Source organism: Varanus komodoensis, unplaced genomic scaffold (genome assembly GCF_004798865.1).
Source record: "Varanus komodoensis strain SLA01 unplaced genomic scaffold, ASM479886v1 scaffold21, whole genome shotgun sequence".
NCBI lineage: Eukaryota > Metazoa > Chordata > Lepidosauria > Squamata > Varanidae > Varanus > Varanus komodoensis.
In genome coordinates, this window is record NW_025335589.1 from 9,484,204 (window position 1) to 9,625,438 (window position 141,235).

A 141,235-nucleotide genomic window follows, 5' to 3' on the forward strand; every position below is an offset into this window, starting at 1 on the left:
ACTTGAGGGACGCCTATTTTCATATTTCTATCCATCCGTGTCATAGGCGTTTCCTCCATTTTGCTGTTGCGTCTGAAATCTATGAATTCATGGTGCTTCCGTTTGGACTGGCCACTTTTATGAAGTGTATGGCCCCTGTCTGCGCGCACCTACGACTTCGAGGGGTCCAGATATACCCCTATCTTGATGACTGGTTGTTGGTTTCTCAAACCAGAGAAGCACTGTCTTCCGCTATAAACGTTACCTGCTCCCTGCTATGGGATCTCGGACTTAGTATTAACCGCGAGAAATCCTCTGTTGTTCCTGCAGCTGTGATCCATTTCATCGGAGCTCGTCTGGATTCTATGGTAACGAAGGCATTCCTCCCCTGGGACAGACAATGCATCCTCGCTCAACACATCCATTGAATTCAAAGAGACAAAATTGTTGTTGCACGCTCTGTCCAAAGGCTACTAGGGCATATGGCTGCATCCGTTGCAGTCGTCCCGTATGCCAGGCTTCGGCTTCAGCCCCTCCAACTTTTCTTCAACAAAGTTTTTTGGCCACAAAGGGATTTGCCCACAAGGCTGATTCAACTTCCGTCCTCAGTTCTTCAATCTCTCATATGGTGGACAGTGCCAGACAACCTGAATATCGGGGTCCCATTCCAACTGTGACGCCCAACAGCGACTCTCGGTACCGACACATCTCTGCTCGGCTGGGGAGCACTATGCTCAGGCCTACACACTCAGGGTGTCTGGAATCAACAGGAGTCCAGGAATCATATCAACTTCCTGGAACTTCTAGCAGTTTACAAGGCTCTTCAGTCCTCCGAGGACGTTCTTTGCCATCAAGTCGTTCAGATAACCTCGGACAACATCGCTACAGTCTTTTATCTGAACAAGCAAGGAAGAACGAAGTTGCCAACGTTAGCACGGCTAGCGATACAAATCTGGGAGTGGTGCATCCAGAGAGACATCTCCCCGATCGCGGTGCACCTTGCTGGTACGGACAATGTGGAAGCTGATTTCCTAAGCAGACACATGTCCACATTGCACAAATGGGAACTGGATCACCGGACATGCGACCACCTTTTCCAGCACTGGGGTCTTCCTGACATAGATTTATTTGCTATCCGGAGGAACTGGGTTTGCGAGGTTTTTTGTTCAAGAGCGGGAATCGGACAGGGGTCATCCGGAGATGCCTTTATGATCCCATGGAACAACGTTCACTTTTACGCTTTTCCCCCAATCCCCCTCATTATGAGAGTGATTTCGAAGATAATCCATGACACGGCCACAGGAATATTGATAACCCCATGGTGGCCACGCTAAGCATGGTTTTCGACACTCCTTCACATTTCTCGAGAAGAATCCCTTCAGCTTCCATCCATTCTGTCTCTCATTACCAGGAGAGAAGGCACAATTTGCCACCCAGATCTGACATCACTGAGGTTGACGGCCTGGCAATTCGATAGCAGTCTGTTTTGACACGGTATCGACGTCGTCCGCTGTCTCTACGAATCCTGTCCCCGAATCCGATGTATTGCGCCATGATTCGCACCCACCTGCCGTCCCCATGTCTTCAGTTCCGATGGCCGTTTCCTCGGCTCCGACAGTTCTTCACCTGGACATCCAACACATTCTTGATTCTGCGCTGAGGCCATCCTCCCGGAAGTCAAATGCGGCTAAATGATGTAGATTCTCTATCTTTGCTGAATCACGATCGTTTCTCCCTCAGTTGGCATTCATAGATCATATTCTCCAGTTCCTGTTTGAACTCCATCAGTCTGGACTTAAGCCATCCTCCATAAAAGTGTACACAGCTACTATTTCCTATTACCGGGGTGCTATCCAGGGCTGCGCCATTTTCTCTCAACCACTAATAAAGAGATTCTTTAAGGGGCTACATAGCCTTCATCCGGCAGTCAGACTGCTTATGCCCACTTGGAGTCTTTCTGTGGTGTTACAAGCGTTAACAAGACCTCCTTTTGAACCTTTGGCAACAATTGATCTCCATCTCGTCTCTTGGAAAACTGCATTTCTTGTAGCAGTTACATCAGCACGGAGAGCTAGTGAGCTCTGTGCCCTTAGGGTGGACCCTCCGTATTTAAACTTCCATAAGGAGAAGGTAGTTCTACAAATGGATCAAGCCTTTCCACATGGACCAGGAAATCGTTTTACCTGCCTTCTTTCCATCTCTGTCGAATCCGATTGAGCAGTCATTACACACCCTTGATGCACGACATTGCCTTGCCTTCTATAGATCAAGGACTGAGTCTATTCGGTACTCCAACAATCTGTTCGTGAAATATTCTGAATACAATCAGGATTCTCCAGTCACCTCTCAGAGACTTTCTGAGTGGATAGTACAAACCATTATTCTCTCTTATCAGTTAGCTAAGTTGGACTTACCTACGATCCCGAAGGGTCATTCTACTAGAGCTGTGGCTGCTTCTTCTGCCTTCACGTCTGGAGTTCCGATTGACACTGTCTGCAGAGCTGCTGCATGGGCTACCCCATGCACATTCGCAAAGCATTATCAACTGGATGTCCGTGCCAGACAGGACTGTCCCTTCGGCAGAGCTGTTCTTTCATCTTTTCTTCGTTGATGACACCACCCTCCTCCATTCAGGGTAAGCTTGTTAATCTACCCACATGTGTGATGCACAGAGGCTACGACAAAGAAAAGCAGGTTGCTTACCTGTAACTGATGTTCTTCGAGTGGCCATCCGTGCAGTCACACAACTCACCCGCTGGCCCCGCTTGGTGTCATTGGGTGGTGTTTTTTTCTCGGTACCATGTTATTCTTGTCCTCAGTACCTATACAGTATTTTTCGAGCTTGTCGGCGGTACCGACATCGTTCTTTTCATTAGTTCCATTTTTTTCTCTGGAGAGCGAATGTCCGGTCTATCAAAGACTGGAAAATGGCGGACACTCCGCCCCATATATACTGCTAGGGGGGAGGGGAGCGGAGTATTTCCCGCCAAAACCGTTAGCTATCAATCTTCCGGCCACAGGCACTGCGCAGGCGCAGTACCCATATGTGTGACTGCACAGATGGCCACTCGAAGAACATCAGTTACAGGTAAGCAACCTGCTTTTTTGTCTGCTCTTAGCAGCAGCTTAACTGTTGCTACGTATAGTTGCACTTTCTGTTCTGATATAAAGCAAATCCAATCTGTAAGACTTAGCATGGCATGGTTTCCCCAACATGACAACTAACAGCAGTGGGTTGTTGGAGCCTTCCACGTCTAGCACAGTATGGACTATGTTTGCCAGCTAGCCATCCTGATGACACATGGCTTGCTCTAGGTTACTGTACCCATTAAATTCTGGGTTGTATCATCCAAACCTGGAAATTTCATCATGGCTTCTTGAGAAATGCCACCAAGTCCTTGGATAAGGGTGGCCAAAAACCCTGCCACTCCTCCCCTCATGCCTGATCTTGCATCCTGAAGTCTACCTAGCACCATATTGTGCTGTGGTAGACTGAACCCTCCATCAGCAATCTCCCCCGCACCCCTTCTCATGGCCTTTCATTGTTTCCCTTGCTAGTTTCTTGCCTCTGTAAGCCACCAATGTGTGACCTGCGCAGCAACCCTGAAGGAGCTTGTTATTATGCCAGCTTCAGCCATGCCTTCAGGTTGCTGCTTCTCAACCCCTCTTCAGCAATGTTTCCCAACGGATTCACCTGGAAGTAAGGGAACTATATTTAAATGAAAAAAGCAGTTGTTTGAAGCTCAATATTGCACAAATTTTTAACATGATGTTGGGTGTAAAATTGCTTCATATTTTGTAATAACTACTGCTATTATTGTTCCACCTCCTTTTTGTTAAACGTTCCAACTATTGATAGCCAGTTGCTCCTGGCCACTGAAGCCCTAACCTATTCTCCCCTCTAACAACTCTCCTTCTTCAGGGGAACTGATATTCAACCCAGAAACAGTTGATGCAAGTAGTTTGTTAAGCTTTCTTTCTAGAGTCATTTGCTCTTCATAAGGCGCCATGGATCTTGTGAAGGAAATAGACATCAAGTCCCCATTACTACTTTTCTCACAAGATCCCTCCTCACAAGCATTGCAGTGTTCAGCTCATGATGCATCTGTAATCATGGCTGAGCTGAAGAAAGCAAATTTGGGTGTGAGAATTTGGATACTTTTCTGCAATGAATCTGAACAGGATTTGTAACTCTCTGGATAAGTCTGCAAGCCCAGGCCTACCTCCAGAGCAGTGGATATGGCCATCTATTCCCCTGGTCTTATACGCAGATATTAGTATAGAACTGCTAACCCATCCAGAGAGCATTTTTGGGCTAAGGGACAGAATATAAATCAAATAAATAAACTACTCTTGCATCCCATGGGAGAAGCTACATGGGCTAAATAAAAATTGTAGGAAAATCAACTCACAAGTGGTCAAGGGTTGAGCCACACACTGTGCTATTATTTTGCAGGTTTGTTACTATTTTGCTAGATTGGAAGAAAGTGATACCCTGTTATAGTGGTGGCAGCAGGGTTTCTTTGAGCCACCCACAGAAAGTCAGGTACTGGCTCATCAGGAGCTGCTAGTCTACAACAAGGGGCTCATCCTCCCTGACTCCAGGCACATCAAAATATGCTGAATATCCTGTTGCATGTATCCTGCACAGTCTTAGAAAGTCAAGAGGGAATATGCTTTTTGGGACAACCCCAAGCTACTACAACTAGGGCTGAAAAATGATGCCATTAACATTGATGGATAGACAAATGAGCTCCCAGCACTTCCCCTCAATCCAATATCCAAATCAGTGACTCAGGAGGAAGTTAGAAACATGAGGAAGTTAGTTACAGTAATAAAAATGACTTAAAATTGCAGAAGTGCCATTTGGCAATCCATGTTATATTTATAAACATTGCTTTCCTCTAATAATCTGTTGAAGCATAACATTCCTAGTGTAAATCCCAGAATCTTGTTTTTGTATAATCACACCACATCCCACAAGCAAGTAGTTCAGTTCTTTACATTTCCCATTTAAAAATGTTAGCACCCATTATACAAGCAATGGCTAATAGTGCCTCCCAAAGGAAAAAATAGTTTTAAGTTATGGTAGCAACAGAAACTGGTAGCTAAAAACTGTTCTTTTCCCACGGAGGTCCTAGTTGGAGTTTTAGTGCATTGGAGCAAATGTGGAGCAAACAAGCTGGTGCAGGGTGGTGTAAGCAGGAGATGATAGAAGGAGGAGAGAGGCTTCAGGAGAAAAATGACTGGAGAAGTCAGGACTTGGGGTAGAAGTTTGTGGGGCATGATGGAAACTCTTGGCACTGTGAGTTCAGTATGATTTCCTTGTCTGAAACAACCAAGGAGGGTGAGTGAAAACAGCTTCACCAGTGGGTTGGGCCGGGGTGGCGGTGTTGTGACTTGCAACACCAACTGCTCTCCAGGGACTTGGACAGTGGGGGGTGCAGGTGTGGAATGAGAGTCACTTCAAAGATGGTGCAGCAGAAGAGGGAGACTGGCTGAAGCAATACATGCCCTGAGCAATAGTAAAATGGCTGCTGGCATAATGAGGGAGCAAGCGACTGGGATGCAGCTTATCCTGCAAAAATACCCAAGATATGTGTCAGAGCCAGCTGGAGGGCTGAGGAAGAAGAGGCAGACCAAGTCTTGACCTATGTCAGGGACACTGTTGCTTCTGTGAACAGTGCACGCTGCCCAGCTTATTTGCAGAGTGGCGTAACATGACATGCACCCCCACTCAATGAGTCATGTGCCAATGAGGGAGTTTGTTCTTTCAGTTTCATTTGTGCATGCCTATAAAGGAAAATATTCTTTACTTGCAAGCTAGCAAGCCCTTGAATTTAAGCCAGGGACAACTAGTGCAGGTGAACCTGAAGCACCCTATAGCGATTCTTAAAATCGCACAGCTACTCTTAGATCATGGTAAGCTCTTCATGTGAAGCAGCTGCCTTGAGCAAAATTAGAAAGTCTTGCTCAACATTGGACATCTACATTTGGTAGCAGACAATCTCTCAGTGTTTGTATGTTAGAGCTGCTTCACATGGATCTCTGTCCATAAGTGCTATTGGATAAAGCCGTTGTCATGTGTCCTGGGTTTATTTGCCTCAGTTCTTAATTCTGGAAAAGTGAGAAGACAGTAGGAGCACTCGATTTACTGATATGATCCTGTGAAAGTCCACCTTTATTTCAAAAGGCTCAAACGTATAAGTGCACTGGAGTTTTCTTCATATGCCCTTTTCCAGGTGCCCTCACCTTTGGGTTAGGCAGGTGACTACTGGGGAAAAGGTCACCTTGGCAAATGGTTCACTTATGACATGGCCTTGTTGTTGAGGCTCACCTGGAAGCATGAACTCTCACATTTGTTCAACATCAGTTTCCCAGGTCTTTTGAAAGCTTGGTTAATCTGGTTTATTCTTTCACTGCTTCTTTATGCTGCCATTTTATTGTTGTTTTGGCTTTTTGATTTTATTGGTTTTTGTGGCCGTGCTTTGGGAGTAGCAGTATAGAAGAGCTGGGTAAGAATAAGAAGCTTTTTTTGGTTCATTGAGTATCTTTGTTTCTATTCCTCAAGTATTTACAAGCAATGCTGTTCTAGGAACTGAATGAGTGCTGTTATGGGCTAATACTATACTTTGCTTTGTCCATGAACTGATTTTTCCTTGGGATTTTCTATCTCTGTTGTAAGGGTCAAGTACCAGTTACCATGGGGAAATTTTAATCATGGAGAATTTCCTTAAACTAGCTGACTGTTGGACGTTGGAGACTAATTTCCACGTGAGAAGTGGAAGTTCCAGAGTGACTGCATCTTGCAATTGAGAGATGGAAAATGTTCATGAAAAAAAGCCTAGAATAGCCTTCTCAACCTGATGCCCACCAGATCAATTGGATTATAATTCCCATCACTCCCAGCCAGCATTACCAGTGCTGGCTGAGTATTATACCCAATATGTTGGTAGGGAGAGTGGGCAATAGACTAAAGAAAGCTGCCAAAACATGGAGAAGAACATTTTGGTTGAATCTAAATTCCAGTATTTTTATTTCTTGAAAGCAGGAAAAGTTTTTATTTCATACTCATATCCACCCACTCCTTTTCCTACAGATAATATCTTTGCAGTGAAATCTTGGGTAAAACGGAAGTTTGCATTCGAAGATAGCAAAATTGACAAAACATTTGGCATTCCAGAAGACTTTGACTATATGGATTAGTATGTTTAGCAAAGATGGCATATAATTTAATACTGTTCCAAGACAATTTGTTTCCACTCTGAAGCGTCATTTTCTTTCTTTCCAGTATTGTTTGTATTTTGATTAATAAAGTGTGAAAACATATTGAAAATCTATTTTTCCTTTTGTTTCATTTGTTTCTCAACTCTTCCTGTAATTTTGTCTCAAAATGCCTACTGTTAAGAAAATAAATAGGCAGATTAGGTGCCTTGATGTTCATTGTGCTGGTTACATGATATAGGAAATGGGTGAGGTCTAAAAAAGGAAAGGGAGAAAAAAATATAAAAAGCAGCATTCATTTTTCTGGAATCTGTTTAAAAATGAATCTTAGTGCTTAGGCTTAGATTAATTTCATTTATTTAGTTATTTGAAGTATTTTCCTCCATTTTTCATGTAGGTCCCAGAGCAGCTTACACATCAATAATAACAACAGTCCCTGTAAAAGAAGTAGCACAGGTGGAAAAAAAGAAGGGGAGGGAGGAGGGGGGGAGTCCCATTCTCCATTCTTTGTTGAATAAATGGTAAGCTTTACTCATGCAATCTGTGTTCACAAAATCATTACGTTGAATTACTTGAGCAATCTTCAGGCAGTTTAGTCAGCTGTCCCAAGCTTTGATAGTAGATCACTAATCTTTTCTTTGAAAGGCAGGTAGACCTAGACCCAAAATGAAGCAATATAGATTATATGGAGGCAGAAAAATGCTGTGCATCTTTTTTTTCTTTTTTTCTATTTTGAGAGGTGTACAAAGATACCCTGGAACAAGGAGAAAATGCAGTAAATTAGTAAGAGGTAGTAATTGCAATCTATTGGCTCTCTCACTGAACTCACACACAATGACCATGCTGGAAATTGCTTGTTGTTACATGTGAATCCAGGAAGCATGGCGAAGTTTGGTTACAGTGAATCCCCATGGAGAATCAGTGATCTGTTCTAAGACTTGTTATGTGTGACCCTGGTTACAATGTTTTTGCATGCTTTCCTAGTTTATGCCAATGTTTGGTGGCTGCTGCAGGTGCTCCAGCCACCTTTTACAACTGGCCTGTTCTGCTTAGCAACTGCTGAATTGCTGGCAGCAGGGCAGCGATTGGCTTCCTCATGCTTCCTGTCTTCCCTGCTGGCACCTGCTTTCCAATGCCACACCACCCTGCCACTCTGCCGCTGCCAGTAGGGCATTGTAGTGAGGCACCTGAGCACTGGGGGGCATGCACTGGCAGGGAAGACAGCACATCCAGTTGCGGTGACCACAGGGGCAGCTGGGCATGGTGCTCCTGCTTTGTTGCTGGCTAGAATGGTACCTGGGAAGTATGCTGCCCTCGTGCTGCACTGGGAATCCTCGGTCGTCTTCCATGGAGGCTGCCTGATCACAAAGAGGGTACAGGCAGCATGTGGGGCATCATTGCCAGGGTGAGTGTCCCAGAGAGCCCATGTCTTTCACTCTGCCTCACTCCTACCCTGACAGGGCAGGCAGGAGCAGTACACACTGGGACTGATTTTCAGCTGTGGGGGCTGATGGGATTCCTGGTGCCATCTGGTTGGAAGATGGGGGCTTGTGGAAACGGCTCATGAGTAGATTCTATGTGAATGTGTTAACACAGGACAGAAGGTGAGATACCATGCTGCTGCATGGCATTGTTTAATGTTATGAGGGACCTCAGCTTTTGTGTGTGTGCATGCGATTTTTTTCTTCCTTAGTGATTCTAATTTAAATAAATAAGACTGATTGATTGAGGGTCTTTCTACAAGACTGGCTTTGTATGAAAGAGCACAATTGTTAGTCATCTGTTGCATCTTTTCCAGGGTGATACTTGCTACTTTGCTTGATGTGGGGTTGTGAATCCTAGTCAGAAAAGGACAGCCTAGGCTGCATTGCTGCCAGCTGGCAGCAGCCCTCCCTCACACATCAGACACAGTCCTCTATTTTTGTCCTGGTGATTCTGCTGTGCTATCAAATCTTTCTGTACTTCCCGTGCATTATGTGGTGTGAAGTTCTGGTAAGAAAGGAGCACTCCAGAACTTCTACTGTTCCGGAATCGATTCATAACTCACAAGGACCTGCCTATGGTTTAATTTCTGGCATGCATTTACTCCCTGATAAAGTCTTTTCATTGTAGCATGTCAAACCCATTATATTTAGGACAGCGGCAACCACAACAAAGGAAAATAAACCCAGGTGGAGCGTTGGTGAGGGTTGTTACTAAGAGGATCTTTGCTCCTCTTGTGTGTACATCTGCAGAGTGAAGAAGTTTGCACTTTGTTCCATACCATCATTCCCCACTATTTTTTCCTTTAAAATGCAGAGATAAAAGACCCAGAAACTTAACAACAAAACTTAATATTGTGCAATACTAATTCCTCTTAAACCTTATTAATAATTCCAAAGATGCATTCTATCCCTATCTAATTTAAAAAGTTTTTCTTGAAGGCTGTTTCAATCACTTTCTTGCTCTCTCCCTCTTTCCAGTACTCTGGTAAAAAAATACTCCATATTTTTAGTCTAACAAGACATTTGATTGTCATATGGATGGTAATTCCAGTTTTGCAGTTCAGAAAGATATATTTGTTACATTTCTATCCCACCCATCAGCCCAAAGATTTCCTGGGAGGTTGTTGCTAACAATTTCTGGGCATATGGCATGAGAGGGGAGAGAGAGAACTTTTTGGAGGTGGCACCAAACTGATGGAACTACCAGGTGGGGGATGTTAGACTCCATTTTTACAATCCTTCAGGAAATTCTACAGACATTTTTTTTTCTCAGTGATTTTCACTTTACATTTTTATGGGGCTGCTTGATGGAAATCATTTTATTGTCTGGTTTTAGGTGTGTTGTCTGGCTTTTGTTACTTATCATCATTAGGTGGCTTTTAATAGGTTATGCCTTGATTGTAGAAGGTCCTTCTCAAAGTGACTTGCCCTGGCACATACATTGTCGCTCCCTTGTGCCTCAAGGTGAAGTCATGCACTATTAAATGTCATTTTGAGATTGTTCTGATAGCTGTTAAGATTAAGCATTCTTAATGTCGCTCCATGGGTTTTTTTCTGGATTTATTTATATAGCTATAAATAAACGTGTAAGCTTAGTGATTTTACTTTACATTTTGTAAACTATCCAGAGGGCTATGGCAAAGAGCGGTATATGCATCAGTAAAACAGGAAATTATTGATGATATTTTATTAACTTGGTAACAGGCTTGATTGAGAGACCTTTGTCCTGTAGATGGCCATAAGTTTTTTAAATAAATGAAATAAATAAACCTTACAAAGTATAATATACTGATCAAAAGGTTATAACTGATGTGCCTTATGTCGACTACTCTGAAATTCTCTAACTATAACTATATTGCCGCCCCCTCATATATGAAAATATAATATGAACATTAGACATAGGCTTAAAGGCAATGTCTAAGCGAACATATTTAAAATAGACACAGAGCACACACTTCTATTTGTGTTAAGGCTCCTGATAAACTTTGGTATGCGAAATCTGTAGAAAGCCTGATGAAACATACCCTTTTAAAGGGTATGTTTTCTCATCTTGTGGTTGCAGTATGTTTTTTATTCACATGCATTTCCTGTATGACACTTCGTTCAACCAAAAAGTAAACTGACACACAGCAGACCTGTGTATGATGTATCCAAAAAGTTGTCATCTGTTTGTGGTGGGTACAGTTAGATAATTTTAGCCTATGTTTAATTCCACACACACACATATACCCGACCTAATTTGGCTGCTAATGTGTATTATTTCACTGAAGAACCCTAACCTGCTCTGATTGGCTGGGTACTCCAGTTCTGAATTTCTGCCTGGATGTGCCACTAGCAAAGAAAGCATCTATGTATGAGTTTATTTTTTCAGGCCTAGCCAGAAAATCTTTAGTTAGATTCCCGCAGCAGCCCTTAATCCAAACGCTGCTATACTTCCTTCTCCAAATTAATTACTTGATCACCAAAATTCACTTTGTTCTCCCCTGAAAAAATTATCTCTACCTGTCCTCTATAGAAACAATGTAAATTCCACACATATTTGCAGATGCAGGTTTTTTTGTGTACATGAAGCATACGTGTGCTTGGAAGTTCAGCTACGTAGCCTCCCAATAAATGTACACACTTAGCAAAAGCAAAGCAAAAATTTGACATTATCATACTTTTAAACTGCCCAGTGAGCTCTCTAGGCTATGGGGCAGTATAAAAATACAATACATAAATAAATAGATGTTTCATTAAAATGATTTGTAGTTGTATTTCATGTCCTTGAATGGTATGCAGAAGTGCCTGTATATCTGTGGTGCATCATAAGTATCTTTCTATGTTAAGCATATGTCTTGGAGTTTGCAACAAATCATTTATATTAGGAAGAACAGTAAAATCCAGTGTTAGGGTTTTTTTTTTTTTTCAGTTTCTCTATGACAAAAACCAACAGGAAACAGGAATAAATGCCAGATGTGGGGAAATGCAGCTTTTAGCCAATCTGCATTTTGAGTTCTCAAATCTTTTGCTTTATTTTGGTGAAATACAGAGTACTGGCTTGGAGAGGGAGGACCCCATGCAGCAGCTGAAACAGATACTACAAGCAGTTAATCTTCATTTTTATATTTATGGCTGAAAATAGTGTTGAGAGTCATATACAATTGATGCACACAAAATTCTCCAGGATCAAGTCTGCAGATTGTTGCAACACATGGGGGTTTCCTCTAAACAGTCTTTGGAAATGAACTGTGTTTGGGGCCTGCTTTCTGAGATTATGATTTCAAAAATTTTCAGAGTTCTTAGTTTCCACCAGCCTACAAAACTTACTAGCCTATACCCCAATGCTTATGAGCGTACTAGGGGCTAGCAGAGGGGAGAGGGAGAATTACATTTCTTTGGTGGGTACAGAAAATGTCCTTTTCCTCCTTTAGCAGCCTGCTTTGTTTTAGAGGATGGGGAAAAGGAAAGGCAGAGCACTCTATTTCTCTTCTGCCAGCCCTCTCAGTAGCCTACAGGCACTTTTAGGTCTTCTGGGTCTACCAGAAGTTTATGGCTATGTACTTCCCACTCCTTGGACTATTGTATCTTTCTTTTAAAGCACTGTTATTCACAGAAAGCCTTTCATTGTTTTCTGATTGTTCAAAATTGCAAGGATAGTAAAAGAAGACATGCAGTTGGAGAAACAATTATTTTGAATAATTATCACATGCTTTATTCACTCTTAATTCAATAGTTTCTGACCTTGGGTTCCCAGAGGATGCTGCAGTATCATTCCTCCAGTCACTGACCATTGACCATACTGGCTTGGGATTATAGGAACAGTAGAGCAACAACATCTGGGAACCCAAGGTTGGGAATTGCAAGCAAAGATTGTAATATGTAAAATTCTATTCATATTTTCAGAACAAGAATGGTCAGTAGTTTTTAGTATGCATTGTGTAACACAGTGATTCAAAGCCTATCTGGGTGCTGGGGCAGAGCCACATGCCCTGGGATTTGCTTCAGGAAGACCTGTAACAGATGCTGAACATGAAGCATCTGCCTTCAGAAACTCACTCCTCATGGGCATTCAGTCTAGAGCATTAAACATCTGCTCAAGATGAACCCTTTCGCACAATATTTCTCTCAAGGATGACTCAGCAGGTATGATTATGGCTGATGTGATTTTTTCACTGTTTTATTGTTATATTTCATGTTTCCCTTATTTATGTAAGCCACTTTGATAGTCCACTGGAAAATGATATTTAATATATGAAATAAATAAGAGTAAAATAAAATAACATCAGGGTTCTTGAAAAGTAAAATCTGTCACTGGGCATGGATCAAATAGCTCTTTGGACCCTAGCCTTTGAATACTTCTGTTTCAGCCCCATTAGTTATTTTCCTTCATGCTGGTAGACAGAGGTATTCTAGCTGAATGCTCCCCAGGGATAAGTTTTAAATATCTTCTGAAGGCTTGATTGCAGAGATTTTGGACTATGTTAGAGACTGTGGAATTCTGAAGGCACGCTTTTTCCGTTCCTTATTGCTTCAAGCACACTGGCATGCAAACGTATCCCAACTCTGCCTTACTTTCTAAGCTTTCCCCACCATTATACAGCATATCCAGGTTCCATAGGGATTGTGTGGAATGGATGGGAGTGGGGAATAACAACAGATTCCTCCTGGCTCATCCTCTAACTCTCGACGTGTCCAGACACACTGCGGCTGGTATTTTGGTCATGCTCTAGATTTGACTTATTTATCTAGCAAGTCAAACTTAGCATCAGGCCTACTGGCCTTTGATGACTAGCTGTAATGCACACTTGGTTGTCTTGTGTCAAGCCTTGAAGTGAGACTGCTGTCTGACCTTACCAAAAGAAGGTTAGCAATATCATGGCAACCCCAATAACTCAGTCACAACATTTCTACAGCTGTCCAGTATATAAAGTAATTCTCCTGACATACCTTTGCACTGTGTGTGTGTCTAAAATATGCCATGTCTAATAGAAATATATGCCTAGTTAAAAGAGGATAAAACAACTATTAACAAATGTTGCACCTTTGTTTATAATAAGCATGTAGTCTCCACAGAATTTAATCTCTGACAGGAAGTAAGGACATTTGAGTCTTCTTTCCCAGTCTAAATGCAAACATATTCAGCATCTTTCTGTTTCCATGTAGTTCATAAAAGGGACATGGTTCCCTTACATAACAAGCATTCTGATTCGTTGTCAGGGAACAAGCAATACCATCTGTGCTGAGAATAAAAAGGCACAAGAACTGTGTCTTTACAGCAGATAAAACATTTTGGGAATCGGGGACAGGGAGACAAGTTCAAGAACACAGAGCAGGTTAACTGAAGCAGTTTGAATAAGGGCCAGCAGATTTCCACTTGGGACAGCAAATGAGACCCAAGAGGCATTGTTAGCCTGCTTTGCTCGGCTGCTAGCTATTGGCTTAGCTTTAGAGGAAGGACGACCACACAAATTGCCCAAAGTGAAAACAGCATCACCAAAAACAGGATGCTGTTTTGTATAAAATTGCACATGCTGGTTTATTTGAATACTGAGAAATATGCTGTAGAATTTAAATAGAAGTACAGCACATCTCACCATCCTGTGAAAGGCTGTGATCAGGTGACCCATGGGTCTGTCCAGTCTGCTTTCATGTGCTAACTGTTGATCAGCAATGGGTTTTAAAGTTCTTTAATCTGAAATTAGACAGGACAGCCCTTCAAAGAAAGGATGCTCCTCTAGCAGCTCTTCAAAGAAGGTACTGCCTTCTGTTAAAAAAGAAACATGGCCACCTTAGGATGCAAGCAGTTATAAAGGCTAGATTCTTGTTCATGGGAACCTGCCTATCTTTTTTCCTGAAATGAAGTTACAAACTGAAAAGGAAGCCTTCAAAATTGTGCAGAAACATAAATGTGTCTTCTTAAAAAAAGACACACACACACACAAAAGACTAAGAGGCCTAGAAACTAAATCATCATTTTGAGGGCCTGCCTCTTTTTTCTCAAAATATTGTGGTTGTGTGGAAGGCCAAGGGCAAATGTCCCAACTGTTGTCCTAAAAAATAAAAATAAATTAATGGGCTGAACATAGGTATTCAGAACATTTCATGTTAGTGGCAACTGACTTGGGAAATGTAGAAAAGATAAACTATGAAAGCTGCTTTTAAATTGAAAACTCACATTCAATGAGTTCTACCTGCTTTTCTGTTCACAGGTTCTAGATTCTTAGTTTTGTGCTCTGCACTGATAAGAATCAGAGTTTTAGTATGTAATTTATTTTCATACTGGAGCAGTTGCTGTGCTCCATTAGCAGGAATTTTGAGTCTGTGTACTATATGAAAGGAGAACATCTGTGTTGGATCAGCAGCAGGGGAATGCTTGCAGCTGGATTATGTTTGCTCTGAAGCTTACCTACCTCCTCTAGCAATCAGTTCATAAGAAATTCTACCCTCTGGGTGAGGTATAAATATATCTAATTAAAAATGAAATGCTATGTACCTAACGAATAACAGATATGGCTACAATTAGTTTGAAAAGCTTAAGGAATGGTTTTTTAATATTTGGAAATAAACACAATTCTTCCCATCTGACGCTAAGAGAGGACAGGGAGGACAATGAATGATTTACTGAAGTGACAATCAAATTGAAAATCTGCATTTAAGGAACCACTTGACCAATAAAGCATAGTGCAACACAGCTCAATTATTTGCTCCAGCAAGCAAAAATTAAAAACAAATTAAGAGAGCCAATGTTAAAGTATGTTGCCAGAATGCCATATGTCTAAATATAAAAAGGTAGAATTGTGTATGAAGAGAGTCTTATTTATATTATGGATTTTAACAAGTAGCAGAGGATTGCTACATTTGTTGAGTGAGTTATTCTGTGTAAATATAAAAGAAAAGTGATGCAAAATGAACGCATGTGTAACAATGTCTAAATATTTATGCAAGTTCTTCATGTGTACAATCAGACTTTCTATATGAAATGTCTAATCTTTACAAAACATGGTGTGTTGCTGATATTTCTTTATCTTGTATTACCCAGGCAATTTTGGATTTGGTAGAGTTAAAAGGGCTCAGCAGTGGGCTGATTCTGTGATATGATTATCACATTGGGATATTACTGATCATCAAAGGCACTGAGTGTGGAATTCCTTTGGTAGATAGTTGCAAGTGCATGCAGTTTGATGGTTTCTTAGTCAAGGATAAAGCAAACCCATTGAAATCAATGATACTCGGAACCAACGTAACTCCCATTGATTCCAATCAGTCTACTTTAGGCATGGTTAAGTCTGGCTCTAATTCATGGTTTCAGTTTATTATTACTAGTATTTTATATCTTTTGTCATGGTGATATTGCCTTCTTCAGCTGTATGTGCTCATATATCCATATTGATATTCTACCTTTTCTTCCTCCTGCAAAGAACCAAAGCTGGTTTTCATGGTCCCCTCCATTTTATCCTCACACCACCCCTGTGAGGTGTGCTACCTAAGAGTCAGTTACTGGCCCAAAGTCACCTAGTGAGCTTCATGGATAAGCAGGGGCAAGCACCCAGATCTTCCAAGTCCTCATCCAGCACTCTCACCACCATGTTCCATTGGCTCTCAGTGAACATCTGCTGGCCGCATTAATGTGTATATAAAACTTTGGTTTCTGTAATATTCAACAGATATTAGTGGCACTGGTAGGCAGTAGCTTAGATACAGTGAGGACTTCAAGAAAATGATCAGCTATATTGACAATACAAACCTATCCTCTATGAAATCAAACCATTAGTTGTGGCATCTCACTTTTGTCTATGTGCTGCCTGACAGTCACAGTTTCCTAGCACTGCTGGGATCCTTTTTATCTAGAGAAGCTAGCTCTGATCCTGGAGACTTCCTCATTCAAAACATGTGCTCAGCCCCTGAGTTACAGCCTCTTCCCTATGTACATGTGCTAGAGAGTATTTCTGGCAGTAGTCTACTTTTGAATGAACTGGAAATTTAAATTTGTCAGTTCCTGTTTGTACAGATGGATGCATCATAGGTTTAGTGGAATGCTCACAATGTATCAAAAATAATAGAACAGGGATAATTTCAAATAACTATAGTGTCAATAAGTAACTATCAAAAATAATAAAAATATCAAACAATACATACAAAATGGGATAAAATGCAAAAACAACCTGACCTGTTTCAACATACTAAAACAGGTGAGGAGGAAAAGCCTAACCAAAAGAAAAGAAAAGAAAAAGAAAATACAATACATACAGTTCTCCATTCCACACATACTTCTCATTTTGAGGAAAGAAAAAGTCACACCTTACTTTGGATAATTTTCTGTTTCTCAATGGAAATAATTTTCTAATTTTCCTAAAATGTTGAGTTCAAAACATAATATCAATCCCATATTATGATTTATTTAATTTTCCATCAAGTCCAAAACATTCAAGTTGCAGCTCCTTGTAGTTGTACAACAGCTTGCCTTGGAGATGTGTGAACTGGATTTTAAGTCATCCCTGAATATGAGGTGCTTCAACAGCTTTGGACCAAATTAAACAAATCTAGGTAGGAAATCATTTGTGATAAATCTATCACAGGAGTGTTCCAATTAGAAACAGGCAAGTGGATAATTCACACCTATGGCATGTATAATGAAGAGACTGAGAGAATGTATAGTGCCATTAGACTACACAGAGTTCAAACGTTCTGCAGTATTGCATTACCAGCTCCCAAGCTTCCAGTTTGATTTGACAATGAGATTAGACAACCATCTCTTTGTCTCTTGAGAGAATAGCTCCAAAACTATAATACAGTATTCTTAACTGAACTGTGAAATAGCAATGCAAATAGCGATGTACACCACACTCTAACCGATTGTCAAGAAGATTATTTTTAAAGATGCTATTTCTCCCTAGCATAAATTTGCTTACATAGATAAAATAGCATCAGGCAGTAACAACAGATTAAATTAAATGCTGAATACAGCTGTGTAAAATTAACATGACTCACCAAAGACTTGACAAGACCAAAACAAACGAAAGAGCAGGCAAACTCTTGCTACCTTCTCAAAACGTGGAGAGGAATGGACAAGAGGAAAGCCGTTGCGTAAACTCAGGATAGTTGCTTTGAAGACCCTGCTTCCAGCATCACATGTTCTCAGATCACATTTTGAGGGTGCACAGAGCAAAGCCTGATCTTTCAAATAATTTGAAGCACAACAGTTGATATAGAGAGAAGCCATTCCTACAAGTATTGTATATCCTAGGCCTCACTTGAAAGTCAGGGTGGTGCAATGATTAAGAGCATGGGACTGGGACTCAGGAGATCTGGGTTCTAGTCCTTCTCAGCCATGGAGCCAACTGGGTGACTCTGGACCAGTCATAGACTCTCAGGCCAAAACACCTCACAAGGTTGTTGTTGTGAGGATAATATTGAGAGGTGGAGGAGAATCATGTAAGCTGCCTTGGAAGGAAAAAAGGCAGCAAATAAAAAGTCCAATCCAGTAGTTAATACAATACTAGCTGACTGCTTGTACCTCACAAAGCCTGTAAGGATCACAGAATTTTACACAAGCTAGTATTGTATTAGCTACTGGACTGGACTCATCTACTGGGGCAGTCCCATTATAGCAGTCGGTCCTAGAGGACAGGAAAACCATGGATCAGCATGATGAGCTCGTTTTGCTTTCCAAGGAGGAGTGATTGGCAACATGCTTCCTTGGCCACCATCGCTACCTGGTTATCCAGGAACAATAGCAGATCTAGAAGCCTGTGACTCCAAGCCTACTTCACATAGGGAGACTGCACTGCTATCCATCACAGCCGCATTAATACAGTTCAGTGTCCAGCTTGTTAACGCAGAATCACTACTGTGTTGGTGAGTTCCACTGCTAATTTGGTCCACTTTTATTTACCCATCCATGGTAGCCATGAGCAGAGGAAGCAGTGCCTCAGTGCTTAGAGAAATGTAGAGCTAAGCAACTACAAATAAAATACTGCAGGAAGGATATCGAATGGTCTTTATTTTAAAAACCTTTATTCTCAATTTACCTTCTTAATGTTTCCTGAAACATGGTGACAGAATGGCTAAGTAAAAGAGTTTATCTGGTATTTTTACTTTCTTTGAAAACACAGCAGCTTGTAATAATAAAATATATTTTTCCATGCAGGAATGGTAACCGGTAAGATTGTTGGCCCATGCATATGTTAAACGTTTCACTGAGACTAAAAAAACTTCCAGGATTTATAGCAATATTGCAGTTCTTCTTCCTTTGCTCCAGGCTTTGTAAGAGAGCATGAAAAGTGACATTGTTTGACTTTTAGACTCCCTGTTGAGTAAAATATCAGCATGGCACACTCAGAATTATGCACATGTCCCTTGTTATAAATAGAAACTGCATATCTAATCCCCCAACATTGTGTTAAAATTGTCTTTTTCAGTTCCAGCTGAATATTTTGAACTGTGGACAAATAATGTTGATCATCAAAATAAAAGGCCCAGGAACGCTGGAACTGTGTTTATGAGCATAAAGACTCAAGGCAGTTGAAGTGAAGGATTTTATCCAATCTCACTTTATCAGAATGGGACACACAAAGGGAGGCTTCTCTGCCCTCCTTGCTTCAACAGCTTTCAGAGCTTTCCTGAATGGAAAGTTTCGTTCTCAAAAGAAGCCTCTGCCCAATTTGAGGGAGTCTTTCCTTCCTCTTCAGGGGCCTGTGCCTCATCCCACTCAGAAGAGTTACTGTGTCCTCAGAAGAGGCATTCAGGGGGATGTGCAGGCTGCCAGGAGAAGTCACCCTCCCAGCACAAAATTGGGTACAGCCCAAAGGAAACAACACAAATGTATGACAGTGAAAATTAGATGAGGCATAAATGGGGGTGAGTCCCACTTGAATGGAGCAGGACTTATTTCCAGTTCGGCAGCAGTGCAACTTAGGTTTGACAGCTTGTGCAAAATGTGTGCTGACCATCTTAGTTAACTTGATAATCAGCAATATGCTTATTATTTCCATTTTACTGCACTTGAAGATAAGTAGAACAGTCAAGCTCTGTTCCTACTGAAAACTGCCATGCCCGTCCAGCTGGACAGGTAGGCTTTGCTGCAAAAAGCTCATCTGTTAACTGAACTAGGTAGATGCGGTCAATTTTTTTTTTAGTTCTATTTATCTGATGTGTTTTTCAGGATGCTTTTCAGTTGATGAGATTTTCTTAGTTATGTAGCATTTTATCTGTATTAAATGTTAGCTATCCTGAGCACTGGGTGGACTAAATAAGGAAATAAAAAGCACCATGGGGAAAATGAATCCACCTTGGGGTTTATTTCTTTCATCTTTTTATTTAAGGACATAAGCAGCACCCTACCATCACACGTAACTCACATTTCTGAAAACCACCTCTTTTCTGCAGCTACCAGTAAAACTTAGAATACTTTTAAACCTGCTAGTAGCTTGGCTTCAGAAACTTAGGTGTGAGATGGGCACCGATATTGAACTGTTGAACAAGCTTATTTATTAAAAGGATATTTTGTAAATGAAGCAATACAGATATTTAGGCTTCAGTTTAGGCTTTTCAAAAGAATGCTTACTGACCATTCTTAAGTGTTCAAGAGGCCCTGCTGCTGATACAAGTTTAAACAGAAAATAAAGGCTTACGTTTCCCCACATGTGCTAGCCAGCTTTGCATAGGATTGTACCCTTAATTATTTTTTTATCCCTCAAGCTAAATTCTCTAAAATTCCAGCTCAGCCAAATCCACCCACAACCAGGTCCAACTCTTGGGTTCCTCTGATGCAAAAGCCTCTCTCGTTGTCTGGTCAGTTAATCTTGCCCTAATGCCTGTGTCTGTAACCTTCTTTTTAATTTACTTGTAAAAGAGCCACTTCTATGATAGAAGGATTGTAAAGTAACAAATGTAAGATGGAACCCTGTGCATACATTTCTAGGATAAAGTTCCACTTATTAGTAGCTCTTTTCTGAGTTAAAATACGTAAGATGATTCAGTTATTGTTGTCTACTATTTTGGAAGTAACAGATACATGGAAAGTCCTAGTACCCTGGTGCTTAGAAACAGCGGAAGGTACAGTTTCACATACTGTGGTTTAAAGGTGTAGGGGGGCTACATGCCCTATTGTACTAATGACAACTCTCTATTTTTTTAATTCTTTCATCATCAATCAATGCAGGATGAAAAGTGCAGCTGACACCAAGCATGAAATAACTTGGTGCCAATGACCTGCAGGTAGCAATACAGATCTCTAAAACTGAAAGGCTAAACCTGAAGGGATGTATGAGGTCAGTTCTGTCTTTAAAGATGTCCTCTGTTTGACCAGCTGTCCGGTCCATGTCCAGAGCAGTAATGAAGAACCTGAAGGAGGGAGCACAGATAGTGATGGATGTTGCACATCTGCAAAGATAGTGATGGATGTTGCACATCTGCAAAGCCACATCCAGCATGGTCCTCGAAGAACCGTGCTCCTAGGTTGCTTTAGACATTTGATGAAGCAGGCTGTACTTTACAAAAGTTAACAAGAAATGTGCTAATCTGCAGCTTGCTGCAGCATTCTTTGCAACACATGAATGCAGTTACTTTTCATGACATGTATAATTAAGGAAAAATTGTAAGAAATCAGAATTGGATTTGCATAACATCTTAGTTCAAATCAGCATGTTATTCATTCAAGGCAGAAACTTTATCCATAATCACCTGCCAATTCTTGATGGCCTTTTTGGCCCTGTTTAGTACAGGTTTTAAGTTCAGATAATGCTGCTGTCTTTCAAAGTGCAGTGGGGTCATGACTTTACAGAATATAGCATCTCTATCTTGGGAGGGTTCAAAGGTTCATGTTTAAATGCCTTTTTATGCATGGACAATGCCCAAACAGGCTTTTCAAAACTAAATGAAGCTTACAAAGTTTGGAATGCTGTTATAACACTGTAAACCTGTCAAGAGGCTCCAACTTATGCTGTGGATAAGTATTTACCATGCTTTTGTGGAAAACTTCTTGGGGTAAACAGCACATGCTGAGCTGAAAGGAAAGTGACACTGGGCACGCTGGCATGCTTCCGCACATGCATTTGTCCCTGTCAAACAAATCCTGAATAGCACTCTCAAACAAAAGAAAACCCAAACCTTTCAAAGAAAGTTGGAGCTTTGACAGCTACCTGTCTAAGCTTGGTGCTACCATAAATGAGAGAGCATTTTTTCTGAGCACCTGGAGTTTTTGGAAATGGTGGAAAAGTGTGATGAGCCATTAGGTCCATGCACAAGCAACAAAAGTAACAGTAATTTTCAAAATAAATGGACAAAAACTGTGCAAATTTCTTGGGTTTAAACATTCAGGGTTGCATGATAAAGCAGTGATTTCCTGTCTGATGTGCCACTTGAATATTTTGAAGAGGCTGTCATTTAGCTGTCAAATCAGAAAGATTGAAAAGCACTCTAGGGAGAGGGAAAGGAAAATAGAGCAATCTCAAGACCAGAAAGACTTGCGATTGTGGAAGGGGCACCAAACCCATGACAGTTACCCTGCTGTGGTGTTCAGTGGTTGGTGACCCTGTCCAAGCTTGGCAACAGTGACCCCCCACTTCCCACCACTCATGGAGTTTGGTTGACACTAGAATCCATCGTGGGTCTAACTAGCCTCAAAATGAGCACAGATTTGTTTCCTCTGAACAGGCCATTCTGGGAAAACACAACAGTGCCATGCCTTGTCCTTTATTAAAGCTTAATGTGTTGTGCAAAACCAGTCAGTGTATGCTGGTATTGCTGTATTTTCCCATTTTTCCTGATGTTTCTTATCTCTAATAAATAAAATGCATTAAGTTATTAAATTAAACTGCACCATGTCTTTATTTATTAACAGATCTATGTCCTATGCCAGCTAGACAGTATCTGGAGGGCCTAAGATTTTTTTTCAGATCCCAGCGATGAGATCAGGAAAAAATCTGGGTCTTGTAGCTGGGGACCTGAACTTAGACCCCCTTGGCAGCTGGAGCAGAAAGAATTACACCAACTGTCCCTTTGGAGAAGGACTTTTGGGGCCATTCCAGAGGTCAGGGAAGGCAGGGGAGCTGTGCTACCAAGAGACGATATATCCTGGCAATACCCCAGCCTTCCTCCCTCCTGTTCCATAGTGTAGCATTTTGATGACCAAGTGCTTTGAAGATCAAGAGGAGTGTGGAGGCAACCTTTGCCACATGCTTCTTCTGTCCTCCATAGGATGCCCATAATGTTCCAAGTAGGAAGTCTTACAGGCATCCTCATGGGATTGTACCCTTATTTATGTATTTTATTTCAAAGGCTTATCTCTTGTCTTTCTGCCTGACAACAGACCCTCGAGGCAGCCTACATTAAAGTAAAATAAATATTCCATTAAGGCAGTAACATAAGATTTTTGGAAAATGTACTATATAGTTACTATGTGCTTCTCTACTGGAATAAATGTAATGGTATATGATGGGATATAAATGGATGATGTGATTTTTAAAGATTTTTATGTACATACCAGGCAAATGAACAACAATCAAATGAAATTTCAACCAGGGCTCATGAAAGATAGCTTCACAACCTGATCTGAGTGTCCCTGTGCAGTCTTAGAAGCTGACACACCAGCCTCTTTCCCTGGAATTGTGATTCGTTGGCAATGCAACACAGCAAGTTGGAACTGAAACAAATATTGTGGTGTGGACTGTGACTTTTCAGGATGCCAGCCAGCCAGCCAGCCATGCCCTTTCCTGTGGGACTCTATTCTAACCCCACTCCATGCTTTCCATTTACCTCTAACAGGGAAATGGTGTTCCATGGCCTTGGACTGTTTGGGGGGTTCCTTCCCTTAGGGAAATTTGCCTCATGTATGTATAATGCTGGTTCCAGCCTGTCAAGGGTAGAGGTGCAAAAGTATTTGGGGTTCATATGCCCTTAATTAAAATTCCAGGTTCATCCGATTGTATGGCTTCTTACTGATCCTGACTCAGGGATTACCAAGTAATTTCTTGTTGCACTCTTCTGCTGTTTTGGATAAAGAACCTTGCTGACAGTATTCTAAGACAGATATCCGAGTTGCATTTCTCAGATCCGGCTGAATAATTGAATATATTTAAATGGATATTTAAAACACTTTGCATCATTCTATGATTTCAAGTCATTGTATACCATAAAGACCAATATGATAAAAGGTAACTGCATGGATAAAAACAAAAACCTAAAACCAGGCTAAAAACAGCTGGGTCTGCAATCCTATATGCATTTATAAGGGAATGCATTCCATTGCAGTAGATTCACTTCAGAACAGACACATATTCAGGATTGGGCTGTGTTTGTACTACCAGACAAAATTCCTGTGAGGGGGTGCCACTTCCAAGAAAGCCTTCTCCTTTGTGGAGACTGTGCACCTTTATGTGGGAAATAAGGTTGTGTGACCCCATTCAAGCTCAGTGGGATTCCACAGTCTTTCCATCCCAGTAAGCAGAAGTGGACTGCATCTGTACAGTCCCTGACAGATTACTTGCAGCAATGGTGGACAACCCTCCCCTCTCACACACACACTTTGCCTTACAGAATGGGCAGGTTGATATAGGAGTAGGTGTCCTTCAGGCATTTGATTTCGCAAGCTGTTTGGGGCTTTAAAAATAGCACCTTAAGTGGCTTTAGAAGCAAACAGGCGGCCAATGAAATTCATTTAAAGTATACATGATATAGGTAAACAATGCGCAGCGGTCAAAATTTTGGCAGCTGTGTTCTGTACTAATTGAGCATTCTAAACCGTCTTCAATGACAGCTTCATGTACAATTCACAGCTGTAATCCAGCCAGGTGATTACTGTGACACTGTTCACTGTGGCCAGCAGACTGTCCCTTGTGCAGAAGTAATTGGCAGGAACTCTCCAGAATCTCCAAACGGAAGAGGTCTTGTCCATCGCCTGGAAGGTGCAAGGATTAAACCTGGAATCACACACATGCAAAGAAAGTTCCCTATCACTGAGCTATGGCTCTTTCCCTGCTTTGTTGTCTGATGCCCCCTGGGCACTTGTGAGACCAGTTGCTCCACAGTGGTTCTTCATTGTTTTCAGAGACCTCCAAGTCAAGCAGCTAGTGCTGAGTGTTACAAGATTTGGTTCCACCTCTTCATTTCCATTCCTTGCATTCATTCATTCATTCATTCATTTATTTATTTGGCCACTACTGCTGACTCCACTCTCAGTTTACAAAGATGTACAGGCCACCTGTTGGCTGGAGCAGGCTGAGCAAATTGTGCACTAAGACATAGATTTTCCAGTAAGTGTGGGATGTCCTCAACAGCTAGGAAATGGATGGCATCATAGATGCACCCATCTTAGGCTGGAGAGCCAAAGATCTTTGTGTGAGGCCACATGTTTCTGGCCACATCAGAGAAGCCATCGGGGGAGTGGCCATTAGCAGAATTGCTAAGATTTTGTAGACTGTGTTCGCAACAACTGAAAAAAAGGCATATTCTAGGCATGCTAAAACGATTGGTAGTCACATGGAAAGCTCTGGTAAGCAGGAAATTGGACTAAATGATCTTTAAGGTGCTCCCCACCTCCCCAGTTCTGTGAACTGATCTAGCTTTTTCTGATTCGTAAGAGTTTTGCAAGACCATCATTGGTGCCATGGTACTGGATAATGACATATTGAAAAGGCTACAATATGTGATTACATAAACGGCTGCATTAACCACAGTACCACAAGCTTTATACCAGTCACATTAGTTTAACCTCACATTGCTGCCAGCAGGATAATCATTTTCATTCTTATGTGAAACACATTGTATAATATTGGGAGGACTGAAAATGGAAGTTTGCCTAAGTGAGCAAGACTTGACTATTAATTTCAAGAGTGTTCATTGGACTTTTTTAGAGCATGACTGAGTCAATTATTTTCATTTGGACTGGTCAGCTCTCCAGGCATATCAGATGCAGTGAAGGCATTGTGTACAAAGTATGACTCAATATTTAGTTGAGAGAGGGTTATTTAAGGGGTGGGAGGTTCACCTGACTGTTCAGCAGGGAGTCACACCTAGGTTTCTAAAGCCTTGCTCAATACCATGTATTCTTTGGGGGAGGCAGTAGCCAGACAGTTAACTGCCTTGCAAGTAGAAGGTGTCTTTTCTCCAGCGTGAATAGGCAAAATCCACTGAGCCTGCAAGGTAGCAGGGCCTGAATTTGTGAAGACTGTGGATTTCCAGTAAATACTAAAACACCAGGATTTGTATTCTTAACTTCCAGGAGTTTTCTACGTAAAACTTTTAATGGGCCTGTTCATGAGTAGCCATCAAGACCTTCTTTGGACAGTATCAACACTCACAGATGCCTGTTTCAATATAAACAATTCTATAGTGTGGCCACTGAATAACTTGCAACATATCTTGGATCAATGGCTTCCAGGTGATATTTTAATGACATTTGAAACATCTGGAAGCATTGGAGTGCCAATTTGCAGACGACCAGATGAAAGTGCTTCATTTTTCTGGGAAAATATTTGAGCCATCTGATTGACCTACTGGAAATTTCTCTGTGGCATGAAAAAAAAATCAAGTAATCCTAAAGGCTTTTATCCCTATGACATGTTTCATAAGTGAATTCATCTATATTGACATATTCATAGATTTCATTTATTTGTTTATTAATAAACTTACTACTGCTTAATATTAAAAACTAAGCAATTTACATATAAATATTATAAATCACCTTAAGAAAAAGTAAAATCACCCTAATTATTAAAATACAATGAAAACTATTTCAGTTAGGGTTTGTGCAATCAGGATTACCATTCAGTATGAAAAACAACTTCAAATTATAGTAACAACAGAAAGAAATGCCAGGAACTGTAAGAGGGACCAGCATAGCCTTAATTGCGATTACATAAAGCCAGGAGAAGCCTGGGTGAGCAAGCATTTCTTCAGGAGGCATTTGAGACATGGCACATTTTCTGCCTCCTGAACTGCATGGGGGAAAGTTTTCCAGAGGGTGGGTGTCACCACCAAGAAGGCCTTTCTTTCAGATATTAATGGTGATACTCTGTCGGTGGCAGAAAGACAAGTAATACTATGCAAGATTTCTAGATGCCCCTCTAGCCTTGCCTAAGATGTGAAAGGGTCACCAGAAGCACGGTGAAACAAAGGTCTGCAAAGCTCCTGAGCATGCCTCCTTGTCAATTTTTACTAAAAAGCAGTCCAGAACCATTATTTAAGGTCGCTTTCCATCTAGTGGCCTTATAATTTGGGCTTTCAAAATAATTCCCAGTCAACATAGCCTATAGTCACAAATGCTAGAAGTTATAGCCCAAAACGCGAGGAAGGCATCAGGTTGGGTAAACCTGATACAAGGTTCAGTTCAGCACTTACTGTATAATTTGCCTTTTTTGGAGTTATTAATGACCTCACTGACTCTGCCTAACTAATTACTGTTCCCGATTCTTGCTCTTTAGCTGTCCTTCACTACTTTCCCTATTGATACACATTTGTTGGTTCCTATTGCTACCTATTTATCTTACTTTGGCATCATTCTGTCCCTGCATTCTATGACTTTTTATTCTTTCCTTTTTTGATAGAAAGAGGTGGAGAGCATGCTCACACAAGCATTTCTTGATTGTCTATGAAACACTGTTTCTTTAGTGTATTAAGATGAGCATGTCACTTTTATGTTAAAAGCATTTACAAAGAGATGGGTGGGGGAAAAGTTACTTGATAGTTGTGGTAACAGTTTTAATTACACCTACTTATTAGGATTAAGCCTCATTGAAGACAGTGAGACCTACTTCTGAATAAATATGTTTGGGAGAACACTGCACATCATTTACAGTTGTTCAAACAGATAATTTATTGCACAATAGGATTAACTGTAGACCAAACTCTGAAATTCTAAATTCTTCTCTTATTATTTATAGAGGGTAGAAATAATGAAAATATGAATTAAGTCCCAAATAAACAATTTCCTTTTGCAAAAAGAAGTTACTATCTTTGTTCATGTTCACTTTTCTTTCCATCAGTGTTGACTCTTACTAGACCGGCTATACTCTGGGTATAAAGCTAAAAATAACAAGAATTTCACACTTTAAGACATGCTAGTAAGACTCAAAAAGATGTGAGTCTTTTGACAAGTGTTTTATAAATAAAAATTAGTGAAAGAAAAAAGCCACTTCCCTGCTTTGGCAGCAGGCTCCTCTGTAAGATGCCACTTTGGCTTGTACTAATGCTGATATAGGCCACAGTGAGAGCTAGCGTAACAGAGCAGACAGAATGTCAAACCAGGTCCTTGGAAACTGGCATCACAGCCTGCTCTTGGGCAATTTATCTCTGAGCATAACCAACCTCACAGGGTTGTTGTGAAGATAAATTTGAGAGACTGAATATGCCACCCAAAGCTCTGGTGATCTAATGCTAATTAATTTCCCCGTTCCCTTGAAAAATAATAAATGCATTTAAAAGGAAGAAATAAGCTTTTACATTTTTTTTTGTAAAGGGGAAATTTTATGTTTGCCACAATAGAAGATATTGGCATGCATAAGGCACACTGATTTCATTAGAATTGTTTAGATCCCATTTATTCTTGTCCTGAATTTCTTTCTCTTCATCAGGATTTCCAAATAGCAAAATGTACTTAAAATACATTTGGCAAAAATGTGGATATGCATCAATGTAATAATAAAACAGTAATTCTGAAATATGAAATGTTCCTAAGAAACCATGCAATGCAAAAATAAAACATTTCTAATACCACTTGGAGCATGAAATTACAAAAAAATAATTATAATAATAATAGTCAGTTTCTCTCTCTCTGCACATTCTGGGCTGTTTATTTTTTTTTTTTTAAAGGAAAACTAAATGCCACTTATATTTTTGCATGCTCAAGTTATGTCTTTTAATTGAGCGGTATTGTTAAATGTTTAAATGGTAAATGTAAACAAGTAGCCAGCAATTATTCACAAGCTGCTGCCGTTGCCCTGACAAAATGAGTAATGCCTCCCACTTAAGCAAGGGAGCAAGTGGAATCTGGTGAGCTGGTTTACTTGCCACCTGTTCATGTGCTTCGCGGCATCCTGTGCTTGATCCGGGTCAGTGCGGAGGAGCGCACAGGTGATGGCGATGGCAACGGCATTTGTATCTCACCTTTCCACCAAACCAAAGTGGCTGGCATGGTCTTCCTGCTGCTTAAATAAAGGATCCCGCAATTGAAGGAACAATGAAAGGGCAGTTCCATTCCAAACTATCAGGACTACAAGAAGGCAGAGGGGCTTCAAATTGGGGGTAGGTAGGCTTATGTGGAAAGAGGGAAAAGCAAACAAAGCCCGACATGTTTCATCAAATGTCAGAGATAATGTGGTGTGATCATTTGTATTACATATTATACTTGCAGTTAAGGGCGATCATCTGGATTCTTTCTTTAAGGAGATCCAAAATCTATAACAGAATGCTATTTTCATTAGGGCCAACTGAAAAGTTTACAATAGTGCAGCTTTCTCCAGCCTGGTATCCTCCAGGTGTTTGGGACTTCAGTTGCTAGAAGCCTCAGTGAACATGGCTAATGGTCAAGAGTGCTGGGAGTTGTAGGCCATAACATCTTGAGGGCACCAGCTTGGGAATGCTTGCATTTTTGGTTGACCCTAATGAAGATACTGCCCTATGGTACATTTGAGAGTTTTGTCTTTCTATGGCCCAACATGAGTATCTCTCCAATTTTTTAATCTCTTTGCTTAACTAGGAAGAGCCTTGATAAAATAATCTTTTAATTTGACTACTCTTTGCTGAGTAGTCTTTTGGGGCAGAAAACAGCCCTCCAGATATTTGGGAGTGCAGCATTCTTGACCATTGGCTATGCATACAGTGGTTTCTGGGAGTCTAAAACGTCTTTAGAATGGTCTCAACCCTGCCCCGCTCCCTGATTTAGGGTGGGCTTTGGAAAGATCTCAGGCTACAAAACCAGATGGTAGATTCTTGAGAAGGTAGACTGGACTATGTAATTTCAGGCTGTAGGTAGGACATGCTGTTGCTGTTTCACACGCAGAGTTGTTTATTTAATCTGGAAGAATTTTCAACAACATCCCCAAGACTTTTGGGAGGAAGCCAAGCCTGTGTCCAACTCAGCTAATTGTAGGAGTTTTTTTTAAAGCAGCTTAGATGGCTTTTAAAAGAGACTGAATGCATTAACGGACAATAAGAGTATTAATGGCTATTAGTCATGATAGTTCAGCATTTACCATATTTACTTATTTATTTATTTATTAGTGGCAGAGGTGGTGCATCTTTGAATACTAGTTGCTGGGGATCAGAAGGGGGAGCGTGCTATTGATGTCCAGAAGTGTCTCAGACTGTTTATTTATGAACTTTGGTCGTATGCTGTTAGCCGTCCAGAGACGTTAGTAATTGGACAGCATACAAATTTTATAAAAAAAATAATGCAAAACTGGCAACAAGCTACAGCCAGGTAAATGTTCACTACAGAACTACTGTCACCGATACCCTGCCTCTAATGTGCTGTTTGCACATGGTATTTACATTTCAGGGTTACAGTGTTAAAGGACCAATAAGTCCATTCGAATTCTATAGGGCTTCTTGGAAATACGAATAGTATTAGCCTGCATGTGGGTAGATGATTTCTAAACTAGCAAAGATGTATCTTGTACAGCATTTCATTTCCAATTTTCTTTCTTTCTGTTTGCTAGTTCAAAAGAGCAAACATATTATCCAGGGTGGTTATCATCTGGATACATTGTTGGTTTTGCTGCCATAGGCTTAAACAAAAGGAAGAGTCTTATAGCACCTTAACTGTGGATTTGTAACTATCTCTTTTGTTTCCAACTATAGTATCTCTCTAACCCACCTCATACAGAGCTGTGAAATATTTACTGAGTTCAAACACAGTAACCTCTGCTCAAGGGTTGTTGCCCTAAAGATAGGTTGATGTTGAAACATGGGACATCCTGTTGTCCGAATCCAGCTGAGATAATAAACCACATTGGGCAACCCATTTTACACCCCAAAACAAACCATGGTTCTCTTCATGGGATTTTGGTGGTTAACAAACTATGGCTTGTGAGCACAGCTGGGTTCAGATGCTCACATGATAAGCGACAGTTCAGTGACAACCCACCCTTGCAGACTGGGTTAATGGAATATCATACACGCCACCATAGTTTATCCTTCCAAGTGAGCCCCATCAGTCGCTGGGCTCTCTCTCTCAGGCTACAGGAAGCCCAGATAAATTTCGGGGAGAGGGACAGTGCGAGGAACTTGGAGGAAAGCTGTTCTTTTAAAACGATCTGAATAATCAAGAGATAAAAGGTTAGATCACGTAACTGCGTGTGCTTTGCAGAGTGTAATGGCTGGAAGAAACTCCCTACGTCCGGTTTATGTGGACGACATTGTGCCTCAGCAAGGAAGAACGCCAAACTAACGGGCCTTAGAGCGGGGCCTCGTTCTGCCCTTCGCCCCGCAGTCGCTCAGCCGCACGGCCTCCCTCCCAGGCGCTCCGGGCGGCGGCGAGGCGGCGGCAGTGGCCGCCTCCGGGCGGAGCCCAGCCGGGGGGAAGGCTGCGCTCGCCTTGACAGCGTCCCGCCCTGTGCAGCGCTCGCTTCCTCCCTATCTGTGGCGCACACGCGCGCAGCACGGAGGGAGGCGGAGGCCGCCGCCGCCGCCGCAGCAACAGCTGTACCCAGCCAGCCAGCAGCCAGCCAGCCAGCCAGCCAGCTCACAGCCGAGCGGCGAGGACAGCGGAGCGGCGAGGAGGAGCGGCGGCGGCGGCATGGCGGGGCTGCGCTACCCGTCGCAAGGCAGCGGCTACTGCCGCACCGCCACGGCCGTGAACCTCCTGCTCGGCGTCTTTCAGGTCCTTCTGCCCTGCTTTCGCCCGGGGGAGGCGCAGGGCCAAGGTAAGGCTCGAGGAGAGCGGGGCTTTCCCAGGGGGACGGCGTGGCGGGGGAAGGCGAAGGGGCAGCGGGGTGCGCGCGAAGGGGGCGGCGGCCCCCGGGCGGGCCAGCAGGCGGCTCCTCGGGCGCCCCCTCCCCCAGCCGCCTTTGTGCCGCAAGGGCTCGGCGCTGCCTGCTTCGTGGCTCCCGGGCTTGGTAAGGCGAGAGGGGAAAGCTCGGGCGAGTTCCTCCGCGTGCCGCTGGAAGGGCGCGTCGTGGCTTTGTGCTTCGCCCCCTTTCCTCTTCCGAGAGTTGGCTTGCTTTTCGGTGGCGGCGGGGGGCTGCGAGGCGCGCTGGCCGCAACCCCGTGACGGGCCAGAGCCGCAAATGGAGCGGGGAGCTGGCGGGAGAACAAGCGGACTGCGCGCTTGCACGCACGCACGGTGCGGGGTGGCTGCATCCTCTCCCTCCCACCCACCTCCCCGGGTGGGCGCTGCTGCTGCTGCTGCATGCGGGGCGCCCGAATATGCTGAGAGGGATGCCGCCCCTTCCAGCCCCTCTCCGCTCCCCTCGCCCTGCCACCGCCTGGAGGAGGAGGCGGCGGCCCGGTTCTGATCTTTACCCTCTGCCGTGAAACAAGACGATAAATAAACGATTGGCCCCGAGCACGCCTCCCGTGTGCCAGGGTTGCCGTCCTCGCTTTGTCAGGCGATCTGCTGCACCACGTTTTGCGGAGGCGCGCCTCTCAGCCCAGGCAGCGAGCAAAACAAAGCCCGACCTCATGCGTGCAGCGCCCGCTGCGCGAGGCCCACTGCTCGGGGGGAGGATTTCCGCCAGCCCGCACCGTGTGCGGCGGCCAGGCCTCTGCGCGCACGTTTCGCCCTCGGTTCGAATGGCGCTTTGGCACCGAGCGAGGTTTCCGTTTGCTTGCTTGTTTGTTTGTTCGTTTGTTCCCACCCAGCGGCCATCGATCCTATCCCCAACGTGGTGGAGTTGTGGCAAGCCGAGGAAGGAGAGCTTCTGATGCCTGCTCAGGTAAGGGCAGTGTGGGATGGCGGTGGCTGGTTGAGGAGGCATAAGGGGCGCAGGCAGGCAGGCAGGCATCCTCTTGCAGGAGGAGCGCAAAACCACTCCGTCAGCTCAGCCCAGTGGGCCCTACCGGTAGCTACCGGACAGGTGGCCGCCTCAGGCTGCAAAGGCTGGGAGCTGCGGCAGCGAGCGGAGGAGAGTTCAGAGCAATGTGTGCCAGGCCACCTGCCCTCCACCTCCTGAGAGGGCCACATGCCCTCCAGTGCGAGAGGATGCCGTCAGGGTGCCAGTGTTCAAATAAGATTTAACTGCCAGTTGGGTCACCTGCCGCACACAGAACAGGAGAGGGTGCTGCCCTTTCGGTCGCCTCAGGCAGCAAAATATCTGAGGCCAGCCATGAGCTTCCCCTGCACTTGTCCTCTGCACGATTTTGCAAGTCATGGTAGCTTCAGGTTGAGAGATGGCCCAGAGGAAGAAGCAGTGCCTCTGCACCACCTTTCCAGGATTTTGGCAGCAGTTCCTATTTCATTATGAGACTGGAAGAAGATGGTGTAGACATCAAGTAACATGACGCTGCTGGAAGATTCTGAAGCATAGTTGCACCTGATATTTGTAAGGAAGCACACAGCCCTGTTACTGCAGCGACGATTGTAATCCTATGCATCTTTACTTGAGAGCAAATCTGATTAAATTCATAATGTGAATAAGATACATTTGTTCAGTCTTGAGTAAATTCTTTTGTACATGGTAAGGCACTGCATCAGGACATACGTTTTTAGGTTTCATGCTGGTTTTCTCTTTGCAGTGTAAAATATAGATCTTTTCCTCTAAACGTCTCTAATAAGATGATAGATTATGGCCAACTAAAACTGATTTTTGGTTTTGTAACACAATGTAAAATATAATTGGGAATGATGCCATTTTATTAATACACCAAATATTTCTGATTTAAATATTTTCTTTACCTATAAAAATAAATAAATGGGGGAATTAGCATCTTTTAATTCATAATAGATGTGAATATTTCCCATCTAGACAACCATCAGTTCACTTCTTATGGTCTGTCTGTAGTTCAACAGTGGAAAACTTTAGTGAAGATTCAGCAGTAGTGAATTGAGTAACTGCTGCTTACATTGAGAAAATTTCATCTGTGATCACTTGTTTAAGCTGTTTGGAACAAGTCCCATTGGACTCAGAAAGACTGACTTCTGAATAAAAATCTGTAGCATTGTATAGCTTGTAATGACTTCAGTGAGCGGGTATTTTTCTGAAGGCAGTCACAGTCGCCTTCATGAGGAGCAAGTCGTGTAGCACAGAAGCATCTGGGAGACTGGGGCATAAATGTCAACATGTATATTTCTCCTAGAAACTGTTTCTACTATCGTTACTGCACTCAGCTGCCTCTGCAATTTGCCCAGGTGAACAAGCCCTTCCTTTTTGGACTGATGAAATAATTGTCCAATACTAGTTGGGCAGTGGTCTCTGGGGGGCAAATCTAATACCTGAGGCCACTGCTCACGAAGGGGTGACACTAAAAGGCTTTGTGCATTTTGATTCTGCTTCTTCAGCTATCATGCTGCTTCTCTCCCTTCACACACTACGTTGTCTCAGTTGATGAAAGTCCTCTGGATTTCTTTCATGACAGGAGGGGATCCAGCTGGGGAAGGGGGCTCCAGGGTATCTAGGTAGTTTTGCAGTTATACTTCTAGGGTGTGGGCAAGGTTAAATAGTTGTATGCTGTTCTCTATTTAACTGTGTGCTTGTTTTAACATAATATATGAGCCAGCTTGGTTAATTTCTATGTCCTTGGGTTTGTGTAACTTGGACTGAGTTCATGCAAGATGACAAGCAACCCTGTGTGGTTACCATAATTTGTGGAGCTTTTAAACCATGATCTACCCAATAATTGATCAAGTGATTTCTAAGTTATTGTGGTTTTCTACCCTTCCCACTCAGTTCTCCCACCATTGGCATATATCCCATCAGCCCTGGTACCTGAAATTTCAATCCAGGCTGCATCACTTCCTGTCTATGTCACCTGCCTCTTCCTTATTGGTCCAAAGAACTGTTACTAGGCAGAGAAGGATAGATGAGGCTGGATGGCTGAAGTGGCTTCTAGAGTAGCTGTTGTTTCCTCAGATTCTGGGTTTGGAAAAGGCACATTATGGTGGTACAGAGCACCATAGATAAACTCTTGTTTCTCATAATGATTTTTAAAGACTTAAGTTAAGCATGGTGAAATACTGGATTTAAACAATACAAAGCAGCACCAATGGGAGAAAACCAAGGTGCCATGTAATGTTTTCTGAACCCTGCCATTATGTGTAGTGTGTTTGTGAGTTGAGTAGTTAGTTCTTAATGTTCTTCTACTTAGATCCTAGTGAGGTTTTTGCAATGAATTGTTACTGAATTGTTTGGTGTGATAGCCATGTACAAAATTCTGCATGGTATAGAGAAAGTCAATTTTTCTTCCTCACACAGTACTAGATGTGTCATATAATTAACACGATTGCTAGGAAGTTCAGGACAGATACAAGGAAGTACTGCTTCACACAGTGCATAGTTGGACAACGGGGTTTACTTCTATTATGGCAATGCCTCCCAGTTTGGATGGCTTTAAAAAGGGAACTAGACAATTCAATAGACGATCAGGCCAGCAGGGCCTCCTAGACCTCCTGGCTGAATGCTTCCTGCAGTATCAGAAGTATTATGCCTATGTACACGAATTGCTGTGGAGCATGGGAAAGAGTGCTGTTGTACTCATGCATTAAGTGTGGGGCTTCTGTGAGCAGCTGGTTGGCTACTGCGTGAACAGAATGCTAGATTAGATAGATTTTGCTCTGATGCACCCTCTCTCTCTGTATTGTTACCATATATGAGTAATATATGTTCATTTGTTACTTTATTTTATTTACATTGACTGTTTGGATAATCCTCTATTGATTGTTCCTTGTTAGCTTCTGTGAATTTTGTTTGAGAAAAGAAGAGTATGTGAAATAAGTAAGGTGAAACCGGTTTGATCTCCTAGTTTGTTGGCTAACTTTGGTTAGAACAAACCACACTTCCCCCAAGATTGTATGTAATCTGATCGTTTCACAGAAGAGTGAAAGCTTCTGTGCAGAGAAATCAGAGGCAAGGGGCCTTCTACAGATGATTCACAGTAATCTAAACCAGTTTTGCTTACCAGTTTAGCTTACCAGTGGATAGAAATCATGTGGGAGCACATAAAAGGTGCAGATCCTAGTTGTCGTGGTAGTAATGAACGTAATGGTTATTACAGACTTGTAAGCCTGTTCTGATCTTTTTTCCATCCAAATACTCCAAGCTGCATTTCTTTCCTTTTAGTGGGCCACAGTAGAGATTGCACACAGGTTCAGCCTTTGCCTTGTCCCTGCTCAGTATTCTGAAGTGGAAGAGGCTGCTCCACCAATTCCACAGACAAAGGCCTATGTACAGTCAACTAGGTCTAGGACTGAATAGCTTCAGTTAGAGTTGGTTAGTTCTGATAAGAAGCCATTTGTGTCCTTGGAACTAGCATTGCTTTAAAATCCATGTCCAACAAACACAAATACTGCTTTTTTGCCATTTGGGGAAATATTTATTTGTCTGTTTAATCAAATATTCTTTACTCTTCTGGGCCTCTTCCAGGTTCTTCTGACCCTTTTCTTTCAATTTCTGGTAAACTGTCACCCAAGAAAGTTTTTGGTAGCATGACTTCCGAGTCACATATGTACATGAGTTTCTTTTTAAAAAAGCTAACTGAATACAGATCATTGCAATTGCTGAAAGAGACTGAGAACAGGTAGATCCCAAACAAAAGGGCTGTGTTTGTTGATATTTGGCTACTTTTTAAATGCCTTTTAAGGAAGGAATTCAGTTTTAGCTTCTAAAACAGACCTAATGATTTGATTGTTTGATCTTTCCCAGTAGTTTGTATTTTTTGTTGTTGTTTAGCTTGATGCCAAGATATTAACAAAATGTTTGCATTGGCTAAAAAGTGAACTGAGAACAACTTCTTCTTTTAAATACTCGGACTCCAAACTTCTTATTATAAGGATTGGTGAAACTTCAAAGTTTACTGTATGTCTTTGGAACTCCATAAACATTTTCCATATTCTTTAGGCCTACACACAAAACAGTGTGGCTGAGGAAGTTCAAAAGCTATTAATTATGCTTACATTATGCCTGCTTTTAGCTATTTACAGACTAAAAGAGCCAACTTTACTAAGCTTTGCCTAACTGGTCAATAGGAGATGTTCCTAGCTTGCCACAGGCAATTGTGTGAGTGACCTTTTTGCAAACCTGTATTTAGGCTACTTATAACAGTGGTAAACATAAGTCCTTGTTTTCCTTAGTAATACTGTCAGAAATTTTACATTTATTTTCAGTTAAATTCCTGAGAGTACACTTTTATGAAGAAGTTTTATTAGTTTGTCCTAGCCCATTCAATGAATGGGTTGTAGGTAGCCTTTCAGGGAAATAAGGATATTTTTATGGGGCTAGCTTTATTTGATGTATCTTGCCTCAGCTAGAAACTCTCCTAATACAGAAGAACCTGAGTTTTAATGTGCTTTAAACAAGCACATGCAATTTTAACCATAATTGCTGTACGAATTTAAACCATCAAACTGTATATGAAGACAACCACAAATAGCTGGTTTGTTTTGAACTTTCTTTTGTGGGGGCATTGGCTAATCTCTCTTTAAGGGGCACTGTGATTCCTCTTTTATTTGAGTGAGGTTTGTGGGCATATATTAAATAAAATGAAGTAGCTGTGAAGGTTAAGGTTTTAAAAGATGGTCTTGTTCCAGTGGTTAACATTGTAGTTAAATAACTATAGACATTTTCAAAGTATTTGGACTAAGACTGGACATGAAAGAGATTATACAGGTATAATAAATGTTTATACTAATTTTTGAAATTCTGAAGAAAAGAAAGCTACTACCTGTCCAACTGAATGCTGCCCAGAGGGTACAGAAATAGCTGATTAGAGCCCTATCTTTTATCATTAGCCTGATAAGTCTAATCCTTAAGTTGTATACAACTGCTGATGGAACCTTTCTTCATTAGTATTTGCTCATAACCTGTCATACCTTACATGTGTGACTGAGATCTTGTTGGGCAATTTGTACTATTTGAATGATTTTTACTTTAGAGGTTGGACTACACATTGCTAAATAAATAATTGAACCAATGCTATTGGTGACAATTTGGGAGATTGAAAATAAACCCAAATGAGGTATCTGGAACATAATCTTGATCACCATTATAGAATTACAGGCTTAAAAGCTGTCTGGTTTTATTTAGTCTTCATACTCTAAACCACATTCATATTATATTAAAACCCCGGTACAGCCTATTATTTGCTATTTATTTAACTTTACGTATGACTTACATACAGGTTCCAACAATCATATTTAAATTGGTTTTAGTTACTATAACAATAAAAATAATACAAGGCACAGTAGGATGGAACAACATGTTATTTAATTGCAGTTAATTAGGCTTTCCTTTCCAGAATTAAAGACCAGGAGTTTAAAATTTCTTATATTTACCTATTGTCAAAGGATCCAAGTGAGGAAGCCTAACATGTTCTATATAGGAAATAAAAAAAATGAGAGTTACTGCTCACTAGACTTGTATACAAGAATACATTTATTCTTGTTAGCATGTTTTAAGTATATTTTTCTCCCATCTCCCCCCCCACCCATGCTTGTGCACACAGATAATAAACTTGTGCTACAAAGCTACAGCTATTCTAGCCTCAAGGAATTGCATACAATTTGACTATGTGAATGTGAGAAATGTGTGTGTTATATTCTGACAGCCTGAATCTGTTTAATCTTATCAGGGTTTTTCCACTGTCTAGCTAATTTGGACTAGGGTTTGCATTCAGGTTGTGAACCCTTTTCACTGTATGGAAATCTGTGTGTGCTTGTACATCCACAGAAATTTTTCAAACTTAAAACATTATTTGTACGTGTTTCTTCAATTTGTGCAATATTAATATGCATTTTCTATTGAGAAAAGCATTTTTACATACATGAGTTCTTTTTGCATGCATGTTTGTATGCCTATATTTTTACACATAGTTTTGGTAGACATTCTCCTGGAAACGCATTAGAAACCTTGAAAATCCACAGATTTACACAAAGTGCATTCCAGTCGGTGTTCATTCTGAGGAGGAGGTATGAGTGGACTACCAGTGCTTTAAAATGTGGACCCAACAATTTTGTTCTCCATTCCTAGTTTACAAAATAATACTTCTTGCTACTTTCCTGCCAAGGATTACAAGAAAAAAGCTATCACAGCATTGAACAGAACAATCAGAGAACGTTGGCAGTTTGGCAGCTTAGGAAAGAAATAAATAACCACTACCATCATCATCATTTAGAACCCTGGTCCTGAAGCATAGGCTGTCTGCAGAGACTCTTCAAAAGGGAATTGGGAATCCCAAGTATGATTTGAACATCACCACCTGGGTTCCAATATTATGAATGGGATTCACCAGAGTAATTTGCAATAACTTACTGGGCTGCTGTTACTGGGCTTTGGGGACCTTGCTTTCCCAGGGCCTAAGATTATGAATGGAATGCCACTTGTCATCTCTATGAAGCGTTGATTTCCGGGACTCTCCCAGGAGTCTCCATGCAGCTGCTGATATGTGTACATTGGCTTCTGCGTGCTTGGGTATGTGTGTTTGTGTGTTTTCCTTCCTCATGTGTTTATCCTGCATACGTGATTGTTTAGCTCTTCAGTGATATCTTCTCCACATACAAATTTATGAGCTCCCTGCTTTTGATCAAGTGATGAGAACTGACTAGTTGTAGATGGAGAATCCGATATCTTCAGACATACTTGACATCTGAAATGGTGTTATATATCAAAGGATACCAGCTTGTGCTTATAGCAAACCAGAAAGTTCTAAATGAATTTTTTTTAATCTCAAGAAATCTGCTGAATACACACTTGCAAATACTTGCATTGATCTGGGTTTAGTTGCAAGGGAAATGGTATTGGCTATACCGAGGATAGTGGCTGGTGCAAATTGATCTCCACCAATGTGTCCCTTTGCCCCATTCTCACATAACTGCTTTAAAATTGGATGCACTCTTGCAGCTTGCTTCTGCATCCAAAGACATGTCTGGGTGGGCAGTGGGGAGGATGCAGATAGAAGAACCAGAAATGCAGGTGCTTGGCTCATGGGCTGCATCATCGCGCTATTGTCATTTTCTATGAGATAGATGCGTATCTGGGATTCTAAATTATTCTTCTGTATATGGACTGTTAGAGTAAAATTGATGTGGGTGCATTTATGTCATTGTGAAGTGAACTTGTGCTGATATACTTACTTTGGATGTTAACTAGGGGTTCACTTTTGGATAAGAACACACAGTTAATGCTCTTGGTTAACAATGAGCAATATCCAACTAGATGTGTGTTAACCTGCCTCTTAAGGTAGCTCAGTGTTAGCTAGTTTCACAAAAGATAAGCCTCGGAAGCCAGTACCTACGAGCTCACATCCTGTGGGCATATTCTGTGGAAACAGCCAAGGTGTATAAAAGGATGGGCATGGCTCAGTATTTCAAAGCCCCATATCTGAGAGGAAGTTGTACCAAACCCCGCTTGCTTTGAAACCTTTCCTGTTTCTTTAATGCATGTCTATAGCTTGTGGGGCTTTCTGAAGAGTGTACTTGGAAGTGCACGTGGAAATAATATGGCTTAGCTATCTATGCTGCCTTTTTGAAATGTCACGAGTGATTTCACTGAATAATGATGTATGCTTGCTTTGACATTTTCCCTTTTTTACTTTTATAGGTGTTACTTGGGTAGATGCATTTATATAATTTAATATATATTAGACTGTTTTTATTAAGCCAGTAAACTTGATCAACTGCTATTTCCAAAGCTATTGTACTTATTAGAACAAATCATTAGATGTTATTTGTAGTGTTTTTCTTATAGCTCACTGGCCTGCAAAGTGCAGGGGTTAGATTAAGATGTATTGTAATACTGGAGACCCAGTCAATAAAAGTGACATTGAATTGCTCTGATAGTGGGATTGCTGACATACAGATGTATTTTGGAAACTTGCTGACAGGTTTAATGGATTTTCTTTGTTCACTAGGCTGAAACAGAAGAGGATGTGGAGGAACATGCACAAGAGCAAAGGTAAGCAGAGTCAAAGATCAAGACTGTAAGCTAATTTGCACTCTTACACATAGGAACAGAGAAGGAAATTACTTTGAATAATTTACTGTATATTGCATTTTACTAGAGAAATGTAAAATTAACAGTTCATATATTTTGCGTATCATGGTTTGTGAACATTTTATTTGACCTTCTTATTCTGATTGTTTTTGAGAGAAATATTGTTTAAAGATGTCAAACTATTGATATCTGCATGGTATTCCACTTATTTTGCATGTTATTAAACATACAGCTTAGGGCCACTGCTGTGTCCTCCCGATACTGTCAGGGGAGCCATAGAATCATTAGAAATCTTAGCACCAAGGTCTTGTGCCCTTTCTGCTTGGATGAGCCCCCATCCCCTCTCTGCTGACACAGAAAGAACTGTGCTGGGGGAGGGAAGGAGGCTGGGTCATCCTCATTGGCATTCCCACCTCCTTCCTTCCCTGGTGTTTTGCCCAGGCAGCTTAAAATGGCCATCCAGACAAAATTCACAGGGCAAGGTCCAGTGGCAATAGAGGAAGCCGCTGCTGTTCTTCATTCCATGCACTGCAGGCAGATAAACTTTTGAGCTTGGTTGAGGGTGGGGGCATTGAATTGCGCTGCGTAGTTGGGTTTAGGGTTCTATGCTGTGCCAGTGTGGCTTATATCTAGAAGAACCAACATAAACGAAGCCATTCTTAATGCAATTAAAATTAACAGTAAAACTGACTTGCCATCTTGCCATTGGTTACCATTTAAACTCAACATTTTCTCACTTGCTTCCCCATGTCTGGAGATGCCTCCTGGAACATCTGTGTGCCATCTCTCTTGCTTCATTCATTTCCCTCCTCGAAAAATTCCTTTTCTCTAAAGCCCTCAGGGCAATTCCATAGTTCCAGTGCCCTTCTGTAGTTCACTCCATAATGAAGTCTAAGCATGTGAAACTGAAACCTTTGCTTATTGCTTCCCTGTTTTCCATGGCTTCCCCTTCTGCTATTCTTAGCTGTTTGGGGCAGAAATCTGTCCTCTTATGTTCTGTAAAGCATCATGCACATTGATGGCCCTATATAAATCATAAGTAAGACATTAATTTCTCTTGCAATATTGTACAATTTTATTTTTACCCCAAAATGTTAAGGTACCTGGGCCGATATGAGTTTTTTTCCTTTTTAGAGTTCCATGCAAACAGATATTTGAATCAGGTGAAAGTAAATGTTTACAATGCCAACGTAAGTAGGAGCAAATTACTTCTGCCCCTTCCCTTGCCAGCAGGAGATTAATTCCTTGAGCAGATGGTAGTTGTATTACTCCTTGTATATCAGCCAGGGAGAGGGAGGATTTTGTCAGTGGAGGTTGTTGCTATGCCTGTTGGTATATTAAGTTCTCTGAATGTAGCCTTCCTAAAGTAGGATCCACTTGACATAGCACTAGCCATTTTCATGCTTCCAGGTACAAGAATAAAGGTCTCATGTGGTGCTTGCATCCTCTCTCAATAGCTTGTCTGTTCAGGAACAAAACCATGAATGGTTTTTGGCATGTTAGCAGCTCAACTGTAATAATTTATCTCATTAAGTAACTGCAGAATATGAAAAAAACAATCCATGTGGATATTGCTGCAGTGTAGTGTAAATAGTGCCATCCTTGAAGATGATTTGTTTTTAAAAAGTAAACATTTAGATTATTTGCTGGGGCTGGAAACATTGAACTTAGCTTGCCAGTTTAAAATTCACACTGGCTGCTGGTCCATTTTGGATGGAGTTAAAGGTGTAGGTTTTACCATAACCCAAAGCATTTAGTGTTTAAAAGCTAGCTTAATAACTTCCTTCACCCATTTAAAACCACCCGAGTAGTAAGATATGTCTTTCTACCTTTTGGTAAACTTCAGTGACCTTGTTTGGTTGTGGCACTGCCAGCTCTGGACTGTTCTAACCCAGGGACTGCTGGTGTGTCTTTGTGCAAGAAAGGCAACCACCATATGCATACATGAGTCTTTGGAAGAAGGTTATTGGTGTCGTATCTGGTGTCTTCCGTCTATCAGTCAATCAGCACTAATCAGAAGGAAGCACAGGACAGGGTGCTTTAACTTGGAGTCCTGCATTGAGTGGGGGTTAGAACCAATGACCTTATTTCCCTCTTCAGCTCTACTATGATTGTGTGGCAAAGTTTCCACTAGGTGGTAGATTGCCCCTGGAGGTTTCACCTTATTTAACAGAGCCTTTTGCAACCAGCTGTCATGCAGATGCATTGAAATTGCAGCTTCCTTCATCCCTAGCCACTCATTTTTTGGAAGTAGTGTGGTCACAGAAGTGCAGGACTTCTGGGAGACAGTTGCTGGTTACTGCCAAGAATTTCTTCACATTAGGCCACAGAAAACTTCCAAAGTTATGCTTTTTAGGCGTTCTGAACTCATGACCTTGGATTCTTGCATAAAGATGTTCTTTAAGAAATTGTATATAGTGACAAGGTCACGTACAGCATATAACCGGAAGTCTCCAAAGCCAAACAGTGGCAGATTGATGAAAGTTGGAGACCACAATTTTATACAAACTTACTAAGTGCATCAAATATGTTACCCTAATTTCAAAAAAGAATAAAGTACCAAGTCTCCATTTATTTGTTGTGTGGAACCTTTCAAACTGTGAACCTCTTCTTAATAGACTTCTCCTTAGCCTTTTTTACTTTGGCTCTCCCACAAACATATCTGTGATGTACTAAGGATTATAAACAGTGAGTTTATTTCCTTAACGAACTGTTATTGTTATGCATGTTCCTGGGTCATTTCCCCCTATTTTTGATTTTATTTCCATGAAGCACATTCCTATTCATCTAGGTCTTAATTATTTCAGTCTTGGGTGGCCTACCTCTGCATGCAAGCCAAGTTTTTTTTACTGATGATATTAGCTATACATTGGTTGTTGTTGTTGGATAAAAAGTGCAAAGCAGCTACAGACTAATAGTGAAAGTTAAATGCACAGCAGTTTCTAAAGCATTGATAAAATATACTGCAGTTTAAAAAAACAGATTTACTATGTAGCCAAAGCATGAGAGTCATATCTAATGCAGTATTCTTTTAGAAGCCTGAGCTAATTTTAGAAATAACCAGTGATGCGCAGAGAACTGACTTCCTCTGCCTGCATGTACGTACCTCAGAATATCTATTTAAAGTTATTTAAAGTGATGTGTATGCAGATAAGCTGGTGATAAGTCTCTTTCCTTTATGCCAGTTGTCTTTGTTAACTTAGAACTAAATATGTAGCAGTAGTTGTTCATCATGCTAGAATGTCTGGGATAAGCAAACATTTATCAGAACTCTTTGTAGCATTATAGGCAGGTCAAAATTGTAAAGGCCAAAAGGAAGGGTTGGCTCATGAGTCTCTAACGGTGCTTAGTTTGTGGGGAAAGGATGACACTTTACTTAGGTCAGGATAGAAAGTCTAGTAAGTTAGAAATTACGTGAATTCATTACTCAAATCTACTTTCTTCAAAGGTATTTTTGGAAAGTAGATATTGCATGAAACTGGATTAAAATATTTATTACATTTGAATAGTTGCTATTAGCTGCTAGAGACTTCCCTTTGTTCTGGTAGGATTTCCCCTCAGTTTGCTTGGGCAATGGTGTGGAGCAACAATGTCAATTGTAGTAAAACTTAGAACACCACATGGGTCTTTTCACTTACAAAGGCAGACTTTGCTTGAGAAAAAAGGAAGGGGTTGGCCATTCTGTAATAGCCACTAATAACTTTTATGCAAAATGATGGAAGAGCAGAACTGATCTTGGTAAGCTCTACTGTGCATGTGTGTTAAGGGGTAGAGTTAAAACTTCCTCTGAACTTCTGCAAATTGAAATTGTAACAAACCTATTTATGTTCCAAAAATTACCACTGATCGCTATCACAGTATATCAGCCTTCCCCAACTTGGTGCTATCCAGCTCCTGTCAGTACTAGCCAGCATGGCCAGTGATGAGAAATGCCAAAAGTTGTTGTCCAGTTATCTGGAGGGCACCAAGTTGGGGGAGGTGCAGAATTTATCTTGGAAATGACATTTTCAGAGATCTCTGTAGGCACTTGTAGAAATACTGATCCCTGAAAAATGGCCATGTTCCATTTCATGTGAAAAAATTCCATTTTTTTGGATGTTTTCTGTATCTTTGCTGCATTTTGAAGCTTCATAGCCTTGCTGCTTGCCTTAAATTTACTTATATTCTCTGGACTGATATCTATTACCTTGCTTGATTTGTGTGGCAGCACTTTAGTTAATCAGATTTATAAGCACTAGACTGAAAGGAGCTTCACTTGCTTAACTGTACCTCTCTTCAGAAGACTGGATAAATTCTTAATAGTTGTAAGCAGTCACAACGTATTAGGAAGTTATGAGCTTCATGGAAAATGGAATGGAAATAAGATCTTGGAACACTTTAGGTGGAGATGAAAACTCTTACATCAGGTTTCACCAGCCTAGTGTCCTTGACATGTTTTGAACTGCGGGTCCCATCAGCCTCACTATCATGACCAATGGTCAAATGTGCTGGGAATGATAGCAAGAAACATCTGGAGAGTATCACTTTGGGGAAGGCTCTCTTGCATAGTTTTATAAGTGTGCATATTCCTAAGGCTAAGCTCCACCCTCAAGCAGTGCACACCAATATCCAATGCAAGATCTGGAACTGAATATATGGTTTATTTGATTAACTTGTTAGAGAATGAGGGAATTCACTTTACTAGCTGCACTGAGATCTAAATTAATGTAATAGATCAGAGCAGCAACAATAATGCTTGTAGAAAGTTCCCGTACAGTATTACAGTTTGCCCTAAATTTAGTTGCATTCTCAGATGGATACAAACTATTATCTTGCTTAGATAATAGCTGTTCCTAGCTGCTTAAATGGAAGCCTTCCGAAGAAATGAGCAGCTTCTCCCTCTATCAGCCCCTAGACTGGTGATGGAAAACCTTTTAGAGACCGAGTGCCCAAACTGCAACCCAAAACCCACTTATTTATCGCAAAGTGCCAACACTACAATAAACCTGAAAACTGAGGGTTTAGTTTAGAAAAAACACCTCACAGTCAGTCCAAGCAAATATATGTATACTCGGCTCACAAATGCCTTGGTTCATGACAAAATCGGGTCGCAAACAAAAATTTCATGAAAATTTTGACTTGGTTCGCGAACTCTGCATTGGGTGGCGACCAAGATCACAGCTGCCCCCTGCCCCCGCCGGGGGGAGATGGCCACGATCGTGCTGGGGGTGGGGGAGAGATGGCCAAGATTGGGCGCCTCTCTCCCTCCCCCTCCCTGCCAGAGTGCCAGGATGACAGGCGCCTGCAGGGATGACAGGTGTGATCTTGGTCGTGCTGGACGGGCGGGGAGATGGCCGCGCTTGTGCTTGGGGTGAGGAGATGGCCATGATCTTTGTTGTTCTTTGTCACTTTGCGTCACAGTTTTCTTATTTAAAAAATGGTTACAGAACAGACTAACCTTACTTACATTGAATCTTATGGGGAAATTTAACTTGGCTCACGACCAATTTGGGTCATGACCAGAGTCCTGGAACGGATTATGTTCATCAGCCAAGGTACCACTGAGTTTGTGTGTGTGTGTGTGTGTCCCCTTGGGAGTGCACTGACCGGCGATGGAAAAGCTCAGACGAGTGGCGGCTAATAAGTTGTGACTTGTGACGTCATTGCCTGGCACTGCTACTCCTGTCTGAGCATGCGCATGGCCCCTATGTGCGCTGTTATCCGATGCTTGGCTGCTGGGGCGATACTGGGGTGACTTGGCTTGAGTGCTGATGCAGAGAACTGTGCGTGCCCACTTTGGCACACATGCCATAGGTTTGCCACCACTGCCCTGCCCCTACTCTGATGCACACCCCTAACCCTAGTAGAGGGCAGAAGATCCACTGAAAATAATGTGATTCTGAAAAAGCCTTTCTTGAGTAGCTTTTTCTGCACTGCTCAACATTTCTGCCCATTCTAAACACATTCCAACCTTCAAAATCATGCCAGGACACCTCATTTTTCTAACCCTAACCCTACCCTCGTGCACACCCCTAACCCTAATAGAGGGCAGAAGATCCACTGAAAATAATGTGATTCTGAAAAAGCCTTTCTTGAGTAGCTTTTTCTGCACAGCTCATCTTTTCTGCCCATTCTAAGCACATTCCAACCATCAAAATCATGCCAGGACACCTCATTTTTCTAACCCTAACCCAGTGATGTGAACGTTTTAGACACTAAAATTTAGAGACTGAGTGCCCAAACTACAACCCAAAAACCACTTATTTATTGCAAAGTGCCAACACTGTAATAAAACCTGAAAACTGAGGTTTTAGTTTAGAAAAAACAACTCACAGCCAGTCCAAGCAGATATATATAGATATATCCTTGGCAGTGCACTGACCAGCTATGCAAAAGCTCAGACGAGTGGCGGCTAATGAGTTGCGGCTCGTGATGTCATTGCCTGGTACCACTGCTGCTTTCTGAGCATGCGCATGGCCCCTATGTGTGCTTTTATCCAATGCTCGGCTGCTGGGGCGATGCTGGGGCGAATTGGCTCGTGTGCCGACAGAGAGGGCTCTGTGTGCCCGCTGCGGCACGGGTGCCATAGGTTTGCCACCACTGCCCTATACAAACATGTCTCTCATTTGCCTCCCTCCCCCCAAACCATGGCCTGACGCTTTGTATGTCACAAATATGTGACAGCAAGGTGAAAGTTACTAATAAATTATCTACATTTTTTGTTACACAAGCGCAAACTGCCAACTAAGGAGCTATTTATGGCTGGTTTTAATATAAAACTTGCTTCAACTGCCCTTTCGGGCAGAACTTGAAGAAGATGCCTAAACAGGTTTTCAGCTTTTTGCTCCATGTGGGAGATCACAGCAGGTTATGGCTTTATAACCACAAAAGGGAGGCAGCTGGGAGTTTCAGGCAAACTATCCAGAAAGTGCTTCAGTGAATGTAGGATTTATGTATCACGGTTTGTGGCTTCATGTGGACAGATTTGATTCTCATTCTTAGTATTTCAGAGAAATGTCTGCTAAATAATCATGTTGATTGCCGTGGATGATTATATTCCAAAGAAACATATATCTCAAGCATTAGTGGATAATTACTAGTGTATGTGTGTGTGTAAAGTTAAGTAGAATAACATGATGCCATCAATCTTGTTCCTGATATCTGTGAATATGTGCTTTTTATTTCTTGGTTTGTGACAGTTCCTCTTGGTAGCTTAGCCTTTTCCTTGATATGTTGTTCCAGCACCTTGTCAATATTGTTCACCAATTGACTGTCCCTTTAACTAACCAACCTGTTGTGAAATGAAAAGGAATTTTTAAAGGTTGCCATAATGGAATTGGTACAACTTGGGCATGGGCAAGGTACAGGTTCCTCCCGTAGAAAACCAATTTATTTGAACAGTTACACAGCCACACAGCTTTGCACTGTGCCTAGCATTGCCAGGGATGCTTGGAGTTGACTTTTTGCATATGGCCAGTTTTCACTAACATCCAATGTGAAGTATCTTTATGTTTATATTCAACCTCACAAAAGTAAATATAGAAAGTTGCATTCATAGGGTTATTGCCTGCTGGGTTGCATCTATGTTTTTCTGTGTCCCATTTGGGTCCCTTAGAACTGTTTTGAAACTACAGTCTAGAAGCTTTGAAGCTTTTAGTAATACTGTCTTAGTAATATTGCAGATTGCAGTACAAGCAGAAATAACACAAGTTTTGGTCACTACGTAATATTGCTGTAGATGCAGTGCTGTTACTTTGAATGATTCTTACACAAAATACACTCTTGTGAACCACAGATATAATATGGTATATCAAGAAGCTCCAGTAACATGAAAACTCCAATATTAAAACCAGAATTAGGGCTATGTTTGTACTGCTGTCAGATTTTGTAATATTTTGCACAGAACATTGCAGTTTCCAGCTTTTTTACTGAAAAACAGTCACAAGATATTTTAGTTTAAAAACCCCCTAAAACTTTGTGGAGAATAAAATTGATGCATAACATAGTTTGGCATTCTTTATTCTTGTACTGATTAGAATCAGTGTTCTTGTATATTATACTGAAAACTCTAGTGGAACATCTGTTCATTTGCAATCCTAAATGTTTTAGGAGGGTTTTTCCAGAGTTCTTAGACCAAAATATAATCATTTTTTAAAATTGGGCTGTATCTGAAAATACTTCCATAGGCCTGAAAAAATTCCAGTATGTGTCTAAGGTATATTTTGAAAATATCTCAGTAGATTTTTTTCTATCAGAATTAGGGGAAGAAATTGTTTACATTTGGTAATGCAGATGAAAATTAATATGTGTATATATGTAGTACTGTATATTTCTAGAACTTTATGGATATTAACTCTTCAATCTTTGTATGAAAACTGCTAGAGAGTAAACCCTATTGGACACAGTTGGATTTGCTACTGATTAAGCATGTATTGGATTCCACAGTTAATTTATCAGTCAATGAAGACAATAAAAACAAGTTTAACAAATAAACAGAGCAGCATTCAAATTGCAAGGCATCCTTTCTACAAAATATTTTAATTAGTTGCAGTCTTCCCTGATGCACAATAATATTTTCTAGCTTAGAGAGAGACAATTACAGTGTTTCCAGTGGCCTTGATCAACAGTTAATGTAAAGCAGGGCCAGCTCTTAAGAGCTGAAGAGCAAAGCAAATAACAGCTTTGCTTACTGGGAAACTGAAGTAGAGAAAAGTGGTGATTTCTGGGGTTATGCACTAATGACAAGAATCAGTTTGCATGGCACGTTAAAAAGTAGGTTGCTTGATCATGGGCATGACTTGCTCCAAAATAGAATCTTCAGATATCAGAGTCTTCTGAGGGTATGAATATCAGACAGGTGGGGGCAAGGGAGTTGGTGGGTGCAAGTTTGGTTGAGAAGGGATTTACTTCTCTGTATGTTGTCTTTATTTTTCTTCAGTGCCTTTTCCCTTCTCTCTGCATATCCGCTGCCTTCATCAACCAGCTGTACTTGCAGCTGGCTTCTCTCTCATAGTCCCCCTTCCACAGAAGAAATGAGAGAGGAAAAGACCAAATCTTTTGTTTGTTCCCTGGAGATGGATTCAGGTGTGGGGAACTTAGTGCATGTGGGGGAGAAGAGAGTTTTGAAGATGATCGGTAAGAAGCATGGGGTGGGTGGAGATCTGTCAAAATGTAAGAATAAAGAACATCAGATCTTAAGTTTATAGACAGTGACAGTTGCTTTGTCTGGAAAGTCATGGAAAGGTAGCCAAGTGTCAGAATAATCAGCCTCCCCCATCTGGAACTCTTGTCATTTCAGAAATGCTACCTTCCTGTTGCAATTTCTACTCTTAGGTATTTCCCTGTTTGTTTCTGTATTTGTTTAATGGAATGTTATCTCCGAAACAATGTTTAAGAGAAATGTCTGGTGAATGGCTTTACAAAATAAAAGCAAGCAGCCAAGTTTGGCACTTTGGCTGGAATAGAATGGAGCAAGCGAGTGGAGCAGAACAGTTGGGTTTGGAATAAGGTGTTTTAAGATAACAAGGTCTCTTTGGCCACATTAAAGCACAATGAATGAGCCTTAGGCCTGTGAACTCCTCTTACCTCTCTTTTCCAGTGTGGCTATAGGGAAGAAAACCAAAGCTTTCACTTCTGTTTTCAGATAACTACAGTTTGTCATTCTGCCCAGATCTTGACAAATGAAGCTTAGAGTTAACTATTTTTAATCTTGATGCCATTTGACATTATTTCTGAACTCAGAGAACCTGGCTTAGTCTTACTGTGATGTACATGAAACAATCCAAAGATATAAACCATGATTTGGAGTCAGCTTTTTTTCTTGGATCTAGATGTAATGACAAATCCTAGTTAGATTTTATCCTTGTAGTTTCACTGGAGGGAGTAGGAGGAAGTGCATGAGCTTGAGGCTTTTGCATTTGTAATACCAGTGAGGTGTGGTTGTTAGAATGTTGGACCAAGCACCTGAGTCCTGTTTAGACCTGTAATGACTGGGTGACTTTGGTCAGTCACAGACTCTAAGCCTGATCTACCTCAAGGGTTGTTGTTGGAAAGGAGAACTTCGTAAACTGCCCTGAGTTCTGTGTAAGAGGAAGGAAGGGTATGCATGTAAAATAGCAGCTGCCGCCACCGATATAACCTACTGACCCAGGTCATTGTGATTAACAGAACCTCCAATTTGGAAAGACAAAAAGCTGATATTTACCTTGTTTAATAACCCAGATATGAATCAGGGCTATGCATGCTTACTCAAGAATAAAGTAAAATAATTGCATGTAGGTATAGATTAGATGCACATTTGGTTTTGCAAGTCTTACTCTTAAGCATATTAACAACAATATCTGTGACAAACACAGTGGCTCTAATGTAAATATGGTATTGGAGGAATGAAATAGCTAGTTAGAAAAGCCATGTAAGTAAATAAGGTTAGTTTTTTAATTGTGCTAAGCTGCAAAAATGAGATTCCTGGTTCAGCCTACTTTCTGCTTGTGGTGGCAGTCATAGTCTAGCCTAAGGAGGTTACCTAATGTATGGTAACTTGCTGCATGAAATATGCCAGCCTGAGAAGGGCTAGCTGTGTGTTGAAAGGCTTTTCCACACAACATTGTTGTTTGTCACTTTCAAAGCTTTATTCCTGGCAAGTATTGACAGAATGGCGTTGAAGGGCCTCTACTTGACCAGCTCCTTGACCCCTGGCTCACAAGCTTTGTTGCTGTTAACTACTTTTCTTTGGTGCCATTTTGATTTCTGTTACAGTGTTTCCACTTTGAGTGTGTTGCTGTTCCCATTGTTTATGGCTTGCCCATCAGTCAGATTACAGCTAGTATCCTCTTACCTTTTACAGTATTAGTACAGATAACATGAATTTTCAAGTGCTCAGAAAAATGTGTGTGATAGCTTGCTTTTTATTAAAGGTATATACTTGATTTTTCTGTCCTTCCTTGCAGTTTATACTTATTTCCATTGAATGTATTATTATATAATAAACTTCAGCCTTGTCAACTAGTAGCACACTGGTGAAGAAAAGAGGATTTCTGCTGGGCTTGCTCCCATGATGTGGGAAAAAGAGCAACAAATTCTAAACATGTCATACAGGTTCTTAATATAGGAATTCTCAGACCATGTTGTATTAAATGAGAAACAGAGACACAGAGCACACTGTTCATTGGAGACATAGTGTTCCTCTTTCTAATTTATTCTAGAAGATGTCTGAGGAACCCTTCTCAAGGCAAAAAAATCAGTGCGCAACACATTAATACATACATGCCATGCAATACATTTTATTTGGCCAAAATGTTACAATTAATGTTGCAATAATACATTTCATATAATGTAAATTGAAGCTATTTGTGAATGCATTAAAGAACCCATTTATTACTTAGTACCTAAATAATACTAAATTTACTGAATGCACACGACATTTTAGTAAAACATCACTAAGAAACAATATGAAGAATTATACTTCATTTTAATGACTTGGATATGTGTGGGTTTTGCCACACAAAGAGCTTACAGTTTCAATTTAATCACAAGTATAAAGTATCACGTTGAACCCCTGGATGGTTCTCATGGAACTCTGGGGTTCTGGGGAATGCAGTTGGAGTACAGGAAGCGCAAGGAGACTGTTCTGGGTTGGAAACCAAGCCTGGGTGTAACAGGGCCCTAATGCTTCTCCCTCAGTTCCAACCTTGACTGGGGCCCATGCACTCTCTATTTAAATTGCCAAATGGCAGGGGTGGAAGGAGATCCCCAATGGGACTGAATAATGGGGGCCTGAATTTTTTTGTTTATTATATTTATATCCCTCCTTCTTCCTTTCAGGGAACTCCAGGTACCTTACGTAATCTTCCTCCTCCAGTCCATTTTATCCTCACATCAACCCTGTGACTGTTCTGACTGTAGTCGGTGACCAGCTCAGAGTCACTCAGTGAGCTTTTTGTCCAGTGGGAACTAGAAATTGAATCTGCAGGACCCTGGTCTCACACTCTAGCCATTATAATACACTGACTCTCATTAGAGTAAAATTCCCTGCACTTATTCATTTATTTCAATTTGTATACCGCTACAATAGCCATACCTGGGTTCTCTGTGCAGCTTGCAACAATTAAATGACAGAACATTCTAAAATCAATGACATTAAATCAACATGTTCAAAACATATTAGCAGCAAAATTAAAATGTAAAAACCTAATATATAAAAATTAAAATATTACATAAAACATTTGAATGAAACAAACTAAAATCAACTAAAAACCTGAAATAAGTTCAACTGAAATCAAGTCACCACTTAAAAACAGTATGAACAATCTAGTCCAACAGATAGTGACTGACACAGCTTCCCATTCTGTGGCTATGTCATGTCAACTTGAACTCACAGGGTGACTTGTTTGTGGGCAGCAAGCAACCAGCAAACCCATGGGTTACTCTAGGGCTTGTTGTAGGCATGATGGGTTGTTATGACTTCCAGACCCAAGTGACTAACCCCATTGTGGATACAGGAAACCAGTGAGTTTGGCAAGAACAGCAAAATCCATTTGACACTTTTTCCAAGCTCACCTGGCCACCACTAATGACAGCTGTTCCACCAAGTTCCAGTTGGCACTGCCTCCCCAACACTGACTGCAAACTCCTTTTGCAAGCTATGGCTTGTTTTCTATTGTTTCCTCCCCCAGAGACAGCTTTTTACAGTCTCTGCATGATAGCCAGTGACAGCCTCTTCCAAATGTCCAAGTGTTCACTACTGGTTGCGTGTGTATGTGTGTCTTTGGCCTCTGACAGTTCTGCTATTTTTTAAAAAATGCCAGTTGATCATACTTGTGCAAGTGGGCAATTTCAGCTGTCATAAATGTGCAGCCTTACTTTGTCAGCACCCCAGAAGGCTCAAAATACAAACAGAACCATCCATGGACATTGACAAGGCAAGAGTACAAATAGCTTGAGCTGTTGCTTTCCTTCTCATTTGACAGCTGTCAAACAGTGAGCTGACAAGAGGCAAAGTCTCTAGAGTATCTTCTCTGAGAAAAGGGAATGCTGTGCTGATCACCCTCTTCCCAGTGTGAACCTGTAGTTTTTTCTTTTGTTTTTGATCTTGGACATGGCTTGTCTAGGTGTCCATCACCTGTTCCACCCTTTTCCAAGACTCTAGGTGCTTGGGAAAGCAGAATAGGTTAAGTCACCCCATTTTTTTACACAAAAGGTTTTGACAGTTGTAAAATTGTAATTGCCTCTTTAAAACATGGTTTCCGTTAGGGCAAATCAGGAACAGGGACATATGCCTATCTCATGGTTGCAGTAGGGAGAAAAGACAAGGCGGATTGCTGCATTATGAGAACTCATTTGTTGATGAACCGATGGTAGGTTCTTGTGTTGTAGGAAGTGGCAACTGAGCCACTCAGAGACAGCAGCAATCAGTCAGTCAGTCAGTCAGCCAGCCAGCCAGCTAGCTGTCCTTGGCATGCTTGCACACAGCGTAGAATCTTGCCTGGACATTGTCTATTGTCAAAGGTGTATTCATGGACATTGACCAAATGTGGGTACATATTGATTGCATTGTGCATATGTAACAGTTGTCAGTTGAGATGCAAAGCAGCAAAGGGTTCCTTCCCCTGCAAAAAAGGAGGTGTTGCATATATCTTTCCCTTTCTGGCATGATGCTCTAGTTTCTTAGTATTGTATTCCAGAAAGTGCACTTTCTTATCTTTAATCCTATCTAGCAAATTTGAAATTTTTTGCCCTCTTGCACTCCAAAATGCTCCCATTTGCTATATAAACCTGTGAAGGGCTATACTTTTTTAGTATTATAGTAGAAATTCTTCACCTTTGTACCATTCCAAATCTATGGTATAGTTTGAACTTTCTGTGTTTAGTGCATCAGTCAGTAAATTTCAAAATTAGCCTTGAGAGCTTATGAGCACTTGAGCTTTTTACAAACCTCAAAATGCTTAAGTGTGTATGTCAAATAACAACTCGAGCCTAAATGCTGTTGGCTAGATACTCTGAGCTCTATCTTTGCCATGAAGACCCCATGGACAGTACCAAAAGGCAAAAAGCTATGACGCCGGAAGATGAGCCCCTCAGGTTGAAAGGAGTCCAATATGCTACTGGGGAAGAGCAGAGGGCTAGTACTAGTAGCACCAGAAAGAATGAAGTGATTGGGTCAAAGCCAAAAGGACATTCAGTTGCAGATGTATCTGGGGGTGAAAGAAAAGTCTGATGCTGCAAAGATCTATACTCCATAGGAACCTGGAATATAAGATCCATGAATCAAGGCAAGCTGGATGTGGTCAAACAAGAGATGACAAGACTGAACATCGACATCTTAGGAATCAGTGAACTAAAATGGACAGGAATGGGTGAATTTAATTCAGATGACCATCAGGTATACTACTGCACACAAGAATCCCTCAGAAGAAATGGAGTAGCCTTCATAGTCAATAAAAGAGTAGGAAAAGCAGTAATGGGATACAATCTCCAAAATGACAGAATGATTTCAGTTCGAATTCAAGGCAAACCATTCAACATCACAATAGTCCAAGTCTATGCCCCAACCACTGGTGCTGAAGAGGCTGAAGTTGACCAGTTCTATGAAGGCCTACAACATCTTCTAGAATTAACTCCAAAAAATGATGTTCTTATCATCATGGGGGATTGGAATGCTAAAGTAGGAAGCCAAAAGATAACTGGAATAACAGGCAAGTTTGGCCTTGAAGTACAAAATGAAGCAGGGCACAGGCTGGTAGAATTTTGTCAAGGGAATATGCTGGTCATAGCAAACACTCTTTTCCAACAACCCAAGAAATGACTCTACACATGGACATCACCAGACGATCAACAGAAATCAGATTGACTATGTGCTCTGCAGCCAAAGATGGAGAAGCTCTATACAGTCAGTAAAAACCAGACCAGGAGCTGACTGTGCCTCAGATCATGAGCTTCTGGTTGCAAAATTTAGGCTTAAGTTGAAGAAAGTAGGGAAAAGCACTAGGCCACTCAGGTATGACCTAAATCATATCCCTGATGAATATACAGTAGAGGTGACAAATAGATTTAAGGAATTAGATCTGATAGACAGAGTGCCTGAAGAACTATGGACGGAGGTTCGCAACATTGTACAAGAGGCAGCAACTAAAACCATCCCAAAGAAAAAGAAATGCAAGAAAGCAAAATGGCTGTCTGAGGAAGCTTTACAAATAGCTGAGGAAAGAAGGGAAGCGAAAGGCAAGGGAGAAAGAGAAAGATATACCCAACTGAATGCAGAATTCCAGAGAATAGCTAGAAGAGATAAGAATGCCTTCTTCAATGAACAGTGCAAAGAAATAGAAGAAAACAATAGAATAGGGAAGACCAGAGATCTCTTCAAGAAAACTGGAGATATGAAGGGAACATTTCATGCAAAGATGGGCATGATAAAGGACCAAAATGGCAGGGACCTGACAGAGGCAGAAGAGATTAAGAAGAGGTGGCAAGATTACACAGAAGAACTATACAAGAAAGAGCTTAACATCCCTGACAACCACGATGGGGTGGTCACTGACCTCGAGCAAGACATCCTGGAATGTGAAGTCAAATGGGCCTTAGGAAGTCTGAGCAACAATAAAGCTAGTGGAGGCAACAATATTCCAGTTGAGCTATTCAAAATCCTAAAAGATGATGCAGTAAAAGTGCTACACTCAATGTGCCAGCAAATTTGGAAAACTCAACAGTGGCCACAGGATTGGAAAAGGTCAGTTTACATTCCGATCCCAAAGAAGGGCAATGCCAAAGAATGTTCAAACTACCGCACCATTGCACTCATTTCACATGCTAGCAAGTTATGCTCAAAATTTTACAAGCTAGGCTCCAGCAGTATGTGGACCGAGAACTACCAGAAGTACAGGCAGGATTTCGAAGAGGGAGAGGAACTAGAGATCAAATTGCCAACATACGCTGGATCATGGAGAAAGCTAGGGAGTTCCAGAAAAACATCTACTTCTGCTTCACTGTCTATGCTGAAGCCTTTGATTGTGTGGATCACAACAAACTGTGGCAAGTTATTAAAGAGATGGGCGTACCAGACCATCTTATTTGTCTCTTGAGAAACCTATGTGCGGGTCAAGAAGCAACAGTGAGAACTGGACACGGAACCACTGATTGGTTCAAAATTGAGAAAGGAGTTCGGCAAGGCTGTATACTGTCGCCCTGCCTATTTAACTTATATGCAGAGCACATCATGAGAAAGGCGGGGCTAGATGAATCACCAGTTGGAATTAAGATTGCTGGGAGAAATATCAACAACCTCAGATGTGCAGATGATACCACTCTCATGGCAGAAAGTGAAGAGGAACTAAAGAGCCTCTTGATGCGGGTGAAGGAGGAGAGCGCAAAAGTTGGCTTGAAACTCAAGAAAACTAAGGTCATGGCATCCGGTCCTCTCACTTCCTGGCAAATAGATGGGGAAGAAATGGAGGTAGTGACAGATTTTATTTTCCTGTGCTCCAAGATCACTGCAGATGGGGACTGCAGCCAAGAAATTAAAAGACTCTTGCTCTTGGGGAGGAAAGCTATGGCAAATCTAGACAGCATATTAAAAGCAGAGACATCACCCTGCCAACAAAAGTGCGTATAGTTAAGGCTATGGTTTTCCCAGTTGCAATGTATGGCTGTGAAAGCTGGACCATAAGGAAGGCTGAGCGCAAAAGGATTGAGGCCTTTGAATTGTGGTGCTGGAGGAGACTCCTGCGAGTCCCTTGGACCGCAAGGCGATCAAACCGGTCAGTCCTAGAGGAGATCAACCCTGACTGCTCTTTAGAAGGCCAGATCCTGAAGATGAAACTCAAATACTTTGGCCACCTAATGAGAAGGAAGGACTCCCTGGAGAAGAGTCTAATGCTGGGAACAATAGATGGCAAAAGAAGAAGGGGATGGCAGAGGATGAGGTGGCTAGATGGAGTCACTGAAGCAGTTGGTGTGAGCTTAAGTGGACTCCGGGGGATGCTAGGGGACAGAAAGGCCTGGAGGAATGTTGTCCATGGGGTTGCAATGGGTCGGACACGACTTCGCGACTAACAACAACATTGTTCACCAAGTTTTTTCCTTTTAAAATTTCCTTCTGTATCTTCTCTGTTCTGTAAAATGGAATAATTCATGGTTGCAGAAGTGTATCACATTGATGGAAATGACACGAAGTACAAACCAAGTATTTTAATAGTACTCTTGGTCACTTGTGTATTTGGACACTCTTCCACTTTGAGGGTATTACAGTGGAAAGGTGCCTTTTGGATTTTCTGCACTGGATACAATTATGACTTTTGCCAGCCCTGGGCTTGGATAGGTTGATAGCTGGGATCTCCCCATGCCCCTGTTCCATAGTTAGCATAGATATTCACCAAAAGCAGTGGCATAGCATCCAGCTTGAATTGTCATTAATATTCCTTGTATCTAAAGATAACATTTTATAGGATTGGTTCCTTTTGTCTTCTCTGTTGACAGATTTGTGTCAGTGTCTACATTCAGATGATAAAAACTCAGATCAGTAAGCCATGATATGCATGAATTTCATATACTTGCATGCTGACATTTCCCTCCTCTTTTCACATGAAAATACAGTTAATCATAGCTTTCTGTTACTTCTGAGTAAGCAACTGTGATTTGACAGCTTCCAAACAAGCCAGGATATGAGAAGCTCTGGTTAACTGTATATTTTGGCTTCTTAAGCTGAGATTTGATTGTCCAGACTAGCCCATCAGAAACTGAAGGTCAGGACTGGCAGTGTCATACCATTTTGATAAGTACATTATTCAGCTTAGGACTAATAAAGGGAAGGAATAATTTTCTTTGCCAGTTTTAACCATGTCTCTGTTTCTGTGATGTCCCAGAAAGAATATGCATATTTCAGGTGAGAAAATTAAATATATTTTCTTATTTAGCATAAGGATTAGGGTTTTTCCCTGGTGTTTCAGCTTGATTTACTAGTTGAAACATTGTCTTGGATGAAATCATTCTGAGGATGAATATCTAAGATGACGAAATCTCAGAACACAGTGCACATCTCAGATGTTGAGTAAGAATCTTCTGATTTCTACACTAACCATCACTTCTGTGTTAACAACAATGCTGTCTGGGTTTCTGAAATACTGTATAATTGCTCTCTTAATAGGCTTTATTATTATTTAAGTCCACCTTTATAATGTTAGCAGCAAGATTTTGATAAGTGTAAACAACTTCAGGGTGTACCCTGGGTAGATTTCTGAATGCTAAATGTTGCTCTTTTTTCAGCAGTTATATATTATGCTTGTTTCAGGCTTTAGTATACTATGAAGGTGAGTGCTAAATGATACAAAATATGTTTTATAAACTATATTTGAAGCAGGAGGTACTAAAATTACATCATTCAAATCTACTACAAGTCTTGAAATTGTTTGGCTGTTATATTTATTGTTAAAATATATCATTGGAATAATTTGGTGGATTGAGAGTCTTTTTGATCATATGAGTGAAATGTTGCCCTCAGTTGGCAGGTTTATCTACATATGTGAATAGTGTGGGGGGAAATTAACAAGCTAATAGTGAGGTCACATAGAAATGAAATGCAAAAAGTTCCAAAGATCGTCTGGAAAGGCCTTTCTTCCTATACTGTTGCTTTTGGGGATGAGTTGGTGGTGACTCAAGAAAGAGCCTTTTTGGTAGATGCTTCCAGCCTCTACAGCTGCCTCTCAGGGGAGACTAGATTGCTTCCTATTTGATGCCCTTTGAGAAAATTATACAGCCCACTGGATAATTGCTGGGGTCCAATGAATATTTTCTAGAACCAACCCCATCAAGCTACTGCTTCAAAGTGTCTCCAGTTCCGAACTCATGGAGACAATCCAAAAACACCATCCTCGATGATATCAAAAGCTGCCAAAAGGGTCGGATCAGCAGTCATGCACCTTCTCTCCCCTGCAAGAGATTATCTGACAGAGCTGATTCTGTCCCAGTTCCTAAGCAAGTGTGGCATATACAGTTTGGTCCCTGTGGACAGCATGGTTGTCAGGGTTAAATAAGAGCAGTGGAAGCATGCAGCTGTTCTGCATTGCAGCATTACAGGCACTCCTGCAGTACTACAAAGACATTTTTTATACAGGAAGGGGGTAGGTGAAGAAACAGTCGAGCAAACAACTCAGGTATTTAGAAAGCAAGCCCCAATTAATTCAGTTGACTGTTGGATATAAAACAAATCCTCGCTTTAGTAAACCATGTTTTGCCGTTATGTGTGAATGATGAATTAAGTAACAGTTCAGGGGTCTAAGCCTTGACAGTGCTTTTTTCATCATTAATTTACTTCAGCTTTTGATTGCTGCACCTTTCTAGAATAATTTCAAGGTTTACTAGAAGAAAAAGTATTCACTTATTCATGTTAACATATTTCTGTTATATTGAAAAGTTTCACCTGAACTGTTATAGACTATATTTTGCTATCTGCCAAGTCTGCAATATTTCATTTAAGAAGAAACTGTAAGGGTCAAAATCTCTTTATAAATAGGCAACGGTACTTTTAAAACTATGTATTCTAATTGGTGAGGTGAACAGTGAGTGGTTAAAATAATTTTTAGGGCATTAAAATTGGATTACATTAACAGGTACAATGAGGAATGTGGTTGGATGTAATGATGTTTAGCAAGTGTTTTCACTTCCTCTTAGAATTTTTGCAACTACACTAGTTCCTTTCAGTCTCTCAGTTTCTGTTGAGATGAGCTAACTTCTGTATGTGCATGAATTGCTCCTCAACATGTGCATGTACGAGCTGAAATGTCAGAGCTCTGTTTGTGAATTTGTAAAAAGAGCTGCCTAATTTCAAACTACTCAAACTATTTAATTTGAACAAAAGGAGTCTTCAGGCCAATTACTAAGTTAATATAAAATCAGTAATACATGTGTTGATGGGATCCTGAGTTTGCAGCTGCTGATTGTGTGTGTGTGCACGCGTGCGTGCATGTGCACAGGCAGGGAGGAGCTTTCAACAATCCTGCAGTACTCATGCCCTACTTATATACATAATTCCTTGACATTGGTTTCTGCACTGCTGTTTTTCTCTCTGATGAATGACAGTGAAAAGCAAAACCACCTCTGGTTTGCCTAGTGCAGGTAAAATCTTGCTACTGTTTGTTTTCTCTTCCCTAGTTATTAAAAATCAATGTATTTCTGTATGTACCAATGATGACGAGCACACATGCCCAATTTTTAAAAATTTGTCCTCCCCAGAGCAGCATAGCCAGGTCCTCCAGGAAGGAGAAGGATAGTTGCTTTACTGCAGATATTCCCCAAGCCACAGATGGTAGTCACAGTCTCAGGTGCCACCCTTGGAAACAGCAGGTTGCCATCCCCTCGTTCGCTCCGTCCCTCCGTCCCTCCCTCCCTCCCACACCTCTGGCCTCAATATCAGGCAGGCAGTAAATCTGGACAGCTTCGTATTGGACTTGGTAAGGAAAGAGGCAGGTAAGGAAGGGAGCTTGGGCCACAACATTGAAGTGTGCATCTGTATCAGAAAAGTCACCATCAGATACCCTGAATATAATTCATTCTGGATCAAGTGACCTTTTCCCCTCTGTCTACATTTCCAGTGCCTCACCTGATCCCTCCTCCTCCTCCTCCTCCTCCTCCTCCTCCTCCTCATCTTCCCACTTATGTTTGATGTATGTCTCTACCCACTTACCTGTGCAGGCAGTTCACGGAGGCAAAATTGTCCTATTTCAGGGCTATGTGCTCATTATCAGTCTGGTTACAATGGTCCATTATTTGGGCAAATAGATACAAAACCAGTAGGACTGTCCATTCCAGTGTCATGGAAGGATTGGGTTTTCTTATTTGTTTCCCATAATCTGTAATGAAGCATTTTGATGATAATTCTTCTTCTCTGAAAGTGGAATCCAAAGATGTTTCTGTTACTGGAGTAGTAGCAGCAATAAATTAACAGCAACAAGAGTAACAGAATGTTGTGGTATAGTGTTGCTCCTTACATCCAGTAAAATCAATGCGGGTGTAGTGTAGGTTGTTCAGCTGCAGAAGCTTCTCCAGCTGCAGAACTAGCCTTGGAAATGTGAGTGGAACAGGCCGAACCTAAATGAATACATGGGAAAGAACTGGAAAAACAGCAGGCTCAGGCACTCAGTGACATGTACTGCCGCTGGCAGCATGCCTCCTCTTGCAATTCAGTCTAGGGCCAGGCTCCTGCTTCAAGTTTGGGGTAGGACCTGTGTTATTACAACAAATAAAGTACCTGCAATATTAAACCTCTGGGAATTATTAAACCTTGGCTAGAATTACTCAGTGAAGATAAAAATAAGCTGACAAGTATGCTTACTGTTGGGGGGGGGGGGTTTAATACAGTTTTTATTTCTTGAGATTTTGGAAAGCAAAAAACCTGTTGTGTCATCAAACGTTTCTGGTTTTTTGAAAGAGCAAGTATATAGTTGAGCAACTGTTTTTAAAAAGCCACAAAGACCTGGGCATATTTATTCAGAAGCAAGCCCCACAGTATTCAGTGGAGCTTGCTGTCAGGAGAGTCTACCACATATTCCAGGCTATAAGATGACCCTTGAAACTGGAAATAGCAAACCAAAAATTGGTGATCATCTTTTATGCCAGCTGAAAAATTCCCTTGGTTGCCTTTCACATCACATTGGCAGCCTTGCCATGGACATGCACCTGGTCCCTTGCCAGGGAGGGGGACAGCACCCCAGGTTGGGCGAGCTGCAGCAGTGGCTGGGAAGGACAGCATTTTCCACTCCGGGGGAGCTCCTCCTGTGTCTCATCGCGAGCCTCCCGAGTCCGGTGCCCACCCCACCTGCCCTGGTGCAGGGGGAGGGTGCCGCTGCTGCTGCACTGTTCTGTGCCAGCTGTTGGAAGGGAAGCATTCCCCACCCAGCTGTCTGTCTGGATTCTTCAGCTGACAAAAAGCTGTATATGCAGCATATAAGATGCCCCATGAACTGAAAATAGCAAAGCAAAAAATGGGGGTTGTCTTATATGCCCGACATATGGTAAACACCAGAAACAGCCCAAAATATCAACTTTGTCTTATATATGAGTTGCCTTATATGCCAGGATATACAGTATGTAGGATCACTACCTTGCATTACAAAGCTTATACGTGTCTGCTGAAAAGCAAGTTCCATTGAGATCAGTGGGCTTTTCCCCAGATACATGCATGTAGCTTTGCAATTTATTTATTTATCAGATTTATATCCCACATTTTTATTTTAAAGAACTCAAAGCAGCTTACATCATTATTCTCCTCCTGCTGCTCTCAGTCTGATCCCCACAAAAACAACCCTGTGAGGTAGGTTGGGCCCAAATCACCCAGTTGGCTCCATGGTTAAGCAGGGAGTAGAACCCAGGTTGTTTGACTCCCAGACCCTCCTTCTTAACTACTACCCTGCAGTAGCTCTAGACTCTTCTGCAATAATTCTTATTAAGAATGAAACAATAGTATAATAGTAGAGGGTAAAGTGCACAAAAGTGTAACAATAAATACACATGGAAACATAGTAACAGAGCAAGTCAGAAGGGTCCTCCCCGGCCATCTAGTCTGACCCCTGGCTCCAGCCGGCTCCACTCATGACATGCCCATCATGTGCATAATGCCAGATTAAAGTCAGATGAGGTTGGGGTAGACTTTTGAGAGAATGCCAATTCTGTGAAGCCCCCGCAAATGCACTTCTGTCAACTTTTGTTTGGGTTTTGAGTAAGCACACTCGTGGATATTTTATAAAATTATTTTGAAACGTATTAATATAATTGATACTCTCTCACCTTTGTTCTTGTGTCTACCCTCTTCAGTTTCCCTTTCACAGTTTCCATTTCACATAAAAAGCAATTATAAAACAAAATCTCATTTAAGAGCACTGCTCTTGCAGCAACTGTTTGAGAAGCTTCTCTATTTTTTGTATTCCTTATAAGGTCTGAAAGTGCAATACATTTCTGTTGTATAACCAGTTAATAGATCAGATGATTACCTTTAAATATTTTTTTTTTTTGTGAAGCAAAATGCTAAACATTTGTGTACACTTACCTCTTTTACTTCTGGAATACTATTCAGTTCCTTGAGAGAAGGAAAGTGATGGACAGGCAGGTCTTACTTTTAAAAGTAGATGGAGCCAAGATCGATGTGTATAAGCACTTTGATATTATAAGTGGGGAACTTTAAACTTCTCAAGTTTCAAAAGTGTTCTGAGCAAAAACATGAGATTTTTGCTTTGCCAATCTTTTAAATTCTTGGCTAATCTTTAGTTCATTCAGAATGGTGAGACTTCATATTTTTGAGGTCTTCTTCCAAACTCTGAATTAAATTTTGGAATCCAAATAAATAGATGCTAAGAGCCAAACTGGATAACACAGCAGGAGGTCCTTGGACAGAACTTTGGACTCTTCTTTGTCGTTGCTACTTTTTAATAGCAAGCAGCCAGGAGAATGTATGAATCAAAGTCTGGCCACCCCCCCCCCCCCCACCAGCAGTCTAACCCTTCCTCCCACTTCTGTCTGTCAGTGAAGAAAACAAAAAGGTACAATGTACCTGTACATTTTCTTGCATGGGGCAAAGCAAGTTTTTGGTGCATGTGTGTGTGTGTATGCACCAAAAACGTTTAGATCAGGAAAAGAATGTGAGGAAGTTTTATCCCTTCCTCAGTGCCTCAGCCCCCTTCCAAATTGTGGGCTTCCTGTAATTGGATCTCTCTGCAGTAAGCATGCAGAATCCCAATAAGTAGATAATGTTGTCTCAGGTGGTTCTTCACTCACTTCCAGCAGTGCTGTCAGACACTTTACTCATCAGAAGGCTTTTCCGAGTTCAGTTCTTATTAGACTAAGGAAGGCTGCCTGTGTGCTCTAATTCCAAGTCATGCTCCCTGTGATTATCAATAAGTATCACTAGGCAGATTGTTGTGTTTTGGCAAGTGATGATATGGAAAGTGTTCTTCAATATTCATTTTCTTGTCCTTTTCTGTAAAAGTTGGAAAAATTGTGCTTTCAGCTTTAGAATTTAATTGAGGTCTGTTTGTTTAACAGTTGTTTTTGTGAAAATTAGGTAACATTTTGTAGCAATATATGCATTATGCTTTCATAGGGCATATTTCCATTAATGGGCTCTTAGATAGGTTTTCTGTATTTACTTTGCCTAAACATACCAGGTCCTTTCAGGTATGCAAAAATCCAGTTTCTTCTACAAGTAAGAAGGAGTACAATTGCTTTGCTTAGCCTCACCCCCAGTGCACACATGGGATCTTGCAGGTATTAGTGGATATGGCATGAACATCTCAGACGTGAAGCTTCCTTGCATACTTTATGCAAGGAGTCCTCCATCTGATCGAAAATCCTGTGCTACCAGGCTTCTAGATCACACGGAGGCCAGTTTGTGTACAGCGGAACATGAAGAGAAAATCCCTCCCTTCAACAGACCTTTGCTTATGTGTCTTCATAATATTTAGACTGAAGCTACAAGAACATTTGACAGTACTTTTTGACAGTTAATCTTGAATTTTGGTGCTTCCTTCACATTCTCAGCATTAAGTTTCAGTAATATAACTTGCATTAGATATTTTAGTATACATCTAGATATAAGCTTTCAAATCTTTTGTGAAAGTAGGCATAGTAGGACTATGAAATGTTGATTAAATATAGCAATATATTATTGGATTCAAGAATTTGTGTAAACTGACAATTTGAATACAGGGATACAAAAAATGGCATGACACTAATTTTAACTATTTTTAACTTATTTTGCATAAAATTACTACAATTACTTTTTCTTTCTTTTTCAGCTTGTCCACAAAAATGCCTAATGGGAGTCTCATCCATTTTCATCCCTCAATTCTCCATTTTGGAATGCAGTGAGTATTTTGTATATTTAAACAATAAATGAATAACTATCAAGTTATTTATCAAAAAAATGTGTTCTTCTTGTCCCAGCCACTTTGTTGCTTGAGCACATATGGTTTACTGGCCAAGTAACACTAAAGCATTACTTTCCATTACTTTCCATTACTTACTTTCCATAAGCCTGGTTAAATCTTGGGTTCATGTGTTCCCCTTCTCTGGTATGGTATCCTCTTTCTTCGTTTAAACTGACCCATTTATTCCATTATGTCTAAACCAGACCTAACTCTGGATATTTTAAACTATTATTTACTGAAACAAGCCATGATCAGAAAACAAAATCTTGGTTCAGATGTAACACACTGTGGCTGATTTAAACGAGGAAGCTGGTGTTTCTCACCTTCTGTTTGCAGCTGTGCCAGAGAAAAAGGGAGGGGGTAGAGAAGCCGGAGGCGCACCTAGTCTTGCTGAGGTAGTGCTGAACCTATGGTATGGTGGGGGTTGGGCCACTGAATTGCCTTCTGGGAACCAGATGACAGCAGGGATGGGCCCCCTTTCTTCGACATCAGCTGGCTCCTTTCCCTTTCTCTTGTGTACTGACTGATCATGCCATGCTCTTTTTTGCACAGAGAAATGGAAAGAAGCCTCCAGCAAGTGAAGTGTCAAGTGTGGCACCAACTTTGCTCCTCTCTTGCCTTTCCCAGTCGGTTTCGCTCCCTCATCTCCCATTACTCCTGTCAAGGAAGGCAAGGGGGGAATGAAGCAAATTCATCCTCAATTTCAGCAAATGCTGGTTGAGGAAGCAGCACAGTCCTTCTCAAATCCCCTCTTCCTACTCAGAAGGGGTGGAACTTCAGAGAGAATGTGGAGTCTTGCTTTCACTGGCTGGATGGGATGGTCCAGTGTGCTGAAATTAGTCCATGGCTCAGGTTTTCCCATTCTTGGTATGGGTCACATCTAAACCAGTCTGCTGCTCCTTCTAACTATACTGATACATTAACATAACAAATAAGGGTGACTGAGGTATGCTCATGTCATACCAAGCCATGGTTTGATTCTTTGTCTGTACCATCCCAGCACTATTGTTTATACAATTCTCTCGGAGCTAAACTGTGTATAGGATGATACAATTTTGTGGTGTCTTGAACACTCTTTGTTTGTATCGCAAGTGGAAAGTATTATCTGGGTGCTTTCCCCCATACTGTTATAACAATTCTGTCCTCTTTTGTTTTCCCCTAGGTTACTGGGACTGCCTAAAGCTAAAATGCTATATGCATACAATCCTAGTAGGGATAGAGATGTTATAGTGAATTCAGTGTTTACAGCTACTAGACATTTTCATGTGTCTCCTGTTCATAGCAGGGTGAGTGCTGATGTACTTTTGGAAACTATGCTGTGGCAAGGTGCCAGAGTTTCATGCTTTCGTTGGCCTGAAGCATTAGTTAACTGGTTCTTCTTCCCTGCTTTCCCAGCCATTAGCTTTTCTTGATCTTCCAGCTTATTTTTATTAGGTCTGAGCTGAATGTTCCCCCACATATATTTTCAGTACAAGAAACAGCTTTCAGCCCCTCCGAAATAGCACACACAAAAGCTTTCTTCTCTGAAGTCAGTTTGTGCCTTTTACCACTCCAGTTGGCTGCAGCTTCAGTCGCATTTGTTTGAAAATTAGCCTCATAACAGTGACACTGTCACGGATTCCACCAGATTCATCCACCTGACAGTGTCGCTTGTCTAGAAAAAACATACATAGGAAGTTGCCTTACACTGAGTCAGGGTTTTGGGCAGAAATTTTTCAGGCCTTATCTGGAGATGCCAGGAATGTAGTAAACATATGGTAGAACTTCCATGAGTCAAGTATATTTGCAGTCTTGAACTATGGTCTTGCAAATAACTTGTACAAATGAATTACAGTAGATCTCTTGTAACAGTGACAGTGGTTTTATTAGTCTGGACCATGTTTAGTTGCTAACTATGACTGGAAGCCTTTAATTGTATCTTGAAGCGGGAGGGAGCATATGAGCCTGAGACTAGCGGCTGCTACTGCCTGCAGTGCTAGGGCATGGTTTAGTGGTGCATCTGAACCCAGATGCCATCTCTGCTGTGATCCTTTGTGGGAGAAATAGAGTAACCATGTTTAGCTCTTGGCCATAGAAAGGGAGCCCAGTGCTGCTGATAGCTGCTCCTTACTGTTTTTCAGGCTACATGGAGGGCGGTGTAAGGAACTGTGTGGGACTAGGTCTGAGGTAGTGGGGCAAGGAGTGGGTGGTGACCCTCCTTTTAATTTTAACGTCTATAATAAATTTATTGCTATTTAAGTTTATTGAACATCAGACACTTTTATTTTATCTGTAGGTGATTCCAGCAATGGGGAAAATTTATTTCAGAGTACTGTTTCTTCCAATAGAAGAAGGCAGTTTTGAAAGTTCATTATTTATAAATACCTCATCTCATGGAGTATTTTCATATCAGGTAATTTATTATTCACCAGCTTGAGATTTAGAAGATACTTGTTTTCAAATGATGTCATAGTGGGAAAAATAGGAAACTGCCAATTTTTCTCGGGAATTATTAAGTAAGACTTGAAGAGAGCATCACCGTGTACAAGGGACTAAAGTCTAAAGATGTCTGTCTTTCTGGTTTTCTACTGCCTCTAGGGATTTTTTTACTTTTACACTGGAGAAGAGGCAACTGAGTGGCTTCTCTCTCTGGTAGTTGATCTCAGATGTTTGCACATAATTTTCAAAGAAGCATTTGTGAACTGAGATTTTGGAGAGGGGGGATGTTTGGACTTGGAGTGTTTTAGGGTGCAGTTTTATACACAACTTGCCTGGAAGTAAGTACACTAATAAACTCAGTGGGGTTTACTTCCAAGTAGACATGCATAGAATTGCATTATTGCTTGAAAATCCTAAATGGTTTTTTTAAAGGAGGTAGTGTGCTGTTTACTCCTGCCAAATTTGAGGATAACAGCTTAGAGGCACCTAAGATCCCAAAGTATGGGAAAAGGTGTATCAGTTTTACAGCTAACATTCATAGACTTACTGTGGTGTGCTACCAGAAGTTGGGATAGAGAAATAAAGGAAAAAGGGCATTATCTATTGAGTGGATTTTGGAGCATGTTTGATTTGCTAGAGCTAGTGTGGCACAAACGCTTTCCAGTCTTGAAGCCTGGCATGATGAGTCCCCTACTCTGCTGCAAAGGAAAAACCCTCTTTCCCATCAGTGTAATGGGGCGGGGTGGGGCCTGGTTTTATTTAATTGCATTTTACTTTTTATTTAGTCAATGCATATGTTAGCTATCCTTGAAGGCTAACAGTCTTCAGAAGGCAAGCATACAATCCTATATCAATATGAGTTTGTAAAATTTTTAAATGAACTTTAAAATGAATCAGCAGCAACAGCAGCATATATAATAAAAACCTTTCACTCACAAGTCAAGGAAAACAAATAAGTTTTAAAAACCCTCTGCAAAACAGCACAAAAGGAGAAGGCTGTATACTTCTTGAGAGGGAGTTACAGAGATGTGGTTCACATCGAACAACAAATGGTTTGTTGATTCATAGATGTTTATTATGTGTGAACCCAAAACAATGGGTTAATTATGTGTTATTAACCATGAACAACCTCTAACAAGAAATCATGCTTTGTTGTTCAGTTGACAACTGAGAGTGTTTTAACTATGAATTGTCATTATGTGCAGACCCAGAATTGTGGGTTGTTGAGCCAGGCTATGGAAGCAGTGCACAAGAATGGTTTAAAAAAATCCCTTCATAACCCGACCACTGTCTGTTTACGTGCTAGTACTACACTGGCACGAAGGCATAGGAGGTGCAGGAAGGGAAGTGAGCGGGTGAAAGAGAAGGACCACTACGCAGTGTCTTGTGCACAACAAACCATGGTTTATTTGATCATCTACCAGATAAGCCCTGTAAAAGGCAACAAATACGGCTTAAATAAACCATGATTAGTGTTTGTGAAACAGACAGTTGCTTCATTTGTAGCCCATCCACAAAAGGGTTATATTGCATTTTTCATTATTTTAGTAGTGTAGAACTGCTTGTACTTGCTGGTTCTGTGTGTACTAGTTGGGGATTTTGAAGCAGTGTTTACATTCAGTTTAAAGTGGTTTGTAGTAGAGAATTTCTTATTGCAGTGGATGTTGTACCATCTATATATTTGTCTTCAAAACTTAAGATAACTATGAGTAGTTCTTTGAACATTGAAACATTTGTAAATGAAAAATTTGAATCAACATGTAGTCAGGCATTCAAAAAAAGAAGCCAAGTTACTGGACAACTTGCACAATCCCCCTACATCGTATGAAAGCCCTACATGCAGCATATGAAAACACTGTTGGTGCCTTTTTTGTTCATCTTCCGATGTTTTAATAGCCAAATATTTTGTAGTCTAGTTTCTCTGAGTCAAAAATGGTCAGCTACACTTCTATTAAAAACTCACAGACAAGTAGGCAGATTTGTATTTTATCTTCCTTTATATAGCTTCCTCTCAAGTGCTCTGTAAAAGTCCAGTATATTTTTATGATAGTCCTATGAGGCAGTGGCATTTACTAGAAGAGGAAGGAACTATCACTAGTGATGACTGGACAAGGGGATTTCTGGAACGCTGATAATTTTGTCCTGTATATGCCTCCTTCCCTTCAGAGTAAACTGATTTCCAAGGAGCCGTGGGAGGCTACCTCAGCAGAAACTGCAAATGGAATCTTTTTTTCTCTTTCAGGGATCTTACCTAGAAAGCTATTATCCCATGAGAATACATATTCATCAAAATAGGAGAAATGAATTTGAATATACATATATTTCAAATGACTTTCCTTAGCAATCTTTATCTGGAGACTTCAAAATGTCATTTTGAAATTCTCTGTACATTTTAATAACCATCTTGTTTTTGATATGCTACATAAAGGACCAAATGAATATGTATTCTGACATTTATTTTCTCAGATGTGATATAGCAGATTTGGATGAAAAATAATATTTTTACAGTGTAGTGTGACATAGTTTTAACCTGATAATCCAGTTGTGCTCTGTTCATACTGTTCATAAGGCACGCTCTGAGTAAGCCCGGCCACCTGCCATCCACCTTCTTTCAGCATTTTTTCAGGAGTCTGCAAATAATCCTTTGTCCATTCAGGGTAATGGCAGAAAGCATTGTCCTTGCTCTCAATTGGCTTTGTGATGTCATTCTGTAGCCAGAAATTATTCATTACAGGTTGTTACAGTGTTTTCACACTGACTGTCATCCAAAGCTGCCTGGGATCATATAATCAAAAAGAAATACCACTTTTAAAAGTTGCTGAAGCTGCAGTGAACAGGCACAAAAGGCTGTAAACATTTTTGGATGCCTTTGTGCACTGAAAATGTTTCTGTGACAGGTTTTGCATGATATGGCAACCCATCAATGGGAAACTAGCTGCCGTGGGTTGTTGTGTCATGTGATCATGGATCATTTCCCACCCAGGTGGCTTATTTGTGGACAAGCTGACCTCTCAACCCAAGGCTTGTTGAAGGAGCTCTTTGATCCATGATGGATTTTCATATTATCCAAGCCCATTGTGGGTTCAGGGAAGTAGTGCGTAAGCTGCTTGGATAGAGTGACAAGTATCTTTTGCTTCTCTTGCCTGCTTGTTCAAGCCACCACAAATGACAGTTTGTCTAACATGCCCAAGTGGCTCATTGGAGGAGCTGTCATTAGTTTGGCGCTCTGCATAACTGAATATGTGCATTTGGGGGGTAATTTTAAAAATTGCTTATTTGTTGGTTTTCCCAAGTTGCACAATTACACAAATTGGGAAATTAAACAAATTGTCAAAATGGGAAGGCTTGCCTGAGCTATGTCGTGGTAAGTACCTGTTTTTCAAATTTTTGTAAAGCATCAAATGTATGCAGATTCATGGTTGCATATTCTCTGTCAAAGAACAAATGAGAAAATGTGCCAGAGTGTTTGTCATGAAAGTAGGATCTCAGGCTAGGTCGCCATGTTATGTGAGCTTCTCTTCTACAAACATTTGCCACTGACTACTGAATAGTTTTAACCTGTTTCTGTTGATGTACACTAGCTACTGTGTGCTGTAAGAAGACGTTCAGTTTTTGTTGGAATTGTTTGGAAAGAGTCAATATCTGCTGTTTTGAACCAGGTCTTTGGAACAGGAACTTCAAGGACAATTTCAGAAGAGTCTAGAAAGCAGTTAGCAAATACTTATTTACTACTTCCACATATCAACAGTATCCAGATCTCACAAGCACTGGTATGGTATACTTTGGAAACAAATATTAAGTTACCATTACGGACAGTATGGTGTTTAAAAAAAATCAAACTTGTACCTCAGCCTCTTGCATAATACTAAACATAATATATGTGACTAACCACTAGAACCTCAGCTCTCCTGCATGCAAAGTTTTTGTTGCACTTCTCCTTAATTTACTCATGGTTATCTCCCAGCACAATTTGTCTAAATAAATGTGCCACCTTGTACCGTAGCTCAACCATTTTCTCCTGTACCCAAAAAGGTAGTCTGTGTGTGGACTTCAGGTTTGGAATATTTGAAAATGAGTAGCTCAGTCAGTGCTGAATTGTTCTGAATTGTGGATCCATGCAACTTGCTCTGTGTGGTCTCCGTTATTTTAGTACAGCTTTCAGCATAATCCTATGAACATTTACACAGAAAAAAATCCTGGAGTTCCAGCATTCCCTAGTCAGTATAGCTGGTTGGGGAAATCTGGAAGTTGTCTAGAAGTACGTAAGCTTGTACCCTTACTCTATCTTTCTGTCACAGTGAGATGCTCCCTGATTGTGATCCAGCTCCCTGATTTACTTTTCTTTCCCCCTTTATCTATACTAAGACATCTAAACTTGTCCTGAAATTCCCAGTTTTCTACATAATTGAAGTAAATACTGATCTTACCTCACAGATCTGCTTTATCTAGTATGGCCCTGAAATATTAGGCCAGCTTGAAGATATTCTGAGGCAAACTGTTGAGTAAAAATGAACACCATAACCTTAATTTAATTTGTTACTTGGGAAGCAAGTGATGACCTGTCACTGCTCCAAAGCTGCTGTGTGTGGAATTGCTGTAACATTGATAGTAGAGAATGGAGGGCCATACGCTTTACTTTCCTCGAGTGAAAAAAAATGGGAACAGTTGAAATAAGAGAGACTACTGGTATAGGTATTGGTAAATGAATCAATATGTTTTTCAGATTAGTTGCTTTATTTATTTTATTTTTCTTACGCAACTTATGTACCATTGAATACCATACGATCCCTAAGAATTTTACATAAAAATAATAGGATACAATATGAAAGCATTTACCAATACATTAAGAATGTTATGGAAATAGCCAAGGCAATGCCTGAATAGACAGGCATGCCTTGAAGAAGCACCTGAAGCTCACTACAGTTCCTGCCTGTCAGACCACACATGGGAAAGGATGCCATTACTTGACAATGCACTGTTGATCTTGGGACAACTAGAAGGACCTCATCAGAGTTCAAGAGTTGATGTGATGAATATGAGGAGCATAGTCGGTTAGATATCCTGCTCCAGTGTTGCTCAGTGCAGAAAATCTGAAAGTGTCTCCAGAGCTAATAAGTAGCCAGAGCGGTTCTTTTAATACAAGCACTAGCTGCAGCTCTCAGATCACATGCAAGGGCAGCACAATACTGAGGGAATTCCCATACTCTAATCTTTGAGGAAAACTATCCATTTTATATTACTGTTGTTAGAATCATCAGGCAAAGTAAAATTGCCTTGAAGTCTGTAGCTGTGCATTCAGCTAGTTGTTCAAATTCATATATGAAAGAACAAAACATAAGGGTATGATTTGTATCCTGAAAACTGAGCTTCCAAGTTTGCAAATAGGAAACGGCTTTATAATAATAGACTAGAGTTGTGGGTTGCTTGAATAACTTCTAGGCAAGAATCAAGTTTATTCTGACCCTGAAAACTGGGGATGTTACTCATAAGCACTTGTTTGAGCTACTTTTTGTTGCTTTTGCCTTAGGACACAGAACAAGCTCTTCTAAAGGTCCTTTTATAAGCAGAAGCAGTAATATTTATTTAATTACCTACTTATTTTAGTTATTATCATTATTTTAATTTTTTTTCAAGTATTGCAAACCCAAGCTTGCTCTGCATGAAATGGCAGATGTAAGGGGAAGAGGTTTGCTAAATTAAATGTGGTAACAGATGCACATTTGTTAGACATAATGTTATGGCTATTTATTTTGTGCCATTGCAACATAAAAGTTGGTCCTTTCTTTAGAGATTGCACTAAAAATATGAGTTTCTGAATTATTACTGTGGTTCACATTATATTAGTTTGTTAAGTGAATTTTCATTGCAAATGTTTATGTGACTGTCCTGGTAGTTCTTCTCCATTTATAATAACGAATTATTGACACGTTTTGGTCCTTGATATAACTTTTACCTGCAAAATGTGGTATAGTAAGAAAAATTGAGATGTACTCTTAAAAAATAAGCCAGAACCAATTAAATGATAAGATCTGATGTGTGTTGTCCCCTCATGGGAATATTTTTTAACAAGAAAATGAAATTAAATAATGGTCAGCCAACTTTTTGCACTGCAAGCACTGTTAAGCACTGGCTTTTATTTTATGTTTTTATACTTGTATTGGGTATATGGATTCCTTTGCAAGTATACTCAAGAGGTCTAATTTGGAGGCACAAAGTGTTATACACATTTGAAAATAAAAGAGTAAAAACATTAAAATCAAAGAAGCTGACCCACATGTGCTGTTAGAGTTGCATTTACTAAAGAATTGGAGGATGTAAGACCAAGAAAATGTGTTTAAAAGTGTTTTCAAAAAAGTAAGTAAATATCTGGGTTTTTAAGTGGGCAAACTTGGGTTTAGAAATATTTCTGAAATGAATGCATACATCAAAATGTATAGGCCTATATTGCAGCATCTTCTGCAGGATTTCGCCTCTCAGTGGCAGTGCTAGGGTGTGTCAGCTAGATAAATGGATTGCTTCTGCCTGCGTACACTCTAGCATAGGAATGCGGTTGTCTTTGTTGGTCCAGGGTTCCTGGCACATACCATTACACAAACAAAACCTTGCTTAGACCTTCTAGTTTTCATCTACTTTTCCACTTTTTACCCAGCTACATTCTGGTTGTGTTTGTTCTCTTTTTCAGGCAGAACCTAGAAATGTCAGTCACTTAAAAGTTCGTCTTCAGTGCAGTTTACATAACAAATTGTATCAACATTTTAAGGTACGATGTATGTGTTTGTTCTTAAATCTACATTTAACTACTGCTCACCAATGTTGTATGTACCAGCTGTACAGACTTCCCACCAAAATGAAATTGAGCTGGTCCCATTTGTGGGCTTGATGTAGTCCTGGCTCTTTCTGTGGCACTTCAGTATTTATGCCCAAGTGGTCTTTTCAGGGCTACCTCAAGATAACATTGTCTCAGGGGTAACTTTAAGACTATCTCAGGTTCTTATATGTGATAGAAAACACTTTAATTGGAACTCCTGTTATATGATAAACTGAGATAAGTTGTTACTCGTGCATGAGTAACCCCTTAAAACACTGATCTCTTTTGCCCTACTAGGTTATAGACAAATTTGGCCCATATCTTCTGTATTGGATTCTCTGTGTTGGGTTTGCAATTAATCTTGAAAACTGTGAACTGGCTGGCATTACTGACTTTTGAATGCCTTGCCCATTAATGCAGTCCTTTTTAGTTCATGTGGAATCTAATATTGACAGTGTTGGAATGCAAAAACTATACCTCTGGTGGTGCTCAAGAAATGCTGAAACTAAGCATTTGTGCCATTTTGAGGGTTAGGACTTAGCAGTGACAGTGCACAGCACTGTTCCTGTATCTCTGATCTTTCCTGAGTGTCAGTGTATGTGCACAGGTATGAACATATATGGGGGACCTTTAGCACCCTGGCTGAAATCAGAAAGGTTATGCACCTCTGTTTAGAGGATCATGGCTTTTTCCACCTAGAAATTGTTGGGTGTCTTGGATTAATAATGGCTGGAATCTTTTTCTTTGAATATGCATGACCGGCTAATAGGAAATATCATACTATTGCAGTGATCCAAAGTAATGGAAGGTGTTTGGTTCTTCCTCTTCTGGGATTTCCCTTCTTTCTTCAGTTCCCTGAGCCATAGACAGTCCTGTTCAGGAAAGTCTCTTTTTTCCTTTGTAACATTTTGAGTGCTTTTGAGGCTTCTGGGGAACAGGGAAGCCAACAGCTTGCTGGCCCAGTGCTGGGTGTGTCCCAATTACTTCTTCAGTCTCTTTTTCAGATAGGCTAATAGATTTTCATTCCCTTTGAAGGTGCTGTCTAAGCTAACTTTTAGAAGTTCTATTAGTCATGTTAGATGGAAGTTAGTTTCCCCCTTTGTATGTCTGTCTCTCTGTGAGTGGATCTCGCTCTTTCTCTCTCTCTCGCACTCACTTGTGCACACACATACACAAATGAATAAAAAAACCACTGATTCATTTTTGATTGCTTAACTGTCTAGAAATTTAGTTTTTCCAGCACAGAATGGCCTGAAGTATTTTCATTCTATCTATCGTAAAGAGACAGAAGATTTACTATGTTATCCCACCACTGTGCATCTCTGTCAGAAAAAATACATGCTGGCCCAGTGTGAAACTCACATCAGAATTTCAGGAGAGCACCTGTTCACTTGTATCAAACACAGCAATTTTGTGCAAGAGCATTCATGGCTCAGATAATTATAATTGTTAGCAGTTACTTAAGAATTGACATTCTGAATATTAGTCTCTCATGATTAATTTTTTTGGATTTCCTTTTATTTTATATTAGAACTGCTGCTTTGCATCTGATGATCAGCTGCTGCTAGAAATCAGTTTAATGGTCAGAATGGAAAATATGCAGCATGAATTTGTGGACCTTAGACAATACTTACTGGAAAATCTTTTTGTAGTTTATGTAGCAATGGACAAAACACACACTTCAGGTAGGCCAGATATGAATCGGCATGTTTTTTTTTATTCTATGGCTTTTTTATTAATGCACACAGATGCAATGGAAGTTTCATCTTTGATTTTGGTTTTCTTTGAACAGATGATTCCCCAGTAATCTTGTATGTGTTGCATTCAGGGAACAATCTTTTGTATGTGCAGGTAATTATTTTCTGTATTATATTTTGTAGTACAACTGCATTTTTAATTATAATATTCACCAACGCTTTGCAGGAAAACAGTAATTATAAATAATTACTTAAAGTATTTCTGCTGGGTGAATGTCACTGGCTAGTATTATCCAGGTGCAGAAGATCACTGAAATATACATTGGGGATGGCAAATGCTTAATTCAAGGAGAACAGTCTGAAATGTCCTACTTGTGAGCAGTGAACTACATTCAGATGGTAAGGGTGTTGTAGTGGTAAACCAGGGTTTATTATCTTGTTTTGTAAGCCCTGATTAAACTATGATTTTCCAGTTCTAATTTAATGGGAAGCTAGGCTAAAGGAACCAGTATGGAAAGACATGAAGCCAAATGTACAGTGACAGAAAACTGAGGAGGGAGCATGGAAGGCAATTTTCATCAATCAAATTGATGGGTGAAAAAGTGGGAGGGACCTTCTCTGCTGTGGTGTCCTGCTGGCTCAGACTTTCTCCCTAGGAAGCTTGCCTGGCATCTACATCTACTGGCATCCTGTGGGACTCTGATTTCATTGCTGTTTTTGCATCTTTGTTTGACTGATCATCCTTCCCTCTGGGTATTCCTATAACCCTATGGGGAAGGCTGGATGTTGCTTTTGGCATGGGGAGGGAGACAAGTGCTTCCCGATAAGATAAGGAGAAGAGCTTAATGAGCAAGATACTTAATTTACACATTATCCTTGTGGTGTAGCTTTCAGTGATTTGAAGTTTCCTCTACTGTTCACTGTGTCTGCATGCCTCGTTAGACACTGCAGGAATCGTAATTCCAAAATGAGTGAGGGACAGAGCATTCCCAGTGTTCCCAGTGAAGACTGGGTAGGGGAGCAGAACATACTCTAGAACAGGGGTCTCAAACTCAACTTACCTGGGGGCCGCTGGAAGTAGAGTCTGGGTGAGGCTGGGCTGCATCAAGCGGCGGTGGTGGGCTGCTCATCCCGCATCGCTCCCGGAGGCCGGACCGGGCGCTGCTGGCCCTTTGAAGGCCACAGGGCCCATCCCCCACCCATCCCGGCAATTGGCCTGCGGGACGCGAGTTTGAGACCCCTGCTCTAGAATATGGTGGTGATTAGAAACAACCAAACCTAGCAGAATTCTCATGTGTGCCTTGATCTGCTTAGTTTTAAACTGCGTAGAACTCTGAATCACAGGTCTTTACATGTAAAGGTAAATTGTTAAGAACGTTATTAATATACTATATTTATTATTACCCTGTATGGCAATGGCTCGATGCGGAAAACTGCAGTGACTCGGAACTTGAAATGTTCACGAATATGAACTTTACAACAGCTAAAGCTATTATAGAAGTATGATATGCTTTCTTTGCAGGATATAAAACACTTGTCACAGGAAGGAACATTTTCTGTGCTGCTTGAGCCAATATTGCTGCCATCATCAGCCACAAATTTTACTGAAGTTGCTTCTATTGTTTGTAAAGGTATGGTTTTTGCACAGAGGTAGATATACAGTGAAACTAACTGTATGATAAGCTGCATTAAAGTGGTTACTACCTGTAACAGATATATTGAGTGTCCTTTTTCATTGCTCCTGCCATGTTCTAAAACAAAACAAAACAAAATAAAATGGGAGGGACAAGAAAGCTCTTTATCACAAGTATGAGCATATTTAGGACACAGTCTTATAGATGGCACCTTCATGAGATAGAAGCCCCCAAATACAGATGCCCTGACAAGGATGTGTGAGAAGGATGGGAGAAGTGATGGAGACCATTTTTACCTCTTTGTCCTCTATAATTGGTTTTTGCCTCTAGCTGAGTCTTTGGATCTGTCCAGAGAGGATATGAGGGCTCCAGAGGCCATAGGATTTTCAATACTCTGGCTTTTTCCTTCCTGTCCATTCGCATGTCCCCTTTCTGACCTCTCTGAAGCTGCTTTTGTGACCTTGGGAAGCAAGTAGCAGGGATCTTTCTGTGGCAGTTGCAAGGGTGAGCGGGTGGCAGAAAGATCAGATATCAGAATGCACCTTCTGAAGTTGTAGCAGTAGCTGCAGCCCTACAGCTTCACAGTAGTTCTCTGAGGAGCCTTGTGGTCCCTAGGATGCTTGCCCAGGACTGCTCTCTTGCAAAGTCCCCTCAAGGCAGAGTGCAATAATAAAATCCACATATGTAAAACTGAAGCATTAGAACATAAAACATTATATTATACACAATATATAAAAATTGGCTGCCTATCTAATGAAATCGCAAATGTTAAATTCACAGAAGTGATAGGTCTTCATTCTTGGCAATCAAAAGTCTCTGAAGGTGCCAAGCGTTCATCCCTTGTGAGATAGGGGCTACTGCTGAGAAGTTCCTTTTTTTGTGCCTATCCATCAAATTATTGCTGCAAGCAGCCAGCCTTCAGCAAGCAGGGGCTTCCATTCCAGTCTCAAACGATGGGCAGGTGCATGCAGGCATGGGCTGACCTTGCAGTAATGGGGTCCCAAACTGTTATAGCAGGATGGGGAAAGTGTGTCCCTCCAGATGATTCTAGACTGCATCTTTAGCTCCAAAGGCGAAGGTCAGTCAGAGTTGGAGTCTCACAACATCTTAGGCGAGCAGGCTACAGATTCCTCATCCCTGGTTTAGGGCTTCATAGGCTGAAACTGATAGAATCATTCTGGTAACCAGTGCAAAATTGGTGCGATGTGTCCTGGCTACTGAGCACCTGAACTTCCACATTGTGCACAGTGCAAGGGCATGGACCTTTCAAAGGCAGCCCTGCACAGAAAGGGAAATGCCTTTGTGGAATGGAGCCTGGTTTATCAGATGGGATTTGCAGTTACATGAATTGACAGCAGCGCTAGTCCTTTGCTGAAACCCACCTGCAATACCGTGAAGGGGTCTGTGAGCATACTCTGAATCTATTCTTTAAAAGATCTTGTTTTCCATTGCTGCTGTTTCCTAAAACTCCCCTTTTTCCCATTTATGGTCTCACAGGAAAAGACATGGAAAACCTCACTTGCTTCCCCAGTCCCCCTCCCCACTTCCAGTTTTCAATTTCTGTGCTCTAAGATTGCTGAATCAAAGTACTTCATGATCAATATTTTAAGGAACTTAAGTTTTAGTTTTGGTTCCAGCATTTATTCTCTTTAAAAACAATTGGAATCAGCAGACTGTGTTGCTAAAATGAGATATTCTCTTTCTTAATCCAGGTACATCATGTGGCCGTGGAAGCAATCACATTGTTAATGAGACAATGAATCTTTTGGACAGTACCACCTTGCCAAGAGCATGTCTTTCTCATCCAGTGATAGAAGGGTAAATTTTAATATGAGTATTCACAATAAAATGCCATTAAAATGTTGAGATCCAAGTTCTATAATGGACTTTTTCAAGTTCCATCATTCCTAAGTGAACATGTCCATTGATTATGCTCTGTGGGAATTTGTAGACCAATACTTCAGGAGAGCCCCAGGTTAGAAAAGACTCCTATATAATTTAGAGTGCAAACAGATGAATGTTCCAAATCAGGACTTTCCCAAGTGGCATTATGGTAGACTGCAGATGTCTGTTTTTTATCTGCAAGTGCATACCTCACATGAGTAATTTGTGGTAAATGGGATCTACCATGTATGAGGTTAACTTCCAACATTGTATTTAGGAGAAAGGAGAGAAAAAGTAGAAAGTTTGGAAGAAAGAACTCAGTCTTAAGTTTTAATGGCTGTTTTCTCCATTATTGTTTTGCATTATGCTGTATTTAATTCTTTTAAATATGTTGATGTGTTTGGCTATAACCCTCTGAACTGGAAAGGTTGCAGACCTCCAGTAGAGGGCTGGATTGCCTCTATGCTTCTGCTGTTTTCTAAAACAGTCAGTCTCTGCCGTCTAATTACCCCCCCGCCCCATTCTCATGAGGAGAAGATGAGGAGGCACTGTTTGTATTCCTTGTGGAATGCGGGTGCCTCACTCCTTTCCTTCTTCCTTGTGGAACATCCACCCCGCACACACAAAGCACCTGTGGTAAAGATGACTTCCTGTTGTCGGAGCTGCGTCCATGTTGGGTGCAAGGGCAGAGAGAGGGACCTCAAAGTTGGATTTCTCACTGCCATCTCAAAGGGCTTCTCCAGCTTGCAATCTCTTTTCCTATGGCCATCCAGACTGCATCTGTCTGCCAAAGGATGGTGTCCTTGATGTATTTAATATTTTTAACTGTTTTATGGCATCATAGCTCTTTAACTTTTGCAAAGATTATTATTAGTTACTGAGCAGATTAAAATGCCCTAAGTGAATAAATAGAATTAAGTTCTAGAATCCTGTTTTTGGGTGCATCTTCTTTATTTCATGAGTACATTATTGGATGGCTTGGATTTGTGGAAGGGCCATTTCAAATCACCACCACCAAGATAAATTTTTATATTCATTAACAACAGGGTACATTTTAATGGAAACAGCTCTCACAAATTAGTTAGTCGTCAAATGTGTGTGTGTTTGTGTTTTAAGTGTCCCTTTGTGATCTGTCCCATACATTTCCAGTGCACATGAGGTGTAACATTACTTTTTATAACATAATATAAAAAAATCAAAACAGTAATATCTTTAAGATCTTAGGCTATAAACCAGGGTTTAATTCTTAAAAAAGTAAAACAAATGTTAGAGGCACTGATACTTGCATCTGAGTATATTTGTCATCTTTCTTGTATTGGTGTGCATAGGGCAACTGTAGTGGATTTACTCCTATCATGCATTAAAGGGCTTTTTCCCAAACTTTTTTCCTAAAACTGCCCTCCGGAAGTCCTGTTTTCTCACTGGTTATCCTAAAACTTCCAGTTTCTGATAGCTTGATTAGACTTGCTGTTGCAAGGTTCCTTTCCAGTTCTTTCCCAGTCTTTGCTTCTTCCAGCTGTTTCTTCTATTTCAACACCTGTATTATGTTCTCTCTGAGAAGTTTCTTGAGCTTTTTCTTCCAGCTTTACCTTCCCTACTCTGTGTGATTCTTCTCTTCAATTGTTCCAAATTTTCTCTTTTCCCCTCCCCATTTTTGGAAAACAACCCTTCTTCCTTTTCTCTTTGTGTTGCTTTTTGCTTTTTCTCAAGCCATTGCTCCTGTGAGAAAATGCATTTTTTCAAGCCCTATAGAAAAAAGACACCACATGTTCAGATGCCGAAAGGCACAAAACAGTTTGCCACAGCTGCTGCAAGGATTGTTCCAAGCACCTCAGTTACTTGAATGTATACAGCAGTCACTTGGAGATCTTCCACTTGAGTTGGTTGATGCTCACACATGCCAGCTGCTGCCACCTTTGGGATGATCCAGAAGCAAAACTGCAAAAAGCCGCATAAGGGGGCTGAGAGAGGAGACTAATACCAGGGAAGTGGTCAGGAGCATAACAGGGCTGTTGCTAGATACCAAAATATCTGGGGCTCAGGCCCACAGGACAAACATGCACAAGGTTGAATGTGCTAATTTTCACATGCTCTGAAGTCTGTAAAGGTCCCATCTCCTAAGGACATGACTATTTGTAAAAGGGGATGTATGAAGAGGGGAGAGGAGGGCGTTTGATTTCGGAAAAAACCCACAGACAGAAAAAATCAAGTGGGTGGCAGCAGGGTGGTGGAGCAAATGGCATCCTGGAGATTTGGGACTCCAAAGGAAGGATTTTGTGCCACACTTCTAGTGCTGCACTCCTTCTAAAGCTGCTGCTGGAAGACTGCATAGCAAGAATCTCTTGAACATTTCCTACCCTGCTGCCTTAGTTTTGCAGTGCCATCTACAGATGAAATTCAGTGAACTTCTGTCCTTGGCCATCAGATGGCAGTGCAGGCAAAAGCAAGCAGCTCTGGCTCCCAAGAAATGCCAAAAATGGGCAGAGATTAGTTGGACAATTCTCCCCAATGCTCTGGAGATCAGAATTCTAAGCACTCAAGCTTACTTTCCTCCCATGAGGCTGAAACTTGGGATTTTTTTGTAATATGTTCCTCAGGACCAGTTTCTGCAAAATATTAAACATGCTATAAGTGGTGATATGACTGGTTGATTGTTCCAGCTAATATACATAGCTACTCTTAGATGTGAAACAGGCAAGAGAAACCTTCACAGGTGCTTCTCCCTCCCCTCCTAAAGGCAAAAAAGCTCCAGTGCAGAATCAGTTCCACTTAATCAACCTTCATCAGGTTGGTTGCCAACTCATCATAGAACTTTTCTTCCTAGCCCATGAGGAGGACAATGGATCAGTCCCAGCCCCTTTCCACGGGCCCTTTTCTCCACCATCACCTTGATCCATTGAACAAGGACGAAGGAGACTGTGTAGATCCTAGCTTATTAAAGCTCCAGACAGTTTAATAAAGAGGATTTCTTGCTTTGCTTTTCTGAGGGCCATGTCATCTTTAGGGCTTCAACCTAAAGGACCCTGTAAAACCACTATCCAAAAGTGCGAATAGAAAACATGCATCATTTCATCATTTCTACTAGCTTATGTTCAGGTTACACTTCATCCCACATATACCCTCTGGAAGTAACAGGTGAGAAGTCTTGTGATAAAATTTCAGTCACTAATCCTGCCTTCCCTGAGCAGTAGGAAAGTTGACCCATGTTTGATTCCTCTGTCATGCAAAACCCGAAAGAGTGTCTGTGGTGTTCAGTGCTCCATTCTCTCTCTGTAGGTACTTTGGCATCGATCCCTTGGCAACAGTATTCCATGTAGAACCACATCACAGTATTTCAGCATCTTGGTCTCTATGGTTTACAAACAATTTTGATTTTAGCATTGTGCTAAATGATGTCTATGTTTCAAGAGAAATGAAGGACATTCTAAAGGTAAGTTTTTCATTTTCGGCCCCACTGTTCAGTGAAGTAATAAGGATACTGTGTAGATCTCCCAAAATAGCTTTTAAAAAAAGCACAAAAAAAGTATCCTTTAAAAATCTTTGCTTATAGACTTGCCAGGTCCATGAACATACCATGAAATCAGCACCAAGAAAAGTGAAGTTCTGTGAACATTTATGCATGTCTTCTTATTCTCCATAGTTTATTTTGTTTGATGCTAGTAGGGCAGTGATGGCGAACCTTTTAGAAACAGAGTGCCCAAACTGCAACCCAGAACCCACTTATTTATTGCAAAGTGCCAACACCAAAATAAAACCTGAAAACAGGTTTTAGTTTAGAAAAAAGAACTCACAGCCAGTCCAAGCAAATATATGTATATCCTTGGCAGCGCACTGACCAGCCATGCGAAAGCTCGGACAAGTCGCGGCTAATGAGTCGCGGCACATGACATCATTGCCTGGCACCGCTACTCCTTTCTGAGCATGTGCTTGCCCCCAGTGCATGCTGTTATCTGATGCTTGGCTGCTGGGGTGACTTGGCATGCATGCCAACAGAGAGGGCTCTGTGTGCCCACTGTGGCACATGTGCATAGGTTCGCCACCACTGGCCTAACGCTATCCTGGTGCATTCCCCTAACCCTAATAGAGGGGTAAAATACTTTGTAGTATGTTTTTATTTAAATAAAAAATTTCAACCTAATAGAGGGGTAAAATACCGTTGAAAGGGGCAATTTTGAAAAAGCCTTCCTTAAGTAGCTTTTTCTGCACAGCTCATCATTTCTGCCCATTCTAAGCACATTCCAACCATCAAAATCAAGAAAGGATACCTCATTTTTCTAACCCCAACCCTGCCCTGGTGCACATCCCTAGCCTTAATATATGGCTAAAGTTCCATGGAAAAGAGGGCAATTTTGAACAAGCCTTCCTTGAGTAGCTCTTTCTGCACAGCTCATCTTTTCTGCCCATTCTAAACACATTCCAACCATCAATATCAGGGGTCCTCAACTTTTTCACCAGGGGGCCAGTTGAAAGGTGCACTGTTACCCAATGCTCGGCTGCTGGGGTGATGCTGGGGCGACTTGGCTTGTGTGCCGACAGAGAGGGCTCTGTGTGCCCGCTGTGGCATGCGTGCCATAGGTTCACCACCACTGGTTTAGGGTATCAAAGCTCAATACTGACCAATGAAAAGACTGCTTAGTTTGTTTGGATTCCCAGCTCCAAGATCAGAAACAATTGGAGAGAATTAGAGCTCCACCTCCTGCCCCATCTGCCTCCTCACAGCTGGTGGGAGAAGAATCATTTTGGCTTATCTCAGGGGCTGGAGAAACAATCTCAGAGAGGGATTAAAGGGGGCATTTGAGGGGAAGACACTGGAGTGGTCAGGCTACAATGCCTCCTGCAGCCACTCAGCTGTCTTCTCTCCCTCTCTGCAGCACTCCAGCTAGCTGGGCAAAAAACCTGACTAATGAAAATGTGGGGCACAATGATGTGTTGGCAAAGATCAATTCCACTTCTCCCGTTCTGGATTCCTATAAGCCTCTTAAGTTCAGAGGCAACCCAATAAGACTGGTCTCTTGTTTTAGTTGCTGGGCCTTGCTTATAGATTTTCAGATCTTGTTTTCATGTTCATCTGAGACTACTGCCAGGAAGCTAAATTTTGCACCTGCTATACAGGTACTATGTAACTGAATTGAAAAACATACACAGCCTTCATTGTACACAAATAAAAAGATGCAATTTTGTATTAAGACCTGAGCAAGCCCTTTAATGCTGTTGAAAACAGTTATCTGCAAGCGGGAGGAACTGCCAATAGGAGAGGGACGGTCTACACATAAGAAAAAGGTGGGATGATGCAGTGAGAACTTTTAAAACCAGTTTAATTTGTCTCTGTAGCACTGGAAGTGTAAAGAAAAGTACTATTTGCACATAAGTGAACTTCACATGATGTCATTTTGATTTGACATTTTTGCATTAGGTTATGAACTTCTCAGATCCATTGACTCTGCCTCCAGGCTGTTGGAATGTCTTTTCCTTGAAGCTCCATATGCAGGAATCAGTAACCAATTTATTTGCCAATGTTTTTGTGGCCACAAATGTTGGGATGATATTTGAGATACCACTACAGATTTATTCAGTTTTATCCCAGGTACTTTCAGATATATCAGTTATAGATATTCATGATTTTCTGGAATGATGTTATCTCCTAAATTAAATATTTCAGAAGATTTAAAATTAAAGAGAAAATTATTCCCAATTTAGCAAAGTATTCATGTAGACTTATTCAAACAATGAAGCTTTCTTCTGATTCTTTTGCACTGTTGTTCAATTGGAGTAGATTAAACTTCTGGATCACTTTGTCCATTACTGCAAATGGTGACAAGTGAAAGCAACAATACACAAGAATCTGCAACCCAAATACATCTTTCTGTAGTGGAAATAGTGCAACTTAGAAGAAACAGTCAAACATGCAATTGCTTCTTTCATTGCTTTATTAATTAGTTTTATATCCCACCTTTTTTCCTTTCAAGGAACTCAAGGCGACTTACATAATTCTTCTTCTCCTCTCAGTCTTATCCTCACAACAATCCAGTGACTGACCAAAGTCACCCAGTTAGTCTCAGGACTAAGTGGGGACTAGAACCCAGCTCTCTTGAGCCCCAGTCCTGCATTCTTAACTACTGCATCACATAATACACTCTCTCTGACTTGTATAAAAAATAGAATTATGGCAGAGGGGAACAACGGTGAACTGAATGTGCTGGTCTTTGTTTAGATTTTTTTTGTATAATGTGAGCTTAACAATTTCTCAATTAATGTTTTTCAGCAGGGAGATGTACATTTCGAAGCCATAGCTCATCATGATGTGTGTTGCTCCTTAAGAATGTCAGACAAAGGTAAATGTAGGGAAGAAGTAGGTGTCTCCGTTATGACCCTAATGGAGAAAATGTAAGGTCTAGTAAATGTGCAAACATTAGTCTTAGCGTTTTCCTGAATACAGCTGAATTTGTATGCATTTTATAATGCTTTATGCATGCCATGCATAAAAATAATTTTGTAATGCAGAGTGATGGGTCTTGGATAATTTATTTTTTATAGGAGAATGAGGTGATAGAAGTTTGCAAATGGGGCAGGGGTGTTAGCTTTGCAAGAGCTAGAAAATGGTTTGGCTATTGGGGGGAGAGAACAGCAAGGGCATATTTTAACAGCCTTAGAAAAATGTGTTTTTATGCACAAATAAGATCTATTCATACAGACAGCTGATCTTATGTTTTTAAGTGTATTTCGTGGTACCGACTTAATTCTGATGTCTTGAAGGTACTTAGTAGCACCAGAGTAAAGGTCATAAATGGAAAGAAACATGATTTATAATTATTTATCAATCAAATGGGTATTACTTATCATTTTAGTAAACCTTCTTTGGGAAAGGAGCCTATCTCTGGACAGTTCTACATGGAGTGTGGATTCAGATCTTGCATATGAACTGCATGAAAAGTGGCAAAAAATTAAACACAATGAAATTTGCAGGTGTGTATAAAGAATGTTCACAACAGAGATCAGTGTTTGCTGTAGAAGGGGTCTTCTTAGTAATAGGTAACTATTTGTCATGTCCTGCGTTAAGGAAAGTAAGGATGTAAATGCTTCTGCTTCCTTAACGATGGTGGTAGAAACAGGCATCAGAACTGTTGGTAAGCTCTGGATGGCATCCTTTCACTATTTTTCCTTTTCTGCAAGTGTTCAGTATCACAACTGGTACAGAAAGCAGCCAGAAGAAGAACCAGAGCTCTTATTTCTCTGGTTTCCAGTCACGCTGTTGTGTTTTGAGCAGTCACCCAGCTGGAGGAAACCAATATGGAGTCTGGAAGACACAGCCAGGACATGAGCTTTCCTTGTGCTGCTGTCTGTGATGGTAGCAACATTTTAAAAATGGGAGCTCCATGGCAAGTATTGGTGGTGAGCCTGCCTGGTGTGTTGGAGTGTCAGGATTTGCCGTTGGTCTTGATATTCTGATCAGGACCCATGGTTGCTATTAACCAGCTGCTCTTGGGAAGTAATGAGCCCTGATTTGCAATTGCCATGTTTAAAGCTGGTGGCAACATATGCTTGAACGATAGATAAAAACAACTGTGAGGGATTTGCACTGGATATGGGAAGACTTGGTTTAATTGCAGTGAAAGGATCTGAGGCATTAAAGTTGCATCAGCTGTTGCTGACAGTACATGCCAGTTTTTAGCATTGCTAAGTAGTAGTAAAATGTTGAAATGTTTTTTCTGGTTTCTTATAGGGTTGTCTAGTTTTTAGTAGGAAATTACAATAATCTAAGAACAAAGATAAAGAACAAATAATATAAAACAAAGATAAAATTTTATTCCAGACACAAGCATATAATTATAAGGCTCTTGAACTTGTTTTTCCTAGAAGATTATCATCAAACATTAAAACATGCAAACCCTTATTTTAAAACTATTTCTGTTATTGCTAACAGGAGAAATCTTGGGGAAATTATTCAAGTTGCTCATCCAAAGAATCCCGAGGAGGAGTCATTTGCATTATCTTTCCCACACTTGGTTACAGAACTTGGTCTTACATTGAACTTCAGTGCAGCTGCACCAACAAATAGCATGGTGAGGCCATATTTTGACTGGAAATTTTGTTGCAAGACTATTTTTGGTTAAAATTCCTTAGTGATCTTATATTTGCTCACTTAATAAACTAAGGGTGCAGTCTGATATAGTTACCCATAATCTTCCAAATTTGGAAGGTTGCAAGCACACCCTGTTGAGTGTTGTAGGAGCAGAAAGGAAGGGTTGTCTCTATGCTCCCCTCACACTCAAAAACTTTTACACAGCTGATTCTCGCCTTCTAAATGCCCCCCTCCTCAGGGAAGGAGGGGCTGAGGCATTGCCTGGTTTTGGTGGAAACTAGCAGCACATATGGTTAGGACCACTAGCGTATGGGAGGTGGTTGAAGCCCCATCGGTGAGGGTGTTTAAGGATAGGCTGGACATGCACATGGTGGAGCCAGCTGGACCTGGGCGGTCAGACTAGATGGCCCAGAAGACCCCTTCTGACTTGCTCTGTTTCTGTGTTCTATCATCCCTTCCCCTTGATTGTTCCCCTGCCCCTAACACAAAGACGATTTCTGTCTTTGGATCCTGAATCGATGCAGAAAAAGCTGCACCAGCTGAGAGGATGGAGTGGGGTTCATCCAGAGGCAGAGTCCCCACTGGAATCTTTTCAAGACTTATTCAAGGTTGCAGCAGGAATGCTGTCTTTTCCTGTGGCTGTCTAGACAGCATCCAGGGTGTAATTCTATGCATATTTAGACAGGAAAAAACCCCCTATGTCTCCTGACATCTCTCACCCAGCATGACTGGCTGGTGCATAGTGGGTATTCTAGGACATTTTTCTGTCTCAACATGGATATGATTGTGCTTTTATTGTGTATTCTTCTCTAAGTGCAACTGAACAAGACCAAAACAGAGAAATCACTGTGATTTTCTAAATTTGATGTGTCTTAAGTTGAATAGTTATATATATGTGAAACTTCGTATAGTATATGTTATTTGTTTTTAAATACCATGTCACATATTCCACATTTGCTTGCAGAAAAATGTTTAGCTTATATCTGTAAGATTTTAAAAATATAAAATCTCACAAGATTTTTTTCTTTTGAATACAAAAGAAAAGGATGTATATGTAGCAGTTTCACAAATTTTATCATGCATTGAATTCAGCAATATTTCCGTGCATTTGTTAAATGTACAGCAGTTACATATTAAACATTAAAATCAGAAATGACATATTAAACAAGAAGTATTAAAGCTGTGTTTTAACTATTTAGGTGAAATATTTTACACTAAGAAACCCGACATCCTTTCTGGTTATGTTGCAACTTCTGCCTCTGTCTTTTTATCCTGATCCTCGAGCTCCACTGAGTCTATTCAGCAAATGGTAATAAGTATAGCTATTTATGAATGCAACTTTTCCAGTATAATCGGTAGCCAGTGCTTTTTAGGGGATCTGCCCACATGTTCACTGAATAGAGGCATATCTATTTAGCTGTGTGTATGTAAGGTCTTCCATGTTATGAGAAATCCTGATTGTGTACAATTTCCAGTTTTTATTTACATATATTTACATATATTCCATGGCAGATTCCATTTGCAGTAGGTTCTGCTGAACATGCAGAGATTAACAGTGAGTTTAAAGCCTGCTGTGTCCTCCTTATTTAGTCATCACATGGAAGGAATGTGAAAAGAGCTGTTGTATTTCTTTCCATTTTTGATGCAAAAAAAAAAAAAAATTAAATCCAACCTGTTTTACTCTCAACATCTCCAATTTGACTTATGATTTATTCTTGAATTACTAGAATGCTTGTGTAGGAAATATATGACACAAATTTCCTTCTGCAGTGGATCATTGAAATTAGCTAGAACCATAAAATAAGTATGTTTGCAAAGTTGTCTCTCACTGTAATGCAAAATACTCTGATATTTACACATACATACAGGTTTATTCATGTATATTTTATCTTGTTTATATAGGTTTGGCATGAATGTACAGTCGATTAATCTTACAACCACTGAATTCAGACTGACAGAAGAATATGCTTCTGGAGTAAGCCATGTTTTCTTCTCTGAGAATAGAACATGTGGTTATATTGGTTTTAATCTAACCTTTTCCCCAGAGAATATTTATACAGAAATATATTTGAACATGAATTGATTTGATGATTTTTGTCTAAAAACTTGTATTCAGTTTTTGAATTGCATAAAGATCAAATGGAAGACCTTTGGAATTCTAAAACTACTGGAATTTTTTGCAAGTTTTTTTTTTTTTTTTTTTTTTGCAATCTTCACACCTGGCACTTCAAAGTTTTATATTTTGCTCTCCAGCCCCAGCTTACCTGAGTGAAAACACTAGAAGATGAAGGATGCATGGATTGGGTTGGATGGGTCTTTATGCTCCTGCACCTGCAGCATGTAGCTTTGCATTCAGTGTCCCTGCACACTGCGTATCACTAGAACTACAATTGATTGTCTCTCCTTTTCCCCTTCTCTGATGTTACCTCATCAGAGGAATGGGGCAAGTGGGAAAAGAATGTATTATGAGCATGTGTAGCTGCATACCGTGTTCCTCTGTCATCATGATCACCATCACCACCATCATCATTTTCCCATTGAGGCTCAACCTCACTCAGTCCTTCAGATGCACTATCATACTTTAACACAAATTGGATTTAAATGTCCATTTGTTTGCTGTTCCAAATTGCTTTGTTTTTCTTACTGCTAGCAGATCTTCTTTTCTTGCATGATATAGGCTTATCCTAAGATTGTAGCAATGTACTGCCAGTGTTCTCTGGTTCCCATGGTTACTGTAACCTTTCCTAGAATGCACTGATCTGGGCACTAGATTAGTGTCTGAAGCCAAATGATCTTGGTTTTAGTCCAAGTTTTTAGATTCTCCACTCCCTCATTTGAGTATCTTCACCCCGAATATATTTCTCAGTAAGCCTGGAGATTTGTACTAAAATAGAACCAGTTGCTTTTACCTAGAGGAAAGGCATCCAGCTGTCCAAAACTGCTGTTGCTATGAAAATACATGTAAAAGTAATCCCCTAACACATACTACTTATTTTTTAAGTTTAAAAACAAACAAAAAACACATATTACCAAAGTTGTATGTTCTTCATTATGAAACAAGGATGTAATAATGTTGCTTAGGTTGCAGAAAAATCTGCCCTATGTATGGGCTGTGCCAAATGGTGAGGTGCGCTCAGAACCAGAAGGTGCTAGTTAACTGCAGGAAAATGACCAGAACAAAGGACAGCTATCTAGGCTAATTTAGTCAAAATCAATAGGACCATTAGAGAAGAGTTAAATCTCATTGATTTTAGTGGGAACAAAGTACAACTGTTGGTGTACCGTGCACCCTTCTGCCCAACAGTCTCCCTGCCTGAGCTGACGGAGACTGTCTCGGACCTGGTGTTGAGGACCCCCAGGATGTTGGTCCTGGGGGACTTCAATCTCCATGCCGAGACTGATCTGACCGGGGCGGCTCAGGACTTCATGGTCTCCATGGCGGCCATGGGGCTGTCTCAACATGTCATCGGCCCGACCCATGAACGTGGGTCGTTAATATTATTGGATTTTATCTGGCCAGGGTGGCTTATTTTATACTGTATTGTTGTATTTTTAATTTAATATTTATATTTTTAATTTATATTATAATTATTTTAACTTAGTGATGTGAGCCGCCCCGAGGCTTCGGCGAATGGGGTGGCATAAAAATGTTTTAATAAATAAATAAATAAATAAACAAACTAACTAGCTTAGCTTGCATACAACACATAGAGTGTGGGGTGGTGGGTCAGGGGAAGTTCACCTGTCTGAAATCTCTAGTTCTGCGTCTTCAAACAGAGATTGCTGCACTTGACAGCATTACCTAAACCCCTGTCTGTATCAGTATGACAATGGAGCCTGATAATTAAGGAGGAAATACTGATAATATTGTTATATTCATAGCACTTAGCATTGTGCTGTTCTAGAATAACACAATGCTTTTGACGGTGCTCCAAGACTGGCACATTCCATTCCTTTCCTGTGCCCTGCTGGCTCCTGCGGATGAAAGTCAAAAGTAAGGCAAGGCATACACGTGGTTTTTTTTCTGTCTGTGCACAGGGAAAAAAAAGACCTTGCCATTGCTGGCAAAACAATGACAGTGGCATGGTTGGGAACTGGAAGGGCTTAGATCCCCAGTTGGTCTCTCCTTGACCACCAGCATGTTTTCTAAATGGCTGTGTCCCATCCTCCCCACTGTACAGAGTCAAAGCTCTGACCTCAGAGAGGGAACTACCATGGAAACCTCCACAGTGTCTGGCTGGAGCCAAAAGGAAAGCTTCCTTGTCGGGATAATGCTTCCAAAGTCCAAGCTCTGTCTGCAGCCTCAAAGCTGTTTTCACTGTGGCTTAACATGCAACATACCAGCATGGTTAGGTGATGTTATAACACTCAGAGATGGATATTGCAGTAAAGTTTTCAATTAGATGTTTCTTTTTTGTTCTTTCATAGAATGAACTACACGAGGATCATGATTACATAGGATCTAGTTCTGAGGTGCTTCATTTAAAATTGCAGCCTTTAGAAGCTAAGCGAGTTGGTGTTGTCTTTACACCTCTTGATTACAAAAGGGTAGCTTCCCTTATACTCATCAGGTAGGTCTATCCTTGATGTTCTGTGGAGGGATAACATTTGAAAAATTATTTCATATTTCCACTGAATTCAATCAGGTTTACTTCTGAAACTTTCCCCATAATGTGTATTATACCTCATGGTTTGTTTGTTTTTTTTTTCAAAAAAGGTTGTTAGAGAAGAATTTTGCTCAGTGTGTCACTGCAAATAAGTAATGTTGAATAAGAAAGCTGCTTTTTAAAAACATACATGTGCATAAAATTTTGCTTCTGTGTGTTTCAGGCCAGAACCTGGGTTCATGTTTGGCAATGTGAACAAGCATTTTGTAGCTGAAGCTAAACCATTGTTGAGCTTGTGATGCTCATTTGTAAAATGTGTCAAACACGCTTCTGAAAAATGTGCACTTTGGAAAGGAAAATTTTCTTTAATGCTCTAGTCATTAGAGGAAAGTGTACACATTTTAAAAAATGAACTCTTGGATTCTTGCTTTCCCCAAAGATACTGCATGAAGAAGGTCATAATTAGGAACAGGAATGAGGTAGATTGAATTTTGAAGCAGAATTTGGAAGAACTTTCCCTTGTTATTTCTCCTGCTTGGACCCAAGTATATGGATAGAAAAGTTTTAAGTTATGGGAAACATCATGAGGGAGACTGGAGAGGCAGCTCTTTCTAAATATATTAAAATATTTATGTTAGTCTGTTCAGCTTAGTTGCAATCTGCTCTTAATATCCTGCAGTTGTGAACTTCTCTGATATAACACAAGTCTCAGAACATTTAGTACTTCATATATTTTCACTATTCAGCAGGGGATTTCTTAGTGCTGTTACAACAATGTACTCATCATTTACATGCTTCAGTATGCTAAAGGATTTGGCTTTGGGGTTTAATTTTAGCTTAACTGAAGTTACTCTTTTTGCAACTCTAATGTTTCTTTATTGTCTTTCCTTCTTGACCTCCTTATTATCCTAAAGCTGGAAAAGGGACCACTTGAGGATCATATAAAATTAGGTATAACTAGATACTGGCGGCCAAACTACACATTATCTTTCCTGTGCAGTACAGACTGCAGTGCAGAATTTCTTTGCTTTTACAGGGCTGCCGGTACAGATTGGACTCCAGTGTTGGGGCTAGAGGAGCTTTAATTTTTTGTTCCCATGCAGCAGCTCTGGGAGGCCCAGTCCTGTAATTTGCATTGTCCAATAAAAAGAATCTATTGAAATGAGGAAGTTATTTTTGAGAGTTCCAGTTGCAGGTGTGTGGGGTTGGGACCACAGCGGAGGACAGAGCCTCATATCCGAGATCAAAAACTGTGGTCACAGTCAAACACCTCTCAAAAATTCATTTGTTCATTCAGGCTTTCCTTCACTCTCAGTCATGAAATTGCTCTAATTGCTTTGTACTGCTTTTTACTTGTTTTTATATAATACTATTTTTGTTTTTATATATACCACTTGGAAGTTCTGGCATGTCAAGTGGTACAGGGGCACCTTAAATAGAGACCCAAATAGGTTCAGCCCTATGCACAAAACGACTTGTTATTAAGGTCAGAAGTAAGCAGGAAAGGTAATGTGTAATAATTTTTTGTATAGATGTGCAGTTCTTAGAATGTAGAACAGACCATACCTAGGCTAGGTGTCATGCTACTAGAGAAAATGTAGGGAAATGTTAATTTCACTGTTTGTCTGTGTCTATAATTCCCTTAGTCTGGGTACTGACAGGTGAAGTGATGCCAGGACTTCCTGACAGTCCATTAGGTGGGTACTGATGAAGACAGGCCTTTGCCTTCCATTTCCTCATCAGTTGCTTCTGGTTGCTGCAACTGATCCAACAGCTGGTCTTACAAACTTCCATAAAGTTTTAATTTGATGTACACAAAAGACTGAAATGACTTTTATCTGCAGGAATTTCATTTGGTTTCAGCAGTACATAAGGATGAATTAGTTTTCTAGTGCCCATGTTTTGTGCTGTTGAGTGAAATGGTTGCAAACTTCCTGTCCTTTCCATTCCCTTCCCTTAAATGCAGTTGTTAAAGCTCCCTTGCTTTGTTGCAGGAATAACCTGACTGTTCTGGATGCGGTTTATGTTGAAGGCATCGGAGCCAGAGAACTCTTAAAAGTAGGGGGACGGTTGCCAGGGGCAGGAGGATCCCTTCGATTTAAGGTGCCAGAGTCAACCCTCATGGACTGCAGGCGACGTGAGTGACAACCTGCTTGGCAGGAAGGTGTAGGATGAAGTGTGTATGGATGTAGGAAACAAGGTGCACACTCATTTGTAAACAGAATATGTACAGCCATCTGCAAATATCACAGGCATGTCTGTTTTCAAACCACCATTGTTCCTTCCATGAGTATTGGAAGAGATATATACTGGCCATTGTGACATTGGTGGTGTACACTAGTGAAAGTGATGCAAAGATCTGCTTGAAATCCAGTTCTTTTGCACTTGCTGGGTGTTTTTCCCCAGGCTTGGTCCAAACCTAGGAAATCAGCCTACATCAAGTCCACAAATACTCAGGAATGCCAGCAGGTCTCTTCTTTGTGCTGAATAATTCTCCCACTAAGTATATAATCCATTCAGAGACCAGCTTTGATCAAGATCAAGGCTGGCCAAACTGATCCTTGACCCGAAGACCACAGTGGCGGTTTCCTGTGAACGGAAGAAATGGGTGGGAACCCTTCCCAGATACACTGACAGCAGGTAGAGGTTCCCACCAAAGCACTCTGAGCTGTAGAATCTTCCTACAGGATCAGAGCCCATACATGTGAATGCACAGACAACCGCATGTAGAATGACACAAGTAAGCAACGTGCCTTTTCCTTCATTGTACAGCAGTATCTCAAGATGGCTTTTCACGTCTGCTATGAAAATAATGAAATGTCAACTTTGCTTTTGTTTTTTTTCCCCAGAACTGAAAGATGGCAGGCAAATTTTATCCATCACAAAGAACTTTAAAGTGGAAAATGTTGGCCATCTTCCTATCACTGTAACGTCCATGAAGATTAATGGATATAATTGCCAGGGATATGGGTTTGAAGTACTCAATTGCCAAGACTTCTTCCTGGCACAGAACTCTTCTCGGGAGATTAGCATTGTGTAAGCATTCGACTTTTTTTATTAACTGGAGATAATTAGCTTATTTTAGAATAGTTTGATTCTTACTAGGCAGGACATTCTTCCTTGAAATGTTTGTCTCTTCTTATTAAGCTACTACACACACCCTTTTTTCTGATGAAGATTGTTGACATATTTAAGTTCACATTTCTATAAATTCTTTCTATATTTGTTTCTAAAAATGGCTTGTTTTACCCATGGTGGCTTGTTGTGTCATCTGAGTCCAGATAACAGACCTCATTGTAAGCACGAGGAAGCAGGAAGCAAGCTGCAAGCTCAACAAAATCGCCTGCTACTGACACCAAGCTGTCAAAACTCATGCTGCCTTTTAAGATGGGTATCTTGACAGAGCTAATTAGATTATTTTTAAACAGGGATGGGCACACACACATGCTGCTGTTGAAAAGACCCTGATGAGCTCTGTTGGAAACCATATTTTAAAAGAAAGCATGATCTTTGGCTGTGTTCAAAGCCCTGCACTTCTGTAAAAGGAGATGGTGCCCCATAACTTCCCCACATTCCTGAGCACTCATGGTCTTGGAAAACAGTAGAAAAGATGCACGATACTGAGAACAATCAGATCCTGCCACTCTAAAAAAATGACAAATAACTGCAGTATTTAAGTACATAATACTTAAGGCGATGAAGCACTAAAACATAGTAAGTACCTAATAATACCAACATGTACAATGTTCTGTAACACTAAATAAACTGAGCTAATACAGCAGCCTAAAGCTAAACATGAGAGAGAATAAAATCTAAAATAGAAATAGTAATATAATGCATGCAAGGTTAAATAGATCATCTTTCAACAAAGGCAACATGGGATTCCCCGCATTTAACCTACAAACACTGATTGACAGCCTTACCTTTCATCTTTCTCCCAGCTCTCACTTAAGTCTCCTGCCAGTTTTTCCATTTCCTTGCCTGAGGAGGTAAACTTTGCTACTCCTTCACTTGCACTGATGATTTTTACATTATTCAGTCTCTCGCCATCAAGAGCTGTTTGTAGCTGAACAGTCTAGGAACAAGATTTCTTGGTAGGAGAGCTGCACCGCCCTGGCATGCTTTGGCTTTGAATTACAGGGAGCCTAGAAGGAGTGGTAGTTGAGGAAGAGGTCTATAGAAAGTACACTGAAACTCCTTGTATGACATGAAATTAGCTGAGATGGAGAGGCAGTAATAGTGCAATAACTACCTGTAAGCCACACTGAAACTGCCTGAAGCCACAAAAGAAAATTCAGTAACCAGTTGATCTCCTTGATATAGATGTTTCAACAACTTTTAGGACTTCTGTTCATATCCTTCCATTAGTAGTAGACAGAAGAAGATACTTTGTGCAGTTGGTAAGTGTACAGTTGGAGGGCTGTGACCATGAGTAATGTTTTCTGAATGGATAGATGCTTCTAAATGTTAGAAGGACTATATGCAAGTTACAGGAAGGTGGTGGCAGGGAGAAGTTTTCTTGATCTCTAAAGAAAAAAACAGGGTTCTGTGGGATCTGAACCTTTATAGTGAAAGCTTCAGCCATTAAAAATGCTGCCACTTCATGGTTTTTTTATTTTCTTCTGATGCAGGTTTACTCCAGATTTTACTTCTTCTTGGATTATTCGAGAACTAACTCTGGTGACTGCTGCTGGTGTTGAGTTCCATTTCACCCTCAATGTGACCCTTCCTCACCATCTTTTACCCCTGTGTGCAGAAGTGGTGCCAGGACCCAGCTGGGAAGAGTCTTTCTGGAGGCTTACTGTGCTCTTTGTCAGGTAAATCATTTAATTCTCAAAACCATTGCAACCTGGTATGAACTAAAAACCTTACCAACTCAATTACTTAGGCAAACTAGAATCACTTTTCAAATTAATTTTAATTGCTGTTTTGCCTAATGATATGTTTTGCCTAATGATATTGGTGAGGACAGTATTGTTTATGTTGGTACTGACAGGCAGAATGAAGAAATGGCATCTTTTTACTTTTTGGAAGTTGCGGCAAGTATTTTCAGAGTTTTTATTCTATGTATAAATAGCTGCCCTCAAAGCAACTGTCAGAGGGAGAAGCTCTTGAAACACTCCTCTGTAGGTACTCAGTCTGGTAATACAGATGGACTAAAGAGCGGGAATAAGATGCAGACAGTGGAAGCTGGGGCCAAGGTGGGAGCCAGTGCTAGTGCAGTAAGCTCCCTTATGGCTATTAAGGAATCTAGCTTTATGGATGTGATGAGCCCTTCCTGTACAAGTGCTGACAGTAACAATGGTTGCAATCACACATTTGCGTGGATGTTCTTTATTCTTCCAACATCTTAAATGTGCTTTATTCCTTCCATGTAACAGCTTGTCTTGACATAAGCATTCCTCTCTCTTGCAGTTTGTCTCTGTTTGGTGTAATTCTCATAGCTTTCCAACAAGCACAATACATTCTTACCGAATTCATGAAGTCAAGGCAGAGGCCGAATACCAGTTCTTCTCCATTGCAAAATAATAACTCAGTGGACATCATCAGCTCAGAAACTTACAAGTAAGAAATCTTAACTTTCTATGTAAGCCTCTTGAAGGGATTTTTTATAAGTATTGGGTTGGTCTTGGTGGTGAAAAACATTTTGAAAAAGGATACGTAGTGGCCGCTAATTGTAATACTGCAAGAGGGATGGCTGCTCTTAATATTTAGATACCTAGTTGAAGTCTTCTGTGCACATGATAATAAAAACAAGCTCATTGCACATCATGCAACATTCTCTACACTGGGAGTTTGAATCTGTTCATGGCAGGGGAGGTAGGAAATGCACAAGTTTTATTTCATGCATGACATAGATTCAGAGTGACAGGAAGAAAGGGGTACTTTTTTGTTTGTAGCCAATTTACAAGTACTGGCTAAAACAAATAATAGGCATACAATGAGAGATACTTGTGATAAACCATGACCAAAATGGTATCAGGTTTGTTTCTAGGAAAATGATATATTGTCCAATATTATTAATCTTCTCCAACTCCTTTGTTTATATATTTTAAATGATAATTTATGAAGAATGTAACCTTTGCAGAATAAATAACATGCCTGCATTTCAAATCCAGGAGCAGCTGCAAAACCTTTACAGAAACTTACAGTTCTTCCGATAAAGGAAAAGGAAAAGGGTCTCTCTCTGTAAGCACGGCAAGCAGCCGTAGCCAGAACGCTGCCAAAAGGAGCCCAGCAACATACAGTCACTCACAGAAGAAACACAAGTGTTCTGTGTACTATGGTAAACCAAAATCAAATACAGCAACTGGTGGTAGTGTTCTAGCAGCTGAGGACAAGCAGAACCAGATCGCTGAAAATCAGACTTCAACACCAAAGGAGGACATTTGCACTGTTAGTGAAAGCTGGCTGAGCCTGAAATATGCAAACAGCATAAGTGTAAATGTGCAAAAAAACTTAACACATCCAGGGAACTTTGTAGATAAAGAAGAAAGTGCATTGAAAAATGCAACACTTGTGAAAAATACTTCTTCAGAGGGCAGTTTGAAGGAGGGTCTTCGAACAAATATGTTTCCTAAGGAAACGAACCTTAAGACTTCAGAAAATATAACTGAGCTCAAAGAGCCTGAGCTGTGTCCTTTGAAGTCATCAAAGAAACCGTCGGAAAGTCGCTTCCCAAGACATTCACCTCAGCAACCATCAGAATTTCAAGACATTTCCAGGAAAAATAATGGTACTCTTTTTAATATAGAACAGGATTATCTTCTTTAAACTCATTAGTTGAAAATGTGTGTATTGATTTGTAGACTAGTAGCCAGCAGACTGTTTCACTAGCAGGATCTAGCTTTTGCTGATTACTCAAGTACAGATCTGACCACTGACAAGTTTTAAATAGATCACTTAGTACAAAATATTCTTGCTAAATGCAGTGCTGAATTAGATGAAACTTCAGGTTCAGCAAGGTATTATATAGGGCCCTGCAAATCTGCATATGCAGGATCACTTAACTAGGTAGCATAACTTTATGGAAGGGGGGGAGTTTTTTGAGGGCTGGAAATGAATTTTCAAAAGAATGCAATTCTTTCCCTACCAGGTTTAAGCTGCCTTTATCATTTTGATGAGTGCTGTGCAAAACTCTGTCTTCCAGAAGTTTTTTTCCCCCTTGGAAGGGCATTATGTTTTTTGCCTTATTCAAAAGTTGCTTTGGAATTTAATTTAAATACCTATCAGTAGCGTTTTTGAACTTGCCATGATTTCAAGGCAGTTGAGCGGTGTTTTTTCAGCCTCTATCACACTGCAGTCTCCCCAGCTGCCCATAATTTGTGATCTAAAAAAGCCATGCAGAAGAGCAGTCTTGTGACATCTTCCACTGGGCTTTAGCTGAAGTGGCTAGGGATGCTACTGGAGGGAGCATGATAATAGAAAGGACAATGACACACTCTTTGGCCACATCAGAAGCAAGACATTAAATATTATTAATAATGTATTGTGTAATTTAAATAATGGCAATACATTGCATATCTAGCTTTCACTACATATCAAACAGAAGCTTACTTGCCTGGGATTGAGACACATTTAAGCCAGTCAACTTTCATAGAATAAGGATGCATTTTTATCTTCATCTCATACCTCTCTATGTCCCAATGCTGATGTAGCACAAGATCATGTCTCTAGTCAGAATCAGTGACTGGGTTTGTACATCATAGCAGCCTGTCATGGGTCATGGTGGGTTCTGTCATGTGAACCTGGACCGCTTCCTGCAGAGTGGCGTGTTTTAGGCCACGTGTACCAGCCTGGCAACTCACAGTTTGACGTAGGGACTGCCACACTCACAATTGGTGGTTGTGTCATCTGAACTCAGCAGACTGACCTCATAGTGAATAGAGGAATGTGGTGAATGAATCAGTAAGAAGGGCAGAAAACCCTTGCTGCTTTTTCTGAGCTTGCCTGTGCCTGCAGCAGTGACAGCTGTCCCACTTTGGAGTAGCAGTCACTATTCTATTCCCAGTACTTTTCCCAGTTCAGTCGTGTTCCCTCTTTTGCTTGCTGCCACACCTTCCTCCCTATTTTTAATTTTGGTGCCTTTTCATTAGATAAGTCAGTGGCAGCAGTGAGTGCCCAAGCAGCACATTGGAGCACATTGGTTGCCACCTTCAAAAAAAAAAGTTTAGACACACAAAATGTGCACAGATTTTTGTATGTTTAGGGTTTTTGTCGGTACGTCAGAGGCGTTCAAGACATGTCTCTGACTGGCCAAAATATAAAGCCTTGCATGTTCGGTATCCTGGTAAGGGTCTTCTGTCAATGGCGAGACAATGGCAAGAGTAAGGCTGAAAGTACATTAATTGATACTTTGCTCTTCATTTGACAGCTGTCAGATGGAGAGCCACCAAAAAGAAAGCAAAGCCAGGAAGGGACCTTTCCTTATGAAGGAGGATGGGGAGCTCCATCTTCTCCTTTTGGGAGTGAGCCTCCAAGTTTTGTAGTATTGCCCTGATTGTTCTTAGCTCCATTTACTGTTCTCAATAGTCAAGGAAAGGAAGGATCTATTAGCATAATTAGAACCACCAAGGTTAGGGCAGGGTAGGAACCAACGGTGTAACTACACTAATAGTGGGGTGCAGACAATATTTTTCCTTTAGAAATATCCTCTGGCTTATATGTATTGAACTGACAGTTCTTGGTTTTTTATTCCTCCTCAGCACTTTGCAATTCTCCAGCTACTCCAGAAAAGGGAAATATTAACATTCACCAAATCCTTTTTAAAAACCCCTATGCAAGCAGCTGCACTGGAGGAAGTCATGAGGCTGTGGAGTGCTGTCCCCAGTCCTGTCTGACCCTCACTAAGTGTTGCTTTTTTTTATGAAGCGAGTATTTGCTCAGTTTTTTGGGCTGGAAAGTAACTGGAAGGGAAATGTATGCAGATTTCAGGGATGAAAACTAAATGAAGAGGAAATTTGCACACCTGCAGGAACAAAGCAGCTAATTCAGGTCTACAGAGTCCCTCTCCATTTACTTCCCAAGCCTCTAATTGCACAAACTTTCCATCTCCTTGCTTCCCAGCCAGTATTCCCATCAGCTTTAAAAGAGCAACTTCTTAGCTTATATGTCATCTCAGCTTGACAGTTTCCTTGAATGGTCTCTGCTCTACCTTAGTGCTCTCTTGAACAGTTGAAATGTACAAGAAAATAGACTAGGCAAGACTGCATATGTTGGAGAGCTGCAAGCGTGCTCCTGCACACTTGTGAAAGACCAACAAAATTAATAATAATTAAGAATTCTGAGCACGTTTGCACCATTTGTAGGGAACAGCAACAACCAAAATGAGTTGGAAAGAATTGACAGATGATCCATAGTGGCATTTGGGCATTGGCAGAATAGGTGAAAGAGCAGTCACTGATTGGCAGTACAGGTGAGTGGCAGAAAATTTTGCCTCTCCTGTTAAGTGGCTCTGTAGCTGATCCCAGCAACCCTGTGCTTTCCCAGGTTTGGATGGCACAATAAGCCATCGGGGTGCAAGCAACCCCTGGAACACAAGCCATGGGTTGTCAGGGTGGCTTGTTTGCAAAGAATAAGCCATCTATAGAAATTGGTTCAGGTTATGGTAAAAAAAAACCATTGTGGTTAGCTGCCCACAATGGACGATCATGTCACATGAAGCAGATCACCGTGGATTTGATTCCTTAATTTTGAGTAGACGAGGAAACAAAGACATTCCTATTGTAATGTTATGTCAAAAGGATTCATAGGTTAGATTCAGATTTATGTCATGCTTAGAGTAGGCTCACTGAAATCATTGAGACTTAATTTAGGCATGACTTAAGTTCTATTGATTTTGAAGCATGATCAAGTCTGGATTCAATCCTGTATCTTTGAAAGCTGTATTTGAAATTCATGCATACTGGAAAACCACACGCAGTACTTACTTCTCTTCCAAACTGAAGTGATGTCCTTTTCCCTTTTTCTTTTTTAAGGGAATAACCAGCAAGTGCCTCTCAGGAATGAAACAGAAAACTGTGAGACTTTGAAAAAGCAGGTAAACACAAAGCCTTCTGCAGAGAAGATGATAAACAAAGGGCCTAAAGATGACTCGCTGTGTGGTGGAAAACAGGAACTTTCTTCTGTGGAGGTTTGAATTGCTACATATCACTTTTTAAATATTTAAACAGTATTTTAAATACAGTCACAGAAAGACACTCAAACATATGACTGTTGTAATAGCGGGCAAGCATAGTTGGATATTCAGGCATGTAGCAATTTGAGGAAGTTTCTATACAAGCTGATGCAAGCACATGGACACATGGGTGTCTGGGTACACAAAAATCTCTGAGATGGAAACAACCTGCTGCCCACTGTGTTAATAGTATTAGTTGGTCAGTGTGCCTCAGGCAGTGGAGACAAAAGACTTAATCACTAAAACTCAGAGCTGGTCAGGAAGTTCAGATTCTGTGAAACACCCTCTCTCCAGGACATCACAACAATATGATTCAGCTCTATTTTTGCACAGAAAGGATTGTTCTTTTCAGCTTTCAAAATGGCAGTGTAACTTTAGATTTCCAAAATTGTATGGCACATCTATGTCTGGGAGACGGCTAGAGCGTAGGTGGAGGAAATCACGGGATGAGTCTGACCAAACACACTTTAGAGCCCATTATCGGGCCTATGCTGTGGCAGTGAGGGTGGCGAAAAAGAATTTCTTTTCCGTTTCCATTGCCTCCTCAAAATGCCGTCCGGCAGAGCTTTTTCAAGTGGTGCAAGGCCTGGTTTGTCCAGGTCCTAAGAAAGATCTGGTTCCTCCCTCGAAGGCCCACTGCAACGACTTTGCCAAGCATTTCAGGGAGAAAATCGCTCAGATTCGTCACGAGCTAGACTCTACTAGTGACTCAGAGGTTTCTGGGGAGACACCAATGCTGCCGTCTGGTCCAAAATTAATGGATGAATTTCAGTTATTGCGGCCTGATGATGTGGACAAGGTGCTTGGACGAGTATGTCCCCCCACTTGCCTATTGGACCCTTGCCTGTCATGGTTGATAAATAATTCCAAGCACAGGATTGGGATCTGGATCTTGGAAGTGGTTAACACCTCTCTGAGGGAGGGTTAGGTACCTGCCCCTTTAAAGGAGGCGGTAGTCCAATCGGTCCTGAAGAAGGCATCACTGGATCCAGAGATGGCCACTAATTATAGACCAGTGGCCAACCTCCCATTTCTGGGCAAGGTGTTGGAGCAGGTGGTGGCAGGACAACTCCAAGCTCTCTTGCATGAAACGGATTATCTGGACCCATTTCAGTCTGGCTTCAGACCCGGGTATGGTACTGAATCTGCCTTGGTCGCCCTGTACGATGACCTGTGCAGGGAGAAGGACAGGGGGAGTGCGTCCCTGTTGGTTCTTCTGGACCTCTCAGTGGCTTTCGATACCATCGACCATGGTATCCTTCTGGATAGGCTGGCGGGATTGGGGGTTGGAGGCACTGCTTTTCAGTGGTTCCGCTCCTACCTCAATAACAGATTCCAGAAGGTGGTGCTGGAGGACTATGGCTCTGCGCCATGGCAGCTATGCCATGGAGTACCGCAGGGGTCCATTTTGTCCCCTTTGCTGTTTAACATCTACATGAAACCGCTGGGAGAGGTCATCAGGAGGTGTGGGCTGCGGAATAATCAGTACGCTGATGATACCCAGCTCTACCTCTCGTTTTCCACCAATCCAGGTGAGGCAGTGGCTGTGCTGAACCGGTGCCTGGCCTAGGTAATGGGCTGGATGAGGGCCAATAAACTGAAGCTCAATCCAGACAAGACGGAGGTCCTGTTGGTTGGCAGATCGGGCTTCGGAGAGGGTGAATTGAACCTTGTCCTGAATGGGGTTGCACTCCCTCTTAGGGACAAGGTCCGCAGCTTGGGTGTGCTCCTCGACCCAGAGCTTTCATTGGAAGCTCAGGTGACAGCAGTGGTGAGGAGTGCTTTCCTTCAGCTTCGGCTGATCCATCAGCTGTGCCCCTACCTGGAGAATGACTGCCTGGCGACAGTGACACACGCTTTGGTGACTTCCCGCCTTGACTTCTGTAACACGCTCTATGTGGGGCTACCCTTGAAGACGGTCCGGATACTTCAATTGGTTCAAAATAGAGCTGCCAGGTGCTGATGGGGACTGGGCGTTATGTTCACATGACTCCAGTCCTCCGTCAGCTTCACTGGCTTCCCATTGAAGTCCGGGCCCAATTCAAGGTGTTGGTGATGACCTATAAAGCCCTAAACGGCTTGGGTCCTGGCTACCTGAAGGAGCGCTTATGTCCATATACGCCCGCCCGCCCGCCCCCTGCAATCTGCGGGAGAGGCCCTTCTCCGGGAACCCTCCGTGAAGGAAATTAGGAGGGTAGGTACTCAGAGGAGGGCTTTCTCAGCAGTGGCACCCAATCTATGGAATGCGCTCCCCAGAGAGGTCCACCTGGCGCCGTCGTTATTTGTTTTTCAGCGCCAGGCGAAGACCTTTTTATTCAAACGACATTTTAATTGCTAATATTATTTGCTTAATTCTTCGGCCAGGGCGACTTATTTTATAATGTTAATGTGTTTTATATTTCTAGTGTTTTATATTTTAACTGATGTTTTGTAAGCCGCCCTGAGGCTTCGGCAAATGGGGCGGCATAGAAATTTTTAAATAAATAAATCTAGGGTCTGAATGCGTAAAATCTTTTGCACTGCTATCCAGGGTGAGAGCACTCATTTCATTTCAACTGTGCAGATTTGCAGCTCAGGTGCATTGTCAAAGCCAAAACAAAAATGTTACTAGGTGGCAATCCTATACACCCTTATGTAGAAGTAAGTCCCATCTTACCACTGAAAGTGGGTCTTATTTCTGAGTAGACAACATGTAGCACTGAAAATTGAAACTTCTGTACCCGTGCCTTAGGAATTGCTGTTGCTATAACTGTGTAATCCAAAGCACCTTTGTCCCTTCCTGGAATAGGAATTCAGGTGAAGGATTCTCTGAATTCCTCAGGTGAAGTGAGGGAAAATGAAGAAAATGAGAATTTAGATTGGGTAAACTTATGACCAAGCTGGTTATAAATCTGACAGATGGGTTTAATTCGGTTTAATCCAGCCACAATTGTATAGACCAGTCTTCCTTAGTGGTCAGTCCTTTATGCCTCTATTCCATTAGCTCAAGTGAGAATCCAGGAACCTGTAGGATGAGGGTGAAGGTGTACACTAACCCCATTGCAGTACCAGAAAATTATCAACTTTAAACTATGGTCTCAGTGAAACTTTCTGAGTGATTAACAAGTGTCAATCAAGATGCCATGACATCCTCTACCGGACTATAGCACTTGATACAGCTCCATGGTCTGGAGTATGTGTATTTGTATTACTAAGCCCTGTTTTTGCCTTTCAGCTGGAAGGCACTCACCGAAAAAATGGATCTCAGGAGAAAAGAGAAGGACATTTGCCAAATACAAGTTGGAATCGACATAGGACAAACAGAAAAAATAAGAAGAAGCATATGAATATATCTGCACGGTATGTATTACTACCTTTTGTATATGCAAGTTCATTAACTTAAGGAAAGGTGCAATATTTCAACTGCTTAATGCTTCCTCTGAGTAGAATTCCACTGGGAAGGCTCCTGTTGGCAAATATGAAGGGAAGGGCCATGTTTTGCCTGTCCCTCAGTCCTTTGGAACAGATTTTATGGTGGCATAGGAGACCACAACAAGGGTAAGAAAATGACAAAAACATGTTTGCTGCACAATTGCAGCAGCAGGACCTGAAGACTTTTAAGCAGCTCTTCCATCTGCAAGAAACAAGTTCAGGATCCAGTCCTTTTTATTAGTTTCATCAATGTGTTTATCCAGCCTTCCCCAGCCATTTATATATGTTGTACTACAACTCTCATCATCTCTAATCATGGCCAGAGTGGTCATTAGCTGAAGATCACATTCCAACACTTCTGGTTGGGGGAAGCTGCTCTGTATTCTACCCTTCCTCCAAGGAGTTTAAATTGTATTAGAGCAGCCCAATCACCCTCATGAGGTTGTCTGAGCTGTATGTGAGACTTCCTGTGTCAGGCCCTTTTGGGTTCTAATTGTATACGTAAAGGTTCTTCCCATAATTGATAATGTAGAAGGGCTGAAACAGAAAATAGAACCTTGTTTTGTTTTGTTTTGTTTCGTTTTGTGACTCTTGTAGGGTTCCTGAACAGACTGAGTTGAAACATGTTTGCAATGAGTTTGAAAGACCTGAACTTAGAACAAACATTAATATAAGAAACTGGTATGCTCAGAGCAATGGGGAAACTTGTAAAGGAGATGAAAAAGCGAGTTTGTCTACACAGAGAGAAGCAGGTATGCACTCAAGTGAACCAAAAGCAAGTAAGATGTAATCTATTTGCTGTCTTCTCCTTCATCATAAGCCGTACTTGCTACATAGGATGGGTATTAGCCGATGCTGTCAAAGTGAGTTCAAAGCAACATTTGTGCAGCATCATGAGCACCACCAGAGATAGCACTGTGACACCACTGATTGCTTTATTTTATTGACATTTATTTTTTTTTCCGTGAGAAAGTCAAGATGGCTTTGCATAATCCTTCTCTTCTCCGTTTGATCCTCATAACAACCCTGTGTTGGGCTGAGAGTCAGTGATTGGTTCAAGGCCACCCCTGGGCTTCATGGCTGAGGAAGGACTAGAATCCAGATCTTCCAAGTCACAGTCCAAGACTCTAACCATTGTGCCACATTGATTACTGCCCCATGTGCTACAAAGGGATGGATCTACTAGTTCATTGCCCTCTTTCTGTGTATGACTGTTCCTGCTTGATGGGAAGGAATTGAGCAATACAGATCATTTAAGTAGCACTCAGCTGATCTTGACATTATCCAATGCCAGTTCACAAGTGTGAAAATAAGGTGTAGAAGAGAATGATGTGACCATTTGTATATGTGCCTGCCAGCAAGAGTAGGTTGAAAAGAGTCAGTGTTTTATTTTCTTATCCTTTTTTGCAATCTACCAGAAGGTTTCTATCAGTGGCCCAAGAAGAAGTGCCTGGAAAGGTTTTGCTCAGATTCAAGCTCAGATTGTGGAAGTTCTTCAGGAAGTGTCCGTGCCAGTCGAGGCAGCTGGGGCAGCTGGAGCAGTACAAGCAGTTCTGATGGAGATAAAAAGCCTATAATTCCCAGCAGACCCTTCCTTCCTTCCAGTGAGTGGTGCTGATGGTGCTGTGTGCATGTTCTGTATTCCTGCTAATTTTAAAAGCAGCAAGTGCATTTCTTGAGGTTATTGCTTTAGAGGTGGGAATTCCAAAAATATTGTCCAATACCTATTATTACTGGGTAACAAATGCTCTTCAAGGTAGCTATCCATCTCTGCTAAAATAATTTGTTGTACTACTTGATTTGCAATTACCTGATATTATTTATGAAATGCATATATCTATCCCAGTAGTGGAAAAACCTTTAGTTGAACTAAAATCTCTGCCAACTAATAACATATAATCCTACATTTAAATATGTTTATTAAGCAAATACACAAACCGCTTTAGTACCACGGCACCTGCTTTAAAAAGGCAGTTATTTGGGTATTGAATTTCAGGTTGCTCCCATAACAAATAAGTAGGCGTAACAAGTTTGGTTTTTCCTTTAAAATGTTACACAAATATTTTATTTCTTGTACAGGCAGACATTCAGGAATTGTTATTTGAAGGGCATATTCTCATCCTATGCATTTATTGCAGAATAGTACAGGTTGTGAACGGTACTATAGATTGGGCAAATCGTTCTTCTCTGCTATATTTTTCTTAAAATCTTGTTAGAGAAAAAGGTGCAAGCTTATGTAACCCTTGCTGGCTTTGGGAGTCTGTGATTGCAGGATGCTGGCTGTAGGTATGTCAGAACTGTAGTCTTATCTCTTCACTCCTTGTAATCTCCACATAAAGGTGTAGGGAATATTCTATTTATATATAATTCCTGTAATAATCTGTCCTTGGCAAATTCATACAGCCCAATGGTTAGTAAACTGTCTCACTTTATGTTATTAAAATGTCTTATACATAGTCTTTGCTTTGTATAGGGGAAAATATTTCATGCAGTGATTTTACAGCCGAAACACCCATTACTTTAAACCTTTCTCACAACATCTGCAACACCAGGTAAGGGTTTTAATGATCCTCTTCTTTTGTAAATCAGTTAAGTCCCAGTGGTTTGAAACCTAAAAAATGTACTGAAAGGCATGAGTTAGATTAAATTTGCAGCGGTCAGGTAGTGCCTGTTCATTTTTTTTTCTTTTAGAAAACTATGTCCTAATAGCTTCCTAATGTGTCCTAATATCTTTTATTTCTAGGACATGTTTACTTTTAAATATAGTGTCTTTTCTGTTATGGATTACCTTCTAGAAATAGAAGTAGCTGAATACAACATGCCTGCTTAAAATGCAAAAATAAAATAATGGCATCCATATCTTTTGTATTGGGACAACCATTGTTGATTGTTCGAAATGTGAAATAATTTCTCCCTAACTTTTTCTTTAGCAGAGATGTAAATAATGTCACCCAGTATCCAGAGACTATGTGTCCCAACTTCTCAGACATAACTGTAGATCCAGACAAAAATAAAGGTAAATTAATCAGATTAATAAACTTCAATATTGCTGATTGATTGCTATGAATACCCTCTATATAATTGGATTTGTCCGTTATTTTTATTCCATGTAGATTTCAGTCAAGTGCCTAAGAGCCTTCCCCAACCTGGTGCCTTCCAGTGGTTTTGGAATAAATTTCCCAGTCTCCTGGCTTGGACTAATGGGAATTGAAGTCCAAAACATCTGGAGGGCACCAGATTGATTTAAAAAATACACAAATAATGTGAGCTGTTCTGAGATTATAAAGAGAAGTTGGCTGAAGTTCACATTGTCCGTTTTTGTCTCAATTTATCCTCAGTGAAAACCCAACATAACATTTTGAAGAAATCCCCTGATGCTTTGTATTAATATGACAAGATTTCTTCACTGGAAATACTTTTATAACAAAGTATGACAGAATATGGCATATGGCCACCAACAAGTGCCAGTTTGTTTCTGTTTTTTTAACTTTTATGCCATGATAAAAATATTTTGTACTTTCACAGTGTTGAGTACCTTGTGTTCATCCAGTGGTAACAATGGCATTTCAGTTCCAGTTTGTAACACAACAAAATGTGGAAAATTTAAAAGGGGGGTGGTGAATACTTCCTCAATGCATGATATAGTTTTTGGAACTAGAATTGCATGGTAATAATGAAACTTCATAGCATTCTATTTTATGCTTTTGCTCTTGTCAATTTTACTTGCCTCTCTAGGGCTGTATCCAGCAGGAGATCTGTGGGCACCTCAGTCCATCTGCCTGGCAAACAGTGTAAACTACAGCCTTGAGAACAACATCTCTTGTGTGATCCAGGAAAACCCTTCATTACAAAATGGGCAGGTTTTTTTTTCCTTCTCTCTTATGTATTTTATTAGAGCAATACTGCAGTGCTGTAATTATGAACGCATATTTGGCATAGTCGAGGTGGGGAGTGGAATTTGTTTTGTTAAAATGTTCCTGATAAGTTTTGCTCTGTTTGGAATAGCTTCATTGATTGGAATGCATCCTGTGACGGCCAGTTTACCGACATGTACTGTCCGGTAGAAGTGAACGAGTACAACACTTTTACAGAAGGTAAGGGTCTTTCCAAACTAAGCAATTTTTAATGGAAACAGATTGCGGCTTGTCATCTTCTATCAATTTTCGATGTTCTGGTAAATGTTTTCAGACATCAAAGGGTAGCAGTCTCCATGCATCAGCCCAGCTTTTCTGCAAGCATTGCAGCCCCCTTTTCCCTGTCTTTCCGCCTAACTTAATTGCACTCATTGGTGCAGTCATTGTGTGCACTCACAGTGCTCAAGGAGACCCAAGAGTATTCAGTACAGCCTGTTTCTCCCTTCCTTTTTCCAAGTGAATTCCAAAGACCAAACATGCAGGATACCGAAACCAAGGAAAAACTATTGTGCTAACGTTTGTAAGTGTGCAGACATGCTACAATTTGAAATGCACAGTTCCTGTGCAAAAGTCAGAAACTGTCCTGTCTCCTAAACTGTAGAAAACATGAACTATCATCATGGCTTCCCCTGCACTGCCGAGGTTCAGAACACAGCCTTCATTGATCACAACTGTCAGTCTACTTGGAATGCTCCGCCTAATCTTCCTTCAACTTGGGAACCTACCAGTTATGTCAACCCAACAGTGAGTATCACAAACATTATCTTCATGTGACATAGCAATATGGCAACCATCTAGTCGTTTTTACTGCTTTTCTGAATATTTCAGCTGCTCATTTCTTTTTTGTGGGGTCTTAAAACTGGATGCATTTTGAGATTTGGCCCAACCTGCTCCAGTTTTTTTTTTTAAATTTAATTTGATTTTAATGTTGGAACAATAGATGCATATCTTCTACAGGACTTTTCTGTGAGCAAGTGGCAAAGAAATACTGTATGAAGTTCTACTTTTTTCCTTAGGAAGAAATGAGTAATATCAGTTGACAACTGAAATACAAGCAAGGGATAGTTCACTGTTGCGCAGGCTGGGTTTTTAAAACGGAAGTAGGTGAAATAGCCGAGGAAGAAAAAGCCTAGTTAGGAGCGTTTCTGTCAGATTGTCATCTGCAGCCTCATTGGTCTCCATGGCCACTGTGACATGCACAGAGCATCCATTTCGCCACCTTACTCAGTCTCCCAAATGAAATCTTTATTTTAGAAAAGTGCACTGTAAGTTTAAAAAAGAAGTAATACTAGAAATCAACAATGGAATATTTGTGCTTTAGGAAGAAAAATAATGATATGCCCTGTCAAGTCCCCTTTACCACTTCTAAGATTAAGGGTTATATATTATTCAAACTGATATGCTGCACTGTATGTAAGACTTTGCAGGAAGCTAGTCCTGTTGCGATAAACAGTGCAAGGCAGAAGCTCTACAGAGAATCCAGTCATTATTTGAATTGTCTCACCACATAGCTCCCCATTCAGAAGGAAATAGTAGAGCACAAATACAGTGCACAAATAAAGCCTGAAACATGCAGAACATTCTGTGCCACTCAAGACAATGAGTATCCAATGATGTCCTTTATTTTAATTTCATTTGGCAAATGTCTAGGCTTCCATTCCTTCAAGGAAACTAGAGAAGTCCCTGTGCTAACATTAATGAAGTTGCACTAACATAAACTAATGCTTGTGTAGTGCAACTAGCACAAGAGGAGAGAGCAGCACTTGGCTGCCAAAATGCAAAAAGGGATGGTATTTCTTAAAGTTGTGAGGGGAGTACATGCCTGGTTTCAAGGAAATATTTCCTCTTTTAGCTGCTTCATTTTAGTGGCACATAATTGTTTTTTCAGCTGTGGTACTTACATTGAACAAGTCTTGGTTTTCATTGGCATAGCCTTATTATCCATAGCTACCCACCAGTGGATTCTGCCCAAATTAAATATTTTTAAAAAATCAGGTAAAGTGGATGGAAGTTCACACTTCTGCCTTTATCAAAATGAGCAACCATCCCAAAGAATGTTTTTGGCTCTGCTGCAGAGCTTAGATTCAGTACAAGTTTTGCCAAAACAGTGTATTAAATTGGTTGACACGCAACAGTTTTTCTTTACATGAAACAAAAAACTGTATTTTTTCCCTTTTAATTATATAATTGCTATGCACTAAGGCATTTTACAAGTGACTTAGGGTGAAGTCCTGTGACCTCCCAATGTTGTCTGGGGCACCTTAGAATGGTTGAGGTGCTGTCTCTGAGGTCTCGTCAGCTTGGAGCTGGGTCTTGGAAGCCACCCACCCCTTGCAGCCAGTGTGGAAAGAATATTGCTGGGTGCCCTCTTGAGGTTGCACCTGGGCCTCAGAAAGGTGAAAAGTGGTGTGTTGCAGAGAGGAAGGGGAGGAGACTGGGGCAGATCCTCTCATACCCCCACGGCGCTCAGTCTGGGCAGCTGAGAGATTACCACTGCCACACCTTACCCAAGCATTGGCTGTTTGCAGTATTCCAAGTTCATCTGAAACTGAGGGCGCTGGAATGTGCTTTTAGTTTATTAAGGAGCCATGTTCACATGGCTAACATTACCACTTCAACCAGATTCCTATTTCATTTTCCACCCCAGAAACCTTCTTTTCCCCCCAACAGTACTAAAAAGCAGTATTTGTGAGCACCATTTGTGAGCACTGGTGGAAACCCATGTTTGTGTGAACATTCATTTCCACCAGCTTGATGTCATTAGTTTGTTTGTTTTGTTTCTAACCCTTTGTTTCTAAATACATGCATGGATGCCATCTCCTGCCTCTTTTCTCTTGTCTTTCAGTCCTACCTCTCAAGCACCAGGAGTCTGTCACCCATGTCCGGGCTGTTTGGTTCCATCTGGGCCCCTCAGAGTGATGTCTATGAAAGCTGTTGCCCAGTCAGTGCCGCCACTCAGCATTCAACCCAGGTGGAAAACCAGGCAGTTCTTTGTAAGCAGGAATATTACCCGAGATTTAACCCATTCCGTGCCTATATGAATTTAGACATATGGACTTCAGCAGCTAACCGGAATGCAAATTTCCCTATTTCTAGGGACTCGGGTTATTGTGGAAATGTGTGAAAAGGAATTTTGCTTTTAAAATGTGAAATAAAAATGCTTTCAGTTTTGATTATTAGAATAAGCTGGTTGTTGAACTAGAATTCAATGTTGGTGGATATTTTGGCACTTTTGTATGGAAAATAAACTTTTTTTTTTACTGATGTATCTGGATGTCCTACTTTCTGAAAAGAAAGACTTTCAGCCAAGATAAGGTTTTAAAGGAAAGCATCCCAGCAGTCTGTTTCTGTGGTAGCACGACTGTTGCCGTTGACAAGCAGCCACTCTTGTGTCCTGTGCTTGCTGAAACAGAAAATGCTGCCGAGCTCCTCCCTTCATGGCACAGCTCCGTGTTTCCATGGAATGTATTTGCTGGCATTTATTTTCATTTGGTTTAGCAAATGCCTAGCCTGCCTTTCCTTTAAGGAATTTACAGTCATACAATATAAGAACAGTACAATAAATAAAAGCAAATGTAAAAATGTACAAAACATTCTCTTTGAACCATATTTTTTAAAAGTAGTGCAATCTTAAGTTAAAATCATTCATCAACCAAAACAGTCCAACAGTAATCTTGTGACAAAAAGGAGCTTCAAAATAGATGGCATAAACAACCTTGGATGGCTTGACGCAACACTCATAGCAGTGTTGCAAAAGAAGGCAGATGCAAGGCTCCTTTTCTCCAGCTTTCTTAAAAGCATAAAAATCTGCTTATTGAATGAGGCCAAGCTCCAGCTAAACTAGCAGTCTGCCTGGCAGCAATTAGAGAAGTGAAAGCATGCGGGCAGGATGTAGTGGTGAGGGCTGCTCCTTGTTTTATTTCTTGCAGTCAAAGGCAAAACAAGGAAGTTTAGCTATCAGACTAATGAATATTAATAGTGCTACCTAACTTCATGGCAGGCTTCTCCAACTCAGGTCCTGCCAGATATTTTGCATAAGAACTCCTATCATGCTTTCTCATTAAAGCTGGATGGGGTGGTAGCCAAAACATTGGGAAAACCCAGCTTTGGAAAGTTTGTTTCTTGGCCTTGTGCTATCATTTCCAAGGCCCTTTTACCTAATGGCAGCTTAAATTAGAAATGTAAACAAAGACTGCTTCCTTGCAATTTGAAGCCCGTTGGTTCAGGTTCTGCCCTCTGGAGCAACTAAAAACAAGCTTCCTTTTCTCACTGCTCCAGTAGATGGAACCAGAACCAATGTTATCTTATGCAACATTCCTTCAAATATCTGAAGAAGAGTATCACACCACATCTTCAGGTTAACCTCCAGGATGGTTTCTCATGATCATCATTTCTTCAGAGTAAGCATATCCAAGTCCTGTCAAATTTCCTTAAAGGATTCAGCCCATTGGCCCATCACCATCTTTGGATAGCTGCTTCCATTCCTGATTCATCAATTACTTGTAAGGAACTTCTTTAAATTGATCCAAGTCATGGTCATGTGATCAAGTACTACTCCATTATCTCAGATAAAAGTTTATGGCAGCATGTCTGTTTGTATGTGTACATGCTGTGACCCCAAAGTTCTGTAAGAAATTTGCAGAATGTAGTATGGGGCAGAAATCAGCTGAATCCATAACAGCAAAAACACATTCCTATAGCAACGATTCTGCATGGGAGAATTTCAGGTTTTAACATACCTAACACCTATTGCATTTGTGATTATTAACTGTTTACTAGCAAAGTGGAGCACGGTTGCTTAGTAAATGTCTGACACACTACCCACATTGTGAGAGACGCTATGTTGACTAGCCCTCTTTCAGCAAACAGCATGATGTCAGATAAATTAGTTTTGCAGCAACCTCTGATCATACTGTTGTTGGTTACAGACGACAGCTTTCTTGATTATACCCAGTGGGTTGTCATGCAGAAGATGGAACATACCTGCACTCTGTTTCTCCAGAGGGTAGGACTAGAACCTGTGGGTGGAAATTGCAGGGAAGCAGATTCCAGTTAATAAGAGGAGATATTTCCAAACATTAAGAGCTATGTGGCAGTGTAACAGACTGATGAGATTTGGGAGAGGCGCTCCTTAGCAGAAGCTGGACAGTCTTCTATCAGAGTTTGTTGACCTCCAATGTCCTTTCCAAATCTATGATTTTATGGCAAAATAGCTCCCCTGTGGACTCATGTTGCTGACATGCTTGAGTTGAGTCACAAGAGGAGCAGTCACTCAGCCCTGTGTTCAGTCCATTCTGTGGCATCTCCAGTTGGAAGGAACTTAGCAGGCCTGGAAAGACCTCTTCTTGAAAACCTAGAAAAGCCACCAGCATTCTGATTTAGCTCACCTGACTTCACAAACCTGGTGTTCTCCAGTTAGTTGGACTACAACTTTGCTTTTTATTTTTATGAAATTATATTCCAGCCAGGTTCACCAAAATGTTCACACTAGAGCATATAAGGGAATCTTATGCTTGCTTTACCTTTTCAGTTGCAATCCTATACACACATACCTGTGAATACATCTCATTGAACTCAGCGGGGCTTTCTTTTGAAGAGACACGTTTATAGTTATTCTTATAAAAGAATATGAAGCTTGTAATCCAGTGCACACTTACTAGGAAGTAGTCTCACTCTGCAAAGTGTGCTTTACTGCTAGGTAATCATGCATCATATTAGGATACAAAAACATTCCTTGAAGTAAGTTCACCAGAATCTGTAGAATCTGTAGGACATCTTGCTAATTGAGTGAATATGGGATGGGCAAATACTGTAGATACGGCAGTAGGCAGCTTTACACAGCACAGCAACTGATCCTCTAAATCAGCCTTTCCCAACCTTGTGCCTTCAAGACACGTTTGTACTACAGCACCCAGAATTCCCAGTCAATGGTCCTGCTGGATAGGAATCCTGGGAGTTGAGGTCCAAATGCCTCTGAAGGCCACAAGTTTGGGGAAGGCTACTGAAAATATAAACTGTACACTGTGAGTTGTTTGTGGAACCCCCACCAGGTGATCAGGCTTACAGTGGACTGTTCTTCCCCTCCATCCCCTCCACAGTCCTTCAACCAAATACCTCCAAGGTCTTGCATAGTAGAACCTATCTTGACTCCCCCATCCTGCTTTGATTGCAACCCATTCCTTGGTGTCCTGTAATCATATAGAAGGTAAGAGTTGAAGTTCTTCCTCTGCTCAAGGACTATAATGTAAAGCAGAGTTTCTCAACTTTCCACTCTATATTCTTGAGACTGAAGCTCTTTCTCTAGTAGCTTTCTTTGGAGTGTATTTTCTGGACAGGGCACCCAGTCACAGTAAAGAGGTGTCAAAAACTGAAGTCTTCTTGCAGTGGTCTGTTCACACTCTGGATGGAAGATATCCTAGAACTGTGATGTCAAACCTCCGGGTGCCCAAACTGCAACCCAAAACCCACTTATTTATCACAAAGTGTCAACACTACCATAAACCTGAAAACTGAGGTTTTAGTTTAGAAAAAAACAACTCACAATCAGTACAAGCAAATATATATTTATATATCCTTGGCAGCACACTGACCAGCCATGCAAAAGCTCAGAACAGTCGCAGCTAATGAGTTGTGGCTTGTGGCATCATTGCCTGGCACCGCTACTCCTTTCCGAGCATGTGTATGGCCCCTTTGTGCGCTGTTATCTGGTACTTGGCTGCTGGGGCAATGCTGGGGTGACTTGGCTCATGTGCTGACAGAGAGTGCTCTGTGTGCCCACTGTGGCACGTGTTCCATAAATCCACCACCACTGCCCTAACTGTACCCTGGTGCACTCCCCTACCCCTAAAATAGGGGTAAAATACCATTAAAAGGGGTGATTTTGAAAAAGCCTTCCTTGAGTAGCTTTTTCTGCACAGCTCATCATTTCTGCCCATGCTAAACACATTCCAATCATCAAAATCATGCCAGGACACCTCGTTTTTCTCACCCTAACCCAGTGATGGTGAACCTTTTAGAGAGCAATTGCCCAAACTGCAACCCAAAACCCACTTATCGCAATGTGCCAACACTGCAATAAAACCTGAAAACCGAGGTTTTAGTTTAGAAAAAACAACTCACAGCCAGTCCAAGCAAATATATATATATATCCTTGGCAGCGCACTAACCGGGCATGGGATAGCTCGGACCAGCTGCGGCTAATAAGTCGTGGCTTATGACTTCATCGCCTGGTGCTGCTACTCCTTTACTAGCATGTGCATGGCCCCTATGTGGACTGTTATCCAATGCTCGGCTGCTGGGGCAATGCTGGAGCAACTTGGCTCATGTGCTGACAGAGAGGTCTCTGCATGCCCACTGTGGCACGCGTGCCATAGGTTCGCCACCACTGTCCTAGAGAATCACCCCAGAATTAAAATCTCCAGCAAACAGAATTAAAATCCATTGATGGAGAGAATTTTCTATACTCCTTTGATAGTTGTAAGCCAAACAATTGTTATGCAGATTGAAGATCAATGGGTTAGGCATTATTAGGTATATGTTAATGTTATTCATAGCCTCAGAAAAGCATGTCCCTTAAATTACCTGTACTTGCTGAAACCTGGAAACCCTTCTTATGCTGACTGAAACCTTCTTGGGGAAACATTCAGCTAGAAGAAAGGTTTTTGATATACAGCATTTACCTTTTTTGAGATGGTTGGTCTGGGGTAACAAAATGACCCCTGATGCAACCAATGCTGATTTTATGTTGAACTAAGGGTCTGGGAAGGATATAAGGAAATCTAGCTGAATTATCTTTCTACCTGTATTTTTTTCCTAAATCATAAAGGTAGCTGGTAGAATCCTATCCCTCAGCACAGGACATAGCAGAGCAAAAGCTAACCAAATCACAGACTTATGGGGATTCTTAAGCGTTTTTCTCCATTAGACTTCTCCTCCTTATGTTCTAATAACTTTTTATTGCAACCCAAATGTTCTGAAGATTTTTTTTCTGCTCCATGTTTCTGTTCCTTTTATAACACAGTAGATGATGCTAGATCTTTGAAAATGGATTAATGTTTGTCTCTGGAAATTTGCCGACAAACAGGATTAGCTTATGTCATGCATCACCTCTTACATGTGATTGTGAAAAAACAGGAGAACCCTGCTTGCATTTCTTGAATCCTAGATCACACAGAACCTACCTGTTCAGTTATAAACCTTTATGCAGTAGCTAAAGATTACACATGCCACTGAGCTAGGTGTTTCCCAAACGTGCTGATAGGCACAGTTAGGCATTTAAAAAACCAAAACCTCAGAACACTATGAGTGCTATCACAACACAGCAGTACCGCTGGGAGCGTGTCAACTCCAGTGGCGCCCTATCACTCACAACACACTCATTTCACAGCCTCTGGTCCATGAGAGTCCCAGAGGGATTCTAAGGAAATGAATGCGGGTGGCATCTGGTTGCAAGGAAACCACGCCCTTTACTTTGCAGCTTCCCCAAAACCAACCTTTTAAAATGACGCATTGCAAGGAGCAGGGGACATTGGCCAGCACCAATGGAGATGTCTGGACGATTGGAGACTCTGGTTTGTTTGATCTATGCACAGAATGTTGTCACGATTTTGCGTCTACCTTCCTTGCCAGAACTGTTCTGTGAGCACATGAGATGTTGGGAAATTAAGTGAGTGGTGGTGTTTTGGGAAACTGTGACTCTTCATCTGGGAAGTTGCTTTTCCAGTGCTCGTCATCCCCTTTCCTCTGAGAACTGCAATGCAGAACTGCCTTTGTAACAGCTGTATTCAGTAAACTTCCCCTTTTGCAAACCACATCATTGACTGACAAACAGTTAAAAAACCTAAATTAACTCACCACCAGGCAGTCAACTCCTACTTTAGATTAAACCGCTCAACTGTTTGGAGGAACCTTAAATTACAAGGCTTGTTGCCTAAGGCAGGGGTCCTCAAACCTTTCCACCAGGGGGGCAGTTGAAAGCTGCCAGTGCTGGGCGTGGGCCGGAAAGGTGGCGCCTCGGTGTGCACGGGCTGGCACGGGGGCAGCGTGGGGCACCTGGTGCGGTGAGGCAAGGGGAGGCAAGGCCTGGGTGGGGGCGGGCACATGCCCCAAGGCGGGCGCATGAGGCAGTGGCTTGCTTGCTTGGAGATCGTTTTCTCTGAGTGAGCAAACCGCGCACGAGGCGAGGTGGGTGGCGGTGGGCACACTTGTGGGTGCATGCGTGGCAGGTCCAAATGGGCATGGCGGGCTAGATCCGGCTCCTGGGCCGTAGTTTGAGGACCCATGGCCTAAGGCATCAGCCCTAGTTTCAGCTTCAGCTTGCTGGCTTTCTTCCCCATTTCTCCAAAGTGCTAAAACAAAACAAACCCAGCAAAGAAACAACAACAGCACTCCCATGCATGATCAGACGAGGCAGCGCATGGGGCTGCATGTGTTGCTGCAGTGAAATGCAATCCTGGATCGAGCTTGAGTAGATGCAGAGCTTCCAGGGTAAACAAAAGGCTGCCTCCTAGGTATTTGGGGCAACTCCCATGATCCACAACTATGTCAGAGCACTTGAGCCCTCTGGTGGTTCTCTCCTACCATCCGTCCCTGCAGCCATGCTTCTTGTCCTGCCAGATGGAGATTCCTCCAAGTGAGTCTGAATCCTGGAAAACGAGAAGCAGGCATGAACAGAGTTCTCTGCCGCAGACATCCACCCCACACACATGGGGGTCCGGCAATAGGCACACCTGGATGGGGAAGGGGCTCACCTCTGCCCTCCCTCTCAAGCGAGTTTACGTGTGAGCGTGCGTGTGCATGTGCACTGCTGTTGGTGGGACTGTATCTTAGCCGCTCACATGAGTAGTGCTTAAAGCAAAAGCTTACACAAGAAACACTGTTTGAATTGAATCTGAAAATTAGATGAAAAATGATGACACAAGAGGGTTGCAGGAATGCTGAAGAGTTCGTGTGTTTTTGGTAGGGGAAATGATGAGCTGATACCATGTTAACACCAGCAGGGAGCTAAGACAAGGAAAGCTGCCCTTCATCCAATCAGATAATAGGGCGGTATGCAATATTGTAAATAATACAAATATTTTGACATATACAATGGAACACCAAACAGCCATTGGAAAGATAGCAAAATACAGGGCAGACACTGGGATTCTGGGAGGGAAGGAACAGTTCAGGCCAGATGTGGAAATTCCCGATATGGGGAGCCAGTTCTTTGGCTCTGCTCCCTCTCCCTGGGTCCTGGCCCCTGCTCAGTGGTCAGTACTGGGGAAAGGCAGCCTATTCCGAGTGCTGACATGAGAAAGCCACCCCCTTTCTCTACGTGAATCACTCACTATAAAATTAAAATGCCTGAGAAGTAAAGGCACCGTAACCTGGTTTGGAAAAGAGTGTCTATTAGGCATAACCCTTCAGGGAGAGTTCTGACCATTTTGCTCAGTATTTTAAAATCAGTATTTTTCAATTAGTGTATAATCCATTTTGTAAAAGGTAATAAATATATTTTCTAAATAACTGTATTTTCTAAGACACGACAAGCAAACTTTTCACTTCTAGACTTCTAAAACAAACTAAAAGATACCAATCTGCTTTTTTATTATTTTGTTCCCTTACTTTCTGGAGAAACTTACCTTATTAGGTCTTAGTGAATCCAATGTTGTTAGTGTAAGTAATTTTGAGATAAGGGGCACATGAAAGATACAATGAATAAATGATGACAAGTTCTCATAACTTTATTTTAGACTGAAATGGAAATAAATGGATTCAAACATTATTGTCACTGAGAACAAGTTGAAGGGGAGAGACATCTGTTCACTGGAGGAATATTTATTTCTGCTACAAACCAAACAAGACTAATCTAAATAAGAATCTAAACTTAAAAATTAAGTTTATTTTGACAAATGTATTAGTCAACAGCAGTCCGCCTGCAGTTGGATTGTCATGCACCTGAAAGATCCATCTTGCTAACAGCCAATAAGAAAAGTCATTCTGATCGTTTCTGCAATTATAATGGTCTTACTGGTCAAAAAGCTGTAGTGCAACCTTTCCCAACCTAGAGGGCAACCTTTCTTAGTCTAGACTACAACTTCCAGCTAATGCATCTGGATGGTACCCAGTTGGGAAAGGCTTTTGTAAGGGCAGGTCAAAGAACTGTTGTTCTAGTAGCTGCTTTAATTAGCAGTTTCCGCACTAACCATTTCTCATTTTTTTTCATTTACTACTCTCCTGTGGATCCATAAAAATAAAGGGGTGATACCAGACAGCACAGATTCCAAGGAAGGTAGCAAAATGCATAACAGAAAAGAAGAAAGAGATAATGAAAGGGACTAAGAAATGAATAATATAATCATAGAACAGTAGAGTTGGAAGGGGCCAAGAAGGCCATTGGGTCCATAGGACTCCAAGTTAAACCACCCCTCTCAGATAGCTGTCCATAATACCACATAAGAAACTTTGCCCCCATAGAATGGTGTTCTTCAAATTGCTTAACTACAGTGTCCATCAGTCCTTACCACTGTCCATGTAGGCTGGGGCTGATGGAAGTTGGAGTGCAACAACTTCTGGAGAATCACAGGTTACTTGACCCATCTTTGCCCTCCACACACAAATACCCATATTCAGGAAACAAAAGAATTATGCAGTCATGTGATGAACTAGGAGGATGATGTCACATTTAAATATTATTTTATGCCTTGAAACTTTTTCTGGCAACTCTTCAAAGACCTGGAATTCAAATATGGTGCTTAGAAATGGGCCACCTTTTGTAACTGCACAGAGTCCACAAAGTAAACTTTCATTCATTCTTAATTGACAGATTTTGACTTGAGGGTTCTGTCACTGCGAAGGAATGACAGCTTGAGAAGGGAATGGCTTCACAGAAGCAATACTGCATGACCTGTTTTGCAAGTTTCAAGTAGTTTCAGAATTGCATAATGTTAATCTCAACTTGACCCACAATCCAGTCTTGCCAAAGCAGTAAAAGTGAAAGCTGATTTCCAGGGCATGGCTACTCAGATGTAAGTCCTGCTGTGTTCAGTGAGGCTTATTTTCATGAAAGTACATAGGGTTATCAATGAAGTCTGACATTAGTGAGTTGAATCTATCCTTTTTCTTCTTCTTCTTTAAGCAGGAATTCTGGGTCAGACATGGTGTCCTCCCAGAGCAGCCTTCCTGTTGTATAAGGTCTGTGGGGGAAGTGTGTGTGTGTAGGGGGTGTGTGTTTGGTTTTGGTTTTTGCATTCTTGACAGTATTTGGGCTCCTCCTCTATGGCCACATCTCATTAATGAATTTGCTGTTGATATGCCCGATCAGTATCCAATAATGTGGCCCCGTCCAGTTCCCAGACTTTGACTTGCACCTCCAGTCATTGAGCATGCTGGCTGAAGCACATGAGATCTGCTCATGTGGAGAAAGCCAGCTTGGAGAAAGCTGCTGTCCTAGACGATGAAAGACCCTTCCAGATGACTCTTGTATGGCACCGTCACAGCCCCTCAGGCAGTCCAAAGGATGTTTGGAGTCCAAAGGATGTTTTCCTCATCTTCCATCTTATGTCTAACTGTGGAAGATCTGTTAAGTAAAAGAAGCTGGATGTGCTGCACAGTGCCATTGGGCGGTTTCCACTGGGAGCCCACGGTACAGAAGCACCCTGACTCTCCCTGACTTCTATTGCCTAGGACTTTTAAAGGGATCCGCACTGAAGCTCCTGAGAGTACCAAATACCAATTGAGAATATAAATGTGTGAGTCCCAGTAATAATATTAATAGCAATAATATAACAAAGGCAGTATGTGTCTAGGGCACATATTGACATCAAGGCTAATTTGACAAAGCTAAGCAGGTGTGGATCTAGTTCCTGCCTGCAAGACCCCAGTTACCTTTCTGTAAGATAAGGAAGGGGGGTATAAATGCACTAAATAAATAATTGACTGAGGTAGAGGAGTCTTCATGTCTGACTCCTTGCTTTTAGGCTGCCCTGTCTGTCTGTCTCTGCTTTGTTTTTAGTTATTGCATTGCTACGTACTTTTAGTTAATTCATCTTTCAAGGACTAAATGCTTCCATAGTGGAAGGGGGGGATACAAATCCTCTGAAAGCAGGCTTCCCCAGGCTGGTGCCCTCTGATGTCTTGGACTGCCTTAAGTCCAAGGCTGTCTTAAATAAAACATGCAGTTGCCTTATCCTCTTCTGTCGACTTTTGATCCCTGGGAATCATACCTGCTGGAGGATCACTGGCAGGTCACTTGGCTGCATCCTGCATAGCCCCATCAGTAGGTGATGGAGTGCCTTCCATGTGGGGGTGCTCTGCATGCAAATCTTTCCAGTGTGAAGTGGCTGGAGAAAGAGTAATGAGATAGTTCCTCAAATGAGCTTTTTCAAGATTTCTATCTTAATGTTTCCCAATGAAGGTGTTTCTCTCTGCAGTTTGGCCTCTTCGGTATCATCCCTGCAACTGTTCCTCAAACAGGTGCTTTCACGGTTGCTAAGCTTATCAGGAGGAGCAAGGCTGGCCCAAGGCGTTGAAGGACAACCTGGTGCGGGACTGGAGGGTGAATCTTCGTTTCACTGCAACAAAAGGCAGTGTGAGACACCTGGCTGGTTGGGGCATGCAGAGCAGTGTAACAAGCCTGGCTTTGTCCTCTGGCTGCGAGGCTCGGCAGGATCAGCTCGGCAGCTCCTGCTGCTGCCAGCTGAGGCTGCCTCCTCAGTCTGCCTAAGCAGGCTCAGCAGTGCCAGCCCCGAGCGAAGGAAGAAGCCGTCAGCAGTGTGGCCAGTGCTCCCCAGAAGGCCACGAGTCCCCATTACTGGCCGTGGGGCAGGCAGCAGACATGGCAACTCAAGATGCCATAGGTGGTGTGTGCACCGATGTTTGTGCCTCCCAGTAAGCGTGACTTCAGGAAACGGGGGCAGCCAGCCGAGTATCCTGCCCTCTTCCTTGACGTGGGGAAACGGACGAGAGCCCTTTCTAAGGAGTCTGCCCCCCCGCTCCAGCCCCAAGCACGACCAGACAAACGAGCCTGCTGATGCAAGGAAGCCTGGCAGACCCACTGTGAGAGTTTTGGAAGTCTTTTGATCCGCTACTGGCGTTTTATTTTTTTCTAGTTATTCAAGTGAACGACTGAATGCCATTGCTCAGCCTTCCCACAAGCCGGTGCCCTCCAGATGAGTTGGATTGCAACTTCCAGCATCCCCGGCCAGTAGGTCCTGCTAGCTGGGGATGATGACGATGCAGTGATGCCACTTTTATAGCAAGCCCGGCTCAAGCCCGGACTTGTTTGGAACCGCCTCTTTAATCCGGGCCCGGGCAAGTAACTCCCCCGCGGCAGGGATTGCTGGGGCTCCTCGAAGGGAGAGCGGCTTGGCGCGCCACCTGCCCGGGCGGGGGAGGGATGGCCGGGCGGAGCTGCGACCAAGGCGGCCGTCCCAACCAGGACAGCAGGCGGCGAGCTGTGCGGGCTCCGCGAAACGCCTCCTTCCGCGCGGAGTCGCCTCGGCGCGATGGCCCCTCGCAGCCCAAAGGTGTGTCTTGCGGGAAATTCCCGGCCCTGAGGCCTCCGCGGCCAGGCAGCGAAGGGGCCGGCGCGCCCTCGACTCCTCCCATTGGGCCGAGGCGGGGGGGGGGGCGGGCGGAAGAAAAGGAGAATGCGCGTAGCGGCGCGCGGCTAGCTTTGCGCGGTGCGGCGCGGTGCGGCGCGGCGCTGCTCTCCCCAAAATCCCTTCCCGGACGTGCTGAGCAGGCTTCCCGGCCACCGGCAAACAGGTGGGTGCCTGACTTGCTTCTCTCGTTCAGACTCTTGCCTCCTGTATTTGCTTTGCGAGAACGATTTGTATGCCGCTTTCACCAGTGATTCCAACAGCGCTCTTTCGCTCGCTCTTTTGCACTTTGAAGGAAACAGCGCATTGGTTTAAACAGCCTTCCCTGACCAGAGGCCCTGCAGATATTTTGCATTTCAGTCCCCATTATCCGACACAGCCAGCGTAGCGAATGGTCAGGGATAGTGGGAACTGTAATCCAAGACAGCTGCAGGGCATCTCGTTGCCGAAAACTGGGATGGCATACCCATTCAGCACTGTTCTTGGAACTCTTTCTTATTTTCTTTACTACGTTGCCGTATCTGTGAGAATTGCATTTATTTATTTATTCATTCATTCTATTTATAACCTGTCATTTTTCCTTTCAAGAAATTCGAGGCTGCTTACATAATTGTCCCCCTCCACTCATTCTTCTCCTCACAACAACAACCCTTTGAGGTGGGTTGGGCTGAGAGTCTGGCTAGCCCAGTGAGGTCCATGGCTGAGTGGGGACTTGAACCAGATCGCCCGAGTCCCAACCCAGCCCTCTTGACTGCTGCACCACACCAACTCTCTGAATTGTAGGTTCAGAGTAGTTAGCGGTATGTGCTACTGACAAATGCTCCAAGGGGCATCACTTTAGGACAAATCTGGGCAGGCAGGAAGCAAAATTCCATTTAACAAAAGTGGGATCCTGCCCTGTAGTATTGTGCATAATCAGCACACATGTGCAGAACGGCCTGCTCTTGCACACTTGTGCATGCTGGGCATTCAGGAAGCATGTGCAGCAGGTGCCTACACCTGCAGGAAGCAAACCTGTAGCCCTAGCAATTTCCCATTATGGAAGGCTGTTGGGGTCTGTCAGATGGCAGATCCTTCCTCTTCCCACAGGCTGCAAATTTCCCACTGCCTGGCAAAAAGAGTTCCATTGGTGCCAACTGAAGAATTTTCCTAGACTGATTTTTCATGAGGAGGGGAAGTTCCAGGGGAATAGCAGTTGGAGATTAATCTTTCCTTCCCTGTGTGATCTCTCCTGCATCCACTCTACATAGTTTAGAAAAATCTCTTCCTGGAGTGCCAATGGATTTTCCCCCTAAGTTTACTTTCATGGAATGGGAGTAATTTTCCTCCAGGAAATACAGAGCCACTTACCACCTACTTTCCTTTCTGCATATTTCCCCACACTATTTAAATTCGTTGTAACTGAATAAAAATTGTTGAATTGGGATGACCTAGGACAGAGGAAATAAATGGAATAATTTATTTTATTTAAGGTGATCTAATTGGTGGATTTGCTTTGCCTTCAGTGGAATTTAGATGAATCCTACTAATTATTTCTAAATTTACACATCTGGATATAATTTAGCATATGCTATTTTTTTTGCAAATTAGAATCACAGGACATGGGCCCCATATTTTTAAGCATGTAGCAATGCCCCTTCTTGCAAAAGAGTAGAGCATAGCATGAACAAATTGGGGGACACCACTATTATCGAACAGACAGGGCACATTAAGAAAAACTGGAAGGCAACAGGAACAACAGTAAAATTATTTAATTATGATTTAATTCTTTTGTCCTAACTAGGCAAGAGGGATTCTACTGCCTTATTCTACACAAACACAAATGCAGACAACAGCACAGAAGTACTGAGAACATGCAAAGAGGGTACAGGCAAGGGCAGGGCACAGGAGGGCAGCCTCCACCCATGGGCTTGCTCAGGTGCTCCTTCGGTTGCTGGCTCAGTCCCAGACATTTCATCCACATGGTGGCATCACCTAGTCTTTGGGGAAAACACCACATGCACAGAGCCACTTGACTTCCAAGTCACAAGAAATCATAGTTCCCCTATATTCTTCCCTAGTTAGACCTCACCTGGAATACTGTATCCAAAGCTCTGGGCACCAAGATTTAAGAAAGATGCAGAAAAATTAGAAAGGCTCCAGAGGAAAGCAACAAAAATGATCCAGGGTTTGGAGACACTGCCCTTTGAGGACAGACTGAGAGAACTGGGCATGTTCAGCCTTGAGAAGAGAAGACTGAGGGGGACATGATATCCCTCTAAAAGTGCCTCACAGGCTGCCCAGAGAGGAAGGGCTCACTGATAGCAGAGCATAGGACATAGAATTATCACTTCAAGTTGCAACAACCCAGATTCAGGCTAGATATCGGAAAAAGTTTCCTCACTGTCAGAGCAATACAACAGTGGAACCAGTTGCCTAGCAAGGTTGTGGGCTCTCACACACTAGAGACATTCAACTGGACAGCCATCTGAGTGGGATGGTATAAACTGGTGAACTGCAAATGCAGGGGGTTGGGCCTGATGGCCTTCATGGCCCCTTCTGACTCTGCTATTCTATGAGTCTCTGATTGAGTCAGCAGCTGGAAGAGTGCGTCTCTAGCCACCAGCTCTTTCAGTCACTTTTTCCTGCCTCGCTTCTCCTCTCCAGTCTATAAATGTGTGGGGCAGGTAAGGGCAGGTGAAGCAGCTTCACTGAAGGTATGTCTCCTCCAGTCAGAGTGTGCATTTAGCAAACCTAGTTCTCAGCAGATATATGGGGTAGAAGATATCCTCTGAATGCACCCACCAGGGATCAAATGACATTTAATTTTGGTAGTCCCCCCCTCGGAGTGGGCTATCTCAAAGCAAGGAACAGCAGGGACATGGCTGAAAGAAGGTCTGCATTAGGAGGAGAAAGCTAAAGGCCTGGAATCGTAAGCAAACCATATTTTGAGTCATTCCACTCAGCTCTTTGCAGAAACTTTTTCTTCCTACTCACAAATGACTACTGATTGAATGAGTAACTGAGGGAAAGAGGGAGGGTATTTATTATAACTTAGTCCCTTCTCCCAAATGCAGCATGTATGTACATGTACTAGAATGAATAAAAACAAATACACTATTCAAAGAAGAAATGGACTGCTTGTGTCCCGAAAGCTTGAATTGGTCAAGAAGGTTTCTGTGGGTCAAGATTTCATTTGAGTCACTTCGTGGGGCAGCTCAGGACATTCCGCTGAAAGTACTGCAAAGATAGTAAAAGGGTTGCAGCTTGGGAGACAGGTCAGGCTGACCTGAAAGTAAACTGTTTTGATGCAGGACTTCTTGAAATCACTGAGGGGTGACTGCAGCATGCAAAGGTATCCAGCATTTAGGAAACTGTATGCTGAGCATGATCCAAGCACTCTTGTTTGCTTGTACTTTTTCCAAGAAAGCCACCTGGCATTTAAATTGGGCTCTGTTTTTGCAGAGGATAAAATTCAATTAATTGCAATTCACAAAGGCTACCTATGTTTAGTACATTTATAATCAAATATGCATATTTGAGACAGTTTGGTATAGTGCTTAAGAGCGCAGGTCTGGGACTCAGGCTATCTGGGTTTTAGTCCCCACTCAGCCATGGAGTCAGATGGGTTACTTTGGTCATATACTCTCAGCCCAACTCACTTCACAGGGTTGTTGTGCGGATAAGACTGAGAGCAGCAGCAGAACTGCTTTGAGTTCTTTCAAAAGAAAAAGGTGGGAGATAAATAAATAAATACATCTCCCTACATGTATATGTGCAAATAGTATTCATCTCTGCAGATGATCCTTTTTCAAATGTTTTTGGACTTCTTGCACTCTCCTTCTGGATTTGCTTAACCTTCTTGAGCCCATTGATTTACCAGTCATCTTTTCATTGGTGGACTGCTTTCAGTCTGCTGCAGTACATCTGGATCAAGACACAGAAATATTAATGATCCAGCAGGAGGAATGATTTGCCTCATTGGGCGAAGTTGGGGTGTTGGATCTTTTTCAGCCTCAGGATTGAATTCTACTTGACACAGGTTCTTGGGGCTATATTCCAGTGGCAGATGGGGATAAAGGCAAAATGAGTGGGGCCAGAGTGTCACCACATTACCACCACATTGTTCTTATGCAATCATACAGCGGGAAGGGACCTAGCAGGCCATCAGGTCCAACTGCCTGCTCAGTGACCCATCTAGATTTCAGCCAGGCCTGACCCTGCTTAGCTTCCTACATGAGGCTGCATCAGGCACTTCAGGCTGTCTGCAACTTTAGATAAGTTACTTGTGGAACTACACCAGGTGTGTATGTTTAGGATCAGGTTCTCTACTGCTTGTTCTAAATCTGTAAAAAGCCTAAGGCTGCAGTCCTGTACACACTTGCCTAGGATCTTAGTGCAGCTAATGCTGTGATCAGTACGGCTGATGTGTATTAGATTGTGCTGCTGGCCTGACACCGGGGTGTGATTCTTGTAGGCAGCCCAAGTTACTGATGCTTTCTGTTTCTGATTGCTACCTGACAAAAGCAAACTGGAGAAGGTTGATCCTGCCTCGAGATGATACTGGCACACCGTTGTTTCTAATATTAATGCGTGTGGAACAGTCCCAGCAAAAACATCTGAAATGAATCAAGAACTTAGGCCTACACTGCTTGAAAATGAAAGCAGAGGCCATAAAAGAAAAAGCACAGGACTTCCCCTTCTGCTCACCGCCCAGTTTGCTTTGCCAAGTAAGGGTAGCGAGACAGCAGGCAACGAGCTGGAACTGCAGAGAGAAGACTTTGCTGTTTCAAAGTGGCCCAGATACCTTTATTGTTGGAATTTGTTTTCCATGATATCTGGAGGGCACCAGGATAAGAAAGGCTCATAGGCCTTGATTCCCAAGCCTCTGACAGCTGGAGCATGTTTTCTTTCTGAATTCACAATTTCAGGCTCACAACTGTGCTTCTTCAGGAAGGAGGTGACTGGCAAGTTGAGAGCTTCAGCTATGGAGCATGTTAAAAGTCCAGTCAAGCAACATGTCAGTGGGTCCTCTCCTACCTTATAATACTTCATAACACTGCACACATCTCAGGGCAAAAATTACTTAATTTTCAAAAGGACTTGTGAGGAGCTCCAAAGGGATCTCCCCAAGCTGGGAGAATGGGCATTGTGATGGCAAATGCAGTTCATTGTAAGCAAAGGTAAAGCATGTTGGCTCAAAAATATTCCCAGATTCAAGTGTAGGTTGATGAGATCTGAGCTAGCAGTGGCAGGTCAAGAAAGGGATCTTGGGACTATGGTGGACAGCTTGATGAAAATGTCCCAGGGTGCAGCTGCTGTGAAAATGGCAAGCTGCATGCTTGGCATAATCAGGGAAGGAACTGAAAACAAAACTTCCAAGATCATATTCTGCTTATGCAAATCTTTGGTATGATTGCACTTAGAATACTGTGTAGAGTTCTGGTTGCTGCACCTGAAAAAGGACCTTATGGAGTTGGAAAAAATGAAGAAAAGGTCAACAAAGATGATCAAGGGGTTGGAGCAGCCCCCCTGTAAGGAACAGCTATAACACCTGGGATTATTTGGCTTAGAAAAAGAAGGGAAGACAAGACAGAGGTGTTTAAAATTATGCATAATGTGGAGAAAATGAAGAGGGAGATGTTTTTCTTCTCTCCCATGATATCTGAACCTAGGGTTCTCCCATGAAGCTGATTTGTGGCATACTCAGGACCAGTGCTTTTTTTGTAAAAAAAAAAAAACGGTGCCGGAACTCACGTCGCCGCCTCGCCGCCGGCAGTAAGCGCGCGACCACACACACCGATCCCAAGCGGAGCAGCGTCCCAAGCCGCTCCGCCCTCACTATCAGCAGATAGACGCAAAAGCAGCCGGCAGGCACTATGTTAGCGTTGTTTGCTGCTGATCTGCCACGATTCAAAATCACTTCTTAAAATCCATTGGAAAAAAAGGTGCCGGTGCGGTGCGTTCTGTGACAAAAAAAAGCCCTGCTCAGGACAGATAAACTCTTGAAGCATTTTCCCCCACACCACACAAAGTTAAACTGTTTGTTTCACTTCCACATGATGCAGCGATGGTTGCCAATTTGGATGACTTTAAAAGGGAATTGGATAAATTCATGGAGGAGAATGATTACTAGTCAATGAACATTAACCTTGCTGGCTGCGTGCTGTCTCCATTATCAGAGGTGGCATGCCTGCTGCCTACACCAGTTACTAAGGAGCTTGGGCAGGTGGGACTCTCGCACCCCTTCTGCTTGAGGGATCCTGTGGGCAACTGGTTCCCCACCGTGTGAATGGAGAGTTGGACTAAACAGACCATTGGGCTGATCCAGCATGGAGTTTCTTATATTCTTAAGACTGGTATTCTGGTCCTTAGTTGGCTGCCCTTGGTGTACCACACGTGTGATCTTTACTCCAAGGAAGTTGTCTATGTGGTGTGAGCTTTGCCAAAGACTCACCGCTGTTCCTAAAAAGTAGCATGTGTGTTTGAATCAGCTGGAACCACTGAGTGTTCATTGCCTGATGTCCCTTCTAGTCAAACATCTCTCAGTCAAAAGTACTCTCATTTTCTGCAGAACATATGAAAGGATTGAGGGTTGCTAAATGGATTGAGCAGCAAAGCGATGGATAGATAATTAAATAACTCTATTTGTTTTCTTTTTAAAAAATCTTAGATGATCATGATTGAGCAAGTCTGGGGTCTTTGGTTCATCTCTGTTGCTGGAGCTGTGAGTTTTTCTGCACAACAGATCAATCCATCATGTGATGCTGCTCGTTTTTGCAACTATTCTTCAAGGGCTTTACATGCAATTCCATCTGGTCTCACAGGTTATGTAATGGGGCTGGATCTGGCCTCCAACAGAATCGAACAAGTCCGAGAAGTGGATCTGAAATTTGCAGTCAATCTCAGGACTCTTTTGCTCCAGTCTAATCTAATTTGGAAAATTGATGAGAATGCCTTTTACTTCCTTAAAAAGCTGGAACATTTAGATTTGTCTCAAAACAATCTGACTCGCTTGTCTCCTTCTTGGTTCAGACACCTTTCTTCTTTGCAAAAGTTAAACATAAAAGGTAACTACTACTTTGAACTTGGGGAAACTCCATTGTTTTCCAACCTACAAAATCTGAGTTATCTGTACTTGGGAAATGATATTAACTTCTATGCTTTACGGAGACAAGACCTGCAAGGAATTTCAGTTCTTGAAGAACTGGAGATTAAAGGACAAAAACTTCAACTATATGAACCAAGGACACTAGAATCGATGAAGCTGATAAATCACATTTTTATGAATTTTTTTTCTGCTAACATTTCATCTCAAATTATAACTGACATTCACACATCTGTTGTGTGTCTTGAACTGAGAGATATAGTATGGATGAACAGTCCACCCTTCCCGTTCTTTCATATTGACGTCCCTATAGCTGCAAGGAAAATTGTGCTCCAAAATGTTCAAGTTTCAGATGACTCTTTTGTGCAGTTTATACCCATTCTTGACCTGATGTATCAATTGCATGAATTTGAGATAACAGATTGCAAATTACATGGTACTGGGGTTTTTCATGGTATTGAAAAGGTTGCAACTACCATACAAGTAATAACAATAAGAAATTTAACAATAGACATATTTTATGCATTTTCAGATCTTTTTACTGTGATTCCTATTGTAAAGAATATTACCAGAGTTACAGTTGAAAATTCAAAAGTTTACTTGGTGACCTGTGAACTTGCACGAGCATTCCATTCACTACTGTATCTTGATCTCAGTATGAATTTGCTTCTAGAACCATATTTGAACTTTTCACTGTGTCAGGGTGGCTGGCCGAAACTGCAAACTTTAAATGTTAGCCAGAATTCTTTGAAACGGATTGACTTAGTAGCAGAAAGTTCATCTCGCATGGTAGATCTTTTTAGCTTGGATATAAGTCAAAACAGCTTTGAGAGAATGCCAGATTCATGTGTATGGCCGAAAAATTTGAAATATCTTAACATCTCTGGCTCTAAAGTAAGCAAGCTCACAAAGTGCATCCCTCAAAGTCTTGAAGTGCTGGATGTTAGTAATAACAACATCCAAGAGTTTATATTGATCATGCCCAATCTGCAAGAACTTTATATCAGAAACAATAAATTGAAAGTCTTACCCGATGCTGTCTTCATCCCTAGTGCTAGAATACTGAATATTAGAGGAAACAAAGTATTTTTATTTTCTGAGGAGCAGCTTCAAAAATTTGCCCGACTGGAGAGACTGGATGCACGTTACAACACTTTCCTATGCTCCTGTGCTTTCTTGGCCTTCATAAACTCTTATCCAGGAATATCTCGCATCTGTGTTGGTTGGCCAGAAAACTACATCTGTGACTCTCCCGATCTTGTGAGGGGGAAGCAAGTAGGAGTTGCCACGCTACCTGTGACTGAGTGTCACTTGACTTTGATTCTGTCCTTCAGTTGTATTCTGATATTCCTGAGCGTCCTGGTAGGGGCAACTCTCTGCTACAAGTTTCATGTCCTCTGGTATATACAGATGATCTGGGCCTGGCTTCAGGCAAAACGCAAGCCCCAAAGAGACCACAGTAAAGAAATCTGCTATGATGCCTTTGTTTCCTACAGTGAAGAGGATTCTGCGTGGGTAGAAGATGTGATGGTGCAGGAGCTAGAACAAGCGAACCCCCCATTTAAACTCTGCCTTCATAAGAGAGATTTTCAGCCTGGCAAATGGATTGTGGACAACATTATTGACTCCATAGAGAAAAGTAATAAAACTCTGTTTGTGCTGTCAAAGAGTTTTGTAAAGAGCGAGTGGTGCAAGTATGAACTTGATTTCTCTCACTTCCGGTTTTTTGATGAGAATAACGATGCAGCAATTTTGATTCTTCTGGAGCCCATTCCAGAGAAAACCATTCCCAAAAGGTTTTGCAAACTGAGGAAACTAATGAATACGAAAACCTACCTTGAATGGCCAATGGATGAAGAACAGCAGCTCATATTTTGGTTTAATCTCAAAACTGCAATAAAATCCTAGGAGAACAGCTGGAACACTGGAGCATTTCTGATGAAGCTTGTTTCAGTGCCTGTGGGTTCCCCTCTCATGTGGTAAACAGTGTATGGTAAGAGTAAGCTGGTGTCAGTGAAGGCCTGGACTGATGCTTAGGGTCTCTCTGCTTGCTGAAACATGGTCAGAAGATGTTCTCTCAGCATGTACTTTGGTTGCTTTCAGTCAAGGTGCAAAGCATGTCCCTGGCTGAGACAAACAGAAAGAGTAGCTCTGTCAGATGAGTCTTCCTCTTCCTCCTCCTTCTTTCCATACTGTTGAACATATCAGGACTTCCATGTGGTCCACCAAAACAAAAACTATATCAAACAAAAGCCCAGTATAAAACAGTATTGAGCAGTGGCTCCCTTAAAAACATTCAAGGGTTTTTATTACATCATAATAAAAACAGAGCAGGATCATAGCTAATTACAAGTCAGGGAAAGCCCCAGTGGTCCAAAACATTTCCAAGCAGCCTTTGAAGCTTGCCACCATTTCCATATTTAAAACCACATGTGGGTGCATATTGCAGAGGGTGGTCACTGCTACGTTCCCACAGCATATGTGCCATTGTGTGGTGGCACCTGTTACTCATGGAACCACAAACAAGCCTTTCTTAGAAGTTCTAAGGGGCCAATTTGGTGCATATCTGGAAGGTGGCCAGCTAGATAGCCTGGGCCAGAGTGCTTTGCTGAACATGAACAACAAACCCTTGAAAGTGGCTTGGTAACTAACAGGCAGTCAGTTTTAAAACAGGTGTACTATGTGTCTTGCTAGGAGCAAGATCAAATGCAGTCTGTTGAAATTGGGTGCACTCGTCCCCTGGAGAAAAGTCACCCCGTGCTATCAGGATGGGGACTCCCCTGCACCACTCTGCTGTGATTTGCAGGGCCAGCTCAGGCAGGTGCTGGCTGACACCCTTCCTGCTCTGGCTGCAGCTTGCTCAGGATGCGTGTAGCGTGGGAGGAGCCACTGGACTCCTGCCCTGATTGCAGCCCATTTGGAGCACAACCTGGATGGGAAGGAGGCACTGGCCTGCCATTTGCAGGCGCCAAAGCGGGAAGGCTACGTGGGTGCTGCAAAGCCAGTGATGCCATGCAAGGGGCAGCAGGTCTCTGTGATGATCTTCAGTGCACCAGGCTCAGTTTGGGACACAATCCAGCTGCTGGACCAAGCAAATGTACCCCTCATCGTCTATGGTTAAACAGTACTTTGCTTTAATTCACTGTGATGCCTTTGACAATGTGTAAGATGTAATCACTGATTGCTCCATTGAAGCCATGTAGAGACTTAACAGAAGCAGCTCTCAGTCTCTTCAGTATTTGAGCATATGCAGAGTATATATTGGAAGGCTAGGAAGCCATTGCATTGGAGTAAATTCTGTTTCCAATCGCTGTATAATAGTTACTCGTTGACTAATGAAGTCAAATGTTCTTGTGCATATGAATTATTTACCAGCAACATTATGTATTTCAAGTTTTAATAAAACATACTTTTCAAATATGTTGTCCCTGATTGCCTAGCAGTCATTCAGCTGAACTGGCATTGACAAATGCTGATTTACAACCCAGTTAAGCTAAAGTACCTGCATTTCTGTCATATAAAGCAAACCAAGCCAAATCTATACAGCTAACTGAACTCCACAAAATAAAGGGCTTGAAGAATTGGCCTCAACATGTGACAGAGGTCAGCTAGTTAGTGTTCTCCAGAACTGGATGCTGCAGAAGGAAAACCATTCCCCACTTTCCAGAAGGTCTATCAGGAAAAAGAGGGTGAACACAATGTAACTGTAGGTAATTTCTCTCTGGTGTTTGGGCAAGGGTGCTGAACTGGAGGACTGTGGTTGCGTCTGGCCTTGTCCAAAGTCTGACTTTCCCAGGCGAACATGCCTGTTTTCCCTGGCTCCAGCCTTTTCCCAAACTACTGATAATTTGTTGGTTTTCTGGCTTTTGTACATCCCTCCCCCACCCACCAAAAAAAAAAAAAAAAAAAAAAAAAAAAAAGGCACGAAAAGCTTTCAGCTAGAATATTCTGTATTTTTGGAGTTGAAACCCAAAACCTCTAGAAAACACCAGACTGGGGAAAGGTGATCCTGCCAGAACTTCTGTTTTCATTTATTTCAAGAAGTGACATGTTAAACACATCTTTAACACTCCTATGAAGCAGTGTAAATATGCTGAATCTTTGCTGGTTTGAGCACGATGCTTACAACAGAAGCTCTGAGGGGAAATATGGATGTTGATCCTATTCACAGCTATATGTGACTATATATGGGTAGATGTGAAGGATAAAGTGTATACTTAGTGAAAAAAAAAAAAAAATTCTTGTCCCCAGCCACGGAAAAAGGGGTTTGCTCAGGCCTGTTCTGTGTTTAGTTTTCATGATAATCATTTCAAAACAGAATTGTCATTCCTAAGTGTCAGTGTCTATGACATGATAATGTCATTCATCTTCATTTTGTAGAGCGTCATGTCTAAATTATTGCAACTCTTCCCTCCCTCCTTCTCTCCCTTTTTAAAAAAGGCTGGGGAGAGACTTTTGCCCACTTTTTCTGATAATACTCCAATCATCAGGTGGTATATGTTCATGAGAAAGTGCTCATTTGCAGGAGGAGCAACTTCTGTAAATAAAAAACATGTTTGAATCTACTGAAGCAGTTTGAATTTACTGACTGACCTGAGTATCTTGTCTTATTTTGCATGAGTAATAAGCATTATGCACCTGTGTAAAAACAATTTTAAAACTGACTGGGTATTGCACCTACTGCAAGACACCCACAATACCAGTCAATCCTTAAAGTTGTCCCTGTATAGGCAGTGATAATAGCGATGACAATTATGGATGGGTTGACATGAGTGTAAATGAGAGAATGATTGTGTCTGGTATGGAAATGAGGTAAAATCGTACCTTTTTGTTTTTGGCACCTGGGGCCAAAACAGTTGTTGGCACAGCTCCATGGAAAAGAATCAAGTGGGCTTTCCATTTGATTTTAAAGAGCCACTGGGGTCCCAAGATTGGCCTTAGTGAAATGGCCATTAAAACATAAACTGAGATTAACTGTCTAAGGAACTTGGCTTAAAAACACAAGTCAAACCCTGTGATGTGGTTTTACGGCCCTTGTTTTGACTAGTGATGTCAAAAGTAGGTTTGTATAACTCCCAGATTATTTTTCTTGCTTGTGGTTTTTAGGCTGCTTATCACATAAGGTTTATTCCAGGTCAAGGTGCCACCTACTGCAGGGTCATGTTTCCAAGTATCCAGCCAAAGCTGACTGGGCTCGGAAGCAAGGCATGAGGCAAGCTGTCCTTTCCCATTGTCTGGGCAATAGCCTGTCACCCAGCAGCTGGAATCCAGAGGAGGGCTGGGTCTGGACCTGGCTGGGCATGAGGAGAGTTGCAATGTAACAATCTCTCCCTGCCTCCCTCTCTCTGTATATAACTGGTTGGAAGAAATTTGGGATATAATCGCAGAAATACGGCAAAGAGGACACATTGGAATGAGGGTCAAGTGAGGCATTAGTAGGCTGGGCATTACAACTCTGATAAAAGCTTCAAGTGTAAATGCTCCCCTGGCCCCCTAAGCACTTAATCATGCATATGATGCAATGCACAGTTCCATGAAAACTTAATCAATGTAATCCATGCCATAATCCATGTTAGCCTTTAAGGTGACATAAATCTCTTCACTCTTCTTGCTGCAGCAGAGTATCATGGCTACTTCTCTGGAAAGTGAGCCTGGCAGTGCAATCCTAGGGCTGCTAGGCCCCTTTATGAAGTGGGAAAAGCTTCCTGGTCGCATAGCTGGGTCTCCAGGCTCACAGCAGCCCCCCACAGCTGATGCAGAAAGCATCCTGGCAACTACATCCGCAAGGCTGCAAGAATGACCTCGGGGAGGGGGTTTGGGGGTGCTCCAGGGGACTAGGAGGGGAAGAGACAGGTTATATCAGTGTGACAGTGCAGGGATGCTAAACCTGTGCTTGTGCGCTGGCTGCATGCAACACCTCTCTTGTCGCACGGCATGAATACCAAAGTGGAACTAGTCATGTGCAGCTATGAATCATGCACAGCTATGAATCACATGGAAGCCTTGCAGAAAGCAAGATGTTGTAAAGTAGCTCTCTGTGCATTTGCTGTAGGAAATTGTGCAGCACTTCCTTTTACTGGGGTAGAAAGCATAAAGACACCAAGCAGGAACTCACACTTGGTCACCAGCTTTTTTTGGTAAACCCACAGCTGTCACTGTCGCAAAACCAGCAGACACAGCAAAGTGCTATTCCAAGCACAGGACCATCCTCTGCCTGGTCCCGACCCCTGCCCTTGACATTGCATTCCAGTGACACCTCCACCTCTTTACTGTGCTGGAGCACCCAGAAGCATGCATAAATCTTACTACAAACAGGGTTTTTCATGCCCTCCAATATCCACTGGTGCAATTGAAGTATACTGGGAACATTCCTCTTTTCCTGACAAGAAGTAAGTGTCCACATTGCCTCCTCTGTGCCCTTTACCCTCTACTTATTACTTGCAGGCAATGGGGGTGAATTCCTGACCCTTTGCACTGATTTAGAATCCACAGGGTGCTCTCTGGGTTCATGCAGGGCATCCAGCCAGAGGGCTGAAATGCTGCAATCCATTTCAGAGAAACTCTCAGGAGCCAGAATTCCACTCATGTGTGAGACTGAAGGCCGAAGAACCTTAAATATCAAGCTCCAGCCTATTTTTAGGTTTTAGGTTTAGATTAAGATTCCAGTCTGTTTTAGCTGGAATCTCTTACTGCAGGTAATGAAGCCTTAGGAGATGCATGCCAACTTTTTTTAGAATAGGGGAAATGTGCAAAAGCTGGTGTCGGGAATCTCTGCCATAATATGGCCACAGAAAGCCTGAAACAAGAACAGTTTTGGACTATTAAGATGGGCATCTGATCTGGAAACCATGCCGCAAGTCTTGTTCCTCAGGCACACCAGATTTAGATATGCTAATAATATCTGCCCTGAAACCTTTTGTCTCCCTTAATCCATTCAGCCCTCCTTTGCCTGTGGCACAGTGCCGCCCTCTTCCAAGCTGCCTCCTTAACTAATAGGTTAACCAAGCACCCTGTACAGGAACCATCTTGGGAGTTCCTTTCAGGGATGCCTACATGCTGCACGTATGTCCTGTATGTCTGGAGAAACCGTAATGCTCTTTGGACTGCACACCCCCAGTGTCGCTGTGTTCACTGTCTCTTGACACTGGGACACCGCCACATGATCAGTATTAAGGAGAGAGTTGGCCGGTGGGGCATGGGTTTCTGGGAATCCCAGCCTGAGAGTCCAGGCAGGCCGCATTTGTCTTGTAGACCTGAAGATCAAGATCTTTGGAGCAAGTTATACCAGGAACATCTCTGGGTCCTAAAGTCTGCTATCAACCATTCAAGATGTCTCTCAGCTGCTGCTGTGTGTAAGATGCAAGTGGCATGCTGCCTGGGGCCAGGCTGCAGGTGGGCTGGAGAGAGCACCTTGTAAAGTACACGTCACGCACATTGGATATCCCTGGACTGGATGGTGATGAGACTCTGCAGCGTCATGCAGCTCCCCCGGTGGCCTGCTAGGAAAGGCAACTGGGTTTACTTTGCAGATACTTGCAGCATCAGCACTGGACCTATAGCTGCTTGCAGAGTTAGTGACATGCAGACCAGCTTGGAGCAGCCCTGGTCCTGCTCAGCTTTCCTACAACAGCATGAGTCTCTGTGGTGGCTGGTTTGTGCTTCTGCCTTGGCTGCCAGTCTTACTCTGCCCTTGTCTGTTCTGGACTCTGCTTTTGCTTCTGGGTCTAGCATGTCTTGTCAGTGTCTGATCTTTGCCTGGGTAAGCCTCAATTCTTCTTCCATGCGGGATGTTCCATCTCAGAGATGATAGCTACACTGGTTAGGGCTGATGGGATTGCAACCCAACAATGGCCAGAGCCCCACATATTCTCCACCCTGATGCAAATGCATGTTGAGAGAATCACAGAATTGAAATTGACCTCAAGAGACTACATGACCTTTGAGTTTCCTTCCAGCATTGGCTCGATGAGCATACATTGACATGAGTGCATGATGTGGTTGCATGGTTAGAGTGTTGGACTGGGATTCAAAAGAGCTGAGCTCTAGCGACTTTGGGCCAGTCACAGACTCACAATCCAACCTACCTCTCTTGTGATCCTGTAGAGAGAAGAACCTTATAAGCCACCTTGAGTTCTTTGCAACCGGAAGGAAGGCGATGCAATGAAATGACTACTACTACTAACACAATGCCTGAGAAACAAAGTAACACCGCCACAGACTCAAGGGTTCACCAGTTACAGCTGTGTTGTAAGGTGCTAATACTGAAACAACGTGCAACTGAAACCTGCAATCTAAGCTGGAAAATACATATGTGTCAACATTTAAGATGTCACACTTATGAAATTTAAGTAGCACCCACAGGACCACAATAAGCAGGGAGGGAAGGTTTAACCAATGGAAGCTTCCACCCCAGGGTGAATAACAGCTTCTGAAGGGGCGACTTTCACCAGGGCTACAATACAGAGAGCTGCCTATTTGAGGCTCTTCCTGTCCCCCTACCCCGTAAGTTCTATGAGAGTAAAAAAAAGCACACTGAATATCTAATCTAGTCTGATCCTGATGCTCATGAGAGTTTAACCAGTTTTTTTTTTCTTGAAAAGGAGAAACAGGGATGAAGCAGAGATAATTATTTATGAATGGATGTATGCAAAACTTTGAAACAATGGGAGTATTTGGGTATTGATCTTCTAAAATCCCCATCTCAGAGCCATTTTTAGCTGCAGTAGAATCCAGTAGAGATTGTACTAATACTTCTTGGGGCCACTCGTAATTACAATGACAAGCCTTGGCAGTTAAATGAGGATTTAATTGATGGACATGCATTTACAAAACTGAGAGATCAAGTCTTAACCATTGTTTTGACTGTCAGACCCAACTTTCGCCATTGAGACAGGCATGGCAAGATACCATCTCACTGCTCAATGACAGTTTTATGGAGGACAGGTTTTGTTCGGGTTCATTTTGTTGTATAGACAGGCACAGATCAGAATTACCAAAATACTTCTGCCATTATTTGATAGCATGATTGCCATAATCCCTTTGTCTTGCTTATCTCGGATTGTCACATTGAGCTTTTCCCATCTGAAAGTTTTTCAGCTCCTAGGCTGCCCCCTGTTGGAAAATTTATAGGGTTCATTCTAATAGAAAAGCACCAATGTTGTGTGGCACCTTAAAAACAACTAATGTCTTGTTGTTTTAGTCCATGAAAACTGATAAGATAATGCATCTGTTCATTTTTAAGTTGACAAAATAATTTCTTGATATTTTCTCTGCAACAGATTCATGCTGCTGCTCCCTGGAGATTCTAATTG

General features: G+C 41.6%; 3 protein-coding genes and 1 non-coding gene across 12 annotated transcripts in view; all 4 read left to right on the forward strand.

Annotated features, from left to right (window-relative positions):
* TRIM2 (tripartite motif containing 2) overlaps positions 1-7,319 on the forward strand; it is a 106,820-nt gene extending 99,501 nt beyond the window's left edge. For 2 of the 6 annotated variants that reach the window (XM_044430648.1, XM_044430649.1), the window contains one exon: positions 7,079-7,203. Coding sequence is in view for 4 of the 6 variants with exons in the window: in XM_044430644.1 (XP_044286579.1) it covers positions 6,665-6,795 (131 nt within the window). In the remaining 2 variants the exon portion in view is untranslated. Of the gene's footprint in view, positions 1-6,221; positions 6,618-6,664; positions 7,001-7,078 lie in introns of those variants that run through there. The other 4 variants (XM_044430645.1, XM_044430644.1, XM_044430646.1 and 1 more) reach the window with 4 other exon arrangements.
* Positions 7,320-31,372: 24,053 nt separating this feature from the next.
* On the forward strand, positions 31,373-113,519 carry TMEM131L (transmembrane 131 like). Of its 4 annotated transcripts, none has more exons than XM_044430627.1 (35): positions 31,373-31,528; positions 32,466-32,539; positions 40,662-40,705; positions 65,494-65,562; positions 66,788-66,911; positions 67,901-68,017; positions 71,703-71,813; positions 74,726-74,803; positions 76,383-76,536; positions 76,644-76,702; positions 78,071-78,179; positions 79,895-80,000; positions 83,343-83,496; positions 85,480-85,650; positions 86,329-86,398; positions 86,912-87,029; positions 87,988-88,126; positions 89,346-89,455; positions 90,049-90,121; positions 92,575-92,717; positions 94,748-94,890; positions 95,603-95,789; positions 97,385-97,570; positions 98,169-98,318; positions 98,873-99,489; positions 102,731-102,885; positions 106,145-106,269; positions 106,939-107,093; positions 107,760-107,945; positions 108,815-108,893; positions 109,275-109,357; positions 110,077-110,197; positions 110,347-110,435; positions 110,857-110,999; positions 113,101-113,519. In XM_044430627.1, the coding sequence occupies exons 1-35, from the start codon at positions 31,402-31,404 to the stop codon at positions 113,377-113,379; spliced, it is 4,848 nt and encodes a 1,615-aa protein (XP_044286562.1). In that variant the 5' UTR covers positions 31,373-31,401; the 3' UTR covers positions 113,380-113,519. The 4 variants fall into 4 exon arrangements, with proteins under 4 accessions (XP_044286562.1, XP_044286560.1, XP_044286561.1 ...); XM_044430625.1 differs by having other exon boundaries at positions 31,374-31,528; positions 109,272-109,357; XM_044430626.1 differs by having other exon boundaries at positions 31,374-31,528; positions 32,469-32,539; positions 109,272-109,357.
* Positions 73,680-73,809, forward strand: LOC123023877. Its single transcript, XR_006414832.1, has one exon. It is a non-coding gene; the product is annotated as a small nucleolar RNA SNORA66 (small nucleolar RNA).
* Positions 113,520-124,904: 11,385 nt separating the features above from the next.
* TLR2 (toll like receptor 2) lies at positions 124,905-135,344 on the forward strand. The gene is made up of 2 exons (XM_044430932.1): positions 124,905-125,003; positions 131,490-135,344. Exon 2 carries the CDS (start codon positions 131,490-131,492, stop codon positions 133,830-133,832), a length of 2,343 nt encoding a protein of 780 aa, XP_044286867.1. The 5' UTR covers positions 124,905-125,003; the 3' UTR covers positions 133,833-135,344.
* Positions 135,345-141,235: the final 5,891 nt, after the last annotated feature.

What these genes read in the sequence shown, in the direction of transcription:
- TLR2 (XM_044430932.1), top strand. Translation starts at nt 131,490, where the DNA reads ATGATCATGATTGAGCAAGTCTGGGGTCTTTGGTTCATCTCTGTTGCT.
- TMEM131L (XM_044430625.1), top strand. Translation starts at nt 31,402, where the DNA reads ATGGCGGGGCTGCGCTACCCGTCGCAAGGCAGCGGCTACTGCCGCACC. An exon ending in ATTCTCCATTTTGGAATGCA is followed by an intron (nt 65,563 to 66,787) that starts GTGAGTATTTTG and finishes GTTTTCCCCTAG; the next exon opens with GTTACTGGGACTGCCTAAAG. An exon ending in AACCCTTCATTACAAAATGG is followed by an intron (nt 110,198 to 110,346) that starts GCAGGTTTTTTT and finishes TGTTTGGAATAG; the next exon opens with CTTCATTGATTGGAATGCAT.